The sequence below is a fragment of the Canis aureus genome, chromosome 6 (genome assembly GCF_053574225.1).
Source record: "Canis aureus isolate CA01 chromosome 6, VMU_Caureus_v.1.0, whole genome shotgun sequence".
Lineage (NCBI taxonomy): Eukaryota > Metazoa > Chordata > Mammalia > Carnivora > Canidae > Canis > Canis aureus.
In genome coordinates this window covers 26867111-26999826 of record NC_135616.1, presented here as the reverse complement: position 1 = coordinate 26999826, position 132716 = coordinate 26867111, and the positions used below count along the sequence as shown (strand labels likewise).

Sequence of the window (132716 nt, the reverse complement as noted above, 5' to 3'; positions counted from 1 at the left end):
ATCAGTGCAAGATGAGGAAGTTCTGGAAGAGCTGGAAATGTCCCTTGAATTTGAGGAACACAGACTTGACTTATCACAGATTCTGAAGGTGGAAGAACTGTACCAACCCACAAAACAGAATGAACTGGAAAGATAGTTACCACTCAAGCGTGAACTAGGTAGTGGAGACATGGGAGATTTAAGGAGTTTGTTTCCATGACTTCATATGGGGGAGAATGGAGATTAGAAGAAAATATAGGAGCTGTAGAATATGAATCAAAAGCTGATTTCTGAGGGGAAAACTTGAAAGACTGATAGAAAAATACACAAGTAATACCTTGAATGAAAAAGACCTTGACAGAGGGATGCCTGGGTGGTTAAGTGTGTCTGCCTTCCGCTCAGGTCATGATCCCGGGGTCCTGGGATAGAGCCCCGCATCAGGCTCCCTGCTTATTGGGAAGCCTGCGTCTCCCTTTTCCTCTGCCCCTCTTCCCTGCTCCTGTGCTCTGTATCTCAAATCTTAAAAAAAAGAAAAAGACATAGGTTATGTATACTTGAGAACATTATGGATTAATTTTCTGAAAAATATAAATGTTTACTAAAAAACAATAGACAGTCAATTACTGTTAATCACATCAAAATTCTACCCTTTCTTCTCTCAAAGAAGGTATTGTGTACTGTGAGTTTTACCAAAACTAAGCAGCATATAAATACCTAGCTTGTTAAATAGTTTCTGGGATTAGAAAAAAGAATGTCCGTGTTAACTGAGGATGGTGTAATCTTGAAACAAAACCATGCTGGGAAAGGCAATCTACCTCAGACCCCAAGGCTTTGTATACATTCTTGTTAGCTATGTCCACAATGGGAGGCACTGACCACTCTGTGCTCCGGCCATTTATCAGTGAACAACTTTGAAGGATGAGTTCTGAGACAAAAATCAGGCCTTGTGTAAGAGGCGAATTCCCCTAGCTCAGCTGCTGCACAAATTCACAGCATGTACAGCATCCGCCTGAGACTTTTCACTTTGCTGCTGTGGAATTTAGAGGTACTAATGCAAATGCTGCTCATGCTACTTGCACAGAATGAGCAATCAAATGCTTCCTCTTCCTGTCCCAGGAGTCTCCTGTCTTCAGCCATAATCCATGAAATATAACAGGCTAACTTGCAGCTTCTAAATTGGGTAAAATTTCAGACCATCTCCAAAACTCACAGGATCATGTAGGAAAAGCAAAAATGAATACGGGTGCAAGAATCCCAAATAGCAAATCAAACTCAGTATATAATACAATCAAGTAAGGCAATCCTAGAAACACAAACATGGTTCATCAGAAAACCTATTACTGTGATATACAGCAGATTAAAGAGAAAAAACTTAAAGTCATGACTGAATCAAAAATTGAATAATTTGGGGTTAAAGGAAAACATTTTAGCATATTAAAAGTACAAGATATTTTTTAGAATTTGAGAAGTCCTTTAAAAACTTGCTTTGTGGTATCCCCACCCTATGAGGTCAAGGGCTTAAGAAAGAGCAGAAGAGGAGGGGAGGGGAAATGGGCAGAGAGGGAGGAACTAATGTAGACCAGAAAGAGAAACTACAGTTCCAAGAACAGTATGAAGTTCCCATATAAAGCATATAAACTGTAATTAAAATTATTTTTTTGTGTGTGTAAAATTAAAGTAGCAAATTACCAATTTCATAGCTGTCATCATAAGCATTATGTTATTGGTAACTAGGAAGATTTTTTTCCTTTTAAAAAAACTTACGTTAAAATATACATAACATAAAATGTACTATTTTAACCATTTTTAAAGATACATTTCAGTGGCATTACATACCATCCCATGTTGTACCACCATCACCACCATCCATCTTCAGAACTTTTTCGTCATCTTATACTGAATGTACTTTTTAAACAATAATTCTCCATTCTCTCTAGCCCCTGGTAACCAATGTCCAATTTCTTTGTCTCTGTATCTGACTATTCTAGGTATACCATCTAAGTGAAATCCTACAATTTGTCCTTTTGAGTCTAGTTTATTTTACTTAGTACGTCTTCAGGTTTCATCCATGTTATCGCATGTGCCAGAATTTCCTTCCTTTTTAAGACTGAATATTATTTCACTGCATGCATATACCATGTTTCATTAATCCATTTATCCAACACTGGATGTTTGATTTGTTTCCACCTTTTGGCTGTTGCAAATATCTTATTTTCCTACTTTCAGTTCCTTGGGAATATAAACCCAGAAGTGGAATTGCTGGATTGTGTGGGAATTCTAGGTTTAATTTTCTGAGGAATAACCGTATCACTTTCCACAGCTACTGTACAATTTCACCAACTATGAAGGTAGAAGAGTTCCAATTTCTCCACATCCTCACCGACATTTGTCTTCTGTTTTGTTACTTACTGCTAATAGCCATCCTAATGGGTGTGAAGTGTCTCATTGTGGTTTTGTTTTTTGTTTTTTAAAATATTTTATTTATTCATGAGAGGCAGAGACATAGGCAGAGGGAGAAGGAGGCTCCCTCTAGGGAGCCTGATGCAGAACTAGATCCCAGGACCCATGGATCATTCCCTGAACCAAAAGCAGACAGATGCTCAACCACAGAGCTACCCAGGCATCCCTCATTGTGGTTTTGACTTGCATTTCTCTGATGACTAATCATGAGCATTTTTTCATGGCTTGTTAGCCATTTGTAAATCTTTGGAGAATTGCCTGTTAGAGTTCTTTGCCCATGTTTTAATCAGGTTGTTTGGTTATCTTGTTGAGTGGTAGAAGTTCTTCACATATTATAGATATGTAATTTACCCTTATCAGATATGTAATTTACAAATATTTCCCCCATTCTATGGGTTTTTTACTCTTAATATTGTCCTACAAAATTTTCAATTTTGATAAGACCAATTTGTCTATTTTTTCTTTTGTTGTCTGTACCTTTGATGTCATATCTAGGAAATCATTGCGAAATCCAATGTCACAAGGCTTTTCCTCTGTGCTTTCTTCTAGGAGTTTCATAGCTTTAGTTCTTATTTCTTAGATCCAATTTGAGTTAATTTTTGCATAAGGCATTAGGTAAGGGTACAACTTCATTCTTTTGGATGTGGATATCCAGTTTTCCAGCACCATTTGTTGAAAAGACTGTCCTTTTCCCACTGAATAATCTTGACCTTTGTTGAAAATCATTTTACCATATATCCATTTATACAATGATTTGTGTCTCGGCTCTATTCTATTCCATTGATCTATCCATCTATATGTAGTACCACACTTTCTGCGGTTTTGACTACTGTAACTTTCTGGCTATGTTTATTTGAATCTGTTACTGAAGTTTCTGTTCTGTCTTGATTACTGATTATTTTTAAGTTCATTTATTTAACCTCTGTACCCAACGTGGGGCTTGAACTCAGGAGATCAAGAGTCTCATCCTCTTCTGACTGAACCAGACAAGCACTCCTGAATTTTTATAAGTTTAAAATCAGCAAGTCTTGAAATAATGCAATCTCCAATTTTGCTTACTTTTTTCAAAAATGTTAGGATACTCTAGTCCTTGTTTTCCCATAAAGATTTTAGAATTACCTTTTTCAATATCCAAAAATATTCTGCTTGGATTTAGACTATGGTCAGGTTAAAACTAGAGATAAATTTGGGAAGAAATGACAGCTTAATAATATTGAGTCTTCTAATCAGTGAACAACTAGTATTTATCCACTTATTTAAATTCTTAAAATTTTCTTCCATCAGCACAGTGTTTAACATGCATAATCCTCCATACCTTTTGTTAAATTTATATCTAAGTATTTCACATTTTTGGTGCCATTTTAAGTAATTCTATATTTTAATTTCTAATTTCTAATAGAAATAAAATTGACTTCTCTATGTTAACCTAATATCCTGCAACCTTGCTAAATTCACTTATTCTAAAGGATTTTTTTTTAAAGATTTTTACATTTTTCAGTAATCTCCACACCCAATATGGGGGTCAAACTCACAACCCCAAGATCAAGAGTAGCACGTTCCACCAACCAAGTCAGCCACGCACCCCTATCAAAAGAGGTTTTTGTAGATAGTTTGGGATTTTCTATGTAGTAATGTCCTCTATGAGTAGAACTCATTTTAGGGCAGCCTGGGTGGTTCAGCAGTTTAGCACCGCCTTCAGCCCAAGGCCTGATCCTGGAGACCAGGATTGAGTCCTGCGTTGGGCTCCCTGCATGGAGCCTGCTTCTCCCTCTGCCTGTGTCTCTCATGAATGAATAAATAAAATCTTAAAAAAAAAAACAAAAACCTCATTTTACTCCTTTCTAATGTGTATGCTTTATAGTTCTTTTCCTTTTATTATTGCACTGGCTAGGACTTCTGTATGATGTTGAATAGGAATGGTGAAAATGGACATCATTGCTTTGTTCAGTCGTATTGGGAGAGGCATTCAATGTTTCATCATTATAGTGTTAGCTGTAATTTTTTGTAGATGCCCTTTATCAGATTGAAGAATTTCCTTCTACTTCTAGTTTGCTAAGAATTTTGATGAATGAATGTTGAATTTTGTCAAATGCTTTTTTGGTATCAATTGATATGATCATGTGGTTTTAATATGGTAGATTACATTAATTTTTAAATTTAAAAAGAATGCAGCCTTGCATTCTTAAATCCCATAATACATGAAATGTTATCTTTGTTTCGTATTGCTGAGTTCACTATGCAAATATTTTATTGAGTACTTTTGTTTCTATATTATTTGTTCATCATGAATATTGGTCTGTAGTTTTCTTGTACTGTCCTTGTCTGGTGTTAGTGTCAGAATAATGCTGGTTGCATAAAATGAGTAGAAAAAGTGTTTTCTCCTCTTTTATTTTCTGGAAGTGATTATGTAGAAATGGTATTGGTATTTCTTCCTTAAATATTTATTAAAGGGACCCCTGGGTGGCTCAGCAGTTTAGCCCCTGCCTTCAGCCCAGAGCATGATTCTGCAGTCCTGGGACCGAGTCCCATGTCAGGCTCCCTGCATGGAGCCTGGCTCTCCCTCTGCCTGTGTTTCTGCCTCTCTCTCTCTGTCTTTCATGAATAAATAAATAAAATATATATATATATATATATATATATATTTGTTAGAATTCACTGCTAAAATAATATGAGCCTGGAGTTTTTAATCTATGTATTCAGTTTCTTTAATAGATTTAAGAATATTCAGATTACATATTTCATCTTGAGTGAGTTTTGGTACTTTGTTTCTTTTAACATTATTTTTAAGATTTTATTTATTTATTCATGAGAGACACAGAGAGAGAGGCAGAGACACAGGCAGAGAGAGAAGCAGGCTCCATGCAGGGAGCCCGGCATGGGACTCGATCCTGAGACTCCAGGATCAGGCCCTGGGCTGAAGGTGGCACTAAACTGCTGAGCCACTGGGGCTGCCCTGGTACTTTGTTTCTTTCAAAGAATCAGTCCATTATATCTAAGTTGCAAAATTTATAGCTATAGAGTTGTTCATAGTATTTGCTTATCCTCCTAATAATAGCAGTAGGTTTTGTAGTGATACCATTTCTACTATTGGTAATGTCTCTTTTCTCTTATTTTTCTTGATAAGTCTGACTAAAGGTTTATCAATCTTAGTGATTTTCACAAAGAATACACTTTTTGGTTTCACTCATGTGTCTTTTATGTTTTCAATTGTATTAATTTCTGCACTTATTTTTAAGTTTAAATTTTTAAGTATAAGTTTGGGGTTTATTTTGACTTTGTTTCCTAATTTAAGAGGAAGCTTAGATTATTGATTTGAAATCATCTTGTCTTCATTTAATACTATAAATTGCCCTCTAAATATTGTTTTAGCTGCATCCATCAAATTTTAATACGTTACATTTTCATTTTCAGTTCTAAATAAAAGCATAAAAAAAACCATATTTACAGAATTTTGGCAACTTAGAGAAAATGAACCAATTCCTCAAAAACCACAAATTACCAAAATTCACCCAAGATGAATAAGCAACCCTAAATAGTACCATAACTATTAAAGAAATTTCATTTGTAATTAAAATCTTCTGAAAACAAATTTTCCAGGCTGAAGTCATTTCATTGGTGAATTCTCCCAAATATTTAAAGAAGAATAGTACTAACAGTAAATGATCTCACTTGAAAAATAGGAGGGAACACTTCCCAACTCATTTTATAAAGCTAACATTATTTTAAAAACCAGACCAGAATAGTACAAGAAAACTACAAGAAAAAAACATGATCATATCACTTGATGCTGTATTAATTGATACAACAAAGATATTTGAAGGTTAAGAGTTATGATTAAGAAAAAAAATTAAAATAAATTTTAAAAAATAAGGCAAATTTAGCTCATGACAAAGGAACAAATGCCTTTCCCCTAAAATTGGATATTAGGCAAGGGTGTCCACTCTCACCACTCATTTTCAACATCTTACTGGAAATCCTTGTCAATACAATAAGGCCAAAAAAATTAAAATGCATATGGACTGGAAAAGAAATTTGTTTCTAATCACAGATGTCATGGTTGTCTACATATAAAATCCCAAGGAGGGATGCTTGGGTGGCTCAGGGTTTGGGTGGTCTGCCTTTTTTTTTTTTTCACTCTTAATATCACTTTTATTTAATATACACTACATGCACATGATGCAGGTAGGGAAAGAATCCATGCATTAAAGACAAGACAGACTGGTACTATTGCCAAACGTGCACTGAGTCAATTAGGATGTTGCTCAAAGTTCTTTATACGTAATGGTTTCCATGAAAATAAGTGCAGAAGCAGAAATGTGTATACATCCCAAAAGATCTTCTTCACTTGGTTTCCTGTGCTTTCTTTGCATTCTATTTTTCTTATGCCTTTTCTACTAGTGGTATTAACTGCTGGTGTTCTGCTAAAGTCTTTAATAATTCTATAATGAGAGGCAGGTAATTATGGTTCCTTCTGATATTTTCAATCAGGGCGTGATCACGAGTGCTGGGATCGAGTCCCACATCGGGCTCCCTGCAGGAAACCTACTTCTCTCTCTGCCTGTGTCTCTGCCTCTCTCTCTGTTGCTCATGAATAAATAAATATTTAAAATAAATGAATAAGTAAATAGAGGTAGATTCACATTCAATTCTGTAACATCATGAAATTACATTTAGTAATTTATGTAGGTACAGCACTGGGAAGGATGGGAAGCCCTTGTCCATATTATTCACATCTACTGGTTCTACTTGAGTGTCCCACACATGGACATCCTTTTGTTATGGGTGGAAGCAAAAAAATACTTGAATATCTCCAACCATCAAGGTATATACAAATTAGTAAATCACATCAGGGACAAAACCAGCTTTTGAAATGTTAATGGTTGGAGATCCCAGGGTGGCTCAACAGTTTGGACCCTGCCTTTGGTCCAGGGCGTGATCCTGGAGACCCGGGATGGAGTCCCACATCAGGCTCCCTGCATAGAGCCTACTTCTCCCTCTGCCTGTGTCTCTGCCTCTCTGTGTCTGTCATGAATAAATAAAATCTTTAAAAAAAAATATTAATGGTTGATTTGGAGGACAATCTCATGGGGTTTTGAAAGGAGTAGCATATTTCTAGTGGTAAAGCTTAAATGCCAGGTTGAAAGAAAGCTTAAATAACAAGTTGAAAGAAAGAAAACTGACCAAAAAACAAGTACATTCAGAGAAAATTATTTATCATCAAAATATTTCCTTTGAAGATCCATGGCACACAACTTTTTTAAATGATTTTTTAAAAAACCATAATGAGAGGGGCTTCTGGGTGGCTCAGTCAGTTGGGCATCTGCCTTCGGCTCAAGTCATAATCTCAGAGTCCAGGGATCAAGCCCGGAGTTGGGCTTTGTGCTCCGTGGGCAGTCTGCTTCTCCCTTTCCCTCTCCCCTGGCCCCTCCCCCTGCTCATTCTCTCTCTCTCAAATTAATTTATAAAAACCATAATGAGATATCACTATTCACCTACTAGAATGGCTAAAATAAAAAATACTGGTGGGGCACCTGGCTGGCTCAGTCAATTGAGCATGTGACTCTTGATCGCAGGGTTATGAGTTTGAGCCCCACGTGTGGCATAGAGTTTTACTTAATTTTTTTTTTAATTTTAAAAATATACTGGCAATATCAATTACTGACAAGGACATAGAACAATTGGAACTTTCATTCATTGCTGGTGGATCATGCAAAATGTACAGCCACTATGGAACACTCCTTAGCAATTTCTTTGAAAGTAAACATGTGGGATATCTGGGTGGCTCAGCGGCTGAGCCTCTGCCTTTGTTTTAGGATTGGATTCCCAGAGTCCCAGGATCAAGTCCAACATTGGGCTCCTTGCATGGATGGATCCTGCTTCTCCTCCCCTCTGCCTGTGTCTCTGCCTCTTTTTCTGTGTCTCATGAATAAATAAATAAAACCTTTAAAAAAGGAAGGGGGAGGGGTGCAGCCTGGGTCACTCAGCGGTTTAGCGCCGCCTTCCGCCCAGGGTGTGATCCTGGAGACCCGGGATCAAGTCCCACGTCAGGCTCCCTGCATGGAGCCTGCTTCTCCCTCTGCCTGTGTCTCTGCTTCTCTCTCTCTCTGTCTCTCATGAATAAATAAATAAAATCTTTTAAAAGATAAATAAGTAAATAAAATTAAAAAAAATAAACATGCATCTACATTATGAGCCAGCAATCCCTCTTCTGTGTATTTACCCTAAAGTAATTGAAATTTATATTTCCACAAAAAGCTGTATAGCAGTTGTATTCATAACTGCAAGAAACTGAAAACCACCCTAATGTCCCTCAAGAGTTGGATGAATAGGGGATCCCTGGGTGGCACAGTGGTTTGGCACTTGCCTTTGGCCCAGAGCGTGATCCTGGAGACCAAGGATTAAATCCCATGTTGGGCTCCCGGTGCATGGAGCCTGCTTCTCCCTCTGTCTGTGTCTCTGCCTCTCTCTGTGTCTCTCATGAATAAATAAATAAAATCTTTTTTAAAAATTTGCAGAACTATCACAAGAATACATATACACATATATGTATGTGTGTTTGTGTGTGTGTATATATATATATATATATATACACCACATTCTATTGATCATTCATTCATTGATATAGAAGGGTTACTTATACTTTAACAGTGTGAATAATGCTTCTATGAACATGGATATACCTGTTTGGGTCTGTGCGTCACTTTTCACATATACTCAGAAGTGGAATTTTTGAATCATATCATTAGGTGTTCAATATTTTGAAGAGCTGTCATACCTTTTTCTGCAGCAACTGCACCATTTTATGTTCCCACTGCCGTGGATTTTTTTAAGCCAAGAATAAAGATATTTGCACTCAGGCAGAATTATATAATTAAATAAATTATTTCCTATGTTCGGTTTAAACATAAAATTCTGTGATTCTGTTACAACTAATGGTAAGATTTGTGAACTGATTTATAAAATTAAACATAATTTCTAAAGTTGTCTCTGGGAGAAAATACCTTCATAGATTCCCTATTTGGCTTAACAAGTTGTTTTATACTTGAGAATGCCAATACTGGGAATATCTAGAATGTATTTAAATCAATGCAGTAAGCCCAATTTAATGGAACCAGTCTGCCGCCTTGTGGAATTTTAATGCAATTTAAATTTTACAAATTGAGAGGAGGACTATAATTTAGAAATGATGCTATCTGTGTTCAACTATTAGGTTTTTCCCCTCCGTGTCAATTTAAAGAACCAGTTTTATTTAACATATCTGTGCACGATCTCTGTGAAAATAACTTTAAATGCTGCCTAATGGACACAAATATTTGAATAAACCTAAAGGTATTTCCTGTTCTTTGCCAGGAGGAAGGCACACACAGAGACATGAATTATGGGGTTACGGTAAAGATTCAAATCACTCTTCATCGTAATAAAAAATTATATATTACAAAATTTCTCACTCATGAGACAAGATACAACTCAAAAATATAACTGTCTACATCATGATGAATCATAATAATAAGCCAGATCCAAAAGGGCACATATCCTTTTTTTATCGTATGGTGTTTCCATAAAAAAAATAAAAATAAAAAAATAAAAATGTTCCCTACCTCCGCTTTATTGTAGCTGAAAACACTCAACAAATGGAAAAAGGTTATGAAGTAAAAATGATAGCATTTATTAAGGTCTGTTATAGGCTTATACATAATTCTCTCAATCCTTAGGATAACTCTACAAGATAGACCTGATTAGTTACAAGTTGCAAATGAAGAAAATGAAGTTTGGTTAAATTCATTGGCTTGATGAAAGTCTCAGGGCTACTAGATGCCACAGAAGAGGCTTAACCTCCTATTAGTCTTTAAAGCTGAAATATTTGGGAGTTCAAGATAAGCACCCCTATCTTAAAAGAGATCTCGCAGTCTGATGTCTAATGTCTTTTTTCTCCATTTCCTTTGAAACATATGATTCCATTATCAGAGATGAGGCACATATCCTGAGCTCTGTGGGGTTGGCTGGTTATGGATTTTTTTAATTCAATTCAGTGGAAGTGCATGGTGCTGGATAGGGAGGCATGAAGTAGCAAGATAATTGCCTGCCAAACAGGCTGAACTTGTTGGGCTGCACCATAAAATGCCAGCCTTTGAACAAAGGAGAACCATCCTAGTATTTTAAGACCTGTCTAGAACATACTCTAATTGTTCTAGAGAAACACTGCCAAATAGGTAGGCATGTTCATAAATGTCAGACCAGCATGATGGATCTGAAACCATTAATTCAGCAAGTATTTATTGAGCTCCTACTATGACCAGATGCTGTTCTACACAGTATTTTGTTAATTAGAAAAATAGATAAAAATCCCCACCCTAATAAAACTTTAGTAAGAACAGACAGACAATAAAATAAGATAAATAGGCAAGTTATATAGTGTATTACAAACTGATATTTTAGGGTACCCGGCTGGCTCAGTCGATGGAGTGTGTGACTCTTGATCTTGGGGTCGTGAGTTCAGGCCCCATGTCAGACATAAAGCTTACTTTTTTAGTGATATTTTACCCCAACAAAGAGGTGGGATAATGGAATCAGATATTCTCCTGAAAAGTCCCAAGGAAGATATTCCTAAATCTAATAGTCCATTCCCATCCTCCTCTTGGTCTATAAGCAACATTTGACATTTGATCATTTACTCTTTCGAATGCATTCTTCAGGGTTTCTAGGACTCCACACTAGTTTCCTCCTAACTCAATGGCTATTCCTTCAGATATGTTTAGTCTATTTCTTCTCCTTTCCCCACTTCTAAATACTGTAAGGCCCTGAGTTCAGTCTTGATCATCTCTCACTGGGTTATAACGAGTGCCTGGTCTCCCTGACTTGCTGCCACCTCTTACCCAGCCTCTCCTCAACACAGCAGCTAGAATGGGGTTTTTCTTCTTTTTTCATTAAAATGTAGGTAAGATAATGCCATTTTTCTGTTCAACACTTTCCAACATTTCTCCATCTTAGAGTAAAAGCCAAAGTCCCTGCAGTGGTCTACAAGGCACTGTATGCTTGTTCTTCCCTCCTTGGACTTCGTCTTACTCTCTGCCTCCTCTTACTCTCCTCTCTGATCACTGCCTCCAGCCACATGAGTTTTTGCTGTTTCTCGAACCACCAGGCACAACCCAGACCCAAGGCCCTTGCATTTGCTGTTGCCCCTGCTGGGAACTCTCTGAAACAGCTGCCTGGCCCATGCTTCTCCTTTAGATCTCAAAATGTCATCTTAGGAAGGCTTCCCCTGGCTAAGCAATTTAAAAAATCCTAACATGGGCAGCCTGGGTGGCCCAGCGGTTTAGCACTGCCTTCAGCCCAGGGCATGATCCTGGAGACCCAGGATCGAGTCCCATGTCGGGCTCCTTGCATGGAGCCTGCTTCTCCCTCTGTCTGTGTCTCTGCCTCTCTCCCTCTCTTTGTGCCTCTCATGAATAAATAAATAAAATCTTAAAAAAAATAAAAATCCTAACACAAATGCATAATGCATAACAAATGTATGCATTATACATACAAATATTTTAACACATACTACTATCCCCCCAACCAATTACTTTTGCTCATGACACCCCAGCACAAGGTGTATTTACACTTACATACATGGTTCATTCTTTACCACCATAAAAGCTATATGGGGAGGGGGATCCCTGGGTGGCTCAGCGGTTTAGCGCCTACCTTGAGCCCAGAGGGTGTGATCCTGGAGTCCTGGAATCGAGTCCCACATCGGGCTCCCTGCATGGAGCCTGCTTCTCCCTCTGCCTGTGTCTCTGCCTCTCTCTCTCTCTCTCTGTCTCATGAATAAATAAATAAAATCTTTTTAAAAAGCTACATAAGGGACAGAGTTTTTTGTCTGTTTCATTCATTGCTGTATCCCCAGTGCCTAGCTTATGTTAGGTGTTCCCTATGTAGCTGTCAAAGACCACGAGGAACAACACACCAGTCATTGAACAAGTTGGGTTTTTAGCTGTTGTAATGAGGGAGAATATACGCTAGGAGGAACCATGGAGCGGCTGAGTTCAGGGACGTTAGGAAGCACTTAGGTTTTTTTTTTTTTTTTAATATTTATTTATTTATTTATGATAGACATAAATATGGACTCTATTGACTGCCCAACAGAGGCTGGAGGAATAATGGACTAGGATATTGTAGAAGTAACTAAGGCACTGAATGGAAGGCTGGACCTAATGGCCCCAGATTTCTGTGTAGGTCTGTGAAGATCTGCCAAAGCTCACCTGGCCTCCCAGCTTTCTTCCTATGAAGTTCCCAGTAAGAATCTGACACTGGCAGAGTGCCTGGGTGGCACAGTCAGTTAAGTTGTTTGACTCTTGTTTTTAGCTCAGGTCATGATCTCAGGGTGGTGAGATGAAGCCCAGGTGTTAGACTCTGCCCTCCGCACACAGTCTACTTGAGATTCTCTCTCTCCCTCTCCTTCTATGTCTCCCTCTACTCTCGCTTTCTCTCTAAAATAAATAAATATTTTTATTCATTTGAGAGAGAGAGAACATGAGTGGAAGGGAAGGGCAGAGGGAGAGGGAGAAGCAGAGGTCCCACTGAGCAGAGAGACCAGAGTGGGGCTCGATCCCAGGTCCCTGAGATCATGACCTGAGCTGAAGGCAGATGCTCAACCATCTGAGCCACCTAGATGCCCCTAAATAAATAAATCTTAAAAAAAAGGGGGGGATCCCTGGGTGGCGCAGCAGTTTGGCGCCTGCCTTTGACCCAGGGCGCGATCCTGGAGACCCGGGATCGAATCCCGCATCAGGCTCCCAGTGCATTGAGCCTGCTTCTCCCTCTGCCTGTGTCTCTGCCTCTCTCTCTCTCTCTCTCTCTCTGTGATGACTATCATAAAAAAAAAAAAAAAAAGAATCAGACACTGACTACTATAAGATGAAAAAGAAGATCTCTCTGTTCTTGAGGATTTTATGGTCTAGAGGTGAAGACAGAAATGAAATCAAACATAGGCAATGTAGTTCTTAAGAGGAGTTCTGAAGACGTTGTTCTCACTGGGGGCCAATGTTGCCCGCTATTGGACATTTGGCAACATACGGGAACAGTGTCGGTTGTCACAGAGGGGAGGAGGAGTGCTACTTGTATTTAGAAGTAGAGGCCACAGATGCTGCTAAGTATTTTATACAAAAATCAAGAGTCAGGGGGCACCTGGGTGGCTCAGTGCTTGAGGGTCTGCCTTCGACTCAGGTAGTGATCCTGGGGTCCTGGGATCAAGTCGTGCTTCAGGCTCCCCGCAGGGAGCTTGCTTCTCCCTCTGCCTATGTCTCTCCCTCTCTGTGTCTCTCATGAATAAATAAATAAAATCTTTAAAAAAAATCAAGAGTCTAATGCTTAACTGACTGAGCCACCCAGGTATCCCATAAAATTTACCATTTCAGCCATGTTTTAGGGTATAATTTAGTGTCATCATGTCTATTTACAATGTTGTGCAATTATCACCGCTATTTGCTGAACTTTTTATTCATCACAAACAGAAATTCTGTACCTGAGACAGTAACTCCTCATTCTTTCCTCTGCCCAGTCCCTGGTAACTTCTGTTCTACTTTTTGTCTCTGTACATTTGCCTACCTAAGGTACCTAGTATAGGTGGAATCAGACAATATTTGTCCATTTATGTCTGGCTTATTTCACTTAGCATATTGTTTTCAAAGTTCACCTGTGTTGTAACATGTATCCGAATTTAATTACTTTTAATGGTTGAACAACATCCAGTTATATGTGTATACACTGCATTTTGTTTGTACACATATCTGTTGATTCTAACCAATTTTTAAAATGAAGTTCTTTATTGGAGAAAGGGCAGACAGTTGCAGGAAGGATATTGTTTGCATGTTTAAAGGGATAGAAGGCAGTAGAAAATGCAATTGCATAGGATTCAAGAAATAGAGAAGTTTGGCATTGCTAGAGGCTCAAGAACATAGGGAAGCTGTGAAAAATGGGGCTGCTGAGAATAGTGGAACTCAATTAATGTGAACCTTGCACACCATACTAAGCATATGATCTTTTCCTTGTAGGTAAAGGGAGCCAGTGGAGGTCCTTCTCTGGCCCCAATCAAAATATATTTATTCTTTTTCTCAATCCATGCTTATGGTCACAAACTCAAACCATCCTGAAATATATACACTGTAAGGAAGAAATTATCTGTTTTCTTACCCATGGAGCTAACCACTAACAGTTTGATGTATATCTTGTTTTAAAGCTCATCAGCTGAAAAACCACAAGAACTACTTAAAATTAGGGGTTTGGGGGGTAGCTTTTTCTTTTTCTTTCTTTACTTTTTTAATTTTTATTTTTTTTAATCTTTTTTTTAATTTTTTAAAAAATTTTATTTATTTATGATAGGCACACAGTGAGAGAGAGAGAGAGGCAGACACACAGGCAGAGGGAGAAGCAGGCTCCATGCACCGGGAGCCCGACGTGGGACTCAATCCCAGGTCTTTACTTTTTTTAAAGTAATCTCTACACTCATTGTGGGACTCAAAGTCATGACCTTGAAGGAGTGGTGTGCTCTCTCGACTGAGCCAGCGAGGCACCCCTAAAGTGAGGTTTATTTAGTTTGCTGCAGCAAGGAAGAATGTGCATCAGAGAAACTGTGGATGTGTCTTTGGGAAAGAATTGGGAGGGGCTTATTATAACGTTTGAGCTTGTGTTGGCTGATTCTGTGGGGGTTAAGGAAAGCAGGGGTCTGTTCTGGATCGGGTGCTGGCCAGAGGCAGGGGTAATTTGGTGAGTGGGTAGATCTTTGGTAATTTTTATCTACAATGCCTAAGAATTAAGGTGGGGTTAGAAATATCATTGGTGTTGGTAAAGGACCTATAATCATTTATGTTATTTATAAGAGGAAGATGTTAGCAATTTATTGTGGTTTCAAAATGACCTTCACTCTGTTTTATTTCACTACAGTCACAGAATGGCCTTGTCTAATAATTGTTTATATCCTGTGAGAGTAGTTGATGTTTTGTTGGAAACACTTTAGTCTAGTTATCTGCTTGCAGGGTTATCTTTTTCCTTTCTCACTTCCCCCTTTTAGCAGGGGACAGATGAAGTCAGCCTGCAGGATCTATTATTCTGTGAAGTTCAGATCCATTGTCAAGATTCCATTGATTGGAAGGTTGCTTAGAGAACATCATCTGTTATTGAATTAAAGTCAGTACTTCGTGTTCCTTTTGTTGGAAGATGAGCTGTTGAATCATCTGATGTGACAAAGGCTGTATGGCAGGCAGTATTTACATGAATGGGAAAATCAGTCGAAGTACCTGATCTCCTAATTTATTTGTTTCCTGGAACATTTTTGTAATCCTAAAGATTTCAGAGAAGTCTGTAGGGATGTAAGTACAGTTGACCCTGAACAAGGTGAGGTTTTTTTTAAGGGTTCCAACCTCCTTGCACAGTCAAAAATCCATGTATAACTTTTGACTCCTCCAAAACTTAACTACTAGTAGCTTACTGTTGACTGGGCTTTACCAATAACAGCACATATTTTGTTATATACATTATATACTGTATTCTTTTTTTATAAAGATTTTATTTATTTATTCATGAGAGACACACACAGAGAGAGAGAGAGAGAGAGAGAGAGAGAGAGAAAGGCAGAGACACAGGCAGAGGGAGAAGCAGACTCCATGCAGGGAGCCTGATGTGGGACTCAATCCCGGGTCTCCAGAATCATGCCCTGGGCCAAAGGCAGGCACTAAACCGCTGAGCCACCCAAGGATCCCTATATACTGTATTCTTATAATAAAGTAAGCTAGAGAAAAAATGTTAAGAAAATCCTAAGGAAAAGAAAATACATTTACAGTACTATACTGTAAAAAATTCATTTATAAGTGGGCCCATGCAGTTCAAACCCGTGTTGCTAAAGGGCCAGCCAAACATTTTTAAGATAGCACATATCCCACCTTGAGAGGCTAATCTATCTGGAGCTGCTCTATTTTCATCATTGCCTATTCAAGTTTATGAACTTTGGAGAGGGATTCTAAGAAATTAGTGGCTTACCTTTACCTTTGCTGCTATTTCCTTAACTTACCATGTAAAATCCGCCCCCTAACCCCCCTAACCCCTGCCACAACACACATACTTTTTGGTGGACAGTAAAGTCCCTTCCTAGTATGACATGATAGGGATTATAAACCTTTGAATACCTTGTCTGTTGCAGTGTAAGCTGTATAAAAAGTTGCTGGTGTGGCACCTGGCTGGCTCAGTTGGTAGAGCGTGCCACTCTTGATCTTGGGGTCATGAGTTCAAGTCCCACATTGGGGGACTTAAAAGAAAAAAAAAGAATTGTTAGTAACTGAAGCTAATTAACTAGGAAATCAATGGAATTTTTACCATTGGGAACTGAGGAAAGATAGTAGTAGTGGGAACTGGGTGGCCCTCCAAGGAAAGTGGATACAAACATAGCAACTGGTTTTATTATATGTTCTAGGTAAATCATAAGAAAATCACACTAGGTATTAGACTCAGTACCAATGACCAACTAAAGATAAAAAGAACAGAGGTGCCTGAGTGGCTCAGTTGGTTGAGTGACTGACTCTTAATTTTGGCTCAGGTCATGATCTCAGGGTCTTAAGATCCAGCCCCAGGTCAGGCTCTGTGCTGGCCATGGAGTCTGCTTAAGATTCTCTCCCTCTCTCTCTCTCTCTGCTTCTCCCTCTATTCATGCTCTCTCTCTCTCTCTTAAAAAAAAAAGAAAAGAAAAGAAAAGAAAAGAAAAGAAAAGATAAAAAGAACAATATTAAGAATAGGGCCTTTTTTTTTTTAAGATTTTATTTAGGGCAGCCCCGGTGGCTCAGCGGTTTAGTGCTGCCTTCAGCCTAGGGTGTGATCCTGGAGATACAAGATGGAGTTCCACCTCGGGCTCCCTGCATGGAGCCTGCTTCTCCTTCTGCCTATGTCTCTGCCTCTCTCTTTCCCTTCCATATGAGAGACAGAGAAAGAGAGAAGCAGGCTCCATGCAGGGAGCCTGATGTGGGACTCAATCCTGGGACTCCAGGATCACCTCCCTGGGCTGAAGGCAGGTGCTCTACCACTGAGCCACCTAGGCATCCCAAAAATAGGGCCTTATAGGGATTGCACTCTAGAGGTATCAGGTGTCTTTTTTTTTTTTTTTTAAGATTTTGTTTATTTATTCATGAGAGACACACACAGAGAGAGGCAGATACACAGGCAGAGGGAGAAGCAGGCTCCATGCAGGGAGCCTGATGTGGGACTCGATCCCAGGACTCCTGGATCATGCCCTGGGCTGAAGACGGTGCTAAACCACTGAGCCACCCAGGCGTCCTGGTATCAGGTGTCTTAAGCAAAAGAGAGGAAGAAAAAATAACTAAAAAATAAAAAACAGGGGATGCCTAGGTGGCTCAGTATTTAAGCATCTGCCTTCAACTCAGGTCATGATCCTGGGGTCCTGGGATGGAGTCCTACATCGGGCTCCCCACACGGAGCCTGCCTCTTTCTCTGCCTGGGTCTCTGCCTCTCTCTCTGTATCTCTTATGAATAAATAAATATGATCTTTAAAAAATAAATAAATAAGAAGCAAGAGCGCCTGGCTGGCTCAGTCAATAAAGCATGCAACTCTTCATCTCAGGGTCATGACTTTGAGGCCCACATTGAGTGTAGAGATTACTGAAGGAAGGAAGGAAGGAAGGAAGCAAGCAAGCAAGCAAGCAAGCAAGACATTAGAACATAATAATCTTTGTTTGCAGGTATTTGGATCTAGTTCTGTGGGTCTAGGGTCAGAATGTGTACTCCATGCAATTGAAAACTTGATCTGAAGATCTTGGGTGTATGCTTTTCCTATCTGTAGTCTTCTGCTTCTGGAGAATTCCTAAGACTCCCCACATAAGGAACTCTGCCTGGAACAGTATTCTAGTATATGGTGATTCCAAAACATGTCTGCAAGTTGTTAGCACTCCTTCCATCAAGAGGTTGAGTCTGCGTCCCTACTCCCATGAGCTTGGGTGGGCTTTGACTTTCTCATCTAATAGAATAAAGTAGAAGCAATGTTGTGTGACTTCCAGCGGCCCCTGGGACACTAACTCTAGAAGGCTTTAGTAATCATGGAAGGGATCTGCCTACCCTGAGGCTACCATGTGTAGAGGTAGGTGTAAAGGAGAGAGGGAGAGAAAGAGAGAGAGATTAGAAGAGAGATGGTCTGGAGGGCCCTGCTGTTTCACCTCCCAGTTGTCTGAGTCTTCCTAGCCTAGACACTGAACATGTGAGTGATGAAGGCTTTGGCATGACTCTAGCCACTCTCTGGCTATTACTTTATGTAAGACTCTGAATGAGAACTACCTAACTGAGCGCAGTTGATTTCCCAGATTTTTTAGTAAAATAAAATGATTGTTATTGTTTGAAGTTCATGTTTTAAGGTGATTTGTTATGCTTCAAGAGATACCAAGAACAAAATAAATTGAGGGTGGCTCGTGTCTTTCTAATCGGGAGATTTAAGTACAAGGATTAACACCTTGGATTTTTACCACTGTGTAAGTTGATAATAGTGGTCACTAATGTCCTTCCCATTGACGTTATTCTCTGATTTCCTTCAGAACTTAAAAGCTCTAGGTCTAAAATCAGGTAGAAACTGATTGTGTAGCTGTTATAGACAGTGGCAGTTCATAAAATTGGTGATAGAACTAAACAGCTTTCCCTAATTTATCATACTTAGTTCCATTATCAGAATACAGGAGAGTAGAATTATTTGGGGACTAATTTATGATAATTCTGAGAATTAGTAAATAATCTCCAGGACCTTTAATTTAGTTCATGAAATATTATACATGCTTCAGTTGACAGGAATGTTTAAACCTGGAAACCTATAAGTAAAATCTATTGTAGGCTATTTTTGTACAGCCCTTGTACATGAGCATTAATATGATACTTTTTATCTTACTTTTTTTGGAAATAATCTCTATGCACAATGTGGGGCTTGAAGTCATGACCCCGAGAAAAAGAGTCACACGTTCTATGAATCATTCTATGGGCATCTAGGTGCCCCTCGTATGCTTCCTTTAATCTGAGAAGTACATCATTGAAACATATATATATTAGTAGTTTATACATAATTTAACTTAGAAAGACTAAACTTTTTTAGTTTGTAAATTTTCTTTTTTTTTTAATGTTATTTATTTATTCATGACAGACACAGAGAGAGAGAAAGAGAGGCAGAGTCACAGGCAGAGTGAGAAACAGGCTCCATGCAGGGAGCCTGAGGAGGGACTCGATCCTGGGTCTCCAGGATCACACCCCAGGCTGAAGGTGGCACTAAACTGCTGGGCCACCCCGGCTGCCCTGTGAGTTTTCTTTTATCTTAAATTTGGTAAATATAAAAGCCCTCACAGCAGTTTTGGGTCAATTAAAATTTGGAAAATATATGAAATAAACCTAATTATTCCTATTAGGCTTTTTTTTTTTTTTTTTTTTGGTACTGAGATAATATGCACATAACACAGAATTAAGCATTTTATTTATTTATGTCTTTTTTTTTTTTTTTTGTAATCTCTATACCCAACATGAGGCTTGAACTCACAAATCACATGCTCTTCAGACTAAGCCAGCCAGGAACCCCAGAATTAACCATTCGTTTTTTAATTATTTATTTTTATTTATTATTTTTTAAAGATTTTATTTATTTATTCATGAGAGACATAGAGAGAGAGGCAGAGACACAGGCAGAGGGAGAAGCAGGCTCCACGCAGGGAGCCCGATGTGGGACTCGATCCCAGGTCTCCAGGATCACGCCCTGAGCCAAAGGCAGATGCTCAACCACTGAGCCACCCAGGCATCCCTTATTTTTTATTTTTTATTTTTTTTTTAGAATTAAACCATTCTAACGTGTAAACTTGAGCACCGGGGTGGCTCAGTTAGGTAAGCATCTGCCTTAAGTTTAGATCATGATTTCAGGGTCCTGAGATTGAACCCCTCATTTGGGCTTCCCGCTCAGTGGGGAGTCTGCTTCTCCCTCTCTCTCTCTGCAGCTCCCCCTGCTTGTGCTCTTTTTCTGTCAAATAAATAAATAAAATCTTTAAAAAAAAGTGTAAACTTTAGTGGCATTTCACGCATCTGCAATGTGCTGCAACCATCACTTCTATCTAGTTCCAAAATATTTTCATCACTCTAAAAAAAAATCTCCATGAAACAGTCACTCCCTTGGTCCCTCTCCCCCAGCTTCTACCAAATGTTTCTATCCCTGGATTTACCTATGCTGGACATTCCATATAAATGAAGTCATATGATATGTTACCTTTGTTTCTGGCTTCTTTCTTTTCATATGATATGTGACCTTTGTTTCTGGCTTCTTTCTTTTTTTCTTTTTATAAAAGATTTATTTATTTATTTATTTATTTATTTATTTATTTATTTATTTATTTATTTATTTATTATGAGAGAGAGAGGCAGAGACATAGAAGGAGGGAGAAGCAGGCTCCATGCCAGGAGCCGACACAGGACTCGATCCCGGGACTCCTGAATCGCACCCTGGGCCAAAGGCAGATGCTCAACCTCTGAGCCACCAGGGGCCCCTGGTTAAGGATTTTTGCTTCCATATTCATAAGTGACATTGGCCTATAGTCTCTTCTTGCAATAGGCTTCTCTTTTTAAGTTGAAGGGGCACAGCTCTTTATTATTTAATGCCCATTCCAGGAAAGCCAAAGATAGTTTATGGAAAAAATGCATTATTCTGAATTTAAGGCCTATATTTGGAAGGACAAAATCAAGAAATATAGTCAGAGGATATTATGAAAATAAGTCATAATTATCTAAGGGTAGGGGTGCCTAAGTAGCTGAGTCGGTTAAGCATCTGCCTTTGGCTCAGGTCATGATCTCAGGGTCCTGGAATCAAGCCTGAATTGGGCTCTCACTTTGGGCTCCACGCTCAGCAGGGAGTCTGCTTCTCCATCTCCCCCTGCCTTTCCTCCCTGCTCATGCTCTCTTCCTCTCTCTCAAATAAATACATAAATAAAATCTTTAGGGATCCCTGGGTGGCGCAGTGGTTTGGCGCCTGCCTTTGGCCCAGGGCGCGATCCTGGAGACCCGGGATTGAATCCCACGTCGGGCTCCCAGTGCATCGCGCTTGCTTCTCCCTCTGCCTATGTCTATGCCTCTCTCTCTCTGTGACTATCATAAATAAATAAAAATTTAAAAAAATCATCTTTAAAAAGATTACCTAAGGGCATATACAGCTACAACCAATATTTTGAAAACACAGCAATAAGTAGCAATGTCGATAAGCATAGATCTAACAGCTTCCTATGGAAAGCCATGTTTCACACATATACAGAATACTGTAGAAGTCCAGAGCAGGAGGAGCCAAATCAGAATGAAGACTAAGACAGAAGAGTTGGTGATTTCGCTGAGTCACTGAGAACAAAATCTAGATGGGGAGAGAATATATAAACTCTATGATTTTTTTTTAAAGATTTTATTTATTTATTCATGAGAGAGAGAGAGAGAGGCAGAGACACAGGCAGAGGGAGAAGCAGGCTCCATGCAGGGAGCCTGACGTGGGACTCGATCCCGGGACTCCAGAATCACGCCCTGGGCCGAAGGCAGGTGCTTAACTGCTGAGCTACCCAGGGATCCCCATAAACTATATGATTATAAATAATATAGATTAGTAGTGCGATTGCTAAATAAGGCATTCAAATCAGTAAATGATACAGGTATGAACTTTTTACATACATTGAACTGGTTGGGAAAGAAAAGAAGGTGGAAGTTATGGTGGTCATTAAATTTCAAATAGAATTGAAGTAGAGAATAAGCGAGTATGAAGAATTGGAATCTTAGGTGAAGACATAATTTGGGAATGATATTTAGCAATTTTGGTGGCTGCAAGGTTCATGGAAGGGAATAGCGCTAAAGCTACTTTAAGGTCTCAGAAGACAGATAAGTTAAACTCTGCTTAAATTCAGGCTAAAAACTAGATTAAGGGGATCCCCAGGTGGCTCAGCGGTTTAACGCCTGCCTTCAGCCCAGGGTGTGATCCTGGAGTCCCAGGATCGAGTCCCACGTCGGACTCCCTGCATGGAGCCTGCTTCTCCCTCTGCCTATGTCTTTGCCTCTCTCTCTCTCTCATGAATAAATAAAAAAATCTTTTTAAAAATGTTATAAAAATAAATAAATAAAAACTAGACTAAACAGATGGGAAAAACAAAAGGACATACGATAGGGAAAGAAGAGTGAAGAGAAGGAAATAGACATTGAAGTGAGAGGAAAAGAGAATAGCATTATCTCACCTCTTTTTTTTTATTATTATTATCTCACCTCTTGAGGTATCCTCTGAACCTCAAGTTGCAGTAACATTAAAAATGGGAATGATAAACTATAATCAAACAAAAAACATATATATATATATATATTTTAAAGATTTTGTTTATTTATTCATGAGAGAGAGAGAGAGGCACAGACACAGTCAGAGGGAGAAGCAGACTCCATGCAGGAAGCCAGACTTGGGACTGGATCCCAGGACTCCAGGACCAGGCCCCTGGGCTGAAGGCGGTGCTAAACTGCTGAGCCACCCAGGCTGCCTCTCAAAATCATATTAATGCCTACTTGGTGTAAAGTTCTTGAACAGTGCTTCTCAAAACCCAAGAATTCCTGTGGTTTTTCATTTATCTTTTTTGAAGTTTATATTAATATTTGGAACGTGACAGTATCTTTCTGCTCCCTTTGTGAACTCATAGTACTGTGTCAAAATGTATAGGTTTTTCCTAGATCATATGTCATTTGTCACACGTCAAAATACTGGATTAATTATGGATTTTGCAATTATTTTTTAATTTTATCAGGAATACATAAACCAATAAATTTTATCAGGAATACATAACCAATTCTTGTAAAAAATAAAAACAATATACACATAGCTTAAGGGCTCCAATTCTGATCCTCTCTTTGACACTACTGTTAATGTAGTATGTATTCTCCTGCACTTTTTGCCATGCATTTACATACTTATGACCTCATATACAATATACACTTTTATTTTTTCAAGATTTTATTTATTTATTTAGAAAGAGAGAGCATGAGCAGGGAGTGGGGAGAGGCAGAGGCAGAGGGAGAAAAGAATCCCAAGCCGACTCCTCGCTGAGCAGGGAGGCCAATGGGGGAATTCAATCCCACAACCCCGAGATCACAACTCGCGCTGAAATTAAGAATCCGAGGCTCAAAGGCCTGAGCCACCCAGGTGCCCCACAATATACACTTCATAAACAAATGTGTATTTTTCACCCTGGAACTTAAAAAAAAACCCCTCCAATCCACCACTGGATTTATTAATCTTTTAAACTGCTACGTGTATTCTGCAATATGCAGTATCACAATTAATCTATTTATCTGCTGTGAATGAGCCACACCCAACTAGCCTACAGCAGCGCTGCTGTTTCCCTAGCATTGAGAGCAATTAGCGAAATTACAGGGTCACAGGGAAGGTGCAATTTTAAAGTATATCACACCAAATAGTCTTCCAAATTGGCTGTATCAATTTGCACGCCTATGTAGAGATTTTTAATCACCCTTTCTTTAACATACGGCTCTACCCCAGAAAAGGTGCAGGCTGGGGAAGCCCCACCCCTCCCCTGGCCAAAACCCCGAGGGCACGCCCCCTCGTGCGTCCCTTGCGCCAGCTTTGGCCCCGCCCTTCCGCTCAGAGGCCCGTCGCTTGGCCTTGCCTCTTCCGATGGGCGGGGCGTGGAGGGGCCCTGACGTCACTACCGGCCGGACGCCATCTTGCTGGTCTGCGGCCGGTCTTGGATGTGGCGGCAGCGGTGGTGAAGGCGTGGGGAAGGGTGGGGTGAGGGGGCGAGGCCGCAGCGCGGGCGGCGAAACTCTCCTCCCCTCAGCCCCACGTCGTGGGACGGCGTGAACGCGGTGTCGGAGGGATGTCAGCCTTCTCTGAGGCGGCGCTGGAGAAGAAGCTGTCGGAGTTGAGCAACTCGCAGCAGAGCGTGCAGACCTTGTCCCTGTGGCTCATCCACCACCGCAAGCACTCGCGGCCCATCGTTACGGTGTGGGAGCGGGAGCTGCGTAAAGGTGAGTGGCCCCGCCACCCGGCCTGTTCCTGGGTGTCGCCGGGACCCTCCTCCTCGCCAGCCCCATTCTCCCAGCGACCCCAGCTCCCCGCTGCCCGGCACCGCCCTGCCCGGCGCCCCGGGCTCCCTGGCGGCGGGGGTCTGCGGGCTGGGAGGAGCGGCGTGCACCGCGCTTCCCACCGAACCTGCGCTTAGTAGGTATTGTTGCGTAAGGATTAGAGGATTAAACAATAATAACGACAGCAAAACAAAACAAAAAAAAACCCCTTCTGACTAAACACAGACGCAATAGCCAGGGGCTCAGGACTCTGTCCCTGATTGGGGCCAGAAATTCAGTCAGGTATTTTTTTTCATTCTCTTGATTATAATGGAGGATGGAGGTGGAAAAGGGAAGTGGAGAGACAAAACGATGGGTGGTGTGGGGATGGGAGTTAATTCCATCATTTCTATAACACATCAACTCAATCTCGTAAAATTCGCAGGGGAATCTGAGTTTTGCAATTGGGGAATCTAAAACTGCATCTCTGCATGATGCAGTGGGAGAACCCTGAATTTGTAGATTTTAGAGGAGTAGGATTCGGGGAATTCATGAATGCCTGGGTTGCAATTTCCTCACCTCGAAATGAAAACGTTAGATTGAGTGATCGAAAGCCCTTTTTGCTGTATGATTATGTATCTCTAGGGCAGCGTGCTTGTTTGCCAAAACATTAGTTCTCCTTGAAATGAAGTAAACTACTTTGAGCAGTAGTCTGTTCTCACTAAAATACTCAGAATCCTTTCAGTTCTGCAGAGCAACTTTTATCTGTAAGAACTGATTCTATGTCAGCGTGACTGAAAATAAAAATTTTTCATTTGTTTATGGAGTCTTGATTTGCACCTTAATTCATTGGGTCGAGAGAACGGGAACTCATTGTTTCAGACATCCTGATGTAGCCATATGATGGTTATTTACTAATTAGGGGTTTTAGCCACCGTATTTAATCAAAATAGATGCTTGTTTACTGACCCGTATGAAATCTGTATGAGGTATGGATATGAGGGCTAAAATATGGCATTGGCTATACGGAAGGAGAAAACTTGTCCTTAGGTATTTGCTTGTTTTTTTTTTTTTTTCTTCTTGTGGTTTTAATGTCTTAGGAGAAGATGACTTAGAACCCTGTTTTTCAGTTCATATATAAGTGTGTGTGTGTGTGTGTATTGGCACTCAGGGAAGAGTTCATCTTCTGTGAGTGGCCAGAAACGTTTGAGAAAGGAATAGGTATATGAAGGTCTGGAAAATAGTTGTGAACTCTGAAAAGGTAGTAATTGTCTTTGCTTCTCCTATACTGTCCTGATTTCAAAATAAGCAAAAGGCTTGGAGGGAAGAATTTTAGAAACACACATAGTCAATAAAGGATTGATACCCAGACTATCTTATAAACTACCAGAAATTAATAGATAAATAGCAGTATTGTTAAAGGCATTGCACATGAGAGAAAACCTGAAAGGCCAATAAACGATACATAATAATAGTAAAAAATAAACCAATGAGGTACCACTTTATACCCTTCAGTGTGCAAAAGTAAAAAAAGTATGACAGTATCAAGAATTGGTAAGGATGAGGAGAAACAGGAACTCTTATACTGCTGGTTTGAGTGTAAAAACGAGATCAACTTAGTGACCTCTTAGGAAGTTGAAGGTACAATAATCTTTGACCTAGTAGTCCTCCTCCTAGGAGTGTATCCTAGAAACTAGTATCTGTGCTCAAGAAATTTTGGATATTGCAACTTCTTAGTAACAAAATTAGGACCTATTGGAGTATGGATAAATGTATTGTAATATTCACAGAACAGAATCCTGACCAGTAGTTGTCATGAAACAACATGACTGAATTAAAAAAACAACAAACAAGCAAAATGTTGAGCTAAGAAAGCAGGTACAGACAATATGCCATTTGGTAAAGTTTGAAAACATGTAAAAACAAACAGTACTCTGTTTTGTTCACAGATACCTGTGTGGTTACAATTAAACATGCATAGTAATGATTAACATATTGCAAGATAATGGTTACCAAAAAAGGGAGAGAGGAAGTGAAAATGGATCTGTGTTACCTTGTATTTCATATATATATATATATTTTAAGATATGATGCATGTGGGAAAATGATAAGATGTGCTATTAACTGGGTTTGAGGATATTTCCATACATTTAAATGCTTCATTATTAGAAAAAAAAAAGTCATATAAATAGATGCTTTAAGAGGAGAGTGGTGTTGAGTGATCATGGGGGTGGTGGCGGCGGTGGCGGTGGTGGTAGTGGTGGTGGTGATCATGCTGCTGCTGCTGCAGTTTTGTTTGGTCTTGGATTATCTGCCAAAAGTTTTCTTGGCATGACTGTACCTTTGTAGGACAGAGCCTCTGTGTCCCCCTCACCCCCACTGTGGAATTTTGCTCTTCAACTTTCGGATCCTTCATCGCTTGTAGCATAAAGATAAAGAATAATTTCCTGAATATCAGGCTTTGTTTGAGCCATCTTACTGTGATATTGTGAATTCTCACATTATCTCTACAAAATGCGTTTATAAAAGGAATGATCAAACTTGAAATAAGTCAAAGAATAAACTCAGTTGAACATTTCATATTAAACTTGACTTTCTTGAAATACTTAAAGGAGACAAAAGTGTAACACTAGTAGGAAAAATTACTGTTCAATATATGAGAATGAGTAGGTAAAATGATGTCACAGATGGTAATCATTCACTTTTGAAGATTTTCTTTCTTGTTCTATCTTCCTTATTTTTGCCTCCTTTAAAGAAGGAGAATTTCTGGAGAGGAGAAAAAAAAGAAATTTCTGTTTAGAGGGATATACCCTAAGGCTTTTATGAGGACTAATGTAGCTATAATATCCCTGAGAAATCCAATAGAGTGTAACCAAAAAACAAGAAGATTTTATTGTTTTGTAACAGCTTTATTGAGATATAATTGACATATCACACAATTCACTCATTTAAAGTATGTAGTTCAGTGGTTTTAGTATATCATACAGATGTGAGTCTGCCACCACAATTTTAGAATGTTTCATCACCCAAAAAAGAAAACTGCCTTTTAGCCATCACCCCCGCCCCCCACAATCCCTTCCACCTTCCCCAGCCCCTAGGCAACTGTTAATTTACTTTGTCTCCATAGGTTTGCCTCTTCTTAGCATTTCAGTAAATGGAAGCATACAGTATGACATTTTTCATGATTGACTTCCTTTGGTTAGCATTAATGTTTTGCCAGCTCATCCATGTTGTAGCATTTATCAGTATTTCATTCTCTCTCTCTCTTTTTTTTTTTTTTTTTTTTTAAGATTTATTATTTACCTTGGAGGGCATGGATGGGAAGGGGAGAGGGAGAGGGAGAGAGTCTTAAGCAGACTCTAAGCTCTGAGTGGAGTCTGATGTGGGCTCAGTCTCATGACCTCAAGATCATGACCTGAGCCAGAGTCAGATGCTTAACCAACTGCACTACCCAGGTGCCCCAGTATTTCATCCTTTTTATGTCCAAATAATAATACATTATATGAATTTATTCATCAGTTGACAGATATTTGGGTTGTTTCCATGTTTTGCTATTATGAATAATATTGCTCTGAATATTTGTGTACAAGTTTTTGTGTGGATAGTTTTCATATTTTTTGGGAGTATACCTAGGCGTAGAATTGCTAGGTCATGTAGGATATCTATGTTTAACCTTTTTTTTTTCAGGCATTTTAATTAAAAAAAAATTATTTTATTTATTTATTTATGAATGATAGTCACAGAGAGAGGGGGGGAGAGAGAGAGAGAGGCAGAGACACAGGCAGAGGGAGAAGCAGGCTCCATGCACCGGGAGCCCGATGTGGGACTTGATCCCGGGTCTCCAGGATTGTGCCCTGGGCCAAAGGCAGGCGCTAAACTGCTGCGCCACCCAGGAATCCCTTATCTGTCTTTTGATTATAGCTATTCTGTTGGGTGGTAAATTGGTGTATGGTTGTGGTTTTCATTTGCATTTCTCTTTTGGCTAAGGATGTTGAGGGTATTTTCATGTGCTTATTGGCCATTTGTATGTTGTCTTTGGAGAAATGTTTGTTCAGATCCTTGCCTTTTTTTTTTTTTTTTTTTTAAAGTATGCTCCACACCCATCCTGGAGCCCAGTGCAGAGCTTAAACTCAGCACCCTCAGATCAAGACCTGAGATCAAGAGTTGGACATTTAACCTACTGAGCCACTCAGGTGCCCTGATCCTCGCTCATTTTCAAATTGGGTTTTTGTTTTTTGATTAAGTTATAAGTGTTCTTTATGCATTCTGGATACAAGTCCCATGTCAGATCCATGACTTGCAGATTCTTTCTCTCATTCAATGGTGATTTCTTCCTCTCTTACCAGCTAGCTGTCTTTTGAACACAATTATTTTAAATGCTGACTCCGTTTGGGGCTGAATTGTAAAACTGTTAACATATATCACTAAATAAATTACATATTACATTCATTGCTATGGAAATAATGACCATGAACATAACAATTTACAAAACAACACTGACATTTGGCCTTTTTTTCTACACATGAACACAACAGCAACAATCTGTGAGAATTGTGGAAAACAAGATAGATAGGAAGTTCCTTGCAGTCGAGAGTTGCTGCCTTCAGTAGTCTAGTTGGTTGAATCATTTACACTGGCTTCTGGTATGTTTTTCATATTTGAGTCCTAACAAAAATCATAATTGCCTCAACCCTTTAGAATATATTAATTCATCTTGTATTGATTATCTTTTATGTGCCAGGCATTGGCTATTCCAGTTCTTACATATCAAATGTATTTCAATAAAAAATAAACATATAAAAAGAAGAGTTTGTCCCTGTCCTCATAGAATTTAGTCTCATGGGGAGAGCTAGCAATAAGCAAGAAGATTATAAATATAAAGTTTATTTATTTATTTTTTAATTTTTATTTATTTATGATAGTCACACACACAGAGAGAGAGAGAGAGAGAGGCAGAGACACAGGCAGAGGGAGAAGCAGGCTCCATGCACCGGGAGCCCGACGTGGGATTCGATCCTGGGTCTCCAGGATCGTGCCCTGGGCCAAAGGCAGGCGCTAAACCGCTGCACCACCCAGGGATCCCCTAAAGTTTATTTATTTAGTTATTTTTAAAGATTTTATTTATTCATTCATGAGAGACACAGAGAGAGGCAGAGACATAGACAGAGGGAGAAGCAGGCTCCCTGCAAGAAGCCCAATGCAGGACTCGATACTGGGACCCTAGGATCACACCCTGAGCCAAAGGCAGACGCTCAACTGCTGAGCCACACAGGCACCCCTAAATATAAAGTTTAAATTAAGTTCATTAAAGTAGGAAAACCTTAAGTGGTTAAATGGGTGAAGGGAATTAGCTCTGTAAGGTGACTTTTACTAAAAGACCTCTAGGGAGCGGCATTCAGGTCCTGAGAATATGTGAAGACACTAAGGGGAGAAGAAGTAAGATGCAAAGAGCCAAACCTGGGAGTGTTCAGCTGGTGAATGCTTGTTACTACTTTACCAAAAGTGACACCTAAAATATTATTTAGAAGTTAAATTTTTTTTTCTGTGTGTAATCATTTGCTAAAATCAGTACTTTGTGTTAAGTAAGCTGTATTAGACATCTTTCAGGGAACTAATTATCACTTTATATCATATGGAGTGCAGATTATGTCTTGGTTACAAAGTAGATAGTGGGCTCCTTTAGGTGATGGTTTTCCTTTTTTCAGTTTTTAGCCTGTATAACCCCAGCATATTGCCGTTGATAAAGGTCTTTAAATATGTTGAATTAACATTTATATTTGTGAGTATGATTAGGTTTGTAAGAAGTGTTAAAATAAGTACAGAATATTCTTAGCAGCTCTAATTTATTTGGTTTTAAAACAATAAAAAAGGTAAAGAACATTTTTGTTTGCTCTGAAAATGGAGCAATATAAACATATAAAACAAGTTCTATTTTGACAGTTCAGTGTCTTTTATGTTGTTTGATACTGTTATTTGCTTCTTGTTTTAGAGTTAGAATTGAACAAGTAAGTTAGACAATATATATATTTGTTTCTTAAGTTCTGCTACTTAAAAGGATTTGATGTTCCAAACTGCATGTCTTATGAACTCCCCCCCCCCCCATGTGGTCATCACCCAGCTTCACTAGTTATACTGTTAATAACTAAAAAAAAGTTAATTTCTTAAAATATCACCAAATATCCAGCTAGTCTTTGTTTTCTTCATTGTCTCACTTTTTTTTTTTAAAGCCATTTGTTTGAATCAAGGTACAAGTAAAGTTCATTCATTGTATTTGATCATTGTTTTCCTTAAGATCCATTACATGTATGGATTCCTCTCTTTCATTTTACATTTATTCTTTGAAAAAAACAAATTTGTTGTTTCATAGAAATTCTCTCAGTCTAGATCGGGGGCTCTTGGACTGTATGATTGAAGTACCCCTTTACTGTCTTAAAATTATGGGGGTGCCTGAGTGGCTCATTTGGTTGAGCATCTGACTCTTGGTTTTGGCTCAGATCATGATCTCGTGGTCATGGAATTGAATCCCACATCGGGCTCTGCACTCAGCTCAGAATCAGCTTCAGATTTTCTCCCTCTCCTTCCTGCTCATCCTCTTTCTAAAAATAAATAAAATCTTTAAAAAAATTATTAAGGACTCAAATCTTTCATTTATGTGGGTTTTAGTATCTAGTTGCAATTATATTAGAAACTAAAACATTTAAAAATATTTACTTAATATTTTAAAACTGCAGTGCTAAATTGACTTCATGTTCATATACAGTAACATACTTAATGAAAGATAACTATTTCCTAAAAATATTAGGGAAAGGAGTGATTTACAGTTTTGCAGATCTTTATGTCTGTCTTAATTGAAGCCAGCTGGATTCTCTGTTTGCCTTTGCATTTAATCTTGCTGTATTGTATATCACATGACTTCTGGAATACACCACTCTACATGTGTGAGAAAACTAGAATGAAAAAGGCATACTGTTAAAAAATAAAAGGCAAATAATGTCTTGATATTACTGTGAAAATTGTTTTGACTTCATGACTCTGTGAAAATGTCTTGAGGACCCGTAGGGATCCATAGACCATATACTGAGAACTAGACCATTTCCGGTAAATTGGTAGTTCGATCAAGAGGCTAGGATACATTGCATTGCCTAAAGCAGGCATTACTTTGCCTTAAGCGGACATGTTCCCTCCAAATATTAATTCCTTTTCTACTCAGTGTGAACTTTAACTGAATTTATGAGATTTTCCTTTGTCTTGTAATTTTTTTAGGTTCTCTTTCCTACAACAAGCTTTTTTTTTAAAAAAAAATTGTTCATTTGATATTTTTGCTGCTGTAAAATTTTAAGCCAGTTACCCTTAAATTTCTAATAAAAATGAAGGTGTACTTTAAACAAACATAGTATGATAATCCATAATTTTACAGTTGTGTTTTGGATAAAATGAATTTTTCATTTGAAATATACCAGTAAGTTAACCCTATTGGTTTCCTTTATTCCTCAAATATCTGTTAAGAGAGCTCCTACTTGGCAGGATGAGCACTGGGTGTTAGGCTAAATGTTGGCAAATTGAACTCCAATTAAAAAAAAAGAGAGCTCCTGCCCTGTTGCTAGACCAAGGGATGATTTCAGCAGATAAGACATATATAGCTGTCTTTATGGAATTTACATATCAGTCAGGGAAATGGACTCTATTAAATTAGTACCTGCACAGTGATACAAAGGAGAAACCTAACTGGGAAACTAGTCTAGGCAATCAGGGAAAGCGTCTTTGATATGAGACTTAAAATATGAGAATTTACTAGGGGTTTACAAAATATATAGACAATTTTTACTGTTGCTTTAATCATTTAAATGTGGTTTTATGTAGAACATACGTTACTTGGCATTGTAAATATAACATTTCAGTTCATGATTCCTTTTTGGAACTAGGTAGAACAATAAAGTAAGTGTTTTAGATCAATTTTAAATGTTCTGTGTCTACAAAGAACTTTAAGTAATTTAAGATATTTTAAATCTTTTTGTTCGTAAAATGCATTAAGAGGCTTATGATGATGAATTAGTCACCTTGATTTTTTGGCCATTTTTGGTTCTGTAGCATAACTCTTGGCTGCTGTCAGGTACCTATTAGTCTTATTCTTCTTTTTATAGCTTTTCCTTAGTCCTTTCCCTAATAACTGAGAAAAATTAAGTGTGAATTTTACTGTGATTATGTTAATTGCTTTACTTGCCAGGTGTTTTGAAAACATACACAGCTATATTTTAGTAATAATGTGCCCATAATTTAAAAATCAAAAAGGAAAAAAGTTTATAAAGAGAGGAGTAAGACAGACTCTTTCCCATTATTCACTTCTTTACCCGTACATTTTCCCCACCTAAAGTCAATTTAACAATTTATGTCTTTCCAGAATTTCTTATGTATATATAGTCATATATATGTTACAATTTCCTCCTCTCGTTAGACAGATGGTAGAGTATTATATAGAACAACATAAAAAAAAAAGAACAACATAGATTTCTCCGTGCATTGCTATTTTCCCTTTTAATTTATCTTTCGGAATGTTACATGTTTTTATCTATGGTGTTGCCTCATTTAAAAACAAATTGCAGTGTTGGGATCACCTGGGTAGCTCTTTTGGTTAAGCTGTGAACTCTTGATTTCAGCTTAGGTCCTGTCAGGGTCCTGGGACTGAGTCCTGCATGGTTTTGTACTCAGCAGGAGGTCTGTTTAAGGATTCTCTCTCTCTGCCTCTCAAATAAATAAGTGGTTCTCAAACTTGTTCACATACCAGTTCTTGATACTTTATAAATGTTGGTAAAGACCATACTGATATGCATACTTCACTTTAAAATAACTGTGCCAAATGTATCTTCATTAATTCTAGTACTGGCTAATAGAAGGAAGTATCAAAGGATTAAGCCACATTATGCAAAAAGACTTAAAACTGAAAAAAAAAATTTTTTTATATTTTGAGAAAATGGCTTGCATTGGTTGATTTTTGTGATGGCTCACTTTTTGGTCCAGCTCAAAGAATGTCATGTCATTCTGCTTCAAGAGCATGGCTTAAAATCCTTATCTATTCAACAAATTGTCTTTTTTTTTTTTTTTTTGATTTGCACAAGTTATAATGTGTACTGTATTCTGTTTCATAGGGTTTTTAAATTTTAAATTTTTTATTTATTTAAAAATTTAATTTATTTATTCATGAGAGACACACAGAGAGAGGCAGAGAAGCAGGCTCCATGCAGGAAGCCTGATGTGAGACTCAATCCTGAGACTCCAGGATCATACCCTGGGCTGAAGGCAGGTACTTAACCCCTGAGCCACCTAGGCATCCCTCATTAGGTTCTTTTTTAAACAAACTAAATTTGTTTGGGTAGTCAAGAACCATGTTTTGCTGATGAAAAATTCGGTTTTCTTTTTTCTTTTTTTTTTTTTAAATTTTTATTTATTTATTCATAGAGACACACACAGAGAGAGAGAGAGAGAGAGAGAGGCAGAGACACAGGCAGAGGGAGAAGCAGGCTCCATGCAGAGAGCCTGATGTGGGACCCGATCCAGGGTCTCCAGGATCACGCCCGGGGCTGCAGGCGGCACTAAACCGCTGCGCCACCGGGGCTGCCCAAAATTCGGTTTTCTTATAAGAGTATCATGAATTATCTTGAACAGTACTTGTGATGGTTAATTTTATGTGTCAGCCTGACTGAGCCATGAGGTGGATAGATATGTGGTCAGATAGGATTTCTTAAAGTAATTTCTGGAGATTTAATATTTGAATCTGTAGACTGAGTAAACCAGATTGCCCTTCTTTAATGTGACTGACCAAAGTCAGTTGAAGGCCTGAATAGAATAAAAAGACTGACGCTTCTGTGAATAAGAAGAAATTCTTCTTGTCCTACTGGCTTCTTTTCCTGCCTTTGGACTCAAACTGGAACATGGACTTTTCCTGGGCCTTGAGCTGGCATTCAGATTAGAATTATACCGTCAGCTCTCATGGGTCTCCAGCTTGCTGCCTGCAGATCTTGGGACTTGAGAGCCTTCATAATCTAATGAACCACTTCCTCTTAATATTGTAATCTCTTTATATGTATATACATGCGTATTAAGTAATATAACAACTTTATTTAGATTTATTCCAATTTAGTAAATCACCTCTATTTATTATGGATTTAATCCAAGAAAGCTGTTTGAGAATTTTAAAAATGCAATTGATATTGCTATAACTAGCACACAGAAAACTTAATGATTAAAAATAATTTCATTTTATGTATTTATTACTTTTTTTTTTTTTTAATATTTTACTTATTTATTCATGAGAGGCGCAGAAAGAGAGGCAGAGACACAGGCAGAGGGAGGAGAAGAAGCAGACTCCATGCAGGAAGCCGGATGTGGGATTCGATCCTGGGAATATGGGATCAGGCCCTGAGCCAAAGGCAGATGCTCAACTGCTGAACCACCCAGGCATCCCCCATTTTATGTATTTATAATTTGGTGTTATATCTACTTTCTACCATCAGTATGTTGATGACTCGGTGATCTCAGTGATTCTTTTTGCATAGTTCCAGTCTCAGTGTTGTTGAATGGTATTTCTTGAGCACTACAAACTCAGTTTGCACAAAGCATCCCTTTATGTCATCTTTCCCCACTTTTTTTTTTTAAGATTTTATTTATTCATGAGAGAGAGAGAGAGAGAAAGAGAGAGAGAGAGAGAGAGAGAGGCAGACACAGGCAGAGGGAGAAGCAGCAGGCTTCATGCAGGGAGCCTGACGTGGGACTTGATCCCAGGTCTCCAGGGTCACACCCCGGGCTGAAGGCAGCGCCAAACCGCTGAGCCACCCGGGCTGCCCTCTTTCCCCACTTCTATCCCACTGTTGCTCTTCTTAATTTTCTTTTTTAAAGATTTTATTTATTTATTCATGAGAAACAGAGAGAGGCAGAGACATAGGCAGAGGGAGAAGCAGGCTCCATGCATGGAGCCCAATCAGGCCCTGGGCCGAAGGCAGGTGCTAAACTGCTGAGCCACCCAGGGATCCCCCCACTGTTGCTCTTCTTGGCTTTCCTATTCCAGCGAAAGACATTACTGTCCATCAGTAACCTAAGCTTAGAACTTTAAGTTTGTCCTGAGCCCTCCGTATACATACCTCATCTTCAGCTATTTTTTTGCTATTTTAGTAATATCTCTACTGCCCACATCCTCCTCTTTAGTAGCACCTCTGCAGTAGCCTCCCATCTGATTTCCTTGTACTTAGCCTCTTCAGCCAACCAGTTGTCCTACTTACTAATGTTAATATAGAATTACCATATGACCCAGTAATTCTGTTAGATACATATTTCAAAGAATTGAAATATTTAAATATTTAAACATATACTTTACAAGAATGCTTATAGCAGTGCTATTCACAATACCCAAAAGGTGGAAACAACCTGAATGTCCATCAGTGGATGAATAGATATATGTAGTGTGATGGAATATATACAATAGAATATTATTCAGCCATGTAATGAAAAGGAATGGAGTGCTAATTCTGCTACAGTGTGGATGAACCTCAAAAACATGTGAAGTAGAAAGAAGCCAGACACAAAAGGTAACATATTTTATGATTACATTTGTATGAACTATCCAGAGTAGATAAATTCACAGAGCTAGAAGGTGGAGCCAGGAGCTGGGGGGAGGGAAGGAATGGAGAGTGGGTGATTGTTTAATGGGTCTGAGGTCATTTTTGTGGGGATTGTGGGGTGGGGTGTGACAAAAATGTTTTGGAACTAAATGCAAGTGATGGTTGCTCAACCTTCTGAATGCACTAACTGCTGCTGAAATATGCACTTTAATGTGGTTAATTTCATATGAATTTCCCTTTTTAAAAAGTGATATAAATACCTGCACATTTATGTGTTTATATGCTTTTATACACACTCTCTCTTTTTTTTTTTTTTTAAGACAGAGAACTTGAGCAGGAGAGAGAGGCAGAGGGAGAGGGGAGAGAGAATCTTAAGCACACCCAGTATGGAGCTCCATGTGGGGCTCAGTCTCATGTCTCTGAGATCATGACCTGAGCTGAAATCAAGAGTTGGACGCTTAACTGACGAGTCACCCAGGCACCCCATATATATACTCTTTTTTTATTTTTATTGTCTCCTAACCTCAGAGCTCTGGTGTCAACTCCTTTCTGCAGCTTTCTCTAATCTCCAGGAAGTTAATTGTCCCATCTATAGTACCTAATCCTACTTTTTTTGGGATGAGGGTTTTTTTTTGGGGGGAAAAATTCCAGTTAACATGCTAAATTTATAACAATGTAGTTTGATACCAACTTTTTTTCAATAGCATACAAAAACTGTTCTTACACAGTTGTCTCCCCCCTTTATGTTATTATTGTCACAAGTTACATCTTTATAAGTTATATGCCCATCAAAAGAATTACTTATGCATTTGTCTTTTATGCATGGGAAACAAAGAGTTACAAACCAAAGCATAATACTGGTTTTTATAGCTATGTGTGTAGTTGCCTTTGTTGATGATCTTAATTTATATGGCTTCTAGTTACTATCTAATATCCTTTCATTTCAGCCTGCAGGAGTCTGTTTAGCATTTCTTGTAGGACAGGTCTACTAGTGATAAACTCCGTAAGCTTTTGTTTAGCTTGAAATGTTTTAATTTTAGTACTGAAGTATAGTTTTGCCAGATTTCTTTCAACAGTTTTTTTTTTTTAATTTTATTTTATGGCATCTCACTGCCTTTTGGCCTCTATAGTTTCTGCTCAGAAGCGGGATGTCGATCTTAATTGAATTTCCTTTATACATTACAGTGTGTCATTTCTTGATGCTTTCAAAATGCTTTGTCTTCTAGGGGTGCCTAGGTGGCTCAGTTGGTTAAGTCTGTCTTTTGCTCAGGTCATGATCCCAGGTCCTGGGATTAAGCCCTACATTGGGCTCCCTGCTCAACAGGGAGTCTGTTTCTCCTCCTCCCTCTGCCCTTCTCTACTCTTCTTTCCCTGCTCATGCACGAGTGCTCTTTCTCTCAAATAAATAAATACAATCATACAAACAAAACCAAAATTCTTTGTCTTCTGAAAGTTTTCTTATGATGTGTCTCAGTGTGGGTCTCTTTGAGTTTATCGCACTCTGAGTTCATTGAGGGATGCCTGGGTGGCTCATCAGTTGAGCATCTGCCTTCGGCTCAGGGTATGATCCTGGAGTCCTGGGATCAAGTCCCATATCAGGCTCCCTGCCTGGAGCCTGCTTCTCCTTCTGCCTATGTCTCTGCCTCTCTCTGTGTGCTCTTGTGAATAAATAAATCAAATATTTAAAAAAAAAGAGAGAGTTCATTGAGATGCTTGGATTTGTAGATTCATGTCTTTACTAGATTGGGGGTCATTTTTGGCCATTGTTTCTTCAGATATTCTTTGTGCATCTTCCTCTCTCTCTCCTGGAATTCCTGTAATATTTATGTTTGTTGTATTGGTAGTGTGCTACAGAACCCTTAGGTTCTGTTCACTTTTCTTCATTCATTTTTTTTTCTGGTCCCAGACCAGTGGTCAGTGTCAGTGGTCTTATCTTAAATTTGCGGAATCTCCCAACTCTGACATACTCTGTGGTGTTGTGGTGTCACCTCCCAAGTACTTTATACTGCTATTCTTATAGTACTTATTGTCCAGTATTTTAATGGTTCTGTGTTGAGTTTCTTATTATCGGAGGGCTGAGCCTCTTCCTTTGTTGCCTTAGAATCTAATCTAGCACAAGGTTACATACTCAGTAGATATGTGTTGAATGAGTTATTCAATGAATGTTGAAAAATATGTAGAATCTGAGATTTTTAGAGTTGGAGTATTGCAGAATGTTTTGGTGTTTCTTTTAAAGGCAGTGCCTGATTTAGGAACTTCTGACATTTTAAGGCCAATAATGCATTCCAGTTATGAACATTTCCCTTATTGAGAAAGACTTGGAAAATTTCCAGCATTTTTTTTTATCATATTATTCTGTTCTTCCTGTATTTATCAATTCTTAAGAGTAGTGTTTCTTAAAGTGTGGTTGGTGGATCACCAAGACTCTTGTAGGGAGTATATGAATCTACAAGGTAAAAATTATGTCCATAATACTTCTAAGACATTTCCCCACTTTCAACTGCTGATATATGCTGTGATAGTGTAAAAGCAGATGTGGGTGAAAACTGGTAGTACATAAATATTAAGGCAGAGGGATCACTCTGTACTAAAATTGTTTTTCACATGATGTTCACAGCTAAACTATCACTTTTCTGACTGCTAATCAAAGCAGTTCACACTAATTTTGTTCTGTCTTGACCCTTGAGTGCACATCTGTGTTTGTGTGTGTGTGTGTGTGTGTGTGCAGGTGCACATTTCTTTATTGTGGTAAGCTACACATAATATAAATTTACCATTTTAACCACTTTTTAAATGTGCAGTTCAGTGGCACTATGTACTTTTCACATTGTTTTGCAGCCAACATTGCCATCCATCTCCAGACCTTCTTTCATTTTCCCAAACTGAAACTCCATATCCATTAAAAAATAACTCCCCATTCTCCCCTCTTCCAACCCTAGCAACCACCCTCTACACTCTATGGATTTGACTACTGTAGGTACTTCATAGAAGCGAAATCATATAATTTATTTTTGAATGTGTGTGACTGGCTTATGTAACTTAGCATGCCTGCAATGGATGAAACCATGTTGTAGCATATGCCAAAATTTCTTATCTTTTTAAAGGCTGAATAATACTTCATTTTATATATATACCACATTTTGTTTATGTTGATGACACTAGGGTTGCTTCCATCTTGTGGCAATTGTGTATAATGCTGTTATGAACATGGGTGTACAAATATCTTTTGAATCGCTGCTTCATTTCTTTTTAATATGTATCAAGAAGTAGAATTGCTGAGTCATACATTAGTTCTGTGTTTAATTGTTTGAGGAATCACTATACTGTTTTCTACAGCAGCTGTACTATTTTATATTCCTACTTGTGTAGGAATGTGTACCAGGTTCCAATTTTTTTAAAAGATTTTATTTATTTATTCATGAGAGAGACAGAGAGAGAGAGAGAGAGAGAGAGAGGCAGAGATACAGGCAGAGGGAGAAGCAGGCTCCATGCAAGGAGCCCAGTATGGGACTCAATCCTAGGACCCCAGGATCACGCCCCGAGCTGAATGAAGGCAGATGCTCAACCACTGAGCCATCCAGGCGTCCCCCATGGTTCCAATTTCTGCACATCCTTGCCAAGGCTTATTATTTTTTGTGTTTTGTTTCTATTTTTGAAAACAATTCTAATGAATTCGGAGTAGTATCTGTTTGGGGTTTTAATTTTGTATTTCCAAAATCACTAGTGATAATTCTATAGGTAAAGGTTATTTCTGGGCTATTTTGTTCCTTTGATCTACTTGCCTGTCCTTATGCCTGTACAATACTATTCCAATTAGTGTAGCTTTCTAATAAGTTTTGCAGTCAGGATGTACGAGTCTTCCAATTTTAATTTCTTTTCTGAGGTTCTTTTGGCTATTTGATACGCTTGAGAATCTATATGAATTTTAGGATTTTTTTTTTTCCTGCAAAAATACCATGGGGAGTTTAATAGGGTTTGGATTTAAACTGTAGGTCACTTCAGGAAGTAAGTACCTTAACAATAGTTAAGTCTTCCAACCTATGGACATGGGATCCATTTGAATTTACGTCGTCTTTCATTTCCTTCAGCGGTGTTTTTAGCTTGCAGTGTATAAGTCTTACACTTGTTGATTCAGTTTATTTCTGTATTTTGTTGTTTTCATATGATTATAAATGGAATTGTCTTTAGTTTCCTTTTTGAGTTATTATAATTTACAGAAGCTTTTGGGACAACTGGGTGGCTTAGTTGGTTAGGCATCTGCCCTCAGCTTGAGTCATGATCCCAGGGTCCTGGAAATGAGTCCTTCATTGGGCTCCTTGCTCAGTGGGGAGCCTGCTTCTACCTCTGCCTGCTGCTCCCCCTGCTTGTGCTTGTGTGCACATATGCTCTCTTTCTCTGACAAATAAATAAATAAAATCTTTTTTAAAAAACCTGACTTTTGAGTGCTGATTTTGTATGCTGCAACTTTGCTAAATAGGTTTGTTTTTTGTGGCATCTTTAAGGTTTTCTACAAGTAAAATCATGTCATTTATGAATAGTTTTTTGGAAGACTTGCATGTGCCACATTAGGCCTGACAACTTCCCAGTACTTTTAAACACTTTTCTAGTGACATCAATAATGATATTTACACATGTGACTTTTGATACTGCCTGATGAAATGAAATGTTTCAAAATTATTATTTTGATACTGCCTAAGAGTTGGAATGTCTCTGTAACTCTGAACCAGTATTTTTCAGAAGACCAATGCATGATGTTACAAAATGATGCATGAATAAAAGATCCATTCGAAGAGCATGATAGATAGGATTTTAACATAAGTTTTTAAAGTTCATTGATATGTTTTAGGATTCCATATTAGAATTTAGAATTTAGAAAATAGAATTTATTTATTTATTTGAGAGAGAGATCACAAGCAGCAGGGAGAGAGAGAAGCAGACTCCCTGCTGGGAGGGAACTGACTCAGGGCTTGATCCCAGAACCCTGGGATGATGACCTAAGCCGAAGGCAGATGTTCAGCTGACTGAGCCATCCAGCTGCCCCAGAATCTTTTTAAAATTTAAAATTTGTTGAGTTTTGTTGTAGTTTCAAAAAAGAATATCAATAATAATTATCTGTAATAGCTATTACAGATAATTATTATTATTATTATTATTATTATAATATAATTATATATATTAATGTTATATATATATAATGTTATATATATAATGTTATGATTAATTATTAACATTATTATTATTAATAATAATGTTATCTGTAATAGCTATTAAAATACTTGGACTGACTGTATCGGGGTGAAGCCTGCCTTTTTTCATTACTTCTACTGAAACAACATTATCATGGTTTATTTAATAGAGAGCAGATAATGAGAATCCAGCTATATTCTGTTGAGCTGGAGGTTTGCAAAAAATGTGTAACAGAGCTCTTTTCACTTTTAAGTTTTGGAAATAAATTTTTTAAACATTATGTTAATTTTTTATTACTATTTTAAAATCAAATATATATTTTAAAGTTCTTCTGTTTTAATTTTTAATAAGGTAAGCATTGGTAAGTATAAGCTATGTGAAGAAAATCTCTTTGGTCTCAATAATTTGTAGGACTGTGAGGGGCTCCTAAGAGCAGAATGTTTGAAGACTGCTCTTAGATTAATATATATACCATGAATGTTTTACATTAGTTTTGTTGTATTTAATCTTAATCTTGCCTAATTTAACATATTAATTGTTTTAATTTTTAGGGTTTTTTTTTAAGATTTTCTTTATTCATGAGATACAGAGAGAAAGAGAGAGGCAGAGACACAGGCAGAGGGAGAAGCAGACTCCATGCAGGGAGCCTGACGTGGGACTCCATCCCGGGTCTCCAGGATCACACCCTGGGCTGCAAGCAGCGCTAAACCGCTGCGCCACTGGGGCTGCCCAATTTTTAGTTTTTTTAAAAAAAATTTATTTATTTTTATTTTTTTATTTTTTTTAAAGATTTTATTTATTTATTCATAGAGGCACACATTGAGAGAGGCAGAGACACAGGCAGAGGGAGAAGCAGGCTCCGTGCAGGGAGCCCGATGTGGGACTCGATCCCGGGTCTCCAGGATCACACCCCAGGCTGCAGGCGGCACTAAACTGCTGCGCCACTGGGGCTGCCCAAAAAATTTTATTTATTCATGAGAGATGCAGAGATACAGGCAGAGGGAGAAGCAGGTTCCCTCCAGGGAACCTGATGCAGGACTCAGTCCCAAGACTAGGGTCACACAACCTGAGGTGAAGGCAGATGCTCAACCACTGAGCCACCCAGGACCCCCTGTTTTAATTTTTAAAGCATTAGCCTTCAGATCTTTTGGGGTGAAATCAGTGATATTGCTATCACTATCTGTTAAATAAATATGTAAATACTGTATGAAGTTTCTTTCAGTTATCTTCTTTTTTTTTTTTTTTTAAAGATTTTATTTATTGAGAGAGACAGAGAGAGGGAGAGAGAGGCAGAGACAAAGGCAGAGGGAGCAGCAGGCTCCATGCAGGGAGCCCGATGTGGGACTCGATCCCAGAACTCCAGGATCATGTCCCAGGCTGAAGGCAGGCACTAAGCCACTGAGCCACCCGGGCTACCCCTCAGTTATTTTCTTAAGGGAGTTGCTTGTACACTGATTCTTAGGCCCTGAAACTAGAGGTATTAATGTGAAAATTTAAAAAATACTGTTTAGGGATCCCTGGGTGGCTCAGCGGTTTAGCTCCTGCCCTTTGGCCCAGGGCGGGATCCTGGAGTCCCGGTATCGAGTCCCACGTTAGGCTCCTGGCATGGAGCCTGCTTCTCCCTCCTCCTGTGTCTCTGCCTCTCTCTCTCTCTCTCTCTCTCTCTCTCATAAATAAATAAATCTTAAAAAAAATAAAAATTAAAAATACTGTTTATTGAGACGCCTGAGTAGCTCAGCGGTTGAGCATCTGCCTTTGGCTTAGGCCTGATCCCAGAGTTCTGGGATCGAGTCCTGCATCAGGTTCCCTGCATGGAGCCTACTTCTCCCTCTGCCTCTCTCTCTATCTCTCTCATGAATAAATAAATAAAATCTTAAAAAAAATACTATTTTTAGGTAATTGTAGATTCACATTCAGTTGTAAGAAATAATACATCCTGTTTAGCCTTTGACAGCTTTCCTCAATGGTAATATCATGCAGAACTAGTTTTTATGATTTCAAAAAAAAAAACATATTGGGAAACACCTGCTAGAGCTGTGATACTGACATTATTATAGTCAAGATATAGAACGTTACCATCGCCACAGGAATTTTCTTATTGCCCTTTCATAGGTATATTCACTTCACTACCAGCATACCACCTACTTGACCACAATTTATCCAATTTTTCTATTTTGAATTACGCTTTTTTTGAAGAAAAAAAAAAAAGATAACTGTATTTTAGAGAGAGAAGGGAAAGTGTGGACCCAAGGGGTTGGGTGGGAGTCAAGAGGGAGTGAGAGAGAACCAGACTCCCTACTGAGCACAGAACGCAATGCTGGGCTCCATCCCATGACTGCAAGGTCTTGACCTGAGCCAAAATCAAGATTCTGATTCTTAGCTAACTGAGTCCCAAGGCAGCCCAGAATTATGCTTTTGATGTTGTTTAAGAACCTTGCTTAGCCCTGGATTTTGATTTTTTTTCTACGTTTTGTTCTAAAGTGTTTATAATTTTGTGTAAGTCCATGATATGTTTTGAGTCAATGTTTGTATAGGGTGTTAAATTTAGGTCAAGGTTTGGTTTTTGCATGTAGGTGTTCGAAGTCTCTAGCACAGTTTGTTGAAAGGCTTTCTTTCATTGAATTGCTTTTGCACTTTTGTTAAAATTGACTTGGGCTTATTTGTGTGACTTTATTTCTGGGTTCTCAGTTCTGTTGAACCATGTGTCTTTCCTTCCACCAATAGATAACATTCATAGTCTTTTTTTTTTTAATTTTTATTTATTTATGATAGTCACAGAGAGAGAGAGGCAGAGACATAGGCAGAGGGAGAAGCAGGCTCCATGCACCGGGAGCCCGACGTGGGATTTGATCCTGGGTCTCCAGGATCGCGCCCTGGGCCAAAGGCAGGCGCTAAACCGCTGCGCCACCCAGGGATCCCACATTCATAGTCTTGATAACTGTAACTACATATCTTGAAATTGAGTAAATGGATTCTTTCTACAGTATTTTCAAAATTGTTTTAGCTATTCTAGTTCCTTTGGTCTTGTATACAGACTTTAGAATAATCTTGCCTATATTAATAAGTTATTTTGATAAGCATTCGTTAATGCTATAATCAGTTTAGGGAGAATTGACATCTTTATTGCTTTGAGTCTTTTAGTTCATAAACATAGCACATCTTTCCATTTACTTAGATCTTCTTTGATGTTTTTAATCAACATTATGTAGTCTTATATGTGTTCTGTTGTTTTTGCACTTAAGCATTTCAGTTATTTTGAGCAATTTAAAATGGCATTATATTTTTCATTTCACTACCCATACGTTCATTGCTTATATATTAAAATACAAGTGATTTTTAAGTGTTTATTTTGTTTTCTGTGATCTCGTGAACATAGTTCTTAGTTCTTGGAGGTTTTTTGGTAAGTTTCCTTGAGATTTTTTCTGGGAAAACAGTCATGTCATCTGCAAATGGGTACGCTTTTATTTCTTCATCTTTGACCTCTGTTTTTCTTTTTCTTATGTTATTGAGTTTGCTGGCATTTCAAACACTGAGTTGAGTAAGAATGGTAAGAATGGACATCCTTGACTTTTTCTTTAGTGAGAAAGCAGTTAGTCTTTCACCATTAGATAAAATGTTACCGGTAGTTTTAGTTTTAGATTCTGTATCAAGGTGAAGGTCCTCTCTATTTCTGTTTTTTTTTTTTTTTTTTTTTTTTGAGAGATTTTTAAATGTTGAATTTAGTTAAAAGCCTTTTTTGCATCAGTGGATCATGTGATTTTTTTTTTTTTCCTTTAGTTTAATATGCTGTATTACTAACCAATTTTCAAATCTTGAGCCAGGTGTACATCTCTACCATATATCCCACTTATTTGATTGTGAATTCTTTTTATATATTGCTGAATTCTATTTGCTAATATTTTGTTAAGGATATTTACATCTGTGTTTATGAAAACTGTTAGTCCGCTGTGTGTGTTTGTATGTATTGTTTTGAAATCCGAGGAGCACTGAATTCATAAAATAAGTTGGGTTTGTTTTCCTATTCCCTGGAAGAGGTTGTATAGAATTTTTAAGGTTGTTTAAATGTTTGGTAGAATTATTTGGCAGAAACCATCTGGATCTGGAGATTTCTTTTTGGGAATTAAATAATTACATATTCAATTTTGTTAAATGTCATAGGACTATTGAGATTTTCCGTATCATATTGGGTTAGTTGCTGCTGTAGGTTTTTTTTTTTTTTTTTGAAGTGTAGTCCATTTCACCTAAGTTGTCAAATTTATGTGTCCAGGTTGTTCGTTGTATACCTTTAGTATCCTTATTGTCCTTTTGATATCTATAGTGATATTTCTGGTACTGAAAATTTGTTTTTTCCCTTTTTTCTCTTGTCATTCTTTTTAGAAGTTTGTCAGTTCTATTCGTATTTTCAAAGAAACAGCTCTTTGATGCTCAGCCTTACTAATCATTGGAAAATGCAAATCAGAACCACTATGAGATACCACCTTATACCTATTGGAATGAGCATGATCAAAAAGATAAGAGATAACAAAAAAGCTGGAGAGGATGTGGAGGAAAGGGAACCCTTGTGCACTATTGATAGGATTATAAACTGGTACAGTTACTAGGGAAAACAGTATTGAGGATCCTCAAAAAATTAAAAATAGAGCTCCCATATGATGCAGCAGTTCCACTTCTGGGATATATCCAAAGGAAATGAAAATGCTAACTTGAGAAGGTATTTGTATCCCCTACTAATAATATCAGTATTATTTACCGTCTGCAGGATGTCAGAACTACCTAAATGGTCATCATCAGATGAATGGATAAGGAAATTGTTCTGTATATACACAATGTAATATTATTCAGCCATAAAAAAGTGAGGAAATGCTGCCATTTGTGACATGGGTGGACCTGGGGGGCATTTGCTAAGTGAAATAAGTCAGACAAAGAAAGACAACTATTGTATGATCTTATTTAGATGTCAAATCTTAAAAAAACAAAACAAAACCCTAGCAATAGAAACTTGGCAAAAAGAGATCAAACATGTGGTGGTTGCCAGAGGTGGGAGACGTGGGAAGGGAGAATTGGAAGAAGGGGTCAAAAGGTGCAAATTTCCAGTTACAAGGTAAATAAGTAGTAGGACTGTAATGTATACCATGGTGACTAGTTTATCTTTTGCTGTATTATATAAATGAAAGTTAAGAGTAAATCCTAAGAGTTCTTATCATAAGGAGAAAAATCAGTTTTTTGCTTCTGTATGAGATGATGAACGTTAAAATCTATTGCAGTAATAAGCATTTCCCAGTATACGTATGTCAAACCATTATGCTGCATACCTTAAACTTGATGTATGAGATGTATGTCAATTAAATCTCAGGGAGAAAACAGCTCTTTGTTTCACTGATTTTTTTCCCCCTATTTTTGTTTTCAGTTTCATTAATTTCTGGTTTTATTTTTTATTATTTCCTCTGTTTCCTTGGATTAATTTTGCTCTTACTCTAGGATTTTGAAGTGGGAGTTTAGATTATTGGTGGGGGACTTGTGTATCTTATATACATTTAGTGCTAAAAATTTCTCAGCCCTGGTTCAGCTTTATTCCACAAATTTTGATAGGTTGTATTTTCAGTGTATTTGTTAAAGCATTTTTATGATGGCTGCCTTAAAATTTTTGTCAGATAATTCTTCTCTCTGTCACCATAGTGTTAGCATCTATTGATTGCCTTTTTTCATTCAGTTTGAGATCCCTTTGGTTCTTGGTATAATGAGTGGTATTTGCTAGATCTATATTCTTTGTGTGTATTATGTTTTGAGAATCTGGACTTTATTTAATACTGTTTTATCTGGATTTCTATGATATTACCCATCAGGGGAGGGAAGTACTCTTTGTTACTGTTGAGTGCATGTAGGAGTTTGGCTAATACTGTGGAGTGGGGAGTTAGGAATGTGTGGTCTTAGGACTGCTGAGCCATGGTGGAAGTCTTTGCTCTCCACTAGGCCTTCTGTCACACCATGAGGGGCTGAGGGGCAGTGCCTCCTTACTGCTTGCTGTGTGGGAGTAGAAGTCCGGGCCTCCCTAACTTTGCTTTCTCTGACACTACTCTGGAGAGGTATTGGCTCCACATCACAGCCTGCCTTCCCATTTAGCCTTTGTGTGGATGTGGGTGGAGCATGGTTTTTTGTGCTGTTTTATTTTTCCCTGCAGTGTTTGGCTGGAGTGGATTGATTATCATCTAAAAGTTTTCTCTTTCTAGGATGTCCTTTTCCTGGTGCTTTGCCTAGAATGAAAAGATTTGTATTGGAACTTTTGATGTTGGCACCTGTTAGGATTTCTGGGTTGCTGACTTTTCAACTCCCAATCTAAGATAAAGGCAAAAAAAAAAAAAAAAAAAACCAAGAAGTTACCTTTGTATTGTTCTTTGGGTCCCAAGGTCCCTAGCCTATCTGCCTTTGTTTTTCTTCTTATGTTTATTTATAATGCCCAGAATTTGTATTATACTTCTCAAGAGAAATAGGGAAAACAATCTGTTCTATCTTCCTGGAAACACAAGTTCCCTACAAATTGATCTTTATATTGAACGGGGACATAGCATTTGGAACTCTGAGGCTGGTACTTATACTAGTATTTTCTTGTCTTAGATATTATAAGAAACTTTCTGATTTGGATATTAATATTTTAACAAGTTTATTTTATCTTATTTTTTTATCTTTTTTTTTTAAGATTTATTTATTTATTCACGAGAGACACAGAGAGAGGCAGAGACATAGGCAGAGGGAGTAGCAGGCTCCTCACAGGGAGCCTGATGTGGAACTTGATCCCGGATCCTGGGATCATGCCCTGAGCCAAAGGCAGATGCTCAACTGCTGAGCCACCCAGGTATCCCACCAAGTTTATTTTAATATAACTATGCTAAACAATTTTAGTTTTTATTGCTTTAAAATACACCCTTACTGACGTGCCTGGGTGGTGCAGTCGGTTAAGTGTTTGCCTTTGGCTCAGGTCATGGTCTCAGGGTTTGGGGATTGAGCCCCACATCGGGGATTGAGCCCCACTTTGGGCTCCCTGCTCAGCAGGCAGTCTGCTTTTCCCTCTTCCTCTGCGCCTCCCCCTGCTTGGCCACTCTCTCTAAAATAAATAAAATCTTTTTAAAATCTTTGAATATAGAAAATACCAAATTTCAGTTTTAAGCAACAGATTTGGAGAAAATATTTTGCAGTGTCTAAAATGGATCGTAGCTAATATTAATAGCATATAAGATGGTCCTGTGATTTCATAAGAAAAAGCAAACAGTGAGGTGCCTGGGTGGCTCAGTGGGTTAAGCATCCAACTTGATTTCTACTCAGGTCATGATCTCAGAATCATGAGATCCAGCCCTGCATCTGGCTGTGCTTTGGGTATGGAGTCTGCTTAAGATTTTCTCTCTCCTGGGGTGCCTGGGTGGCTCAGTCTGATAAGCATCTGGCTTCTGTTCAGGTCATGATCTCAGGCTCTTGAGATCAAGCCCTGCATCTGGCTCCCTGCTCAGTGGGGAGTCTGCTTCTCCCACTCTGTCTGCCCCCCCCCCCAGTTCCCCCACTCTCTCAGATAAATAGTCTTTAAACTTTAAAAAGGATTGAGACTGATTACAAATGTGTTTATGAACACAAAAATGTCTTGGATATATGAATTGGGAAGAAAGTGTAAGATATGTGTAGTATTTTATTTATGAAAAATCTTACATATGTTTGTATAAATGTGAATAAGTATATAATGTTTGCAAAAATACTAACTAGGTCTGAAAAGGATTCATCTACTAAGTAACTTATTTATGATAAGTGAGTAGAGATTAAAGGAGGTTTCACTATGCTCAACTTTTAAGTTTTTAAATTAACTTTTTTTTTAAAGATTTTATTTATTCGAGAGAGAGAGGCAGAGACGAGGCAGAGGGAGAAGCAGGCTCCATGCAGGGAGCCCGATGTGGGACTCGATCCAGGGTCTCCAGGATCACGCCCAGGACTGAAGGCAGGCACCAAACCGCTAAGCCACCCAGGGATCCCCCAAATTAACTTCTTATGATAGTTTTAAAGTTCTCTGCAAATGAAAACAATAAGATATTGAACTTCCATGAACCCATCATCACCTAGTTTCTTTTTTTTTAAGATGTTACTTATTTATTCATGAGAGACACAAAGAGGTGGAGACATAGGCAGAAGGAGAAACAGGCTCCCCGTGGGGAGCCCAATGCGGAGCCCAATGCGGGGAGCCCAATGTGGGGATTTAATCCCATGATCCGAGCCAAAGGCATACAGATGCTCAACCACTGAGCCACCCAGGCATTCCCATCACCCAGTTTGACACAGTTAACATTTTATCTTTTGAGTTTTATCTACCTAAATCTTCTCACATACACATACATAAACCCCTCCTTTTTTTCCCTAATTTTTAAGAGATTTCATTTATGTATGTATGTATGTACATACGTACGTACGAATGAATGAATGAATGAATGAATGACAGTGAGTGAGAGAGCATGCAATCTCACAACCCTGAGCCACCCCAGCATCAGACACTCAACCACCTGACTCACCCAGGTGCCCTTCCTGGTAATTTAAAGCAAATTTCAGACTTTAACCATTTTAACCATATACATCAGTATATGTTTATAATAAATTAAGGCTTATATAAAAAATGTAATACAATTGTAAGAGCTCTATCATAGCTGAGAAAGTCAACATTAATTCTTGATTATTTTAAGTCCAATCTATGTTCATTGTCCCAGATTCCCTCAAAGATGTCTAAAAAATAATTTTAAAAAGATGTCTAAAAAATAAAAAAATATCTCTTTGTAATTAATGGTCAAAATAGCCTCCAACAAAGTGCACTGATAAGATTTGGTTAAAAGGTGTTCATAAATTCATGATCTGCTACCCCTTCTCATTTCTTTCATGCAGTTTATTTATTGAGGAGACTCTCACATGGAGTATAGAATATCCCTCCCTGCATTCTGCGGATTTCATCCTTTTGTTGTCATTCCCAAGGGATCCTTCCTTCATTGGCTCTGTGTTATATGCTTCTCTTGCATCACATTTAGAGATACATAATGTCAGGTTGTTTAATATTTAAGGATAAGACTGATCTGTGAGTTCAGTTGTTGTCATGAATCCAGTATAAAGTTCTTTATCACCTTTCATCCTATGGTTTTAGTCAGCTACTGATGGTTGATTAGGCCCTTTAGTTTATGAGGTGTTGCAAAATTCTGAATTTCTAATTTTTTCTTTATTCAGAATTCTATAATCGTGAATCTCTAAAGTATGGTCCTCAGACTGCAGTATCAGTATCACCTGATAATTTGTTAGAAATGCACATATTTGGGCCTATCCCAGACCTACATCAGAAACTAAATGGGCAGGAAGCAGTAATCTATGTTTTAACAAGTCTTCTAAGTGATTTTGAAACACAACAGAAGTTTGAACATTTGAGCATTAACAACTTGCCTTCAACCATTGGTGATTCTGGAATACAGTTAATGTAAGAAAAGCTGGATAAATGCTTAACTTTTCTCCTTTGTAAACTGAATTAGTTCTTTAATTCTCCTTTTTAAAAGTATTTTTATGAATTTTTGCATTTTCAGATATTTGTGTTTCAGACCATTATAGTCATTCTTTTTGATGCTCTTTTGCCAGTGGCTGCCTCTTGGAGGGTTGTTCATGTCCTTTCAATACAACCTCAGTAATTTTTATTTAAGAATTTATTTATTTATTCATGAGAGACACACACACACACAGAGAGGCAGAGACACAGGCAGAGGGAGAAGCAGGCTCCATGCAGGGAGCCTGATGTGGGACTCGATCCCAGGACTCCTGGATCACACCCTGGGCCGAAGGCAGGCGCTAAACCACTGAGCAACCCAGGGATGCCCAACCCCAATAATTTTTAAATAGCTTTCTTGTTTTCTATTATGACAAGTTATGCCAGGCTTATCTTAATGTATTTCTTGCTTTTATTGGCAAAATGTGTAGGGATCACAGTATGGGTCCTGGGATTGCTAATTGATTTCGGTGAATTTCTTTGCATTTAATTAATTTAACAATTGTTCATTGGTAAATGGAGATGATAACTTACCTGTATGATTGTTTTGAAGATTAAATGAAATACACAATAGACTTTTAGAGCAGTGCCTAGTTATAAGAAAATAGTCCGTATGTATTTTTTTAATCAAGTATAATTAACATACAATATTATGAGTTTTAGGTGTACAATATGATTCAATGGTTCTATACAGTTGTCAGTGCTTGTTGTGAAAAATGTACTCTTAATCCTGTTTTATCTGTTTCACCTACCATCCCACCTAACTCCCCCCAACAATCACCAGTTTGTTCTCTGTATTTAGGAGTCTGATTTTGCGTTTCTCTTTTTCTCTTTATTCTCTTTCTCAAATTCCATGTATGAATGAAATCATATGGTGTTTTTCTTTCTCTGGCTGACTTACTTGTCTTAGGATTACACCCTTTAGGTTCATCTGTGTTGTTGCAAATGGCAAGATTTTATTCTTTATGGCTGAGTAATATTCCACACTATATCCATTTTCTTTCTTTTCTCTTCTCTTCTTTTCTCTTCTCTTCTCTTCTCTTCTCTTCTCTTCTCTTCTCTTCTCTTCTTTCTCTTCTCTTCTCTTCTCTTCTCTTCTCTTCTCTTCTCTTCTCTTCTCTTCCTCCTTTCCTTTCCTTTCCTTTCCTTTCCTTTCCTTTCCTTTCCTTTCCTTTCCGCTTCCTTTTTTTTCTTTTCTTTTCTTTTTTCCCCTTCCTTCCTTCCTTCCTTCCTTCCTTCCTTCCTTCCTTCCTTCCTTCCTTCCTTCCTTCTCTTTTCTTCTCTTTTCTTTTCTTTTTTTTCTTTTCTTTCTTTTCTTCATGAGAGACACAGAGAAGAGAGGCAGAGACACAGGCAGAGGGAGAAGCAGGCTCCATGCAGGAAGCATGACGTGGGACTTGATCCCGGGTATCCAGGATCACCCCCTGTGCCGAAGGTGGCACTAAACTGCTAAGCCCTATATCCATTTTCTTTATCCATTCATCCATTGGTGGACACTTCGGTTGCTCCCATATCTTAGCAATCATTATTTTTTTTTAGATTTATTTATTTATTTGTTTGTTTTGAGAGGGAGAGTGTGTGCTTGTTCCCACAGGTCTGTGCAGGCATGAGCAGAGGAAGGAGCAGAGGGAGAGGGAGAAAATCTCAGCTGACTCCCTGCTGAGCACAGACTTGGGGCTCCATTTCACAACCATGAGATCATGACCTGAGCTGAAATCAAATCAGATGCTCAACCTACTGAGCAGCCTACTTGCCCCTATAATTTGGTTATTGTAAATAATGCTACAGTAAACATTTGGATGCATATATCTTCGAATTAGTTCTTTCATTTTCTTTGGGTAAATACACAGTAGTGGAATTATTAAATAATATGGTAATTCTATTTTTTATTTTTTGATGAACCCTCATACTGTTTTCCACAGTGGCTGTGGAAATTCCATAATATTATTTTAAAAATATTATTTTTGAAAGAGCAAAAAAGTTTTAGTATCGGTCCCACTCTAGAAGTATAATGTGAATAAACCATATGGTGTATTATTCTTCCAGAACTTTTCCAGTTGACAGTGTCTTCTCTAGTGGTCTTGACAGTTCAGGATAAAGATTGTTCTTTTCAAGATCGTAAAATTCATTTGTTGCATATACTAGGATCAAAATTTTTTTTTGGTGGGGGGGCTCTATAGATTGTTTATTAGGGGTGGAGACAGAGCTGTCCTCTGACGCGCGCCCCCCCACCGCCCCTCCACCGCCCCTTGGGCCTCAGAGAATCTCAGGCTGCAGGTCCTCCAGGGATCCCAGTCTAAAGCCTATACCCTGGCTCCAGCTTGCTTCTCCTCAGCCCAGGAGACAATCAAAATGTTTGAAATTATTGTAGGCACTTGAATTGACTTTGACCTGTTACACTGGAGAAGATGTGCATTTGCTTGGTCTAGGTGGAGTTTTTTTGTTTTGTTTTGTTTTCTCCCACCAAACATTGAAATAAGATCATGCTGCTCCTATAGGAGTTAAATTGGTGGAACGTTAAGTGAGCACTACCCAGAAGCCCTTTTCGGTATCTAGGCCCAAGTTAATTGTTTAATATGTAACTCATGTGGGGATCCCTGGATGGCTTAGTGGTTTGGTGCCTGCCTTCAGCCCAGGGCGTGATCCTGGAGTCCCGGGATCAAGTCCCACGTCGGGCTCCCTGCATGGAGCCTGCTTCTCCCTCTGCCTGTGTGTCTCTGCCTCTCTCTCTCTGTGTCTCTCATGAATAAATAAATAAAATCTTTAAAAAAAAAATGTAACTCATGTGTTTTCCCTTTATTTTATTTTTAAAGATTTATTTATTTATTTTAGAAAGAGAATGCACGGGGGGAGGAGCAGAAGAAGAGTGAGAGAAAAAATCCCAAGTGGACTCTCTCCTGAGCTGGGAGCCCGATGTGGGGCTCACTCCCATGACCCTGAAATCAGGACCTGAGCCGAAATCAAGAGTCGGACATTTAACCCACTAAGCCACCCACATGCCTCATGTGTTTTCCCTTTATTATGTAATTCTTTGTTGGTAACTTTTGACACATATCCCTCCCCAAATTATTTTTTAATCTTTCCCCAAAGTAGGTCTGTCTCCTGTGTGTTTGTATCAATGTATGTAACTTAGATATCTTTCCGTATCAGTATATTAATTTTTCTCTTTTCTTTCTTTTTTTTTTCTTTTCCTTTTGTGTGTGTGTGGGGGGAGGTTGGAGGGGCAGAGGCAGAGCAAGAGAGTATCTTAAGCAGACTCCACACTGAGCATAGAGCCCGACTTGGGGACTTGATCCCACGATCATGACCTGAGCCAAAATCAAGAGTTGGATGCTTTACTGACTGAGCCACCCAGGCACCCCTCTGTCTCATTTTTGAATAGCTGTATTGTATGGATGTACTATGATTTATTTAGCGATACCTTTCTTGTTATCATGAGTATCCTTAGTGATTTCTTTGTGCAATTATGATAATGTATCCATAGGGTAAATTCCTACACATGAAATTTACAGGGTCAAGGGATTTGTGCATTTACACTTTTCATGGGTATTGCTAAATTCTAAGAGGTTGTTCTAGTTTATATATTAACCACTAATCCCTGAAGGTATCTAAAGGTGATAATCTTAGTTGTACTTTTGCCAACTTTAGTTAGTGTCAGACTTTGATCTTGATCAGTCAAATGGGTGGGAAATGATGATTGGTTTTAGTTGCTTAATATTTGTATTTCTTTTAGCTTTCCATTCACACTAGCCCATTTTTCTATAGGTTATTGATTTGTGAGAACTCTAGAATGGAGGAGGAAATAAAAATATTTGAATTTATACTATGAAAATAAGCAAGATAAGCTAGGTCTGTAAGAAAATTTGTCTTTCATAATCTGAATTTGAAGTTGAGGTGTTTTGTTTTCTTTTAAAGATTTTATTTGGGATCCCTGGGTGGCGCAGCGGTTTAGCGCCTGCCTTTGGCCCAGGGTGCGATCCTGGAGACCCAGGATCAAATCCCATGTCAGGCTCCCGGTGCATGGAGCCTGCTTCTCCCTCTGCCTGTGTCTCTGCCTCTCTCTCTCTCACTGTGTGCCTATCATAAAAAAAAAAAAAAAAATTAAAAAAAAAAGATTTTATTTATTTATTCATGAGCGACCGAGAGAAGCAGAGACCTAGGCAGCAGAAATAGACTCCTTGCAGGGAGCCCAGTGCAGGACTTGATCCCCAGACCCTAGGATCATGCCCTGAGCCAAAGGCAGATAGATGCTCAACCGCTGAGCCACCCAGGCATCCCAAAGTTGAGGTTTTTGAGAGCAGTGTAATTTTATATTTTCCCACCCTTTAGCTATGTTGGGTAAGGTTAAGACCCAGAAGCCAAATTAGTGGAACAGATAATTAGAAGGACAGGTCTAGGCCAAAAGTTATTAATTTAGTAAATAACCAAGCAAATTTTGAATCAACTTGATTCCATAGATGGATAGATGAGAGTGACAGTTGTTGCTTTCAGTCGAGCTTAGAGTAGTTGGGAAGCATTAGACTAAATAAAAAATTTATAGTTGGAATAAGTCCTCCAATAGAAAAGTATAATAAGGTGCCTGAGACCCGTATTCAGCATTGCCTAACCTAGTGTGTTGGGTGGTCAAGGAAAACCAGAGGAACCTATTTAACTGAAGTCTAAAGGATAGGGTCAGATATCAGAAAGGGAGACAGAACGTAAAGACTGCTAACTCTGGGAAACGAACTAAGGGTGGTAGAAGGGGAGGAGGGCGGGGGGTGGGAGTGAATGGGTGACGGGCACTGGGGGTTATTCTGTATGTTAGTAAATTGAACACCAATAAAAAATAAATTAAAAAAAATAAAGGATAGGGTAGGAGTTGGGGAAGTAGAGGAGTAGTTGTATTGGGTGTGAAGAGAGAGTAGTATAGAGGGCAGAGAGAGACATTTTAGGCCTTTGATTATCTGGAGAACAGAAAATCTTTGAAGGATTTTAAAACAAGGGATGAGCTGCCAAAAGTCTGAGGCATTGTGGCAGTGGTACAGGAATACACTGGGTTTATCCACCTCATTTTTCACCCACCTCAGCTATTATGAAGCAGCCAGCTGTGTCTGACTGAACTCATGGTCCTGTCTGGGACAAATAAAATCTATTCATGAATTATCTGTGGATTATGCACTTTCTGTGGCAAACAGTTAAAGCAGTTTCTGCCAAATAACCGACTCTTTATCCATATGAACAGGTCTTGTTGTCTATAGTGATAATTAGTTTACCAGGGAAATAAATGAGGTTGTCCTGCAGTTGTTAGCAAGTCTTTAATAGATTTTTGTTTCAAGGTAATGGCTTTTCTTCTGATTTCCTCCTATAAGACCTACAGTAATGCTCATTGGTAAGTGTGCATCTGTGTGTGTATATATTTGTTTATTAAGCTTTTAGCTGCTTCTCCCATGTAGAAGTCTTCCTGCATACATAAAGAGGGTTCTTGTGTTAATAGGTAACACGATAAAATTTTAGATGTTTTTTGTACTTATTGGCATTGTCATCCACTATGATTTTAAATTTCAATCACCTTGAAAGTGTTATTAAATTAGATTATGATATTCTGCATTATACCAAAAGAAATACGAATACCATTGGTACAGTTATAAGAAAATAATGATTCACTTTTTGTTTTTAAAGATTTTATTCATTTATTTTGAAGTGAGAGAGAGCGAGAATGCATGCAGTTGGGGGAAGATGCAGAAGGGGAGAGGATGGGAGGAGGGCGTGGGAGCCCATCATGGAGCTCAGTCCCGCAACCCTGAGATCCTGATCTGAGCCAGAACCTGAGTCATATGCTCGACCAGTTGACTGAGCTACCCAGGCACCCCAAAACTGTCACCTTTTGATTATGAATAAGTAAAACTAGATTCTGAACTGATGAATTAGTGAAACTGTGTGGCATTTATGTATCCTTTGACAGGCAAAGTTTGTTTCATATTGTTTATCTAATAGCCTTAGGCTCTTCTTTTTGAAGCCTGTAGTTGATTTTTCTTTCATTTCAATTGTGAATTATTATGTAATTGTTTCTTTTCATATCTTTTCTTTTCAAGATTTTATTTATTTATTCATGAGAGGCACAGAGAGAGAGAGGCAGAGGCAAAGAGGGAGAAGTAGGCTCCCAGTTGGGAGTATGTAACTGTTTCTTACTTATGTGATGACTGAATTTGTATTGCCCTGTGACATAGAAATAAACGAAGTGAATAGGTCACACCCAGTATTAAGGGTTATATTCTTTTGCCAACAGTTTTTTTTTCTTTTTTTTCAGTTTTTTCTTTAAGGAATTATGAAATGGTTTCTTTGCTCTTTCTGTTAATTTTGTATGCTTTATAACGATTTTTGGCTTTGTTATTTTCAATTATCAAAATTCATTTGAAAATCATTTTTGTGATTTTCTTCTAAAATTGCTTGTGGGTAGTTCCATTAGCTTATTTTTGCTCTACATAAAGGTACAAATAGTTTTATTTTTTATTTTTTTATTTTTTTTTAAAGATTTTATTTATTTATGAAACACACACGCAGAGAGAGAGAGAAGCAGAGACACAGGCAGAGGGAGGAGCAGGCTCCATGCAGGGAGCCTGATGTGGGACTTGATCCCGGGACTTCAGGATCACGCCCCGGGCCAAAGGTGGTGCTAAACCCCTGAGCAACCTGGGCTGCCCTACAAATAGTTTTAAATGGAAGTAAGTTTTTTTACTGAAAATTTGGAGAAGGGGTGGGTATACCTGATAGCGGTTTCTAGGTATTTTTCATATTTTAGCCTGGGTTTCACAAAGGGAAAAAAATGAAAATAATGTCTTGATATTTGAACCTTATACAAATCCATGCTCCTGGTGTGGTTTGTTTGTTTGTTTTTTTAATATACTGGGAAATATATTTTGAAATCTTGTAAATTTTTGCTTTATTTTTTATTTTTTATTTTTTTAATTTTTATTTATTTATGATAGTTACAGAGAGAGAGAGAGAGGCAGAGACACAGGCAGAGGGAGAAGCAGGCTCCATGCGCCGGGAGCCCGATGTGGGACTCGATCCCGGGTCTCCAGGATCGCGCCCTGGGCCAAAGGCAGGCGCCAAACCGCTGCGCCACCCAGGGATCCCTAAATTTTTGCTTTAATGTACGTTGTAGAAACCATTCTGAAGAGATGGTAGCCCATGGATTTAAAAGTATTCCAGGACCCCAGGATCATGACCTGGGCCAAAGGCAGAGATGCTCAACCATTGAGCCACCCAGGCTCCCCAGGCCACATCTTTCAATAGGCCAACAAGACCATTCTGATGGATGGCACAGATTTGTAAAGTCTGGCCATCTCTGACTCACTATTTTAGTTTCTCCTAAGAAGGTTGTGTCACTAGTTTCCCTTCAAGAAAGATGTGAACTCAGAAATGGCTTTTACTGTATTGAATGATTAAACTGTGAATACTCAAATCTAGAGGACCAAATGTAGTCTGCCTGTTTTTGTCGTAAATCCAGTAAACTGGCCTACGTTAATGGTGCACTGGATTATCAGTCCTGACCCTGGGTTTCCTTTACCATTGAATGTGGATGCCACAGAGTACAGTGTTTCTGAATATAACTGTACAACTTTGAATAATTCATATTTAATTCTAGTAAAATTATAAAAAGAGCCAATATAAAAGATTATGTTCAAATAACTAAAATTTACCTATACGTATGACTCTTATTTGAGTGACACTCAATACTATACTACTTAACATTGTAACTAGTAAAAATGTATTCTGGCCCACAATTGTTAAAATCTTTTCTGTTCTTTTAGAAGGATGATTACACTCACAGAATATAGTGAGAAAGGACATCCTTTTGTCAATGAATCAGTTATTTAAGGCCATGTCATCCAAAGTGGATGAAAATCTAAACTGCCCATTTGATCTCCCTAACATTTACTCTGTTAGCTTGGGAAATATTTATTTCATAAACAAAAAATACATAAATAAATTGAAGTGATGTGTCTTTCAGCATATTTTACATTTCATACTCTTGTTTTACAATAACTTAATGATAACTGTAAAACCAGTGTGGGTATTAGAACAGTCATAAATTCAAGCTTTAGGATACCATCTTAACATGACCACTCACTATCTTACTTTAAATAAGATGTATTTCATGTAGTGTTTACTAATTTTAACAAAATTTAGTACAGATAGAGTTACAGATATGCATTTTTACCGACTTGAGGATTTTGGTGTTATAAAACTATTAATTTGGGATTAATGATAAAACTAGGAATCAAAGGTAAGTAATTTGGGCAATTTAGTAAAAGAGCAAGGAAACAAATTAATTATGGACGAGTTCCTTCTCCTGAGTCCTTTTTTTTCCTTCACATGATCCATCTCCAGAAACTAGAAACCTAGTGAATTAAAGAATAGTGACTTGATAAGTCTGGTAGTAGAATGAGAAGCTAGAGTTGAACATGATACATAAAAGTTAGTATGTTTGTTGTAGTTCTCAAACTACTTGATTTAGATATTGGGAAGGTTTGTCCAAGTTAAATGAAGATATTTTAAATAGATTTTTAATTTTTTTTTTTTCCAGCTAAACCAAACAGGAAGCTTACTTTTCTCTACCTAGCCAATGATGTCATTCAGAACAGCAAAAGGAAGGGGCCGGAGTTTACAAAAGATTTTGCACCAGTTATAGTGGAGGCTTTTAAACATGTTTCAAGGTATGGTAATTGTTTGGGTACTAGGTAATCTGTTTTAAATGCACATAATATGTCCTTTTGTTAAAATTTGCTGTAAGCCATTCAAACAAAAAACAGGGACTGTATTTCTTTGAAATTTTCATTTGAAAAGACTATAAATAGCTTTTGTAAATACATTAAATACTTCTGTGAAGGGAAATTTTTGAATTGTTGCAGTGGTGATAATTTGAAGTACTTGAATTAACAGCTTTAGGAGACCAAAAGCAGCTTCCATATTGGAATGAAGGTATTGAATTGAAAATTTGTGTGCTTATAAAGCTATCAGTTTTCCAACTAACATTTCTGGATAATAGTTGTTCCCTTTCCTTTCATATTGCTTGTAATTCTAAGGGTTTTTTTAGCGTTCGAGTATATATCATAACATTTTAAAATGCTTTAGAACTATAGAATATTTATTTAGAATATTTACAAGCCTGTTGAAAAATTTTGCTACAGAAAAATTCTAAGGATAAAAGTCAATGCTTTGGCTTAAGCCCTTTTTAAATGCTTATTTCCAAACCTGCACAAGTATTTGGTAGATTACTGGGTAAACATTATTGGGGTAGACTACTGAATCCATCTGAATTATAGAATCCAGGGGTAAATAAAGATCTGTGTTGAATGATTTTAGGATGAAAATATACTCCAGGCATGCCCCGCAACTTTAGTCATAGTGGATACATTTTTCAAAAATTAGTGTGTAAAATACTGCTGTATGTTACTTTCTTAAATGAATATTATTTATCTTTCTATTTATTTATTTATTTATTTATTTATTTATTTATTTATTTATTTATGATAGTCACAGAGAGAGAGAGAGGCAGAGACACAGGCAGAGGGAGAAGCAGGCTCCATGCACCGGGAGCCCGATGTGGGACTTGATCCCGGGTCTCCAGGATCGCGCCCTGGGCCAAAGGCAGGCGCCAAACCGCTGCGCCACCCAGGGATCCCTTATCTTTCCTTTTAGATAACTTTTACCATCTTTTCAGATGTTGGCATTTCTTAAGAGTTCAGTCATAGGCCCTCTTCCCTGTGGTCATATTCTTCACTTGACCTCTGGGCAATTTCATACATTATATATATTTAGTTATTATCTACACCCTGATAACTCACAATCTTACATGCCAATCCAGATGTGTTTCTTTCTTTTAGTTCTTTGTGTCCTGTTGCCTAATAAATTTCTAGTTCCATGCCTCCAGACATCTCAAACATATAATGTCTCATATTGAATTCTTATTATGTCCTTGCTCTCTGCCAGACTTGTTCCTCCTTTAGTTTTCACTCTCAGTGGATGCCAACTCCATCTATCCAAAGGCCCATCTGAGAAATAGGGTGTTATCTTTAACTTTCTCTAATACTGTGATTTATAGTATTATCACATTCTCCTTTCTTCTTCATTCCTCTTCTTCTTTGTAGTATATATAGTTCCCACAGTTCTTTAGATTTCTTTCCATTCCAATTTCCATAATGTCTTTTTTTTTTTTTTTAAGATTTTTATTATTAGAAGGGGGAAAGAGAGAGTATGCAGGCATAATAGCACAAGTGGTGGGGCAGAGGGAGGTGCAGAGGGAGAGAGAGAAGCAGACTCTTTACTGAGCTGGGAGCCTGACATGCACCTTCATCCCAGGACCCCAAGATTATGACCTTAGCTGAAGGCAGGCACTTAACTGACTGAGCCTCCCAGGTTCCCCCATATTGTCATTTCTATATAATTGCAGGAGCCTCCAGTATTATTTAATCCATTTAGGAAACTAGCCACAGTTGCAGAGCTGATCATAACATTCCCTTGCCTTTGAGTTCTCATTTGTCCCAGAGATCACATCTATAGTCCTGAGCAAGACTTAAGGTATTGTTTCATGGCCCTGTCCACATCTGCAACTCCTATCTCACATTTCTTCCACATATACACTTTATAGTCCAAGTTTAGGTTAACTGAACTCTTAGTTTTTCTACCTTAAAAATATGTTGCCTCTCCTGAAAAATTCAATAAAGTGTTTATTGACTACCTACTATGTGCTGGGGCCTAAGAATACTGTAGTTAACGGGATAAAGTTCTGTCCTAGTGGAGCTTGCACTTCAGTGGATGACAAAGGTAATAGCTAGATGGAGAGGGGAATATATATTATGACAGTAGGTAAATACTATGAAGAAACAAATTAAGGAAAGAACTAGATAGTATGAGAGCTTTATATCATGAGATAAAGAATGACTATTTTGGGGAAGTGGCATTTGAACAGAGACTGAAGGAAAAGATGAAATGTGCTACTTGAGCATGTTGAGGGAGAGGATTCTAGGTAGAGGAATACTGGCAGAAACAGTTGCGTGCTGGGCATATTTGAGGATCAGCAAGAAGAAGGTATCTAGAGAATGTGTACTGAGTAGCCAGGAAGTAGAACATGTCTACTTTGTGGTCCAGGATAAGGATTTTGGTTTTATTCTTGGTATGATTTTTTTTTTAAGATTTTATTTATTTATTCATGAGAGACAAAAGAGAGAGAGAGAGAGGCAGAGACATAGGCAGAGGGAGAAGCAGGCTCCATGCAGGGAGCCCGATGTGGGACTCAGTCCCGAGACTCCAGGATCACGCCCTGGGCTGAAGGCAGGGGCTAAACCGCTGAGCCTAATCTTGGTATGATTGATAGTTCTTTGGGGATTGAAGAGCAGTATGATTTGTTGTTGTTGTTGTTGTTTTAATAAAGATTTTACTTATTTATGCATGAGAGACAATCAGAGAGAGAGAAAGAGAGAGGCAGAGACACAGGCAAGGGAGAAGCAGGCTCCACTCCGTGCAGGGAGCCAGGCATGGGACTCGATCCCGGGTCTCCAGGATCCCACCCTGGGCTGAAGGCAGCGCTAAACCGCTGAGCCACCAGGGCTGCCCGATCAGTATGATTTGATTGACATTAGTGGAGCATAGAGCGAAAAGTAAGAGCCTAAGAGACCAACAAGAAGACTTAAGAAACCCAGGGCAGCCCGGGTGGCTCAGTGGTTTAGCTCTGCCTTCAGCCCAGGGTGTGATCCTGGAGACCCAGGATCAAGTCCCACGTCGGGCTCCCTACATGGAGCCTGCTTCTCCCTCTGCCTGTGTCTTTGCCTCTCTCTCTCTCTCTCTCTGTGTCTCTCATGAATAAATAAATAAAATCTTAAGAAAAGAAAAGAAAAATCCAAACAAGAGGTAATAGCAGTTCAGTGTACAGTGGTAGTGATGAAGGCAGTAGGAGGTGGTTGGGAGTAGTCTGTTTGCCACTTCCCTGTTTCAGGCATCTGATCTCAAATATCATTTCCTCAGATTATTTTTTTTATTTTTTATTATTTTATTTTTAGATTTTATTTATTCATGAGAGACATTGAGAGAGAGAGAGTCAGAGACATAGGCTGAAGGAGAAGCAGGCCTCCATGCTGGAAGTCCAATATGGGACTCGATCCCGGGATCACACCCTGAGGCGAAGGCAGACAGACGCTCAACTGCCAAGCCATCCAGGTGTCCCCCTCAGATGCTTTTTAAAATCTTTCTTGAAATGGATGAGGCCTCTGTATTATGCTTGTCTCTAAAACCTTGTTCTTTTTTTGGCACTTATAAATAACAACAGCTGCCATAAAGCTCCATTTGTTTCTCCAGTGTCAAAAATAGAGTGTTGATCAATAAGTATTTGTTAAATAAATTTAAAAATCACAATTTGAAATCTTCTTAGCGTCATATTCAGCTCCCATTCAGTTAGGGCCATCTTCTTTGTAAGCGCCTACTAGCCAGTAAGAGTACTTTTTACATTTTTTTTGGTAATTTTTTGGTAATTTTTTGTTTAATAATGTGTTTAGGGGCACCTGGTTGGCTTAGTCGGTAGAATGTATGACTCTTGATCTTGGGGTTGTAAGTTTGAACCCCATTTTGGCTATAGAGATTACTTAAAAAATAAAATCTTTAAAAATATATATCTATAAGCTTTTTTTTTTTTTTAAAGATTTTATTTACTTATTCATGATAGAGAGAGAGAGATAGGCAGAGGGAGAAGCAGGCTCCATGCCGGGAGCCTGATGTGGGACTCGATCCTGGGACTCCAGGATCACGCCCTGGGCCAAAGGCAGGCACTGAACCACTGAGCCCCACCCAGTGATCCCCCCTATCTATAAGCTTTTTTTTTTTTTTTTTTTTCATTTATGATAGTCACAGAGAGAGAGAGAGAGGCAGAGACACAGGCAGAGGGAGAAGCAGGCTCCATGCACTCGGAGCCCGATGTGGGATTCGATCCCGGGTCTCCAGGATTGTGCCTTGGGCCAAAGGCAGGCGCCAAAGCGCTGCGCCACCCAGGGATCCCTCTATAAGCTTTTAAAGGAAGCAGAGGATATGTCTGTCTTAATCACTTCACCCCTGAACTTCTGGTCACATACTGGTGCTCAGTAAATATTTGGACAGCTTTTTTCAGGGAATGAGTATGTGGTTGTATTGAAAATCACCATTACCTTTTCAGTAGCTCTATTAATTATTTTATTTATTTTTTTTTCTTTAGTGAAACTGATGAAAGTTGTAAGAAGCATCTTGGAAGGGTATTATCTATTTGGGAAGAAAGGTCTGTTTATGAGAATGATGTGTTAGAACAACTTAAGCAAGCTCTGTGTAAGTGTGTAATCTTTTATTATGATCTCTTCGTTAAAATGTTTGCTTTCATTAAAACTTCAGTGTTCTTTCAATTCAGATGGTGATAAGAAGCCTAGGAAGCGAACTTATGAACAGATAAAGGTGGATGAAAATGAAAACTGTTCCTCTCTGGGATCTCCAAGTGAACCACCACAGGTAGAAGTTTTTCTCTGTTAAGGGAGTTATGTTACTATTACTTCATGTGGCCTTGAATCAAGCTTTATTAATTTCAAAGTTTTACTTTTATAAATTGATTTTTATTATTGTAATTTAGTAAAAGAAGCTATATGAATATTTATTTTCTGATTAACAGATTGCTTATGTTTAATGTAGCATGTTATATATTGTGTATTAGGCAACTGTATTTTGCATAGAAAAGGCAACTGTATTTTGCATAGAAAGAGGATATCTGATTGTTAAGTATGATTAGGTCTGGTGAGATATCTGCCATTTAAATAGTTTCATTTTAAATAAAAAAAACATTGTATGATAAGGCTATATTTTAATATAATTTAAGTGCATTGAAAATGCCATTCCTTAACACTGCCCTTTAGAGTACTTTTTCTTTTAAACATGTAAAAATGAGTGTTAACAGTAACAAGCATGTATTCATACAGTTCTGTGTAACTATATAGAATCATTTAATTCCATGGTAAAAATAAAATGGATTAGAGTCATTATCTTAATACCCCATGTCCTCCCAAGTTGATACAGTATAGCATTCTTTACCCGTCAGATGATTCCAGAAAGACATTTTTAACTTTTAATTATGTGGGCATTGAGTGTTAAAGCTTCCTCCTTCTATGTTTCAAACATATAGGAGGGACAGATAAAATTTAAAAGGAGAAAATGAAGACATAGCCATACTCATAAAACAAGGTAAATATCTTTGTGGGCTAGAAATGGTACAGAAGCACAACTCCATATGTGAGCCAGAGCCTGGTTCTTGCTAAACTTTGGTCTGGAAGCAGACATGGCTTTCCAGAAATACTAGGGTAATAAGAACTCACAGTGCTCTGTGAGAGTTGGAGGACTGGACCTGAATTCACTGCATGAAACCAGAGGCTGGGTGAAACTCTTTTTCCATTGAATGGAGCTTGAACGAAAGATAAAACCAGTTACTCCTAGAACTGTGGGTTTATTATATCAATATTTGTACTGGAGAGGGAGAATAATCTGACCAAGGTGCTCAGCTAGGACCTGAACTCAATTAATTGCCTGTTCACTCCCTGACAGGAGGTGCTGAAGCCCACATAAACACTAGGGGAAAAAGCTTGAGTAAAAAATAAGAACATAACATTTCAAACAACCAAGCGCTAAGGATTATATCTCTTTTTATTTGATAATAATTCAAGACAAAGCACTTTGTGCTAAGAGCCCTGTTATGATTTCATAAACAGTATTTTACCTGAGTTCCTAGATACAGGGTCTGATCCTCTTGTGTTCTCCCTGGTAAGAAGAATAGCCTCAGTTGTACTTCTTAGGAGTATCTGTCCAACTCTAATCTAGTATTTAAATGCTGTTGCTTTTCATTTTATAATGATTATTTTCAGATTAGTTGTACTGCTTTATTCTTAGTGATTCAGCTTTGTAGTTACCATTTTATTTATGTCATTCTTTATAAGAATGGCTACAATTTCTCTTTGTAGGATCCAGTTGAACTCATTTCATTTTCCTCTATTAGAAAGTTTTAAGGTAGTAGTGTTTTCAGACAACTTTGCTTTTTTTTCTGATCCTTGACCCAGCCCTGGAAACTTTGAATTAACTCACATGGAAATGTGAAGGTGAGATAAGAGTAGGTTTTAGTTAAAGCATGCATGTCAAGACTATAAAGCCAGATTGCTTCTCAGAACTTCAGAAAATTTTAGAGCTTTCTAAGTCTGAGTAAAAATGACGATATAAAGGTTAATTGGGGTACCATGAGAAACAAGCTTCCTGATAATCACTGTTGCTCTTAAGCTCACTTTCATTTGTGGGGGCATATATATCAAAATGACTTTGTAAAATATTAGAATTAAACACATAGTAATGAATTAAAAGCATATGTGGGATAGTATATTTCTTACTAGGCTCCATTCATTCTTACCATGTGTGATGATTTACTGTGTGCTAGACCCCAGTGACAGCATTTTCTGGGAATAGCTTAAAGAAAAATCAGTAATCATCTGTCAGTGTCATCTTAATGTATACACTGAATTGGTTAGATCTTATATTTTTAAGAGTGTGTGTGATTACCTACTGTTCCAGAAACTAGTCTTAGAGATTAAAAAAAGAAAAGAAGGAGGTGGGATGGAAATGGAGTCCAGTAAAAAGAAAATGTATTCATTTTTCTTTGAAATAAATTTATAGACATTATGAAGTTATCAGCAAAGGCTTGCCATTCCATCCTAATTATATCTGATATAAAAACAATGCAAATAAAATATTCTAATGATAAAATAATTTTTATATTGGTTAAGTGTTATGCAAGTATTAGTCATCAGACATGGAATTTTGTGGTATTTTAATAATCTTATTAACAAACTGTAGGATAGTTGTAGATGCCCTATTTGAACATACTCCAGAACTACACTGTTCTTGTGCTTTAATTACATCATGTAGAAATAGAATCTGTGAGACTCTTTGTTGTAGTAGAACATGCTTTGTATCCCCCTTCCCAAATATCCAATTTGGTATTAAAAGATTCTGCTCATGTATAATGATAATATAATGAATATGTTGTATAAAACTTTATTGTCTAGGTTGAAATTATAGCCTGATTTCCCTTTTGCCATTGTATGTATTTGGCATATAAATCAAGCAAGTCACTTTCAGAGTCTGATAATTACTTTTACACTATCTGTCTCTGCCACTGGAGTATGACTTCCTCAAGGCTGAGGGCCATGTCTTATTTTAGTTTCCAATTTATATATCTCTAATACTTAATAGAGTTTAACTTCTTTGTCTTAATACTTCTTAAAAGAAATGGACTACCTCAAAAGTAGTTTATATTTAAAACTTTGCACAGATGTATAGCCCATAGGGAGTGAAAAATATGAAATAAATTATAAGTCTTTTGTATTTGTTTAAGCTTCATTTATTATGGTTCTAAAGTTGTGTAACTTTTTAGACTCTAGATCTTGTTAGAGCATTACAAGATCTAGAGAATGCAGCTTCAGGTGATGCAGCAGTTCATCAAAGAATAGCATCTTTACCTGTTGAAGTCCAAGAAGTATCCCTACTAGATAAGATAACAGGTAAGAAAAGAAAATGTGATCTGGAACTTTTTTGGAAGTCAGGGTGAGGGAACGGCATATGGCATTGTTTTTGTTGTATAATAATGTTATTATTCTGTGCTTTTCTTAGATAAAGAATCTGGAGAAAGGCTTTCTAAAATGGTAGAGGATGCTTGTATGTTGCTGGCAGATTACAATGGCAGATTGGCAGCTGAAATAGATGATAGGAAGCAACTCACTCGAATGTTAGCAGATTTTCTTCGTTGTCAAAAGGAAGCCCTTGCAGAGAAAGAGCATAAATTGGAAGTGCGTAACCTTTTCCTTCTTTAGTGCTTATTTGTTTAATTTATTTTTTGGTAGGAATTTCAAAATACTATGTTCCCACACATTTTGCACTTTTTTGGACATAGACCTTTTTAGACAATGGCGCAGGTAAGCTACTCCTTGCAAGAATGGGCTTCTTTCTGCTAGAAGCAAATCAGCCTAATTAAACTTAGAAATTTGGTGTTATGAAAATTACTTGCTTTATAAAACTATTCATGTGAAATTCCAGTAATATTAATTCATCCAAAAAGTTTAAATTCTATTGTCAAGAACAGAACTAATGGGAAAATAGTAGTATAAAGTCTGGTGTCAGCTACAGGAAATTATGGTTGGATTTATTGAATTCCTGTTCTGAGTACACATATGTACTTTTAGGTATACAATTAAGAAAAAAAGTTTTTTGGCATTGAACTTATGGGATGCTATTCCCCCTCTCTCTGTCCCTGAACAGTTCATCAGTTCTGTTCAAGAAGTTAGTCTTCAAGTTAGTCTTTTGTTCCATCCCTGATTCTGATGCTTAACATATTCCCACACCTCACTTCTGGCTCTCACACACCCTTAGGGAGAAGAAAGTCATCACCCCTTTAAGTTAAGTGGTGATTGATACTGTTGATGAATCTGGAGGTGCAGGGGTGAAAAAGAGAAACATTTTCCGATTTCCTTCGAGCAGAGTAGTTGTTGTCAGGGGTGGATGAGCCAGAATCTTTTTTGACTAGTTTTTGTTTAAAATTGTTTATTGCTATAGCAATTTTTATTCCATATGTATATGTACAAGAATTTCTCATTTGTCTGGATCCCTTTATTAAACCATTTTCTATAAATTTGTAGGTATGATACTGCCTCTATTTAGAGTTGCTTTTATTCGTGTTTAGTTCTTGTTTTAGCAGTCTCTGCCAAAGAGGATCATCATTTCTATCTGTGAGACCAGCTTTTTGATCAAGAGCTCTCCCACCCCAAATTCTCAGCTTTTAATTTAACATTGCCCCTTTTCAATATAGAGCATAGTTGTTGGCATCATACTCTGCATTTAGAAAAGTATCGTCATTGTACATAGACAGGAGAAGGTAAAAAATTTTAAGACGGTAACATATGTTATTTAACTTGGCCAGTTTTTGATCTTGTGATGCAACTTCACTCTTAAACATACTATTACTTGTTTTATTGTTAGCAGAGTTAAGGGTAAGTAATGTTATGCAATTTTTGTCCTCAGTCTTTTGGTATGGTTTCTTTAACTTCTATTGAGCTTCTGTTGCAGGTATTGGACATGGGCGTATCTTCTAACGATGTCATCATCATTAGCATATTCTTCCTGCTAAAAATAAATATCAAACTCCAAAGCCTGTATTGTCTCCTGTTTTTGAGAATTGAAGACTGAAACTGTTATGCTTGATTATTTAATCACTGGTTACAAAAAATAGAATTTATGTTTGAAATGTAATTAAGTGTAGAAATAGATCAGATGTCACCCTCCACTTCCTTCTTTTCCCAGTTCTTTCAGCTAGATGGTTATAGGTGATGAGGCTGATGATAATAATAGCAATAACATTTACCATGTGTCAAGTACTATTGAAAGCACTTCACATCTCTCAACTCATTTAATCCTATATAGTAGGAAGAATGATCCCCGTTTTACAGGTAAAGAAAGGGAGGAGGCCCAGGAAAATTAAGTAACTTGCCTAAGGTCACAAAGAGGTAGTGAGTTGTTAAGAACCCAGGAACTCTTTCTCCAAAAGGCACATTTGCTTCCAGGTTTTACATAAAGAGATTTAAGATCACAGCAAAAGCTAAAAAATCTCTCTTCAGCTCTTTCCGTTTCCTCCCTCCTCAGAGGTAATCACTGTCTTAAAGTGTTCTAGGCACTTTTTTGTTTTTCAGTGTCACTGGATATTATATTAAAAAGAGACCACCTAAATTATACCGAACATTAGTTTACAAGTAATAAAAATTTAGATTTCCAATAAATTAGGAAGTCATTCCGCAGAACTCTTTGTTACCATTTAGAACTAAGTGATTCCTTTGTCAGATTATGGAAATGATTTGAGGTAGACATTTTTTGTATTGAGTAGATGGCATCATTTTGAAGTTGAGACTGAACGATCAAGATTTATATTTACCATATAAGCTTTTTCAGTTATCTGCATCTTTGAATACCAACTGTCATTGACCAGGTATTGATGAGTCCTTTTTTTGGTTTTCATTTTTTTTTCTTTAAATTGAACATAAATGTAAAGTATCCATTCAGGGATTGTCTATTTCATATATTTTTTAAAGAGGTTGCTGTTAAAGCATTTGTAATGAATGAAAACATGAAGTGTTTTTTTTTTTTAATTTTGCAAATTATGAATCATTATTTTTGGAACTTGTGACAAACATAGCTGGTTATTAGGCAGATAACTTAAAATATTTGACAATCTAATGTTTACAAAATGACATGTCACAGATTGCTATAGAAATCCTATTTCACCATTCAGAAGTTGAAATTATTTAATAAACTCTTGTTCACTTAGTTTATTTTTGGAAGGCATTCATGGATACGGTACTTAAAATGACATTTTGATTTAGTTTGATACTTTTGGGGAGGGGAAATACAGAGATCAGCAATTCTTTCATATTTAATAAGAATTTCTTTGATGCTCGGTTTTGGATACTTTTTTCATGATACAGCTGGTATAAGGAAATACAATTTTATAAAATCCATTTTTATGTCACTGATCTGTTTTAAATTGCTAGAATTCCATGGAAAATTGATTGTCTAGTCCATGAAATAGATTTACATAGAAGATTGGAAATCACAATTTATGGCTCTTAAATTATAGTTCAAAGTTCTGTAAGTCAGGATGGGAAAGCTGTCAGGACTGTGTTTATCTTTTGCAGTCTTACATCAGTATATTCAAATTTAGCTTATTTTAAAATTGAGGGCATAGTATTCATTGTATGAATGTTGTTTGTTTAGTTTAAGTCTGTCCCTCTTCTCATGGTGTCAGATTGCAACCACTAAGTTGCTTTTATTAGTTTTGTACATTATAGGTAGCGCTGCAGAGAACATCCCAGTGATGCAGACTCATACAGTTTTGCAAGTATATATGCAGGATTGATTGTTGGAATCAGAATAGAATATCTGGGTCCAAGCGAATGTATGTTTAAGTGTTGACAGGGTATTCAAGTCCACCAAAAGGTTCTGCCTTTTTATTTTTTTAATTTTAATTAAATTTGTAATTTTTTTGTTCTTTCTTTATGAGTATAATTGATGCATAGTGTTACATTAGGTTCAAGTGTAGATGTTCTATCTTTTAAAACATCATGCAATATGAGTTCATCTTTTCCTTTACCCTTTCCTTTAGCCCACACTGAATATCATTGATCTTTTAAATTTTTGCATATCTGTTTAAAAATTATTTTTTTATTCACTCAGATTGGTCATCTTTTAAAAATACTAGCAAAACTTAATAAAAATAAATAAAAATACTTATTAGCCTTTTTTGTTGCCAATTCCCTATTTCCTTTGACTACTTTTCTATTTGGTTCTAAGTTTGTGTGTTAATGTTTGTCTTGTCTTTTATATATTCTGGGCTTTCTGGTTATAGTTAAGATAGTATTCTCAATTCATAAGTATAAACATACTATGCTCTTTTCCTGGAGATTTTTTTCTAGTAATTTTATTCATTAGGATTTTTTAATTTATATGACCTAGGGATCTAATTGAAAGTGATAGTAAGTAAATGTCCCTTGTCATGTATCAATTAATGATCAATCAGTTATTGACTGTCTTTTATTATGTTGTGAAATGCTATTTTTGGTTATACTTAATTCCTATATATGTATATATGAGAATGTAGTCCCTTTTTTATTCTGCTGGCCCATTTATCTTTTACTCATCTTTAATTATGCAGTAGAATTTTATTTGTATAATTTTTGGTATTGTTTGTGTCTACAATTTTAAATAATTATTATGTATGTGAGTTTTTACTTTCTTCCACTTATTTTATACATATTTGCTTTCATACTAAATATTTCAAATGGCACTTTCCTAAGTAGAGATTTCTTAATTTAATGGCCTTCTCCATTTCTGAATGCATGGTTTTACTTTTGTTGTCCATCCCCTCTATCTGCTAGACCGTATTTTCCAGGATTTTCTAAAGTTTACTTTCATAAAACTTTGTTTTCCAGAAAGTTCAGTTTTCATTATTTAAATGCTTAAGATAAATTTTGTTTTGTCTGGGACATTTAATGATTAGATGTTTCTAATGTCTCCTCTTACTATAGGAAAGAAGAATATTTTAAATAGCACTGAAAGTACAAATTTAAAAACTTTACTGAAGGGATCCCTGGGTGGCGCAGCGGTTTGGCGCCTGCCTTTGGCCCGGGGCGTGATCCTGGAGACCCGGGATCGAATCCCACGTCGGGCTCCCGGTGCATGGGGCCTGCTTCTCCCTCTGCCTGTGTCTCTGCCTCTCTCTCTCTCTCTCTGTGACTATCATGAATAAATAAATAAAATCTTTAAAAAAAAAAAAAAAAAAAAAAAAAAAAAAAAAAAAAAAAAACTTTACTGAAGATATTACCTGCATGTAGCTTTTTGATGGTTATTTATCAAGTTTCATATATTACTAAGGGTATAGTAGTAAGAATATGGAGAACTGCTTATGTATGCTTTCATCTGTAGTTCACTTATTTCTTACATTTTACTTTTTTTCGTTGAAATCATACTGATGTAAATTTAGAAATTTGATAAGATGGAGCTATATGAATTTTTTTATTTTTAGATTTTAATTATTTACTCATGAGAGATACACAGAGAGAGAGGGGAGCAGAGGCATAAGCAGAGGGAGAAACAGGCTCCACACAGGGAGCCTGATGTGAGTCGATCCCAGGACTCCAGAATCATGCCCTGGGCCAAAGGCAGATGCTCAACCCCTGAGCCACCCAGGCGTCCCTATGAATTTTTTTAAAAAGCAGATATACTAATTACTCAATGGTTTCTTATATTATTTTTTGAGATCTAAATATTAAGTGTAAAATTTTTGTGATTATTTTTCAAGAACCATAATCTTAATCACTTTTTTTGATTATGCAAGTAATCTATTTTCATCATAGGAAAAAAGCTTCTTGAGCAAAAGGCTTATTAGCCCTGTGTTTTGGCACCTTGTATTTTGCATACTGTTGTTTTCATATAATATATGTGCAACTTCTATGCCACTGTTTTCCTTTTTAATGAACGGCTGTATTGTAAGTTAACAGCTACATGTTCTTTGACAGTGTAGGTGTTTCAGTTGCTTGGATATTACTAGAAACAGTATTGGAGTGAACATCTCTTGTAGTATATTCTTGACTCCTGTATATCTTTTTTTATGATAAATTCCTAAAGGTGAAATTGCTGATTCATGTTAAGGACTTGATACATGTTATCAATCTAACTTTCAGTAAGATTATACTAGATCATTGTGATGGCCTTCTTTTTGGGTCATTCATTTTCTCTAGAAAAAAATGCATCCGATTGCTGGGTAGATAACATAGGGCATCTGTTTTCAGAACGGTGCCTTTTATCTGATTTGGATTTTCAAATGCAGATCTTCGGCTTGGTTTCTCACTCCTATCTTTTGCTCTATGGGATAAGAGTTGTAACAGTAGGGATTTTCAGGTGATCTTTATTGTCAACCTTAAGACTTACTATTGTATTTCAAGGAGCTTGGTACTTCAAAGTCCTGAGCCTCTCCAAAGTTCCTCAGGATGAATTATATCACTTTCGATCATTATTTCTTGTTCCAGTTTTTTCCATCTTTCACAAGTGTCTTGACAGCTGTGTACTTCGATTCCCTCTTCTCCATTCCTTTGGGTTTCCACCTTTATAAATTGTTTTATTATTTTAGTGCCATTTGGGGAGTGAGTGGAGATAAATACGAGCTCAATTTATTATAAAAATGGAAGCCCATTATGTCTTGTTAAATAGAACTAGTATATGTGTTTTGTAACTTCTGTGAAACTACCCTTGTCTAAGGGGTTGGTCCAACATTGCCTAGATTGTTAACAACTGATCTTCCTGTTTTTTCTCTTAGAGCCAATGCAACTGCAGCCTAGTTTATCTTTGAAGAAGTCAGATCTCATCATACCCTTGTTTAAAACTCTACAGTGCTTCCCATTACACTTTTAGATCTTACTTGAAACTCCGTATATGGGCTATGAGATCACTAGTCATGAGTCTCCATTTAGCTTTATCTTGGGACTATCTAAGCAGCATCCATTTTACTCTAAAAGCTTGTACAGGTGAAACATTTCTCACATAAGGGTTTCTGCTTTGCTAACAAGGTAGCTGGAATGCTCTCTCCACTAGATCTTTACTTAGCTGGTGCCTTTTTAAATTTAGATTTATGTTCCTGTGTCACCTCTTCAGAGTCCTTCAAGTATCCCTTTGCCCTCTTCCTACCTATTATGTTACACTGTCATTTTCTTTTTTCTTTTTTTAAAGATTTTATTTATTCATGAGAGACACAGAGAGAGAGAGAGAGGCAGAGACACAGGCAGAGGGAGAAGCAAGCTCCATGCAGGGAGCCCCACGTGGGACTCGATCCCAGGTCTCCAGGATCATGCCCTGGGCTGAAGGCAGCGCTAAACCGGCTGAGCCACACAGGCCGCCCCACTGTCATTTTCTTTTTGGCTTTTTGTTTTTTATTTTTCCTTCACGGTACATATCATTATTTGAAAATTTAAAACTTTGTATATGTATTTAGCTATCATCTGTACCTGCCATTAGAATGTGAGCTCCATGAGAGGAAGAACTTTGTTTTGTTTTTCATGTTTATTGCCATATCCTAAGCTCTTGGAGTAGTGCTTTTCTCCTGATAGGCATTAAGTTTTTTTTTGTTGAATGAGTAAATGATTCAAATGATGAATGAGTGAATACCAGTACAAATGTAATTTGCAAGAAGTATATAAATATTTATATTTTAAATGGTGATTTATTTTGTAGTTAAATCAAAAATTATTTTACCCGTTTGCCCTGTTTTTCCTTCAGTAGAATAACATGTTAACAATATGTTAGAAAGTATGAATAACAAGTGAACAGTACTCAGCAGTGAAGAAACACTGAATTTATAAGAGTCACAGTGCTACCTGGTGGAAGAACTGAAGCCACAAATGAAATCAGAATCTTTAAAGCCAGTGTTCTTTATTTTTACAAAGAAAGGAATTTAAACAGTAACTGCCTTTTGCTTGCTTGCTCATTCAAAGAATAGAGCTGATAATAGAAATACCCTTCTAGAGGTGCTTTGTGATTAAAGAATTTATGGGCACAAAGCAATTAGCACCCTGCCTGAAGCAAGTAAGTGCTCAGTAACTGTTAACTTCTACTATTTTTACTGTAGCATTTGAGAATTAATAGAAGTGAGGTGAGATTGAAAAGTAGATTCCAAATTAAACTGATTGTTAGAACAGTGCAGAGGATGGAAAGGAATGGTAGCACTGGCAATGTTTGCAAGCCTGGAGAAATTTGCAATAAGGAGACCAGGCAGGGTTTAACTAGAAAGCTTTATAGTATGGGTATTGAAGGCCTGAACCATAGTTGGTGATAGCAGTGAGAAAATAAAGGGAGAATAGGTATAGGGAACAGTTGAATCATAAGAATATGTAAATTGGATCTGAGGGTAGAGAGGTAGAAGGAATCCATGATAAAGAAATTTTGAAAACCTTGGAGCAAATGATTCTGGCATTGGCTAAAAGAATATTAAAATAGGGAACTATTTTGTAGTTTTGGTGGGAAGGATGATTTTGGTTTTAGGTAGGTCAAATTTAAACTTTTTTTTGTTTGTGCAGTGAAGTCTTTATTTTTTCCAGCTTTATTGAGATACCTGACATATAATGAGTGAACTATTTCAAAATTCCTTTTTTTTCTTTCTTAAAATATTGACCAGTTGCCACCAAAGTTTTCCTAATTGTAAAAGTAATAAGTGTTTTGCATAGTTTAGAAACCATTCATAAGAACGCAGCACCTCTAATCTCATTACCTCTTAAATATTGACAAGATTTGGAAGATGCAATCATATAGTGCATGCTATTCTACATATTTTTTACACATTTACAGGAACATTTTTTTAATACTCTGATCTAAAATGAAATCTTTCTTTTATTTAGCAATTTTTTCCAGTTTCTTGCTATTGAAAAACATTGTTTTGAATTACCTTTTAGCTAAATCTTTGCTTATCTATGGTAATTTTTTCATAAATTCCTAGATGTAGGGGAGAAAATAAAGCAGCGAGATCAAGTGATTTTCATGCTCAATCTGCTACAATTTAGGAAAACAAAATGATATCTGGTGACAAGAGGAGGTGAAAGTGGAGATGTCTCAATTGCATTTTGTTGATGTAAATTCATATGACACAATCTGTGTAAAGATAGTGATAATAAGTATCAGAACCCCTTATTTTACATAATGATTTTTTTCTGCTCTTTTCCTTTTACCAAGTCATCTAAATTGCATAATGCCCTAAAAGTAGCTAGTTAGGGGTACCTGGGTGGCCCAGTTTGTTAAGCCATTGCCTTCAGCTGAGGTCATCATCCCACGGTCCTGGAATCAACTCTGCCTCAGGATCCCTGCTCTGTGGGGAGTCTGCTCTCTCTGCCCCTCCCCCTTTCTGTGGGTGCACATGCATGTGTGCACTCTCAAAATCTTTAAAAAATGCAAGTAGCTAACTTGTAGAGGAAATTCTGGGAGCCATTAAAATGATGTATAGTTTTTGCTTTCATATTTTAAAATATTGTAAAATACACATTACATAAAATTGACCATCTTAAGCATTTTTAAATGTACACTTCAGTAATTTAAAAAACATTATCATTGCTGTGCAGACTATCTTCAGAACTCTTTCATCTTGCAAATTGAAACTCTACCCATTAACCAATTCCCCCATTCCCCACAGTCCCCAACCCTGACACCCACCATTCTTTCTGTCTCTGAATTTGACTAGGAACCTAATTTAGGTGGAATCCTACACTGTCTTTTTGTTACTGACTTACTTCACTCATCATAATGTCCTCTGGTTTATTAGTGTTGTAGCATGTGCAAAATTTCCTTTTAAAGGCTGAATAATATTCCATGGTATGTATATACCATATTTTGTTTTCTCATGCATCTGTTGATGGACACTTGGGTTGTTTCCACTTTTTGGCTGTTGTGAATAATGCTGCTACGAACATGGCTTCTTGGCAAATATCTCTTTAGAGTCCTTGCTTTCAAGTCTTGGGTTTATACCCAAAAGTTGAATTGTTGGATCACATGGCATTTCTGTTTTCAATATTTGGAGAAACTGCTTGTACCATAGCATATCACTGATAACAGCTGCACCATTTTTTATTCTTAGAGCAATGCACGGAGTTTTTTCTTCACTTCTTTAACAACACTTGTTATTTCTTTTTGTTGATGGTAGCCATCCTAATGGATTTGCTTTATTATCTTGAAGAAATGTCTATTCATATACTTAATTCATTTTGTTTTTTTGTTGCAATAAAGGGATGACATATATAGACTAAGGTTGAGGATAATTTGTTCCTGGGAGAAAAAGTTTGAAGATTATGAATCCACCAGTGCTGGATTGTCCTAGATGTTATTCTAGAACATTTCTCAAAAGATAGCCTCTGCTTGAATGTTTCTGATGTAAAAGGGAGCACACTGTTTTGAGAGCAGTCTTTTCCATTTTCTGGAAAAGTGCTAGCAACATATGTACTTCTTTAAAATTTTCACAAACATATTTGATCAAATATATATATATATATTTATGTGTATATGTGTCCACACACACTTCTGCATTGGAGAAAATGGAAAATACTAAAAATCCAGAATGGAAGATAAAAACCAGAATCTACTGTTGATATTGAAAATGCATAATTCGAGATAATAGCCCCTTAGTTTTCCCCTCTCTTCCTTTCCTCCTCCTAGTCCAATTTTGTTTATAGGCTTTTTTTCTTTTATTCATGTATAAAGAATATTTTTATTATTTTATTGTTTCATTACCATTTTTCATGTATTTGTCATTAAAAATTTTACACGAATAGCTATTTCAGTCAACTGTCAAACAGGTATAAAAATCATGAAGAGTGACAAAAATAGTGCAAGTCCTTGCATATCTGAGAATGACTTTCCTTTTTACTCATGAATGACTGGTTGGCTGCATATAGAGTTATTGAGTCATTCTTCTCTTTTTCTCTTTTGCCCAGTTACTATATTTTTCCTTTCTCTTGCACATTTAACGCTCGCTTTGCCTAACACACATGTAGGATATTAGTCTTTTGTTAATTTTTGCTTGATATTTGGGGCAGCCCGGGTGGCTCAGTGGTTTAGTGCTGCCTTCAGCCCAGGGCCTGATCCTGGAGACCTGGGATTGAGTCCCATGTCAGACTCCCTGCATGGAGCCTGCTTCTCCCTCTGCCTGTGTCTCTGCCTCTCTCTCTCTCCCTCTTCCTCTCACTCTCCCTCTCTGTCTCTCATGAATAAATAAACTCTTAAAAATTTTTTTGCTTGATATTTAATGTTCCCTTTAATTGCAAAGATCTAAGTTGCCTTTTTTTTTTGATTCTTCAGTTTTTCCTTAGATTCCTGTTATATTGAATCTTCTGAATCTTCATATTTATCTTTCCTCATTTATCCTTACTTCTATAATTTTCCTTTAATATTTTCCTTGAGTTTTTGTTGTTGCTGTTTTTGTTGTATTCATCCTTACAGCATGCTTGTCTGATAGGAGTTGAGATTGTTTTCCCACATTTTTATGGGATTCATAAAATGGATTTTATCTGTTGAAAAGGATTTATTATAACTTTACTGGGACAATTCACAGATTCTACAATTCTGGGGCAAGTCAGAAGGAAATCAAAGGAGATGGTAGTGCCAGAGTTTTGTGAGTTTGCCAAGTCAGCCCAGACCTGACTAGAACTTTGCCTCTTTTTGCCAGCACAGCAGCCACACCATCCAGTACCAGTGACAAAAATAGTGCAAGTCCTTGCATGTCTGCCTAGATCTTCGTGTTGTTGAGACTCCCAATAGGTGTGGGTTGTCTTGTTAAAGTGACCCACACGAAAATCAGTATTATAAATGTCCATAACTACTAGAATAGTCATGCCTGGAAGAGTTTGATACAGTCTTACTGAGAATGTTTGGACCTGTTTAATGTAAATGTAAAATACTGTTTAATTAGGTGCTAATTTTTTACAAACCTTAATGTGGGATTTTTGTTGTTGGTTATCATTTTACTTACTGGAATGAGTGCTTAACGCATTTGCTCTGCCTGCTTTTAGATTACTTTTCCTAATCCATGAGTTGAGGAATTATGTAAGTAAATATTTAAAAGTGTATGTCTGATGAAAGTAATGGGCTCCGAGAAAGGATCTAAGGATCATTTCAGTAAACAGTATAATTATAGTAAGATCTATAATGTGTCTATATGTTTTTTTATTTTTTTAATAAAGAATATTTAAGGTCCAGTAAATAAAATTTTTACTTTAGCATAAATACTTTTATGGCATTTATTTCTGCTGTTTATAAGCTTTACTCCTTAGGCTCTGAAGTGTGTATGTGTGTTTGTTTTTTATGGAATGTACATATTTTTAACAATGGAGTGTTGGCATTTTTTTATCATGTTAGTATTGGGACTACTTCATACCTCTTTTTTTTTTTTTTTAACACCAGCCATTCTGTGAGTTGTTCATCAGATTCTTACAAACTTAATTTTTAAAATATGTTTATCTTTATTATCTTATTGAGTCAATATTTCAGCCCTTAGAATTTCTTGAAAACTTTTCTCATTTCTTATTTTGGTTTTCTTTGCTTGCTTTCTTTTCAGATTTCTTAAGGATATATTCTGAGTTCTAGATAAAATGCTTTTATGTGTTGAAGAGATAAGGCCAGAACTGGTCTGTGGTTAGAAACTTTTCTTAGTTGACTTTGGTCTTAGATTAGTGAACAGTTCGAGAAGCACATTAGCTTTGTGATGGATGAAGAGTGAGAACTCTAGAACTGGATAATCTGAGTTTAAATTCTGGCTTTACCACTTAACTAGCTCAGTGGCATTAGGCAAAACATTTGATCTCTTTGTACATTAGTTTCCTTGTTTGTAAACTAGGAATAATAATTATATCTGCTTTATATGGTTATTATGAGATTTACATGAATTGAGTACTTAAACCTGCCCAGTGTATAGTAACTAACTACTTCAGAAGTTCTAGCCCGAGATAAGAAAACTTGGAGGTTTTCTAGATAGCTTATATCTATCTTCCATGGTCTTCTCAAAAAATGAAGTGTTTATATTGCTAGTTACATTATTAGCATCTCAAGGATTGTGCCTAGATTCCTAAATTCTTTTTAAACAATGTGTTTAATCATTTTTTGAGATTCTGACTTACCTGTATCAGACCTACTTGTCTCTTCTGGAATCTGCCTCTTTAAAGTTAAGTATAGTGTTTGTTCATGTTCACCTTTTTAGCTCCTTAGGAAAGTAATTGTCTCAGAAATCAAGTTAGTCTAGGGTGTTTTCTGCATTTCACCCCAGTGTTCTGAAGTGTAATTGATTATGTTGAGAGATTTGGATTCAAATAAAGTGTCACATTATTTCCTTGGTGATTTAGATTTTCATTCTATTCTGTAGATAAAAGGATAGTTGCTTAGGTAGACAACCCTTGACTTCTATTTTAAGATGTTAGAATAAATGTATAAAACTTAGTATAGACTGTCTTTATCATATAACTAATAGATGTATATATAGATACCTTACATATTATATTACATATCTATTATATAAATACAAAACAAGGTGATATATATATAATAAAAATAGAATAAGTGAGAGCAGAGAAATAAAATGGAAAGCCAGATAAAATGGAGAGGTTGAGATGAAATGGAGAGAGATACAGAACTGCATGCACTATGTCAGTAGATGGACACTAGCCACTTGTGCTATTTAAGTTAATTAAAATTTATCCACTTTGTTGGGTAGTATAGATACACAACATTTTCACTGTCACAGGAAATTCTGTTCATAATGATTGGTCAAGGTTGCTTAAAAGATATCGATATACGAGAAATGAAGAAGTTATACTTTATATAATACATGACATAGCTCTGCTCTGATAAGAAATGATGGGTGCTTCCCAATGGCAGTATTTTTTTTTTAAGATTTTATTTATTTGAGAGAGACACAGTGATAGATCAGGAGCAGAGGGAAAGGGCAGACAGAGAAGTAGGCTCCCCCTGAGCACAGAGCCCAATGCGGGGCTCAATCCCAGAGCCCTGGAATCATGACCTGAGCCAAAGGCAGGCTTTTAACCACCTGAGCCTGTCCTAGTGAACAGTATTATTAGAAGATAGGTACTGACAGGAATTGAATTGAAGAACCACATCCTGGCATTTACTCTCCCTAAAAGTGGGAACATTTATGCAAGTGTTCTACGTCCCACATGGAACACCTGGAAGCAGGAGATTGGAACTAGCGTACTCCAGAATGGAAACAATCAGGGAGGTCAAATTCTGATGTATATCCTTTCTTGGACCAGATTGCAATGGTGAGGAATTGGTATCTGTATGGGAGCTTGCAACAGAGGAAAAGAGCAGTGTCTCTTTTGGCTGGTGAGGCCCAAGAGTGATGAGGATCATCTATATTCAAAAAAACAATCACTATAATCCATGTTGGAATTTGTCCACTTAGTACTGACAACCCAAGCAGGTTACATAATCTATAGATAATGTAAAGATGATAATATCACTGGAACCACCGAGCATTTTCAGAAAGCCAATACATAAGGCAGTAGGTGCAGCGGGAAGAAATTTCTCCTAGGAAATAATGGAAAACCCAGCACGGTGATGTACTGAAAATGCCTAAACACCTGGAGATCGCAGCCCACCCCTAATTAGTATCCATCAAAAGATAACAGGGTCCTTGCAGCCATGTTACAAAAAGCTCTGTATTTTTACATGCTGATTGACAAAGGAGTAGTTGGGAATTCTAGGTAAGTAAGGAAACAATATAAGCAAAAGCTTTATAGTTAGAATGGCTATAAAATGAGAGCATAAGAGTGAAACAGTGGGATAAGTTAGCTACTTTGTGAGATTGTGGAAAAGTAGACCTGCTGATGAAGTTTGAACTTAATATAGTCAGTGTTCTATCTTTGCACATAATGCATTCCTAAAAATGTGAATAAAAATAGATTTTAGGACATTTTAGCAAAAAAATTATATATTATGTAATATATAATGTTCTCCCCAGGCAAATTTCTTTCCTTTTTTTTTTTTTTTTTTTTTTTTTTAAGATTTTTTATTATTTATTTATGAGAGAGAGGCAGAGACACAGGCAGAGGGAGAAGCAGGCTCCATGCAGGGAGTCTGATGTGGGACTCGATCCGGATCTCCAGGATCAGGCCCTGGGCCGAAGGCAGCACTAAACCGCTAAGCCACCCGGGCTGCCCCCCAGGCAAATTTCTTAAAAATCAATATTTTTTTAAGGTTTTTGGTTTGTTGTTGCTATTGTTTTGAGAGTGTAATCAGGGGATAGGGAGGCAGTGGGAGAGTAAGAGAGAATCCCAAGCAGACTATGCTCAGTGCAGAGCCTGACAGGGCTGGATCTCTTGATCCTGTGACCTTGAGATAATGACTGGAGTTGGATGCTTAACCAACTGAGCTGTCCAGGTACCCCTGCAATTAGGATTTTTAAGCCCCTATGTGTTACTTGAGATGTAAAATTAGTAAGGACATAGATGAATTATTTAAAAGATGCAATTTTAAATAATATTCTCGTGACTTAATAGGAATGACATTTAGTAGGAAGAGCTAATGTTTAAATTGGAAGAAGGATTTAGTTTTTAGTGCCTTGGACTAAACTGCAGTGTTGATTTTGACCATAGTCCCATCAACTTTCCTTCAGTCTATAAAGCAAAACATGTGCTACAATTTGCTATCTTCTCTTGTCTTTTCATGTAAAGAAGCAATATCCTTCTCTTTGGATTCGTGAAATTCCTTTTGTGTTTGGACCCCTGGTATTTTTTTTACGCTGAATCCCAATTTAGAATTATAAAATTCTATTTTCATTTTCCTTTAATATGGAACATACAGCCAACCAGCTGAAGTCCAGGGAGTATCTGAGTGTACCTAAATATTGCCACCTGTAGCATGTCTTTTTTATCATTCTTATCACAAATATTAGTACCCACATAAGTTCACAGACTGCTGTACAGAACTGAAATGACTATAGCATCATGGGGTAGCTTTGACCCGTTTGTTAACTATAGTGTGAAACCTGAATTTGGTGTCAAAGCTGTTCTGAATTATCTGTATATTTTGTATATACATGTGTATGTTAGGCATATTGATGTATATACATTTCAAATAAAATGAATTTTGTGTGAAAGTTGGAGATGCCTTGTAAGTAAAGCAGAACTGAAAATTTCACATTACAATTCTAAATGATAATAGTGTAAGAGTTTCCTTTGACAGTAGAACACAGGATGAGGCAGGGCAACAAAAGCAGAAGAGGAAAAAAAGATGAAGGACAGAAGGAAAACTGGGACAAAGAAGGAAAATAGGACAAACAGTACAGCTTGCTTTATGCCTGCCGGAATCTAGTGTTGTGTTCCCATCCAGTAGCTGGTATCATGCATTTATACCAGGTGGCCCTTTTTCCTCAACTCACTACCTGTCTTAGAAGTTATCTGCAGGGAGGAGTGGACCATCTGAATGACCGGTACTAGTGAGTTTGCTTGGGTTGTCAGTTTGGGCTCTGTGTGCTAGATTACATTCTGTCTGCAATCCCTTACTATTTTCCCTTTTTGACTAATCAGTGAGCACCAGTGCCCTTTGTTCAAGCCTTGTAATGCAAAAAAAAAAAAAAAAGAAAAAAAAAAGAAAGAAAGCACATTCATCAAGAAGCTCTGCTCTTGAAGCCTCTAGTACTTATTTTCATATCCTCCGAATTATTCAACCAATAGTGCTTAAAGGATATGTTTCCATAAATTCTGTGATTGAAAAATTACCAATGTCTTTGTACCTAACCCGAAACCCTACTGGTTGATGTGAGTTGATGCTTAACCAACTGAGCTGTCCAGGCACCCCTGCAATTAATATTTTTAAGCCCCTGTGTGTTACTTGATATGCACTTAAACTTGACTGTAGGAGAGATAATTTAAAATTGAAAACTTTATCATAAAATAACTAATAGCATTTACTCTGTGCCAAGGTACTGTTGTAAGTATTGATCCTATTTTTATTTGTAACTCTATGAAGTAGATAACTATTGATAGCATGTTTTATGACTGAGAACATCGGAGCCCAGGAATATTAATATATTACAAGGAAATTTGAAAATTCCATTACACTGAATACATTAAAGCCACGCAGCTCCTGATGACATCTTGATATATTTCCTTTTATCTTATAAAGATCATAGATTGAAATATCATGGTAAACAGTTATGGAAAGTTTTTTTGAAAACCAGTTAATAGCCATACCATATGTAGAAATTTACATTCTACTAGGATATCTTAAGTCTTCAGTGCATATAGAGTATGGACTTAAATAATGAACTGAGAACTTAAGAGTCCTGGGTTCTGGAACTTAGTAAGTGAACTTGAAATTGTATAATACCAAGCCTGTTCTTTTCTCATCTTTAAAATGTAGATATCAAATCTAATGATTTATAAGATCTATTCAAGTTCTGAATTCAGGGCTCTTTTTCCCGTCTTTATCTCATACTTGGGAACTTCTAAGTAGTTTAATTCAACTTATAAAAGTAACATACAGAGCTTAAAACTTTTTCTTGCCTTTTTTTTTTTAATTTTTTTTAATTTTTATTTATTTATGATAGGCACACAGTGAGAGAGAGAGAGAGGCAGAGACACAGGCAGAGGGAGAAGCAGGCTCCATGCACTGGGAGCCCGACGTAGGATTCGATCCCGGGTCTCCAGGATCGCGCCCTGGGCCAAAGGCAGGCGCCAAACCGCTGCGCCACCCAGGGATCCCTTTTTCTTGCCTTTTTTTCCTAGGACACTGTCCCATCATAATACATGTTTAATTATTGAAAATCTGAAAAATAAGGGTGCTTGCCTGGCTCAGTCTGCAGAGCATGTATGTGGCTCTTAATCTCAGGGTTGTGAGTTAAAGCCCCATGTTGGGTATGGAGCCTACTTAAAATAAATCTGGAAAATACTGGAAAAATACAAAAACACTCCTGAGTTTACACCAACCACTGAAAGCAATTATTGTTAATATTTTGATGTATTTTGCTACACTCTTGTATTTAAGTGGTTATATATATTCACTTTCATTTTTTAAAAAGTATGTGCAAGTGATTTTCTAAGCTTAATACTTATAGCTGCTGGCCACCATTTTTTATTTCCTTCATTTCAGATAGGATAGAACTTTAAGAAAAAAAAATTAATCCACATTGGGTTAAATAAGTTATACTTGGTGGACCTATTTAAAGAATTAGGTGTGACAAAATCGTGGAGAAATATGTACCATTATGAATATTTAAGTTATTCGTAAATAAAAGTTATTGCCTGTAAGTCCAATTCCTTCATTACACTGTTGTAACTTATTAGGAGAGTCGTATTACGGGTAACTATGCCATCTAATTTATCCACTCCTTGAAGTAAGATTTGTTGTTAGAACTTAAATCTTGGTAATTTTAGGGACGCCTGGGTGGCTCAGCGGTTGGGCGCGGCTGCCTTCGGCTCAGGGCATGATCCTGGAGTACCTGGATCGAGTTCTGTATGGGGCTCTGTGCATGGAGCCTGCTTGTGTCTCCCTCGGTCTCTGCCTCTCTCTTAAAAAAAAAAAAAATCTTGATAATTTTAATATCATTGCATACATTGAATTTAAGTAAAATGTAAGTTTCTTACATAGTTCAGTCAATGAAAAATTTATGGAGAACTGTGCATCATTCATACCAACTGTCTCCTAGAGTTCTGTCAGACAAGAACTGTCAGACAAGAACTGTCTGTCAGACAAGAACTTACAAAGCAAGAATTCTTTGTAAAGCATCTCCTAAATCTTGTCCTGTTTAGATCAGTTTATAGAGAATGTTAATTGCTTCAAAGCAAAGCCTGTTCTTGGAACCTTTCTAAGATCCAGTCATCTGATTCCAATGTGAAATAATTCTTGGAAGGTTTTAGGATTAATAAAGAATACATTTTATTTTTTTATTTTATTTTATTTTATTTTATTTTATTTTATTTTATTTTATTTTATTTTATTTTATTTTATTTTATTTTATTTTATTTATTTTATTTTATTTTATTTTATTTTATTTTATTTTATTTTATTTTATTTTATTTTATTTTATTTTATTTTATTTTATTTTATTTTATTTTATTTTATTTTATTTTATTTTATTTTATTTTATTATTTTTTAACAATACATTTTAAAACATAATTTGCAGGGCACCTGGATGGCTCAGTGAGTTGAGGATCTGCCTTTGGCTAGGGTCATGATCTTGGGGTTTTGGGGTGGAGCCCCACATTAGACTCCCTGCTCAGCGGGAAGTTTACTTCTTCAGCTTCTGCCCTACCCCTGCTCATGCTCTCGCTCTCTTGCTCTCTCTCGCAAATTATTTTCTTAAAAAAAACAATTTACGTAACAAAATGCACAGATAATAAGGCAGCTCATTATCTGTAAATTTGCTAAGTTTGGTGACCTACTCCATGCTAGACCTAATATTATGCTGTAGTAATATGTTTTGTATTCTCATTCCTAATGAGATATTAGTTATCATTTGACTTGGAATATAACTAAGTGTGTTTAGGATTTTTTACTTAAAAGTTTATGAGGGATGCCTGGGTTGCTCAGTGGTTGAGCGTCTGGCTTTGGCTCGGCATGATCCCAAAGTGCTGGGATTGAGTCCCACATTGGGCTCCCTGCATGGAGCCTGCTTCTCCCTCTCTCTGCCTATGTCTCTGCCTCTCTGTGTCGCTCATGAATAAATAAATAAATTTTTTTTAAATTTTTTTTTATTTATTTATGATAGTTACAGAGAGAGAGAGAGGCAGAGACACAGGCAGAGGGAGAAGCAGGCTCCATGCACCGGGAGCCCGATGTGGGATTCGATCCCGGGTCTCCAGGATCGCGCCCTGGGCCAAAGGCAGGCGCCAAACCGCTGCGCCACCCAGGGATCCCAATAAATAAATTTTTTAAAAAAGTTTATGAAAATCAGAAAGATTATAGAATACCGTAAGAACATGAACATTCTTAATAACCTTTTTTTTGAGCTGCCAACAGCTTTGAAAAATGCAGCGTGCACACAGATTTGCTTACAACTTCAGTTAAATTAGGGCCACCTTTGAGAATAATAATGGTTCACATTTTAGTGACCATTGTTCCATAACCAGTGCAAATTGAATGGGGGGGGGGGGGTCTGTGGGAATCTTGCATTGGTTTCTCTGCTTATAAACTTCCAGTCAGTTCCTCCTAAGTTCACTGCATCAGTTTGGTCAGGACCTGGCTTGCATCACTTCACAAGAGGAAGCATTGGTCATGTAGCAGTTAGCATGGTGATGTAGCTGGCATAAACAATGTTAAACTACGTTAAATGTTCAGAATATGGCAAGCACATTGTTTTATTGGTTGCCAGTTCAGTCACAGATGGGTTTCTTTTTTGACTCTGGATTCCACATTAGAAAAAGGAATGAACTACAGTGTATTCAGAGGCAGGGGCTAGGATGCAAAGGAAATAGAAACAATACTTTGGAAGACATTTGAAGGAAATAGGGATATCAGAGACCAGACTTGGGGACAGGCATAACTTATGTGCTATGTGTCTTCACATGCTTTGAAAACTATCAGAAGAGAGGAGGTGGGTTTAGATAAGTGGGTAGAACTAGGACCAGTGGATATGTTACAGGTGCCAAGACCATTCTATTAGCACTGACTAATGTGAAAGAACTACTTAATAAAGTACAGAGTTTCAGCCTCTCCCATCCACATCTACAGCAAACACAGCCCATCTCAGGCCAAATGAAGGTAAAACCTCACAATAAAGATCTACTTACCTCAGTTCCTGTTAGCGAATAATCATGTTCAACTTTTTAAAAAATTACAAGGAATGCCAGAAGTCAAAAAACATCCTGAAGAGACAAAACAGACTCATGTAGGACATATTTGGAATTAACAGATGAAAAATGTTACTGGTTAATATGTTAATAACTAACGGAAAGTAGATACCATGCTAGAAATAAACACTGACAGTGAAGAGTGCCTTTGATGGTCACCTCAATAGACGGAACAGTTATTAATGAGCTTGATAATAGGTCAATATAAACTTCCAAACTGAAATGCAAAAAGAAAAAATAAGGGGGGGTAACAACCAACATTGAACATTTAAGAATTGTGGTATAATTTGGAAAGTTGTCACATACATGCTTGGAACACATGGAGAAAAATTGAAGCAGTACTGACCAAGAGTTTTCAAAATTAATGACTGACATCAACGATCTAGGAAATTCCAAGAAGAAACAATTTTTGCTCCCAAACAGCCAGAATCTCCGATTTATGGTCTGCCTGTTAAAACCTTGTGTAACAGTGTTCCATGAGATAACCAATTATGGAATTATCTGACCTTTATGACCCTGAGATAGTGTGATTCTTTAGTAACTGGATAATATTTTTACTATGGGAGTGAGGCTGAAAGGTCACACAGAAAATGAAAATAAAGATAGCTTATTTAAGTCTACTTCCTCATTTAAATGAATAAAAAAATTAACTTGATTTTTTTACAGCTTATTGACTTAAATTACTTCTCCTGACTTCATTTTTGTTTTGTAAACAGAATTAGTCTATATGCTGTTAACTCCTGGACAACCTCTTCCCCCCCAAAATCAAAACTGATGATTATCAGCAGGTTCTGCTTTCTTGGAATATTGGTCATCACTCCTGATTAGACTAGCTCCTTTTCTTGTGTCGTTTCTGCTTGTGTCTTCTCTGTTGTTGCTACTTTTACTAGTATTGGTCCTTTTTGTGTTTAAAAAAATTAGTCTTAAGGCCCATATGCTGTTATTCATGAGAAAAGGACAGCTCATCACTACTGGGTATTTCAGAGATATTTTAATGGCAGAATTAGATTACCTAATACAAGTCACAGTTTATTTGTAGAATTTTGTTTTATGGACATGACGATCCTGTCACTGTGGTGATCCTCTATTTGATGTAACTGCAGCTGGATAGCGTATTTCCTCAAAATACCCATCCTATTAATAATTCCAAGATATGAAAGGGCAGTATAATGGTTAAGAATGAGGACTCTGAACCCAGACTGTCTAGGTTTGAGTTCCTTTTTGTTCCTTAATTTGTTGACTTTGGGGGACATTTCTTAATCAGTGGTTGTTAATTGTGCTTTAGTTTCATTGTATGTAATGCATGGATAATGGTAGTCTCTACCTATGAAGATTAAATGGATCACTTAGAACAATGGTTGACATTTAGTAATAAGCACGTCAAAAAATCAGTTTGGGTCACAATATGCTAGATTCTATCTAAAAATGTATAAGGCTTATTTATAACAGTATCTACCCTCATTACAAGTGAGCATTGATTTTTCAAAACCCAGTTGATAAGCAGGTTGGCATTGAGTTCCTTGCATAAAAAATTGTCCCTGAGGAAACTTTTTTCCACTTGTTAACAACTTAGAAAGCTAATGAACCTTTGTAGTAATAGGTTTGTAACTTATTAACAGGTAGGAATTATTTTTTTTAAGATTTTATTTATTTATTTCATGAGAGACACAGAACACAGGCAGAGGGAGAAGCAGGCCCCATGCAGGGCGCCTGATGTGGGACTCTATCCCCGGACTCCAGGATCACGCCCTGGGCCGAAGGCAGGTGCTAAACCACTGAGCCACCCGGGATCCCCTTCAAGGATATTTTTTTAAAGTTAAATCTGCCTTTAGAAAGCACATTTAAGAGAATGAGAGTAAGCCTACAAAGGATGTCAGAGGTTGTGTTAGGGATTATTTATTTACACTAAAGTATTTGCCACTAAATGATAAAACTTGTGCACACAGTCAAGGGAAAATGGCTCCATCAGAGAGAAGTGGAATGTGAAAAGAAATGAGAAGGAACTTGGTAACTGCGTTTTACATATTTTTAAAAAATTATCAAAAGCAGGATTAGATCCCAAGCTAAGTTTGAGTATTAGTAGAAGACAAATTCAAGCAAACCACTGAATATCTGCTTTGCCCTCTTTCTCCTGGAGATGGCAATAGACAACTAAGACAACTAATCAATCTCAGAAAGCCCCTAACATGGTGGAATTTTTTGGCCTTCTTAAAAACAAAACTGCGATTTTTTTTTTTAAGTCTTAATACTTCAGTTGACTTTTCCTATCTATCCTACCAAAGAGCCCCAACCCCAGGGTAACCAAAATGAAGTCAATTATAGTGAATCCTGAAAAATGAGAATCCAAGCTAATAGTTATATTGAGAGCAGAAACTTAAGAAAGACATGTATGTTAACATTTTAAGAGAGGGAACTGACATAATGGAATACACGTTAAAGAACAAAACCACTAGGGGTCTTCAAGAGAATAAAAAAAAGGAACCAAGATTGTGGAGATGGGGTTCTATAATATAAAAATTGTGTCTCGATACTATTTTGAGTGAAGATAAGTAACCTTACCTTCAAAATTTATTTGTTCTTCTGTGATTCAAGAATTCACTTACTTTAATTCTCAAATGGGTAAAGACTGGTAAGAATGATAAATTTTAAATAAAACAAGATTTCAGACTAAGGATACATATATTGAGGTATTCAGGGAGAAATTAAGTTGCTTGGATATTGCATAGATATGCCTTCGGAAATACTTTGGAAATAGGGTGTCATGGGAATACTATACCACTGTCTCCATTGTTAAGAAACACTGTTGGAGGAGGAGGAGGGAAAGTCTTAACTATCATTCTCAGATGTACCCGATTTCCTTTGCTGAAAAAGACTCAGCATGTCTTTCTTACTGGGTTTTATCCAGTCCCATCACATTGTTCTACTTGAAAGGGAACCTAAAGATTAATTTTACAAATGAAAAGAGAGAAAGACTTCTCAAAGGCCTGTTTTCAGAACATCCTGAAACCTGGACTATGCTCAAACTTGCATGCTAAGCTACACAGCATGCTCAGTAGAATTAGGATTGGGCTTCCTGGCTTGATGCATTCCTCCTGCTACAGAAGCTCTCAAGAAGTGGATACGGAGAAAGGGGCTGTAACATGGTAGGCCTGATACATGCAGTTGTTGCCCATGGTTTTTAATGACCACATGCAGATGCAGTTGAAATTCTCCCAAATCTTTTTTTTTTTTTAAAGTCCTAATCAAGTATGACCCAAGAGTGTAATTATTAGCATCTGCAAGAAAAAAGCAGCCATATAAATACTTAAATTCAGAAATAGTTAAAATGTTTATTTACAGCAATTGGAATTTTAGAAGAACTGTATCTGGGTCAGCCCTAAAATAATTAAGAACTCCAAATTTGGGGACATTCATTTTCTTTGCTCTTAGTGCACGGTGGTTCTGGCACCATCCCAGAATGTTAACAAGTTATATAACAATTCATAATTTGAAAACTTGTGCTTTAATTTATTCATCCTTACAGCCCTATAAAATAGGTATCCCTGTTTTATAAAGAAAGCAACAGGCTTAGATAATCTTAGGGAGTCCTTGCCTAAAGTCACATAGGTAGTAAATCAAGGCAGTACTTGCACCCAGATCTTTTGACCTCATGCTTAGAAGTATTGACTAGGGACCTGTTCATAGCCAGTGCTCTGCTGGACACAAAGTGTGTTTCCCCCTAATTATGGGTATGAAGACCAGAATAGTAATAGTGTAACAGTATTTAAGTTCAGAAATAACTCTAATAGTAGCAGCTCAGGAAGTTAGTGTGAGACTAACGTAGAAAGTTTGTGTGACAGTATCTGGTTTTAACGTAGCTCTAAAATGGAGAAGATTAGTCAATATATGCTCAGGTGTAAAAGGCTTTTCTATAGGTAGTTCAGATTTCAAGCTAGTTCTAACCCACTCTGAGTGCACACAAGACATCACACCTAATTCATTAATGTTGAAGTACAGAGAGGACAAATATGGGCATTGTTAAGTGAGGAATATAATGAAGGAGATGTAAAGTGACCCATGTAAACAGTTAATAAGAGTGAAGTGTAAAGCATTGGTTCTCAAAGTCCTGCCACAATGCTGCCTGAGAACATTTATTCTAGTAATTGTTTTAGTGAGTGAATGAAATCCAAAGTAGCACAACAAAGCTGTGATTATATGGATGTTTCTTAGAATGAAGCTCTTAAAAAGTGAGGTAGTTTCAATAAAAATACTATATAAACAGTATAGGTGACTCATGTGGTGAAGAAATAAAAGATGGCAATTAGCTCATTGAAGTTTGGAAAATAGTGATTGAAAGTTGGGAGAGGTGGTTTGAGGAAGCCTGGGGTTCTGAAAAGCCTATCTCTTGTAGAGTTTTGGGTATATAACACATACCTACTCAAAGTATAGTATGTACGTAATTGTTACGGACTTACAGGGCGCCTGGCTGGCTCAGTCAGTGGAGTGGGTGACTCTTAGGGTCGTCAGTGTGAGCCCCATATTGGGTCTAGAGGCTACTTTAAAAAGTAGTTGTGGACTTAAGATGTGTCTCATTTAAAATACTGTAAATAGCTATTAGCTAAATAAAGGTCGTTAAGATGGAAAAGAACAATTTGTAGAGAGAAAAGATGCAAAGTTGGTTTTTTAGTTAATTTAAATATCATTTCCTAGTAGAAAAGTATGCAGATAAATTTTTCATTTGATCTGTATCCTCTTTTCAAAAACTAATTTTTGGGGCACCTGGGTGGCTCAGTTGAATGACCAACTCTTGATTTCAGCTCAGGTCATGGTCTTGGGGTCATGGGATGAAGCTGGATCAAGTTGCATTGGGCTCCCGAGCTCAGTGGGGAGTCTCCTTCAACATTCTCTCTCCCCTCTGCCCCTCCCCTTCTCCAAAACAAATCTAAAAAAAATATTTTAAGGCTGTAGCTAAACAATTATATAAAGAAAAGATATGTATTCTCTTATGAATGTTGTATTTCTTAAATACATGTGTGTCTGAAAGGGCTTTAGTTATTCAGATGACTAGAATTGTTTTCCATTATTTTTTGGTGTACTCATTCAGTTTTTTTAGTGTATCTTTGTGCATATGTGAACAATCAGTAGGATGTCAGAGCAGGACATTGTTGAGTGATCAGCAAGTACTAGTGAAAGTACAGTGTGGGAGAAGTAATCAGAGAAAGTTCAGTTGAAGGGTTTGGGATTTAAGCTGGCACTTGAAGGATGGTTAGAAATTGGATGTGGATAATAGGTAAAAGGAATAATTTGGACAAAAGATTCTGAAGAGGAATTTGTATCAATTTTGGCTTTACAAAAATTTTGTGTTCAGAGCAGTCTTAATACTACAGAATTCCTTATTATTTATCAATAAATAGAGTGTATTGCTTTACTGTGTCTTTGGAGTCGAAAATTACAGATTGTTCTGCAAAATTCTTAACAAATCTGCAGCAGAATATGGATAATTTAATACAAATGGTATTCAACAAAACATTTTGAATAGTTTTTGATGATACCATCTTTTTTGAATGGTGATTGTTGTAGTAGTTGTCCAAGGATAACTAAGATCTAATTGTTTATTCATTAATTTTGACTGATGTTATTAAATTGTGTTGTGTGGCTGGCGTCAGGCATTTATCTTTTGGATTAAGGTAGTACATGCATACAGTGTAGTTTGTAAAGTGCACTGCTACTTGATGTACAGTGTAATTTGTGAAGTGCTCTCCTACTACTGGTTTGGTTCAAACCCTAGTTCTCTTTCTTAGACATTAGCAGTGAACTCCTAATTGGGTTTCTTCCTCAGGTTCAAACTCTTAAATGTGGCTGTCTTGGTAATGGAATTAATTTCTTCACTTTGTACCATACACTGGTGGTAGTGAATTGGCATGCTCATATCATGCTCTTTATCCTCTCTACCCTGTTATCTTGCTGTTTCCATGTTCTATTTTGTTCTACTCACCTCTTTCAATTCTGAAAACCTTCCTGAACTTTTCATTGTGGCGAAGTCCTCCATCCTGCAGTTCTGGTATGTCATAGAAAGTGGGTTTTGCCTCTAATGGAACACATCATACTTTATTGTAATTATTCATTTGTTTACATGTTCTTCTAGGTAAGGATTATGATTCATCTTTGTGTTCCCAGCATAGTGACTGGGTACATTCTGTAGTAGATACTCAAGAAATGTTTAAATGAAGTATCGAGGGGATCCCTGGGTGGCGCAGTGGTTTGGCGCCTGCCTTTGGCCCAGGGCGCGATCCTGGAGACCCGGGATCGAATCCCACATCGGGCTTCCGGTGCATGGAGCCTGCTTCTCCCTCTGCCTATGTCTCTGCCTCTCTCTCTTTCTCTCTCTGTGACTATCATAAATAAATAAAAATTAAAAAAAAATAAAATAAAATAAATGAAGTATCGAGTAGATCAGTTGAGACCTTCAAATTCAATATCAAATAACAGAATGATGCATTTGTTGGAAAAATGAAAATAATACACAGTAAGAACTAGAATCTAAAATCCAAAGACAAAAAAATAAAAAAATAAAAAAATAAAATAAAATCCAAAGACTGTCACACTGCATCTAACATGTTGGTATATAAATTGATAGGTGTTATAAGTTATAGATGTATAGAAAGTAGTTATTATAAACAATGTCTTTATTTTCTGTGGAATTGCTTTTGTTTGACCCTTTTGACCATCGCTCATGTTCATCACTGGTTTTTATGTAATATTTGCATTAACAGATTGGTCTTTCCAAAAAGTCAGGTTGGAATTTGATGGAGAATATTTATATTGTATAAGCTTGGCATTTACTGCACTTGAATTTTTTTTTAAGTGAATTTCTTGTAAAGTAGCAGAACTTGGAATCCCTTTCCCATTATAAAAACAATTCTGTTCGAGGGTGCTAGCGTGGGTCAATCGGTTAAGCATCCTACTCTTTATTTTGGCTCAGGTCATGATATTAGGGTCATGAGATCAAGCCCCACATTGGGCTCCATGTTCTGCTTGTCCCTCTCTGCTGCTCCCCATGTGTGCAGTCTCTCTCTCTCTCTCTCTCTCTCTGTCTCTCTGAAATAAGTAAAATCTTTTAAAAAAAGAAAAATAAACAATACTATTTGTGGCACTGAGGTTCTCAGACTAACTCACAAAGCCTTTTTTCCTCCCTTTAATATGTTTATTGAGATGTAATTCACATACCATGTACAATGTACAGGGTTTTTTTAAAAAGATTTTATTTTTAAGCAATCTCTGTGCCCAACAGGGGGCTTGAATTTATAACCCCCAGATTAAGAGTCTCATGCTCTACTAATTCAGTCAGCCAGTTTTTAAATATATTAACAGAATTTTGCAGCCATCACTACTATCTATAATTTTAGATTATTTTTATCCACCCTAATGGAGACCTCTTAAACCATTTCCACTTCATCCCACCCCCAAGCCCTAAGCAACCACAAATCTCATTCCTGTCTCTATAAATTTGGCTCTTCTGGAGATTTCATATAAATGGAACCATACAGTAAATGGTCTATTTAACTAGCTTCTTTTACTTAGCATATTTTCAGGGGTCTTTCATGTCATAGGATATAACAATACTTTGTTTATTTTTATGGCCAAATAATATTACATGGTAAGAATGTATCATGTTTTGTTTCTCTATTCATCAGTTGAGGGATATTTGGATTATTTTTCCTACTTTTCACCTATTGTGAATTACTATGAACATTCATTGGCATACATTTTCATTTCTCTTTTGTATATGTCTATGAATAGAATTGCTGGGTTATATGGTAACTCTGTATGGTTTTTTAGGAACTGCCAGACTACATTTCCACCAGCAATGTGTGAGGGTTTCAGTTTCTCCACATATTTGTCAGCACTTGTTGTCTTTTTTTCTTTTTTCTTTTTTTTTTTAGATTTATTTATTTATTTGAGACAGCATAAGCCCTGGGTGAGCTGGGGTTGAGGTGGAGGTTGGGCAGAGAGAGGAGGAGAGACAATCTTCAGCAGACTCCCTGCTGCTTTTACATTTCCAGTAAAAGCAGTATACATCATCTCAGTATTTATTTATTTATTTATTTTTTAATTTTTATTTATTTATGATAATCACACACACAGAGAGAGAGAGAGAGGCAGAGACATAGGCAGAGGGAGAAGCAGGCTCCATGCACCGGGAGCCCGACATGGGATTCAATCCCGGGTCTCCAGGATCGCGCCCTGGGCCAAAGGCGGGTGCCAAACCGCTGCGCCACCCAGGGATCCCCATCTCAGTATTTATTGCTAAGAGAAGGGGCTTAATTTCTTAATGGGTTTGCTCTGGGGAAATGTTTAATCTTTATTTATTTATTTATTTATTTATTTATTCTTTTTATCTTAAAGTTTAAAATTCAAGTTCTTCCCTTTCTTTGGAGCTGGAACAGAAATTCATTTAGGGAAAAAAAGTTAAGTTTAAACACAAAATAAATTTTTTAAAGGCTGTTTTTGCAAAATGCAGGTTTAGTTTAAAAAGAATGAGAAGATTGTGAGAGGGATTTTTAAAACCAGTATTGGCTTTGCCTGTTGATTGACTTTGTCACTTTGACTTTTCCTGATTCAGTGCATATGTGCCAGTGGATCCACAATTTGTATTTTCTCTTTCATGCTTAGGTTTTTTTTTTGTGGAGTTTTTTTAGGGGCGAGGTTGGGGTTGGTTTACTAATTGAAGAAGGAGATACTTGTTTTTTTCAGTTTTACTAATTAAAAATGGACAGATAAAATTGTATATATTTAAACTGTACAGTGTGATGATTTGTTATGTCTACTTTGTTGAAATGATAACCACAATTAGGGCAATTAACACATCTATCATGTCACATAGTTGTCTGTATGATGAAAACACTTAGGTTTCCTCTCAGCAATTTTCAAGTGCACAGCATAGTATTTTATTAACTATAGTCAACATGCTCTACATTAGATCTCCAGAGTTTATTCATCTTATAACTGAATACTGGTTTCCTTTGACCAGCATTTCCACATCTCCCCCTGCCATCCCAACTCTTGGTAACCACCACTCTACTCTGTTTCTATGAGTTTTTCTCTTTTCTTCTTTTCTTTTCTTTCTTTTCTCTTTCTTTTAAGGTTTTATTTATTTATTCATGAGAGACACACAGAGAGAGAAGCAGAGACACAGACAGAGGGAGAAGCAGGCTCCATGTAGGGAGCTCGATGCAGGACTCGATCCCGGGACTCCAGGATCATGCCCTGAGCCAAAGGCAGACACTTAACTGCTGAGCCACCCAGGTGCCCCCTTCCTTCCTTCCTTTCTTTTCTTTTCTTTTCTCTTCTCTTTTCTTTTCTTTTCTTTTTTTTTCTTTCTTCTCTTCTCTTCTCTTTTCTCTTTTCTTTTCTTTCTTTCTTTCTTTCGTTCTTTCCTTTCTTTCTTTCTGATTCAACATGTAGTGAGATTACATAGTTATTCATCTTTCTCCGACTGATTTCTTTTTTTTTTTTTTAAAGATTTTATTTATTTATTCATGATAGTCACAGAGAGAGAGAGAGAGGCAGAGACACAGGCAGAGGGAGAAGCAGGCTCCATGCACCGGGAGCCCGACGTGGGATTCGATCCCGGGTCTCCAGGGTCACGCCCTGGGCCAAAGGCAGGCGCCAAACCGCTGCGCCACCCAGGGATCTTCTCCAACTGATTTCACTTAGCATAATCTCCTCTAGGTTTGTCCATTTGCAAATGCCAGAATTAATCTTTTTTCTTACAGCTGAATAATATTAATTATATATATATGTGTGTGTGTGTGCATATATATATATGCACTACATCATCTTTATTCCTTCATCTGTTGACAGAAACTCAGTTGGCATATCTTGGCTTTTGTGAATTATGCTGCAGTGAACATGGGGTGTAGATACCTCTTTGAGATCACTGATTTTCTTTCTGAGGTCAGTGTTAGATATTTGTTCTAACATCTGGAGGTCACCTCCTAGCTGTCTTCCCTTTTTCTCTCCTGCAAACTAGTTGGCCTACAGTTTAGCTATTATGAATCTCCTAATTGCCTTTCGCCATAGCCTCCACTGTTCTTGACATTACCATTAGGCTTGAACTTTTCCTTGCTTTGTTCTAACTAAAATCAGTTCCTTTGTGAAGAAATTAGGTTCTGTCTGTTTTATGGCCTGCTTCTTCTGTCAGGCAAAAATCTTTTGTGTCAGGGGTCTATAACTAGGGATGGGGACAATGTAAATTTTTGTCTGAGTGTTACCCCTGCTGTATAGGAGCTGAGCTTTTAGTAAGTGAGGAGGGGTGCAGCAGCCTGTATTATCTCAGTTTTGCCTTTGTGGCCTATCACCTCCTGAGTCGGGGCGAGGGTTCTCAGCGCCACAATATTCTTTACTTGCCACGTCCAAGATAGAGCTTCTGTTTTACCAGTGGGGGCCAAGTCAAAAGCCCTTTGGCCCTTAACTACACTATGCTGAGGCAACCTTAGCAACAGGTAGCTGGGGATAGGATGATAAATGCCAATGCCTTGCCCTTCTCAGGAAGAAAGCCCTCTGACTGGGAACTGCCAGAGTGATCCTTGTGTTCTTGGCTGCAGGTGTCTGAGGGGAGTCTGCCTTGCTGAGCTTCGAGTAGGAAGGGAGAGAACATCTTGGTTGATACCACAGACGCTTGCCTTTCTTAATGGATTTTTTTGGAATAGATGTCCTTTAAGATCATTTCCAGAGGCTTTAAATGGCTAGTATGTTTTTTTAAAATAGTTTTCATCAGGGAGTGGGTCAGTTGAACTCCTCACACTATCATGCTGAAAGTCAGTCTCCTCTAGGTCAGTAGTTCTGAAACAACATTTTGAATCTTTAATGCCCTCTTATTCTCCTTTTGCCCAATTTTACTTTCTTTATTGTATTTATAGCTAAAATAATACTTAAATGTTTTTTAGGTCTCCTTCCTTCTGAAATGTTAGCTTTGTGGAGGCAGGAGACCTTATCTGTTTTGTTTAATGCTATATCTCCATTGCTTTAATAAATATATACTTGCCATATGCCAGGGACTGCTGTGATAGCATTTCTCTAAAAGGGCTGTGAAAAAGGAGAGTACATTCATGGTGCTGTGATTCTGATCTGAGAGAAGTACTGTTGTTATTGTACAGCAAAATCAAAGTAATGCATCCTCTTGTAAGCATTGTTGCCATAAGAAACCAATCTGGAACCTTGGAGCCTCTGTCTAGACCACCTAATCAAGCAATTTAAAACTAACAGGGCTGTGGTCTGGTTCGTGTTATCGAGTAGTTCCCAGGCTTCATCCAGTTCTTCAGGCTCACATCAGACAACTTGCCACAGCTCTTTAAATCTTCTGGGTAGGAGATCCTGCCTGTGGCAATAGCAGAAAGCTTTGACTACTACATACTTTTGTTTCTGAGTTGGGGAAGTATGATTTCACATGCTCATGAAGGATAATAACTCTTCTTTCACATGGAACTATTGAGAGGATTGAATGAGTTAATATTTTTATTCTTTTATTTTTTTAAAGATTTTATTTATTCATGAGAGACACACAGAGACAGACAGACAGACAGACAGAGGCAGAGACACAGGCAGAGGGAGAAGCAGGCTCTATTCAGGGAGCCTGACATGGGACTCAATTCGGGGTCTCCAGGATCAGGCCCTGGGCTCAAGATGGCGCTAAACCACTGAGCCACCCGGGCTGCCCCATGAGTTCATATTTTAATGCCTGGCATATCATGGACATTGAGTAAATGGCAGCTTTTGTTTATATACACCAATTAGCTGAAAGCTTGTAGTTGCCAATATCATTTGAATTAAATCTTAATTGAAGAACAACCTACTGGATGCTAGAAACTGGAAATTAGGGTGAGCAGTAATGACCGCTAAAGGGACATGACATTTCTCAAAACATATTTTCTAAAAAAAAAAAAAAAAAAAAAGACAAAAAACCCCCACATATTTTCTAGCAGAGAATAATTGCTTTTGAGTATGTTTGAACAACATCTGAATATATCATGCTGGCCCCAGACTGCTTTATGTATTTATTCAAAAATGATTTATCTAAGAACAGTGGGACAGATGGAGAGAAGTTGTCTGCCCCATACCAGTGTGTTTTGAGGAAGAAACTGCTAAATGTGGACATGTGTAATGAGATCTTACTGAGAGGTATGCATCTAGAATGTGAAATATTCTGGTGCTAATCTTTTGTATGCCGCTCTGAGCTACTATGCTGAAACTTAATTGGTGTTCCAGTGTGTATCACTTGTGAAGGGGATAAGGGAAGAGGAAAATTCATACCTTGAAATTCTAGATTTCTATTAAATTCTTATACTCCATCTTGATCTTCATGATAAATTAGAAATGCAGGGACATGTAGATACGGCAAGAATTGACACCTACCTCTTATGTGCCCAAAGCTATCCTTGAACTTTTCCAGCCTTCAGCCTTGCCTGCTTTGCCTGCTACTCTGCCCAGTTCCCTGTACTTCAGAATGCTCCTGTTCCCCATTCCCTTAGAGCAGTTGAGGTTTAGTAATTGTTATAAATCCCTTTCCCCTTGTGTGGTTATTCTTTAAGGGAGAAGGCTCAGTCATACAAAGAAACCTTACTAGTTGATTTCATTTAGGCAGAAAAACTAAAGAAGTGGCTTACAACTTTATGTATTAGCATCCTTTTGGGAACTTTACAAAATCCATGAACTTTGGACCCACTTCCAGAGATTATTCTCATTTAATTAATAGGTAGTAGGACTGAAGTTCTCTTGAAAAATCTGTTCCTTCAAAAATTCCTTAGCTGACTCTGTACAGAATTGAGAACACCAAAGAAGAAGGGCTTTTGATAGTTAGACCTTCTACCTAAAAGAAAGCTTATCAATTACCTTTTCTGTCTTATTTGTGAGACAAATGGTTAGAGGGAAGGAGAAGGTTCTAGGCTTTTCTAGAAGGAAAAATACCCATTTTCTAAATTCCCTCTTTCTAAAATAAATAAATAAATAAATAAATAAATAAATAAATAAATAAATAAATAAATAAATAAATAAATTCCCTCTTTCACATCTCCCCTCCCCTAGGTGATCGAGCATAGAGGAATCCTCTCTCCATGTTGAATTCTGGAAACCAGTTAAAAGGAGATATTCCCAGTGTAGAGAATGGGCTGTTTCCCTCTAAGCCAAATGATCTTGATTGGTTTCCAGTCTCTGAGTCTTTGGACCACTGTTAGCAGGGTTTCCTAACCTTTTTTGGGCCGTTGAAATTGTTTGGTAGTCTGGTGTTTGGACCCCTTCTCAAGTTCAGTATCTTATTTTTTTAAGATTTTATTTATTTGACAGCACAAGCAGGAGGAGCGGCAGAGGGAGGGGGGGAAGCAGGCTCCCAGCTTGATTCCAGGACTCCGGGATCATGACCTGAGCCAAAGGCACCTAATGTGACTGAGCCCCTAGGTGCCCTTCAAGTTCAGTATTTTTTTTTTTAATTTTTTTTCAAGTTCAGTATTTTAATGTAGAAAGTAAAATGCATGGCATTACAAAGAAAACAAATTATATTAAAATACAGTTGTTGACATAATCAAATTTGTACAATAATATATGAATCTTTATTGACACATTAAATAACATTTAGTGGTTGGTCTAATAACTACTGTAATTTCAAAGTTGTAACAAATGTAAACAGTATTTCAAGATAGCTTTAAAAACTTGTAATATTATAGCAACTTGTTTCTATTGGAGACAAACTCACAGGTACTAATAATACTCCTGTGATGTGTTGCCACCATTCACAATTGAAAACAAGGCTAGGTGGCTCAGTGGTTTGGTGCCTGCCTTTGGCCCAGGGCGCAATCCTGGAGTCCCAGGATCGAGTCCTGCATCGGGCTCCCTGTGTGGGGCCTGCTTCTCCCTCTGCCTGTGTCTCTGCCTCTCTCTGTGTCTTTCATGAATAAATAAATAAAAATCTTTAAAAAAAAAAAAAAAAAGGCTAAATTTGAGTTTAGGTTTGTGAAAACAAATACATAATTTTTCTTATCTAAGCTCAAGGACACTTGGAAATCTTACATGTTGAGGTTGGAATATTAATATGTTAGTCTTCTTTTCACAGATGTGTAACAACAACTGTTTAAAATTGTGGCTTCTTGGGCACCTGGCTGGCTCAGTCAAGCTAAGCATCTGACTCTTGATTTCCCCTCATGTCACCATCTCAGGGTTGTGAGATTGAGCCCCAAGTCAGTATGGAGCCTGCTTAAAATTTTTACACTCCCCCCCCCCCAACTTGTGCTCACATTCTCTGTATCTCAAAAAGAAAAGAAAAGAAAAGATTGTGGTTTGTGGTTTTTTCATAATAATAGTTTATCCTAGTAGTGTATTTCCAAAGTCCCTTTTTGATCCTAAAGCTAACGTTGTAATCATCCTTTTTTATTCAGCATTAACTGAGTGTAATACCAGATTATATGCAGAGTATTAGTTAGATAGCTCTTCTCTCAACTCTCAGAATGCTAATGAAAGTGGTTTGATTTACAGGAATACAAGCGGAAGTTAGCCAGAGTTTCCCTGGTACGCAAAGAACTCAGGTCCCGGATCCAGAGCCTGCCAGACTTATCCCGATTGCCCAATGTTACTGGAAGCCACATGCACCTGCCCTTTGCAGGGGACATCTACAGTGAAGATTGATGACCAGTCTCTTTCCAGGGCCCAGGACTTTGCAAGAGATGGAGACAGGTTAGGTGGACAGTCCTGTAGCGTTATTTTTGTATATGGTTGAGAGAATGACTAAGAAAAAGAAGTGAAAAGTAATTTATAAAAATTGTTTAAAATGTTGGTTTGTTTACTATTTTATTGGTAAGTTAACATGACTTAGTTTAAACAAAGTGATCTCTGTGTATTAATAAGCCTAGAAATAGTGATTATTTTCAAAAGATCTTTTTGTAAATTTTTTTGATTCAAGGCCTTGTGAGAAATTCCATGTTTCTATTTCTTCATGTATTTTCAAATATTTTTCTTTATTTTCTTCAGTATCTAATCACTGTAAAGTATGTAATTCCTAAAGGGTGAGAATTAATCAAGAGTTGGTAGAGACTTTATTATGGTATAGTTAGGACTTGATTGTAGGAGTGACTAAATGTTCCAACTTAATCTTCACCCTTCTTCCTGACCAAAATATCAGTTCTGTGCCTCTTAAAGCTTTTGATTCCTTATTTTCTAGAGGTCAGTAATTTAACACAAAAGTAAGGCTCAGATTAAAGTTTAGGGAACTTTTCCACAATAGTACTGTCGGGGTTCCATTCCAGCTGCCAGTGTAGAATAAAAGGAGTGTTAAATAGGGACCCCCTTGATCAAATGGTTTAGAATTATTTGAGTAGGTTAATATGAAAATGCTTTGGAAATGTTGTAAAATTTGACCTTCTACCAAGAGGACAACTTTAATTCTGGAACTGATTGCTATTTTCAAATCAGTCTCCTTTTAACACAATAGATCCCTTTAACATAAAGCCATCTAGGGGATTAAAAGAAACAAAATAATGATAACTTTTACTATTTAGCCGTTTAACTTTAAAAACCATAGTATTTTTAGCTCTAAAATCTCAACACAATATTCCTTGAAGTTCAGTAAAGTAGCCTGGAACATTTTTAATGTTTCCTTAAGGTTTTTGAATGACTGTATATTTGGAAATTAAGCAGTGCTACACTACAGGGTAGATCTGGCAAATACTATATTTGTATATTTAGAATTACCAAAACAAATGTACTTTTACCTTTTATTTCTAACCCTGTGTGTTAGAGCAGTTGCATGCTCTCCTGCTTTCTTTTTAAATCACATTGTTAAGCTGTGGATTTATACTCAATAATGACTTAGGATAAACATTATTTTCACTCATTACATATTAGACATTTTTCTTTTCCTTGTAAGCAGATTCAAACTAGGTAGTCAATAAAACAAACATCTTTTAAATCCCATAAGCCAGTTAATGTCTTACTAGTCTGAATAGCTTCACTCTTTTGTTCTAAATATTAGAAATTATAGTTAAAATTAATTTATATGTGAAGGAAAAGGCAAATACTTATTTTCAGTACCCAGTAGTTCTGGAAACAGTGCTTTTAACACTTTGACCTCTCCAAAACATAGACACATTTTAGTAGTCCCCATCTATATATGGCTTATATTCCAAAGTCTTTTAGTCAACTTTTGGGACTCTGGGCACATTTTCTCACAGAAACAATAGTAATTAGTTTCCCTGTAAACACTACCACAGAAAGCTCACCTGGGAATCTAATCCACTTAACCATGAATGTACTTAACTTGTAATGTGTTTGACAAATTACTAATAGATCCTGACCAGCATTTGTAACATCACTCTAACTAAGAAAATGGTGTGCAGCAGCCAGACTCATACATTGGGGTGTCTGTCTGTCTTGTGTACCTCTGTCCCTAGGTGTAGGATATGTGAGAAGAAGATTCAGCATGGGGGTGGTGGGGTAACCAATGCACAATTATAAAAACCTAGTTATACCTGTTATAAAAGTATACCATGTAAGTTAGTTTTTCTTGTTAAAGTGAAAACAAAAACTTGTATATTAATTTATTTTCAGTGTCTTGATCTTATTTATGATCTGCTAAAGTGGTGATTTATCCATTCAAAATATATTTTTTCCATTTAAAACTAATTTATAAACTATGTACTCCTGGGAAGATTTGAATTATTAGAAGTTTGTTGAAATATTTTCACCATTTAAGACAGACTTCTTAGATACTGATTTTATTGCCAGTATCTGTTCTAAATATTTATGATAAAAATGCATTATTTTTTTAAAGAGCTTGATGCAATTTGTGATAAGTGATAGTACTCAACCTGAATCCTACCCCCAGTCCCACCCTTTGACCAAATCCTCCACAAACCTTTAGCTGTTGGTTAATTCACTAACTGTAAACACAAATGACATGGTCTGGTTTAGAAGTTATTTTTTTCAGCCTTATGATAGTTAACATGGTAAGCCTTAGCAGTGAATAGTCTTCCTTTCTAACAGGTAGACTTACATGTTCTCAAGAAATAGGGTAAGATGGGGTACTATAATACCAAATTCTAAATCATGAGCATTTTCTCCGCTGTGTATGTACATGAGGCAAATCATGCATCTTTGAGTGCAGTTTGGCCTGGCCCCTGAAGAGAAAAGCATGTCACCACACTTGCAGTAGGGGTACTGTGGTTTGAATGGATACCATCACTCTTTTCTCCACAAACAGTGCAGAGAGCTGTCTGGAGTGGCAATTTGAACAGATTCCCTGACGTTCCCTCTGCTCCTTCCGTCACTACAGTAAGTAAAAGAACCACCTGGGGGAACCCGGGAGTCTGAGAAAATCAGCTGTGCTCAATAGCCAACCTCCCTCTCTAGGAAAACCAGTCCAGATGCAGCTATTTTGGTACCTCTTCTCACATGCACTCTGAATCAGGGTTTTTCTATAAGAATTCCTTCAGAATCAGCAAAAGCTTGGATGACCTGGTTATCTTGATTTGCAGAATTAAAAGAACAAAACTAGGTTGTCAGTTGTCACTGTAGATGAGCAGATTCTCTATTAGAGTATAGTTATTGAACTGACTCTGAGAAATCTTTAGAAAGAAAAAAATTCAAAAGTACAAATTAATTGGGAAAGTTAGAATGTCCTTTCTGAATTTTCCATTCTAAAAATTTGTATTATATGAAATAACATAAAGCTACAAAACTGCTTTGTATTCTATTAAGAAATAGCTCCTAAAGATGTAGTCTTGTTTCATAGTTGTTGCACTATATCAAAGCTTTTTAAAGTGTAAACCCAGTTCTTCTCTGTATAGAAAGGGAGCATTGTGTTACTGAATTTATTTATACAGAGCATTTGTTGCCATCTGTAATTCCAGCCATTCGCACACGAGTCTGTTCTGAGGTGGCAATAGCACATGGGAAGATGAAGTTTCCCTGTTTATTTACCCCTTTTTCTTTGGCTGTATCTGATGATAATATAAGATGTTCTTAATAAAGTTTTATGTTGTTTTTGAAATGTGTACATTGTTTTTGGGAATTGGTTAATTGAATGTGGGGTGGGGAGGGGAGAGATTAATGGACTGGGAAGGAAGCAGAATACTGGAAGTATTCATTGACTTTATGGTGGAGAAAGTGTTGAAGGAGATTCCTTTTGCTTGGTCAGTGGTTCCCAAACTTGAGCGAACGTCAGAATCACCTAGAAGGCTACTAAACTACAGATTACTGGGCTCTGCTCCCGGAGCTTTAGGGTAAGGCCTGATAGTTTAGATTGTTAACAATTTGATGCTGATGCACTGAATTTAGGGACCACATTCTTGACAACCATTACTCTAGATCAACTTTCAAGTACATGACATGCTTCACAATTTGCAATTCCAGATAATAATAAAGTATGGCTTTTACAGCTCATTCCTCAGCAAGTTCCTTATGGGGAGAGAACAGGATCACCACTTCTTTTGTGACCTACTGCACTGTAATGCCAAAGTGTTTTTGAGTGAACAAATTCGTTTGGTACTTTGCACTTGTAGAGCATGGGCCCTCACCAAATCTTGAATTTAAAGCAGAATTAGGGAATACTAAAAATCTGTGGGAATCTCTAGGTCAGTGTTTGCCAAATTTCTTTGGTAAGGTTCATTTGGGACATTTTCAGAAAGGGTACATACCTATTGAATCAGAATTTTCTGTGATTCTTATTGTCTAGAAAGCTGGGGAAATGTCCTCTGACCACTGCTCCTGGTTCTTTGTTCCTGGGAGTCCTCTGGTTACTTTATCTGAATCCAGATGTATCTCATTCCCACTCCAGTTCTCCCCCTTTGCAGTAGCAGGTTTTATACAGTGGCACCTATCCAAAGATGCTGCTTCAGAAGATTTGAGATCTAGAGGTCTACATTTTAACAAGGTACTCCCATGATTTTGATGCACTTTGAGAAAGACTGTACTTTGAGAAATAGTGCCCCACACAGCAAATTCTAGTCTGTACTATACAATAATGGTAGTTCACACATATGTGGTACTTACTGTGCATCAGGAACTGTTCATATGAATATTGCTTCATATGTCCTTTGCAATAAATACTCTGGGGGGATCCCTGGTGGCCCAGCGGTTTAGCGCCTGCTTTCAGCCCAGGGCATGATCCTGAGTTCCAGGATCAAGTCCCACATCGGGCTTCCTGCATGGATCCCGCTTCTCAAACCTCTGCCTGTGTCTCTGCGCCTCTCTCTCTCTCTCTCTCTGTCTCGCAGAAATAAATAAAATCTTTTTAAAAAATAAAAATAGATACTCTGATTATTCCACTTCTACATACGAGGAAACTAAAACACAGTGTAAATTCCGTGTGACCCTGAACAGATCAAATGGCGAGGCTGGGATTCAGATCCATCTCCAAGTTCTGCCCTGAGCCTGTGCTTCTTAACCAGTACATGATGATGCTTGTTAACTGATACATTGTGTAGCAGCAGCTCCATGATTACCAAATCCGCATTTTGCATCACATGTCAAGTTGTATTGAAATTATAACATTATTCAGGTATGCAAATTAAAAACCAACATCTTAGCTAAAAGCACTACTGGAGGGGGCTTGTGAAAGGATGTTACACTCAGGTTTGTGTTTTTATTGAGGTAAAATACATGTAACAAAAAAAGAAATGTAATAAAAAATTTACCATTTTTAAGTGTACTCTGGTATTAAGTACATTGATGATTAACGTTGTGCAATCATCACCACCATGAATATTTAGACTTTTTCATCTTTCTCAACGGAAACTCTGCCCATTAAACAATAACTTCCTATTTCCCAGCCCTTTGCAACTGTTATCCTATTTTCTGTCTCTTTGAATTTGACTTCTCTAGGTACCTCATATAAGTGGGATTAAAGATATTTGTCCTTTTGTGACTGAATTATTTCACTTAGCATAGTGTCTTCTAGGTTCATCACATTGTAGAGTGTGTCCTTTTTAAGACCGAATAGTATTCCATTGTATGGATGTGCCACATTTTGTTTATTCATTTGTTGATGGATGCTTGGATTGCTTCCACATTTTGACTTTTGTGAATAATACTGCTATGAATATGGGTGTACAATATCTGTGCAAGTTCCTGCTTCGATTTCCATTTGTTTCTTTCAAAGCAGTAATTTATATTCACATCAACAGAGTCAGAATGAAGCATTGATAAGTATATTCTAGACATTTAGTGTCAAATCTTTTGAAATATACAGAGATGATTCAACTACAGGTCTTCTCAAAGAGTTTACAGTCTAGTGGGAATGAAATATAGTAACAACTTTTAGAAATGGCCAAAGCTTACTTTCATTTTAATTCTAACATATTTCTTCTAAATTAGTGGTTCCATAGGACAGCAGGATTAGCCTTAGCTGAGAATTTATTAGCAGTACAAATTCTTGGACTCCAGATCTATTGAATCAGAAAAATTTGAGAGTGGGAACCAGCAATAATATATTTTTAACAAGCCCTCTAAATAATTCTGAAGCACACTTAAGTTCCAGGTTTGCCTTGATGCCTTGTGCATCACTTCCAGGCATCTAACACTTTACCTCATAGAGATTTCTTCTCTATATGAGAAACTATTGGAGTGAGAAGATTTGCTCCAACAAAAAGCAATTGTTAAAAAAAAAAAAAGTGTGCTTTCTTGACAAGCCAAGAAATGCTTTTCATCTGGCTTCCTTCAAGTCTTAATGAACCCCACTCTGCATCCTGGCAAATTTTTCCATATTTCCTTATTTCATTTCTCTGTCTAGCTCATGTCTTGCAATTCTTCAGAGGTTGATAGACTGAAGGGGAAACTGAAATGCAGTATGGGGGCTGGCCATCATCTACAGTATCTGAAAGACTCATTAGCCCTTGATGTATTTATACCACCACAGGTTTAGCCATTTTCATGCAGAAATCCCTGTGATTTTATTTCCAACTGTTAAATGACATCAAAAATAGAAATTGTTTTTACTGCCTTTTTGGTGAAGATAATGATAATTATCTTAATGATAATTGACTTAAAGTGGAATATGGAATGAATTTTAGAATTATACATTTCACATTTGAATTCCATGCATCATGGAAAAGCTACAAAATTGAAATTTTGAATTTAAGTGAAATTGTTATGTTGAGCCATTAGCTAATTCAGACATTCTAGAAAAATTCAGTTTGTACTTTGTTTGGTTAAGCTTATCATCTTTTTAAAGTCCTATTTCTTTGTCCAGGAAAGAAATTTCATTTTATTTATGGAAATTCAAATGAGAGATTTTAAGACGTTTTAAATCATGCATTAATACAGTAGTGTTTATTGTTTTCTTTTTCCAGCTCTTGATATTTGTTATAAAATCTTGTACTTTAAAAAAATAAATAAATAAAAAATAAAATCTTGTACTTTTATGGGATCAAGTTAATAGAGCACTACTGTTGGTAGTTGAACTCTTCTTAAGATCTCTATGTAATTCAGTTATAACTGCCCAAAGTGGGAAGTGGTGCCTTGGTTATAGACTATAGCTGGTATGGGCTTAATGGAGGGACATTAAACTACTTTCATTCTTCTTTTGGAGCTGGTGTTTGAGCTATGCAGGATCTCAGGTGAGCTCTGTGCCCAGTTCCTTTTCCTATCTAGCTGGTAGCTCTAAATATTTTAGCCTAACACAAATGTCATTATTAGGGCTTAACGTTCTCCCTGCTGGTAGCTCTAAATATTTTAGCCTAACACAAATGTCATTATTAGGGCTTAACGTTCTCCCTGTTCTCCCATTACTAATCTCCATGTCTTAGCATGGTGAAGAAAGCTCTAGCTCCTTTATCTTTGGTTTCTTGCTTTTATATCCATTGATGAACAGAACAGTTAACATTGTGAAATTTTACGTCAATAGCATAAAGCTCGCTCTTTTTCCAGGTGGGTGTAATTTTCCCCACCAGGAACCAATAAAATGCTAACTGCTAGTGATTGAGCTTATTGATTATTTTTTCTTATGACTTTTTTTGTTGTTTTAAGACTAATACCTCTTTCAAAGCATATGATTGAAAATAATACTTAAACAGAAAAGCTATCTTTTTTGTTTTTTTTTTAATTTTTATTTATTTATGATAGAGAGAGAGAGAGGCAGAGACACAGGCAGAGGGAGAAGCAGGCTCCATGCACCGGGAGCCTGACGTGGGATTCGATCCTGGGTCTCCAGGATCACGCCCTGGGCCAAAGGCAGGCGCTAAACCGCTGCGCCACCCAGGGATCCCAAAAGCTATCTTTTTTTTTTTTTTTAAAGCTATCTTTTTTAATGTAAGTGTTTTCAGTGTGAATTTTTAAAAGCTCTATATTATTTAAATTAATCTAAAAATCCTTGTAGTTATACAGTGAAACAACTGCTAATTAAAATAACCTATGGCATGGTGCTTGAGTGGTTCAGTCCATTAAGCATCTGACTCTTCAGATCATTATCTCAAGGTTGTGGGATCAAGCCCTGTGTCAGTCTCTAGCCTCAGCACAGGGTCTGCTTCAGACTCTCTCTCCCTCTCCCTCTGCTCCTTCCCCTGCCCATGCACATGTGCACCCTCTCTCTCAAATAAATAAAATATTTAAAATAATCCAGGGCAATAAATATGAAAATTTATTTTCAGATGTTACTTAGTAATATATGAAATAAAACATTCATTAGAGGGGCACTTGGGTGGCTCAGTTAAGTGTCTACCTTTGGCTCTAGTCATGATCCCAGGATCCTGGGATCGAGTCCCAGATTGCACTCCCTGATCAGCAAGGAGTCTCCTTCTCCCTTTCTCTGTCTATACTCTTATGCTCGCTCTTTCAAATAAATAAAATATTTTAAAAATATATATTCACTAAATATATTTTTGGCAGCTTAATAATTACCTTTGAATAATGAGGTTAGATAAAATGAGGGGATTTACTAAGTGCTTGCTTTCTGTCTTTTTTTACAAATTATGAATAGTTACTTATAAAAAGCACCAGTAATAAGCATCATTTGGTTAAGATATTCTTGTTTCATGTTCACTTTTGGACTTTGATTTGGTTTCTATTTTTGTTACATTAGTCAGGCACTTTAAAACTTCTTTACTGTATTAGAAATCTCATTTGTTATTAAAATACAGTGTTAAGGATGTATAGAGTTGATTCATTGTGTGCTACTTAATGAAATGGTAATTTGTATTTTATGTTCTCTAAGAATGCTTCTGCACAGCATACTTTGGTTTTCTAAAGGATAAAACTGGGACGCCTGGGTGGCTCAGTGGTTGAGCATCTGCCTTTGGCTCAGGGCATGATCCTGGAGTCCTGGGATCGAGTCCCACATCAGGCTCCCTGCATGGAGCCTGCTTCTCCTCTCTCTGCCTGTGTCTCTGCCTTTCTCTCTGTGTCTCTCATGCATAAATAAATAAAATCTTTTAAAAAAATAAAGAATAAAACTGAAACCTGATTTCAGCAATTGTTCGCAGAGGTTATATCAGATTAAAAAAATAGTCTTACTCTCTAGAAAGATATACCATCTAAGAGCCAACAAAATTTAGTTATAAACTCAAAATTGTATCATCAGGTTCTTACAGTCCTTGAAGATAGTTTATCAGAGTACTCGACAAGTTTTCTTTCTTCTGAATTCATGCCACATTTTTTTCAGAGCAGGGATTGCAAGTATAGATCATACATGCCCTTTTCACCATCAGTTTCTCCGTCTCTTGTTTATGGCATATGTCTCTAGTTCTGTGAAGCTTTATCAAAATCAGAGCTTCATGCAGCCATCACTGGTTCACTGGGATTAGAACAGGAATTGAAATACATTTCTTTGCTATTTCTCTTGGAGAAAAGTTCAGTGCTTTTCAGTTTCAAGAATGGTGCCACCTGAACTGTAGTAACCAGTAAGAAGAATAAGTTCTCAGAGTTTATAGTTTCCCTAGAATACCCAGTCCAGAACTCTTCCTCAGCTTTTCAAGTTTTTATGTGCCTATGTACTTAGGCACATAAAATTAATTAATTTTAATTAATATGTCATAATTAATTAATTAATATGTCTAAATAATTACTCCTTTTCCACTTAATAAAGCATATGTAGTTTCTGTGGTTTCTGAATGAATGTGTTCAGTGTCTAATATGTAGCAAATACTATACCAGAAGCTGAGAGAATTAAAACGTAAGAAAGATACAGCTTTGCCCTATAAAACTCAGAGTCTAATGTGGGAGAGACACTGACTATAAGTTCTACAAATGGTGTGAAAAAGTGCTTTAGAATAGATAATTCACATTTGAACTCATTTCTGCAGGTCAATCAACTGACCATGGGTTGAAAAAATAATGGAAAAGATTTTTTTAAATGTGTTTTTTAACTGAGCAATACTGATGAATTAAAAGAAAAACTAATGGGATAGGATATATATAAACATACTTTTTGCTCAGTGGAAATCTGAAGGCATTAATCTTACTCATTCTGTTGGATAGAAGGGTAAGGTTTTGTTTTTTTAAAGATTTTATTTATTTATTTATTTATTCATGAGAGACAGAGAGAGGCTGAGACACAGGCAGAGGGAGAAGCAGGTTCCACGGAGCCCGACGTGGGACTTGATGCCCGGTCTCCAGGATCACACCCTGGGCTGAAGGCGGCGCTAAAAATGTAGTGGCCTGATTTCAAGTATGTGTTGCTTGGGTCAAACAACAGAAACTCTTTAAAATTGTTCCGTGTGACCCCAACCTCCCCACCCCTGCAAACCACAGCTGTGTATTTATTCTTCTCTGTGGCTACAGTTTTTTATTCTGTTTATGTAGCATGAAATATTGTGATGGCTAGAACATGGCTCCCTATCTGAAATCAATTGCAATGATTGTTATAGTATGGACCAGTAAAATAAAGACCTTTGCAGATGAAAATGAAACATGATGGGCAATCAAACTTCTTTCATTATACTTGTTGCCATGACTAGGATTGACTGTATATGACAAAAAGGAATGGGACAGACTGTCCTAACCGTAGACCAAGGACCATGCCACTTGTTCTCACTGCTAAAATTACTAGATTTACGTTTGGATGGATGAAACATCAGTTTGACCACATAATATGAGGAATGCCATTTCTGATTGTGTAAAGTATCTGTAGCAACCGCCAGAACTATGTACTAGCTGAAGAAAAATATTTGAATTTTTCCTTGGAGGAGCACCTCTTACCCAGCTTTGGCTGTGTCTCTCAGATCTGGACTTTTATTATACTCGAGCGAGGGTTCTGTTTACAGTTTAACCCAAAGACTAACTAGGTGGCATGTATTCTTCTGCTTTTATTAAAGTTAGTAACTCCTATGTGAGCCTGAAGGTTCACATATTAGTTGAGGTTATCAGATTCCCCCAGGTAAAACTAAGGCTGGACTGGTCTGAGTGTTTTACTCTCATGAATTTAGGTACTGTAGTTTTCAGGGAAATGCTTAGAGAGAACATAAGCATATTTGGTGCCCATATAGTAAGACTGATTAGAAAGTTTATAAATTCTTTAGAATTCATATGCCAGCAATATTTTAGATGAACCATTCTCTCTAATGAGGAATTTTATCCTAGATAAGATAATGCATCTTAGAGGTATGCTGGAAACTCATGGGAATAGTGAACTTCTTATTGAATTGATATGAGGAAACAACACAGTACTTAGCAAAATCTTAGCAGGGGAGTATGCTCCCTGCAAAATCCAGAAGTCCAAGTTAGAGTTTTAAACACAAGCTTGAAGGCAGCCATACTGCTTCCCAACTATATATTCCCTTTATATTCCAGTTATCTAAAAGTCAGGTATTTGATCAGTCCAAAGGCAGATGTCTGAGTACTTATTTAAAAGTCATAAACAGGAATCCCTGGGTGGCGCAGCGGTTTAGCGCCTGCCTTTGGCCCAGGTCGTGATCCTGGAGACCCGGGATCAAATCCCACGTCGGGCTCCCGGTGCATGGAGCCTGCTTCTCCCTCTGCCTATGTCTCTGCCTCTCTCTCTCTCTCTCTCTATGACTCATAAATAAATAAAAATTAAAAAAAGTCATAAACATTGCTTGTATTGAATTGGGAATGCAACAAACTCTTTTTAAAGGATAAAAACTGAAAATAAATAAATAAATAAATAAATAAATAAATAAATAAATAAAGGATAAAAACTGGGAAGCCTGGGTGGCTCAACAGTTTAGTGCCACCTTCAGCCCAGAGCCTGATCCTGGAGACCCGGGATCGAGTCCCACATCAGGCTCCCTGCATGGAGCCTGTTTCTCCCACTGCCTGTGTCTCTGCCTCTCTCGCGCGCGCTCTGTGTCTTTCATGAATAAATAAATAAAAAATAAAAGATAAAAACTGTCACTAGTAAATAAAATAGGCCTGCTTTTGGCCACAAAATTTAAAAATTAAAAGACCATTTTAGACCTCACCTAAAAAACTTCTATCATACAATTATATTTAAATACCAGGTATCCTGCCTAATGTTTCCCCGTCGGTATATGATAAAAAGTAGCTTGTACTGTATTTAGCAAATGCTAGCAGGGAAAATTTAGATCTATACCCTATAAGTGTAATTCCAAGATACTGAAACAAAAACCCAAAACATAGATACTTAACACCATTATCTAATCCTTACATGAGTATTGTGTGATCTTTTCCTAAGTTCAGAATGAAGTGATGAAATAAGTAATCTGAAACCAGTATGATTTAATGGTAGGTCTGAAGATTTTATATTTCTAAAAGTTATGGATTTAAAGACATTCTTTAGGGGTGCCTGTGTGGCTCAGTTGGTTGAGTGTCTGCCTTCAGCTCAGGTCATGATCCCAGAGTCCTAGGATTGAGCACCATGGTGGGCTCCCTGCTCAGTGGGGAGCCTGCTTCTCCCCTCTCCCTCTGCCCCCTATCATGCTGCTCTCTCAAATTTAAATTAAAAAAAAAAAGACTTTAAAAAAGTATTATAAATTATATATGCATTTGATGCATGTGTGTGTAATTGGATACTAATGTTAGTAAGAAGGTGTTCTGCAAGCTAATTGGTCTGCAGAGATGTAAAATATTTCATATCAAAACAAAGTTAAAAGGGCTTAACAATATTGAATTGAATATAATAAAAACCATATACTTTAAACACCTGTACCACTGCATTCTCTTTTGTCTGTTAACTTTAATGACAACTGATAATTGTAGCCAGAATTTAAAATTAACATTTTGGGATACCCAATTTATAAAAGAATATATTAATTCCAAAAGTGTTGCTACGGTTTCTGTCTTTGAGAAAAATAAAAGGTGATTTGGAATTATTCCAGAGAAACTTGTGTTTAAAAATCATGCACTAAAAAAATAAAATAAAATAAAAAATAAAAATCATGCACTTAGAATTATGGATTGAGCCCCTTCAGGAAGACAAAACTGAGGCTGGAAGGACCCCTTGTACATAAACTTTGGAGATTGAACCACTTGGATTTTCTGCATTTCACAAAGTAAATTCATAGAACAGGCTTCCCTTAATCTCCAGTACTTACAGGCCACCTCAAGGAATTGGTTGCCAAAGTAAGTCTGTCACTTTTTAGGAAACTGCCTTGGATTAAATATGAATTTAAGCAATTAGACTGAAGATATATTAGACAAGTATTGATACTGTTAAAAAATTATTCTAATACTTGTTAAAAGAGTAAGAAAGACTTTTTATTAAGGTCTTTTGTGATACATATCAAGACTATCCCAACAGGGGAGAAAGATGGGGCTCAACTCTGAAGATGTCAAAGACAGTTTGGGATTTGTAGCCAAGGAGCAGAATGAGGGGGTCAAGGGGTGGGAGATTACTAAGAGGAGACATCAAGGGTGAGGAGATTCTTGCTGTGAAGGCAGACCAGGGTGGTCAGGTGTCAAGGTTCAGGGAATTCTCCCTAAACTGACCTAGCAGGATTTGTGCTCAAACTGAGAAGGCAGGTGGAAAACCGAGCCCAAGCAAGGATGGTGCCTGGGTTCTTTTTATTCAGAAAAGCCTGTGTAAAGTTTGGTCAAGAAGAGTGTTTGCCAGTATAATTGCAACAATTTTTTTACAAATGCCTCAAGACAATTTGCCTATATCAGTGATATGCATTCAAAGGACTGCCACCCCAGGATAATGCTAGATCTTATCCTCCTAGTGTTTTTTTTTTTTTAATTGGTCTTGATACCCTATTTTATAGATGTTTTTGGACAATTACGATAACAGGACAAATTGCTTGAGCACTTTCAACATGCCATCTTCTGAGTGTTTTTCATGTACCATCTCATTGTGTCCTTAAAGCATCCTTATCAGGTTAAGTACAATTTTTTTTTTTAAGATTTTATTTACTTGAGAGAGAGATATATAGCAAGAAAGAGCAAGAGAATGCACAAGCAGAAGGGAGGAGCAGGCTCTCCACTGAGCAGGGAGCGTGATATGGAGCTCGATCCCAGGACCCTGAAATCATGACCTGAACCAAAGGTAGATGCTTGACCAATTGAGCCACTCAGGCACTTCAAGTAAGTACTATTAATATTGTCACTTTATATAGAAAGAAGCAGACTCTCAGAAATTAAGAATGCCAAAGATAACACAGTTAATTAAATGACATAGTCTACTGCAAAGACTACAATCTTAAAAAAAAAAAAATAGTACAATCTTAACAAGTAGACTGTACTGCTTCCCAAACAAGTCATTCTTTGTCAGGATTAGGAATTATAATTAAAGGAATAATTATATGGTTTATGACATTATCAAGGATACTGTCATTTGGTTGAAGGGTTAAAACATTCAAGTAAGCATTTTGGTAATGTTAAAGGTAAATTTAAAATAGGAGAATAGGATTTTTAAGAATTCATCTTTTCCATCTCTTACTCTGGGGAAGTCTGGTAACAGTACCATTACTGTCCCTCAGTAAAAGTATCCCCAGCATCACTACTTTTCTGCTCTAGTTTGAGTTTCTTGGAGAGTGGATGCTTCCATGTCTTAGACCTGAGAGAATGAAGATGGTCCTGCAACTTTCTTTGCAAGAAAGCAAGGAGAATGCTTTCAAAGTTCTCATGGGGTTGTAAGAATAAAGCCAGCTTAAAGAGAGCTCTCACTGGCCAACATGTAACAACTTAATCATCCAAATAGAAAATAAAAATTGTATGGGGTGCCTGGGTGGGTCAGTTGGTTAAGCAGCCAACTCTTGATTTCAGCTCAGGTCATGGTCTCCAGGGGTCCTGGGATTGAGCCTCACAGGCACCACGCTCAGTGGGGAATCTTGCTCTTGCCCTGCCCCCACTCACATTCTCTTTTTTTTCTCAAATCTTTAAAAAAAAGAAAAAAAATTGTACTTAATTAAAGCAAGTAATCTTTGGAAAAATTGTCTCCATAATGTCCTTTAAAAGAAAAATTGGTATTTTTTCAAATAACTCACATTATAGAAATTTATTTTTAGGGAAGCCCGGGTGGCTCAGCGGTTTAGTGCTGCCTTCAGCCCAGGGCGTGACCCTGGAGACCCGGGATCAAGTCCCACGTCGGGCTCAGTGCATGGAGCCTGCTTCTCCCTCTGCCTGTGTCTCTGCCTCTCTCTGTCTCTCTCATGAATAAATAAATAAAATCTTTTTTAAAAATTATTTTTATACATAAAAATTTGTTTTTAATTTTAAGTTTAGTTCTAAGATAGAAGCATATTGAACACTTTCTACCTGAATTATACCCTGGCGGTTGCAGCACTCCCCTCCCAAGAGTTCAGACAGGGAGGCACACAGGCACACGTCACATCTCACCAGGGCTCTGTGTGAGAGGAGCTGTGTGCAGGCAGGAAGGGCTCCTTACAAGTCCAGTAGAGGCATCCAACCCAGGCTTGTGGTCAGAGCTTTGAGCATTTTCTCTGTGGGTGTTACACATCAATAAAGGGTTTACTGAAAGAAGAAAAAAGTATGGAGGGGAAGGATCCAGAAGACAAGCTGAAGATGAAGGAAAAGGCAGGACTGTTTCATTGACCAACAACCCTGAATTGAGCAGGGGTGGCATCTGGGATAGATGGGCAGACTGGTCCGTTGGGTAAGAGGAAGGCTGGGTTTTCTAGCAAGAAAAGCAAGAGAGGCACCGGTAAGAAAATGAGAGACGTCAGCTTTAAAGTAGGGCGATGTCTCAAATGTGCAATTGCATTTTGAGTCCTGGCTAATTCACTGGCACTGGCACTGTCCCTCTCAGGGGTGAATCACCTAGGAAGATTACTCAAAGTTCAAAAATCTGAGTAGTGGTCACAGTAAAAGTCACCGCTGTGCTTTCTGCAGTTAAGGTCCAAGGGGCTGTGCTGAGGGAGAGAACAGTGGCCTACAGATTGTCATCAACTATGTGACACCAAAGTTCTTTGTGACACAAATGAGTCAGTCATTAGATCTATGCTCTCCCCCCTTTCCCACCCATTCCTGATGAGGTTTTCTTCCTCAGCATTCTACCCACCCCATCCCTCTCTGGATGGTGAGGGCCTCTTTTTTATCCTCAATGGCTGCCTTCCTCACAGGGTTGCTGCAGTCCCTAGGGTCAGTGGTGCTCTGATCCTATGTTCCAGGCTCCGTATCCCATGACTGGACAAAGAGCCCGGAGCTAAGTGGAGCTGTCTTCAGGAAGTACTTACAGTAGTTACATCAGTGTATGAACAAGCCCTATAGCAATGGGATGGAGGTCCAGGAATTAGAGCCCTACAAAGCCTGAGCTGTATATTGCACATTTGCAAAACTATCATTTTCATTTAAACCTAAGTATCTACACTGTAATCTGTTTCATTTTCATTTTTTTAAGAATAGCTTTACTGAGATAAAATTCACATACCATAAAATTCACCCTTTTAGAGTGCAGACTTCAGTGGTTTTTAGCTTTCAGAGTTGTATGGCCATTGCTACTAATTCCAGAACATTTTGATCACCCCAGAGAAACTCCACACATTAGCAGTTATTCCTTGTTCCCTCCAGCCTCAGGCAGCCACTATTCTATTTTTATGTATTTTCCTATCCTGAGCATTCCTTATAAATTGAATCATACTGTATGTGGCCTTTTGTGTCTTTCAACTAACATACTTTCAAGGTTCATCCATGTTCTAGCATGTATCAGTAATTCACTTTTATGGCTGAATGATATTCCACTGTATGCATAGATCACATTTAATGTAGCCATTCAGTAGTTAGGTTGACATTTGGGTTGTTTCCACTTTTTGGCTCTTAACAAAAAATGTTGCTATGAATATTCATATACAAGATTTTGTTTCCAGTCCTGTTGGGTATGTAACTAGGAGTGATATTGTGGGTCATATGGTAATGCTATGCTTAACTTCCTGAGGAACTGCCAGATTCTTTCAACGTAGTTGCACAAATCTTACCATGCCAGAAGCAATGTGTGAGAGTTCCAATTTCACCACATTCTCATCAACGCTTGTTATTGTCTTCGTGATTTTATCCATCCCAGTATGACTGGTAGCTCATTGTTTTGATTTACTGTCCCTAATGACTAATGTTAGATGTAAGATGTTGAGCATCTTTTCATGTGCTTGTTGGCCATTTGTTTCTTTGGGGAATTGCTCAGAATCTTTGTTCATGTTTTGTCTTTTTATTATTTAATTTTAAGTTTTTTATAATTCTGGACATAGGCCTCTTAAGAGATACGTGATTTGCAAACAGTTTCTCCCATGCATCATTTTCTACATGCTGTTCTCATATAAAACACACAAGTTTTTAATTGTGAAGTCCCATTTATCTATTTTTTCTTTTGTTGCTTGCACTCTTGGTGTCATAGCTAAGAAACCACTGCTTAATCCAAGGTTATGAAGACTTGGTTCTAGGTTTCCTTCTGAGTTTTTTTTTTTAATTTTTATTTATTTCTGATAGTCACACACAGAGAGAGAGAGAGAGAGGCAGAGACATAGGCAGAGGGAGAAGCAGGCTCCATGCACTGGGAGCCTGATGTGGGATTCGATCCCGGGTCTCCAGGATCGCGCTCTGGACCAAAGGCAGGCGCTAAACCGCTGTGCCACCCAGGGTTCCCACCTTCTGAGTTTTATGTCCACAGTATTTGAATATTCTCTTTAAAGTTGCTCATAGACCCTTCTGCCAAACAAAAGAAAGTCAAGAATCCATGGTATTTTACATTACTGAGGTAATATATGAGTAACTTCCCACCTAGAAGTTCCTGCTTTTAGTACTTCTTATCCATTTCCCAGTCAGGTGGCTGAAAGGACCTTAGTTCTAAATCTGGTGCGTAACAAGTGGGCTAAGGAATTCAAATGTAAATGTAGTGGCTTAGGGAGATTTGCTGAGCTTGCTTGCGCTATGGTGCTGGGGCACTTCAAATGAGATCATGCAGTCCTGCAAAGAGTTCAAAGGCAGTTGGGTACACAATCAGAAACAGGAAACTACAGAGTCACCAGCACTTTGATAAGAGTGTGGCCCTTCATATTGCAGTGGGGTTGGAGTGGAGGGCAGTCTGCAAAACCATGCAAAGGCCCAAAGCTGGCGAGAAAATGGTATGTCCTAAGAACTATAAAGAGCTATCAGTGATCAAGGAGAGTGATAAGCAAACCAAAGAGCAAGAAGAGAAACAAATATTCCAGTGAGAAGTTAGCCAGAAAGGTAAGGTACCATGACCAAAGGATTATGCTAGATGCTCTGGACACAGAGGGAAGGCCCAGCTCCTCAGCCTATGGCTCACAGGCTAAAGAAAGTTCAGAATGATGACTCCTGCCATCCCTCTCTGAGGCTGACACTATTAGTATAATTTCACTTCATTTAACTACAAGACCAACTTGTTAATAACCTTGGCCTTTCAGTTTGCCAAACCCTAATGGGAGAAGTTTAAGTTTTAAATTTTTAAACAGCAGAGAGATTGGAAACAGTTTATAAAGTATCTAAATTATTTATTTAAGGAATTTTTAAAAGAAAGGTGGAATACAACCCTAACCTATCATTTTAGTATATCTGCATTCCAGGAAAGATTTAACATAGCTAAATCGTTACTATGTTATATTTTGCTCTAATTTTAGACCTAGAAATAAGTCTTCACCAGAGCAAATGAAATGCCACTTATGATAAAATATTGCTTGGAACAATAGAAAGTTGTAAAAACGAAATTTGGGGTATCTGAATGATTTACAATTAAGAATGCTCCATATATTTACTTCAGCATGCAAAATAGGAATAATGTTCAGCTTTTACATAGTTATGCAGATGATTGAGGAAAAACAAGGATCACATACTTGATTCTTTGTCTGAATTAGCAATAAAGCCAAAGACACCTAGAAAGGAGTGAACAGGCCCTCTCCTAAAGGTCTCAATGTCCTTATGAAAGAAAATGACATTCCTTTGGTCATGGTACCTTACCTTTCTGGCTAACTTCTCACGGGAATATCTTTCATATATTTTTGATTCTTACAACAACCCTGTGATGTAGGCAGGTTTTGGTTATTCATTTTCATGAGGTATTTTCTGCATAAATATTGAAAAATGCCCAGAAAAGTTTGTTCTTTCTGTTCTCCGCTGTTCCATGTACTTAATGAATAAAAATTTTAAGAAAGATGTTTTTAGGGCTAACTTTAGTTTCGGAATTGCATTAAACATTTATTTTCACAGCCCATCTTTTACAAAGACAATAAGAAATTCCTGAAGTCCACCTTTGAGTTCTTTTGGGATTCACTTTGACTAAGCAACATTTTTAGTTGAGAAAGGTGTTTCTTTCTTTTGCTCATATTCTTTGAGGCGCAAGTGGGTGTTGATTGTCCAGATGTAGGTGTCCTGAAAACAAACATAAAACCACACTTAGGTATACTGATAAATAAGTTTTAAAAGTGCTTTTCCTGTTTAGACTAGATAATTGCTACTAGAATCCTTTTCTACATTTGTGTATTATGGCCATAAACAAGCAGTGGCTAGACCCAGCATTCATTCTTATTTTGTTAAAAGTCTCCTCACTACATAGGCTTTAGGGAACATTCAGGAGGTATACTGGGTAGTTCTGGAAGTTTCTGTCACACCCAAAGAATGCTAAAGGTAAAGTGTCATCATGTCTGAGTTCGCTCTAAGTCTGGCATCAAGATTCATAACCATTCAAAGGATTTTAAAAACATATTTCTTCAAAGCTCAAGACCACTTCCTTTCTCAAAAGTGAAGAATTTCAATCTACACATGCAGGTACCACTCCATTGTATCTCCCCACCTAGAATGTAAGCTCCAAAGGGCAGACTTTGTACAACTAACTGTATATTCCACTGCTTTTTAACAGTGCCAGGCACAGAAGAGGCCTTCTAAAAATATTCGTTGGATAAATGATTCCCCAGCTGCTGTGTGTGTATTTTTGTTCCCTTCTATTTCATGCCCTCCAATTGTGTTTCACACCCGTGAAACTTTATTGGGGTTTGTCAGTCTGATCCCTCTTCTATTCCCCATCTGTCTGATAAATGTGAACTATCTTTCTCACTCCTGTATATATCTAAGAAGCAGTCTGGCCTAAATGCAAGTGAATTATTTTAAATATGCCATATTCCTTTTTATCTACATTTATCCAATAAGGTAGAAGCTTCTATGAATTCCTATCATGCCAAATATCAAAATAATTAAATCAAAATATAGAAAAACTGACTTGAAATTGTAATTCTTATCCAATTTTACAAATGTCAACCCAATATAAGAAACTCAATTCAGGGGCACCTGGGTGGCTCAGTGGGTAAAGCATCTGCCTTTGGCTCAGGTCATGATTTCAGAGTCCTGGGATCTAGCCCCACATTGGGCTCCGGCTCAGCGGGGATTCTGCTTCTCCCTCCCTCCCCTGCTCATGTGCACTCAGCACGCTCTCTCTCAAATAAATAAAATCTGAAAAAAACCCAACCAAACAAAAAACAAACCACCCTCGCTCAGTAAACAGATAATTCAGTCCTTGCTGCATTTTGCTATTTATGTTGAAGAAATTACCAGACTCAGTTTCTCTTTTGGTACAAAATATTCAAAAATTCCTTTCCCAGTTTCTATGAAACTAAATTTACTATCACAGTGAATAAGTACTGTGCACTACAAAAATAGTTCAGTGCTCGGTCATATAGTTAAACTTATTAACATCTGACAAATCTCTATTCAGTGAGATTTCCACAGGAATTACTGACAGAGGAAATACCAAGAACAAAGGTTTAGAGCAGGAATGTAATTGTGAGTTTACTTCACTTCAGTTTTGCTAACACATTGGATGAATCAAGGCAAAGTAAGAAAGCAGATGCACTGGTACCAGGTAGGAAGGGCTGGGAAACCATGCTGGAACATTTGCTCTACGTGCTATGGTGTGAAGTGTGAAAGACTTCTCATTGGAGTGGTGCTTTAGGGAAATTATCAGACTAGCAGAGTTTGAAACTAGAAGCAGGAAACTACTGTAGGAGTCCCAGCAAAAGGTGAATATAGACTGAACGCAGCAGGAGGAGAAAAGGAGAACAGATGCAAACCCCATGGAGGAAGGGCAGATAGAAACTGGTGACTAACTGGACAAGGACCAAGGGAGTAGGAGCTGTCTTACTCACCATTTCAGGTCAGACTGTCTACAAGGGCATGTTCACTAGGAGGATGAGCAGCTTTAAGTAGTCAGCTGTGGGGACATGTTGGGGGAATAAAGTGGATATATTTGGCAGCAGCTGGGAACAGGCCCAGAGAAAGAGAAGTAGAGGAATATACCAGGAATATAAGCAGATGTGAGAATGATACGTGAGCATAGGACATTAGAGAAGAACACGGTATGGAAGGAAAAACCGAGGGCCAAGTCCTGAGCTGCATGGCAAATTTAGGGAGTGTATATTAAACAAAGGAAATTAGAACAAATGAGTTCACACCAGCTATGCAAATAGCTTAACAAATTGGGATACCTGAATATCGAGGCAGGGCTCTTGCCTTTGGAACCATACATATGACTCAGCTTTCCAGAACTCGGAGTCCTTCTCTCTGGTGTCTTCAGGCTGAGCTTACTCGTAGGAGTGGTAGGACTGCTCTTCAGTGCTGAGAGAAAGCTTCTACTTTTACCATGATGTTTAACTGTTCTGTTGCATGTTTTACAAGTAGTCAACTACCATAAAAAGAAGAAATATTGGGCCTGATTTCTCTTATAATTTAATCCAATAAACTACATGTTCATTAAATTTCTGTATGTAAGGGACTACACCAAGTACTACTGGGTAAGTAAGAGAGGCTACCCTCAGGGAGTCTGTAAACCAACAGCAGCAATCAGACAAGATACAAATTTAAAATGAGAAAATCTTCAATAAAAAGTTACTAAACATTTGTATTTAATTTAAAACCTTTTAGGACACCTGGGTGGCTCAGTGTGGTTGTGTGTCTGCTTTTGACTCAGGTCACGATCCCGGGAGTCTTGGGATCAAGTCCCATGTTTCTCCCCCTGCCTAATAAATCTCTGCCTCTCTGTGTCTCTCATGAATAAATAAATAAAATCTTAAAAAATTTTTTAACATTTTCATTTTTATTTTTTAATTTATTTTAAAGGTTTTATTTTATTTTATTTTATTTTTTAAAGGTTTTATTTTTAAGTAATCTGTACACACAATATGGGGCTTGAACTTGACCCCAAGACCGAGAGTCACATGCTCCACCAACTGAACCAGCCAGGTGCCTCCTAAAACACCTTTTTAAAGATAACAAAGAAATATAAAGACTTGTTTCAGGAGAATGGAAGAGACTGTGACTAATATCCATTAGCATCTGGAAGGATGTTCTTTTTAACAGCAGTTGACATTTAACATTTGTTGCAGAACTCCAAGCTGTTTTCCAATAAAACATGGCAAATTATCACTGAAAATTTAAGTGACCCCTTCAAACCTTTAGTGATTCTATAAATATATGTTTAGATCAATTAAAACCAATCAAATTAATTCTCACATTCTCACATCTCTTTACTTCATTAATTCCAGAGGCTGACTTATCACGGTCAGAATTTCATAATGTATATAATTATCAAATCACTGTGTGTAGGGATCCCTGGGTGGCGCAGCGGTTTAGCGCCTGCCTTTGGCCCAGGGCGCGATCCTGGAGATCTGGGATCGAATCCCACGTCAGGCTCCCGGTGCATGGAGCCTGCTTCTCCCTCTGCCTGTGTCTCTGCCTCTCTCTCTCTCACTGTGTGCCTATCATAAATAAATAAAAAAATTAAAAAAAAAAAATCACTGTGTGTAAACTTGAAACTAATATGTCAACTATACTTCAATCAAAAACTTTAAAAAAATAAGCTTTACTCCTGATGAAACATCAATCAACAGAAAAAAAATTATGTACATATTTTGACAATCTAAATATATTATCACAAACCTCTGAATTAATATGTAGCCTGATCCTTAATCAACCTCATTTTAAGTAAAAGAAAATTCTAGTTTATTTATACATACAAGAATTGAAATCTTACCAATACACCTTTGGAGTCTCTGTATTTTTTCAAAATTTTTGCTTCTTTAAAACTGAGTGTACAATTTCTTGCCTCTCGGTTAAGAAGTTTCTGTATTTTGGGTGTTAGTCTGGACTTAGGTTTGAGGCGCACTCTAGAGTTATCCAAAACCAGAAACTGGAAACAGTATGGACATGTTCCTTCAAAAGTGCTGTTATCATCTGAAATTATAAAATGAAACTCATGATTCAGCAAATCAGAATATTTTACCTCAAATAGCCAATATTCAGTGATAAAGTATACTATTTAGTATGAGGAGATATAATATTCTCCTTAAGCAAACTCAAAATATGAGACAAATTTGCAACAATTTATATTGCAAAACACTAATTCTATCCATTCACTCCTTTAGCCACAGGTTAAGTCCCCACTCTTTGCTATCTTACTCATTACTTGTTACTAAGTAATAGTAACAAGTAATAGTTACTTGTTACTAAGTAATAGTAACAAGTAATAGTTACTTGTTAGACAGTAGATAGTAAAAAGCTATCTCACCAATTTTACAAACATACTTATCACAAATCAATAAATTATACTGATTTTTTTTAAACAATTAGCACAATTTTGTGATTTGTGGGCCAGACTTTCTGCAGGTAGCTCTCAGTACAAGGTTACAAGACAACAGACTTGCCCCAGCATGTTTATGCAATCAAGACAATCATCTTCCATGCTAGGCTGAAGAGTCAAATATGGAATAAAAGATCTGCTATCTTGGGGTGCCTGGGTGGCTCAGTTCATTAAGCTTCTGCCTTCATTTTTTTTTTTTTTTTAATTATCCCCAGCCCCGGCCCGAGCCCCAGCCCGAACCCTGGCCCCGGCCAGCGGAAGCTTCTGCCTTCAGCTCGTCATGATCCCAGGGTCCTGGGATTGAGCCCTGCATTAGACATCTTGGTCAGCAGGGAGCCTACTTCTCACTCTCCCTGCCACTCCCCCTGTTTGTGCTCTGTGTCAATAAATAAATGAAATCTTAAAAAAATAAAGAGCTTTTTTTTTTAAGATTTTATTTATTTATCCATGAGAGACACAGCGAGAGAGACAGAGACATAAGCAGAGGGAGAAGCAGGCTGCCTGCAGGAAGCCCAATGCGGGACTCGATCTCAGGACCCCAGGATCACGCCCTGGGCCAAAGGCAGACGCTCAACCACTGAGCCACCCAGGTGTCCCGAGCTGCTATCTTTAAATAACTCAAATTCTAGGGGAGCCCTAAGCAAACAAAAAAAGATCAGTAACAACTGTAACACAGTATGATTAAAATGCCCTGGAAACTATTAAGCTCTGTATAGACTGGCCAGAAACACTTCAAAGAAGTGGTGGTCAAATAATCCAAGTATCTGTACTTGGAGATGGCATCCCTTACTGGTAAAAAGGGCTTTCAGGTAGAAGTACAGTGAAAAAGAAAGCATGGTTATTAGGGAAAGGTGAGGGTGTGATGCAGCTGGAAAGGAAGGTGGGCACACCATGGATTTATTCAACAAATACTTATTAGTGAACACTCTGCTAAGTATACAACAACTAACTACCATGCTTGTAACTCAGCTCTGCCAATTTTTAAAAAAATTTTATTTATTTATTCATGAGGGACAGAGAGAGAGAGGCAGAGACCCAGGCAGAGGGAGAAGCAGGCTCCATGCAGGGAGCTCAATGTGGGACTTGCTCCCAGGATTCCAGGATCATGCCCTGGGCCGAAGGCAGGCACCAAACCGCTGAGCCATCCAGGGATCCCTCAAATGTTACATTCATTCATTTACTGAGTATTTGGAAAGTGCCAGGCAGAGTTCTGGGCACAAGAGTCAGGACAGTGAATAAAGGACAACTCATAGAGAGAGAAAGTAAATATAGCAACACAAATGTGTAGTGTGCTGGGAAGAAAAAAAGATTCAAGGGCAGCCCAGGTGGCTCAGTGGTTTAGCGCCACCTTCGACCCAGGGTGTGATCCTGGAGTCTCGGGATCCAGTCCTACATCAGGCTTCCTGCATGGAATGGAGCCTACCTCTCTCTGTGTGTCTCTCATGAATAAATAAATAAAATCTTAAAAAAAAAAAAAAAAAAAAAGATTTGAATAGGGAGTGGCAATGGAGCTGCTGTAGTTTGTTTTTTTGGTTTTTTTTAGATTTTATTTATTCATGAGAGACACAGGCAGAGGGAGAAGCAGGCTCCAAGCAGGGAGCCCAACATGGGACTCAATCCCGGATCCCCAGGATCAGGTCCTGGGCTGAAGGCGACGCTAAATCGCTGAGCCACCCGGGCGGGCTGCCCGGAACTACTGTGTCTTAAATAAGGTAACCAGGGAAGGCTTTGTGGAATAACATCTGTAGAAAGCAGAAGAAAATGAAGATGGAATCCACACAGATATGTGAGCTAAGAGTTCCAGGCAGAAGGAAGGAAGGGAAGCTGCGAAGGCTGCAAAAGAGCAAGGAGGCCTAACAGTGCTTGTAGTTGAGTGAGCAAAAAGGAGAAAGGAAGTCAGGCGAGGTAATGCAGGCGTTTGGTGTAGGGCCTTGTAATCCTTCTAAGATTTTCACTTTTACTCTGAATTGGGAAGTCACTTGAGACTTTGTGGCAGAGAAGTGACATGATCAAGCTTAGGTTTCTCCTGCACTCACTTTGGCTGCTCAATTGAGAATGGATGTAGAAATGCTGAGAGCTGCTGCCCCACAATCCTGCTATTAACTTGGTCCAGGGTGGTAAAATAGATCGGTGAGAAGATGCCAGGTTCAGAACGTATTTCAAAGCCGGCACGATTTGCTGGCATTGGCTTGGGGAAGACGACTTTTAGGACGCCAGGAATGGCCCCAGGGTTTGAGGGCTGAATTAACTCCAAGGACAGAATTACCATTTACTGAATTGGGAAGAACTGGAGGAGGAAGACTGTGTTGGGGGGGTAAAGCTCCACTTCTGGCCTAAGAGACATTAAAAAGGTGTCAACGGGGCGCCTGGGGGGGCTCAGGTCCTGATCCCAGGCTCCTGGGATCCAGCCCCGCATCGGTCTCCCTGCTCAGCGGAGAGCCTGCTTCTCCCTCTCCTCCCCACCTGTGCTCTCTGATGCTATCTGTGTCTCTCAAATAAGTAAACAAAATCTTAAAAAAAAAAGTCATCAAGAAGGCATCTGGATATGAGTGTAGAAGCGGGAGAAGTCTTGGTTGGGCGCATACATTTGGAAGTCCTCAGTATAGAGAATTTAAAAGCTAGGGCACTGGATGAACAACCGTCACCAGGGAAGGGAGTGTAACTAGAAAGGAGGTCTAAGGAATTTGGAGTTTTCACTAACTGAAGGCTCTGGGAGGGCGGGAGGGGCGGTTATGAGGGCAGTGGGTCGACGAGGTTTCCCTTCTGGGTCATCCTGAGCGCCGCGCGGAGCTGGGGCAGCGGGGCGACGACAGACCGACCCACAACCGACGGACGTTCTCCCTACCGTGCGACGAGCTGTAGGCCCAGCTGCAAAGGAGGAGGAGACCGGTGAGGGAGCAGAACACCCCGCCGTGCCGCCCCTGCCGCCCGCCCCGCATCCCGCCCCGCTCTTACAGGAGATACCGGGCCTGGCCCGGGCAGCTGTCGTGCAGTTGCCGAGCCGCAGCCTCAAGGTAGTGCTTCTGCCTCATTGTCACCGCCGCCCCCACGACACGAGCAACCTCCGGAAGCCGGGTTCGCAGCCAGCCGGACCTTGACTTCGGAATCCGCGCTCCCTCCGGAAACTGGCGCCGGTGGCTGAAGAGTTCCGGCGTCCCTCGCTCCCCGCCCGGCGCGCAGGCCCACGGCCTCCCGCCCCCAGCCCCAGGCCCCGCCCCCAGCCCCAGGCCCCGCCCCCAGGGCCCGCGCCGATGCGCCGCAGACCTGCGCCTGCGCGGAGCGTCGTGCTTCAGGTCCCGGTGGCGACGTCGGCGCGTGGGATGTTGCGTCCGCCTCTCGCTCGCTCCTGAGCGTCCCCTGTGGCGCTCCTGTTGTCACTTCCTCCCCCGTCGCGTCGCCTTGTAGATTCTCCATCCGGGGAATCGGTCTGGGCCGGGCGGCGGTGTGCGGCCCGCGGGAGGCCGCCGTGGTCCGCGGGGCCGCGAGCCTGGGAGGGGACCAGGCCAGACTGCCCTCGGGGCAGCACCAGCCGGCTTCCTCCTCTCCTCGCCTCGCCTCGCCCGCAGCGGGAGTGCGTTTTCAGTGTTGGCAAACCCTGCTGTTACCGAGTTTGGAAACCTTTCTGTCGCCCTGTCGGAAACCCCCTCCCGGTTCTCCTCCGCTCCCAGCCCCCGGCCACCCCGAGCCCGCTTTCTGGCTGTATGGGCTTATTCGGGACGTTTCTTGTAAAGAGAGTCATTCGTAGGCATGATCTCTCGTGTCTGGCGTCTTCCACGTAGTGTGTGATGGTTTTGAGGTTCTTCCACCTCGTAGCTTATGTCAGAACTTCGTTCCCTTTTATGATTGAATATTACATTATATGTATACCAAGTGTTGTTTATCCATTCATCCATGATGGACATTTGGGTTGTTTCTACCTTCTGGCTGTTGTGCAATATGCACAATCTGTTTTCTGTTTTGTTTTGTTTTTAAATTTTATTTCTTTATTCATGAGAGAGAGAGAGAGAGAGGCAGAGACACAGGCAGAGGGAGAAGCAGGCTCCATGCAGGGAGCCCGACGTGGGACTCGATCCCAGAACCCCTGTGTTGTGAGTTTGTTTTTTTTTTTTTTTTTTGGATAAACACCTAAAAGTGAATGCTGGGTCATATGGTAATTCCATGTTTAGCAGTATTCTAATTTCCTCACATCTTCCCCAACTCTCATTTTCTACTTTTGTTTTATTTTGTAATTTTTTTTAATAAATTTTTATTTATTTATGATAGTCACACAGAGAGAGGGAGAGAGGGAGAGAGAGAGAGAGGCAGAGAGAGAAACAGGCTCCATGCACCGGGAGCCCGACGGGAGCCCGACGTGGGATTCGATCCAGGGTCTCCCAGGATCGCGCCCTGGGCCAAAGGCAGGCACCAAACCGCTGCGCCACCCAGGGATCCCCTATTTTGTAATTTTTTTTTTTTAATTCTAACCATTCTAGTGAGTATGAACTGGCCTCTCCTTGTGGTTTTGATTTGCATTTCCCAATGAATAATGGTGTTGAGCATCCTTTCACGTGTTTGTTGACAACTTGTATATTTTCTTGGAGAAATGTCTATTGAAGTCCTTTGCCCATTTTAAAACTCGGTTGTTTGCCTTTTGTTGTTGAGTTGTTAGAGTTTCAAAAAATATGTTCTGGGGGTGCCTGAGTGGCTCAGTCAGTTGAGTGATTATATATATGTGTGTAGATAGATATATATATATATATCTATCTACACACATATGTATATATATACATGTATATATACCAGAGACTAGACCATTATTTATCCTTCATTTTTGATATCCAAAAGGACTCAAATTGAGATAGGGAAACTGAAAGGATTCCATTTTTAGAAAGGTTGAATTTCTGCTGTTTTCTGCAAGACCCCATTTGCTCATATTCTGTATTTCACCCTGCATTTGAATAAACCAAAGAAGCTATGTTCCCACTCGAAGAGTGTGACAAGAAAGTTAATCATTCTTTGAGTGTTGTCCTAGGCATCCAAATACCTGTTAACGTCTAAGAAGAACTGAATCTCAAACATGTTCCAGGACATTAGCTTTGAACAAATTTCACCCAACACTGGCAGCAATACCCCCACCTTCGATGATTTATGAAATATTATCTGTTATTCACCTGTCACTCACCTTTGAATTTGACAGTACCCTCGATTCCTGAAGGAACATGTACCATGTACCCCTTTCCAGTATGAACCCTTAACCCCAAGGGATGAAGAGACTGACTCTCCTTTCCTTTCCAAGTCTCCCAGACACTCTGCCTGCTATACTCTGTTATTTACACTATTCAATAAACTGCTTTTACCTCCCAGTTCTGATTTCTTTCCTGCACAAAGCCAAGGATCCTCTTGGCTGGTCTTGTGGGGCCTCCTCGTAGTCCTTGGACCTGGCCTATCTACGTCAAAATGACAACAGAAGTTTGTAAAGAGAAAATACACATTTACATCTGTATAGACATATTTTAATTTTTCAAAAGAGAATTTATTACATCTGCTCTTCTCACCTTTCCATCCTACTTTTCTGACTGATCAATATTTAGCAGTTACATATCTTCTCTATGTCCACATATAAGTAAATGGATGAGTGTGTAAAAAATCCCCTCTCACTGCTCCCCCCACACTAAAAAGCCAAAACATATATGAAAAAGGTAAACCGAAAATAGAAAGTTATTCCCTTACTACATAACTTGCCTTTTTCTTAACCATAGACATCTTTCCAGGTAGGTACATACATTTTTGTAACAGCAAAATGTATATGTACTGGTATTTTTTATTTTATTTTTTTTGTCTGAATTCCTAAAAAAACTATAGAGCAGAATGATATGCACATTTTTATTTGCCAGATCATCCAAAACAGGTTGTAGCAATTTGCATTCCCAGTATCAATATCTGAGAAAGCTGGGTCAAACTGGTTAAGCCATTGGTTTACCTAAGTACTAATGAGATAAAGTCTCTTTTCATATGTTCCTTGATGCTTTGCATTTTCTCCTGTAAAGACAAATATTCTTTTGGGTTATTAGTTTCTAGGAGGTCTTTGTGTTTTGGGGAAATTTTTCCTCCTCTGCTTGTCATATATAATGCAATACTTTCTTACCTCTTATCTTTGGCATGGTTTACAGCCTTTTTGCCATACAGGATTTTGCATGTAGTCAAACGTTTTTCATTATTGGGTCAGGGTTTCCTGTGTAGCTTTTAAAAAGCCTCATGTAGTGCTTGCTTCAGCAGCATGTATACTAAAATTGGAAGGATACAGAGCAGATTAGCATGGCCCCTGTGCCAGGATGACATGCAAATTTGTGAAGCATTAAAAAAGATAAATAATAATAAAATTTAAAAGCCTCATTTATGCCAAGACTAGACAACTAACTATTCATCCAAATGTTTTTCTCATGCTTTTCTAGTTTGATTTCTTCCATGTACATCATTAATCAATATGAAATGTATTTTTACTTAAGTATAAGGTAGAGCATCTAACTGACACATTTTTCCAGATGGTTAGCAAGTTATATGGATATCTCTTACTAGGTAAATTACTCTTTTGCCAATGGAATTAAGTTTTAAAAAATGTAATGAACACTGAATATGTGCCAGGTACTTTTCTAAGCATCTTACTTTGTAACTCATACAATCCTCATAACCCCATTGCATAGGTAAAATGCCGATTTATCACAGATAAGCTTTTTAACATAGTTGCATCTGTTTCTGGATTCTTTATCCGCTTTGCTAACCAAAACAGCAGAAAAGAGGAGAGATGTGCTGCATGCACGCCTACTTCCCCTGCCCCCCAGCACACTTTCCTTCAGTTCTCTCGCCTCTGAGCACCACACTCCTCTATCCAGATGCCTCCCCAGCATCTCTGCTTGCGTTGCAACTTGTCTTCTCAGACGCGGTGTGGCCCAGATGGCACTCTTGATTTCCC

At 37.8% G+C, this 132716-nt stretch overlaps 2 protein-coding genes and 1 non-coding gene across 6 annotated transcripts; 2 read left to right on the top strand and 1 right to left on the bottom strand.

Moving 5' to 3' along the window:
* The first annotated feature begins 24144 nt into the window (after window positions 1–24144).
* Window positions 24145–105817, top strand: RPRD1A (regulation of nuclear pre-mRNA domain containing 1A). 3 transcript variants are annotated; one of them, XM_077900496.1, is made up of 7 exons: window positions 24145–24480; window positions 59423–59552; window positions 64076–64182; window positions 64262–64359; window positions 67313–67439; window positions 67549–67724; window positions 68998–69152. In XM_077900496.1, the coding sequence occupies exons 1-7, from the start codon at window positions 24330–24332 to the stop codon at window positions 69115–69117; spliced, it is 909 nt and encodes a 302-aa protein (XP_077756622.1). In that variant the 5' UTR covers window positions 24145–24329; the 3' UTR covers window positions 69118–69152. The 3 variants fall into 3 exon arrangements, with proteins under 3 accessions (XP_077756622.1, XP_077756623.1, XP_077756621.1); XM_077900495.1 differs by lacking the exon at window positions 68998–69152 and adding an exon at window positions 102310–105817 and having other exon boundaries at window positions 24148–24480; XM_077900497.1 differs by lacking the exons at window positions 67549–67724; window positions 68998–69152 and adding an exon at window positions 102310–105817.
* A 15495-nt stretch (window positions 105818–121312) lies between these two features.
* Window positions 121313–128956, bottom strand: RMP24 (ribonuclease MRP subunit p24). 2 transcript variants are annotated; one of them, XM_077900492.1, is made up of 5 exons: window positions 128723–128946; window positions 128613–128635; window positions 125162–125361; window positions 123618–123814; window positions 121313–121512 (listed from the first exon to the last, which is right to left on the bottom strand). In XM_077900492.1, exons 1-5 carry the CDS (start codon window positions 128797–128799, stop codon window positions 121359–121361), a joined length of 651 nt encoding a protein of 216 aa, XP_077756618.1. In that variant the 5' UTR covers window positions 128800–128946; the 3' UTR covers window positions 121313–121358. The 2 variants fall into 2 exon arrangements, with proteins under 2 accessions (XP_077756618.1, XP_077756619.1); XM_077900493.1 differs by lacking the exon at window positions 123618–123814 and having other exon boundaries at window positions 128723–128956.
* Window positions 128957–132006: 3050 nt separating this feature from the next.
* Window positions 132007–132113, top strand: LOC144316660 (U6 spliceosomal RNA). The gene has a single exon (XR_013382584.1). It is a non-coding gene; the product is annotated as a U6 spliceosomal RNA (small nuclear RNA).
* Window positions 132114–132716: the final 603 nt, after the last annotated feature.

Excerpts from the sequence above, each read along its gene's own strand:
- RPRD1A (XM_077900495.1), top strand. The coding sequence starts at position 24,330 with ATGTCAGCCTTCTCTGAGGCGGCGCTGGAGAAGAAGCTGTCGGAGTTG. Across the intron at positions 24,481-59,422 it reads GGAGCGGGAGCTGCGTAAAG|CTAAACCAAACAGGAAGCTT; the intron begins GTGAGTGGCCCC and ends TTTTTTTTCCAG. Across the intron at positions 59,553-64,075 it reads GCTTTTAAACATGTTTCAAG|TGAAACTGATGAAAGTTGTA; the intron begins GTATGGTAATTG and ends TTTTTTCTTTAG.
- RMP24 (XM_077900492.1), bottom strand. The coding sequence starts at position 128,799 with ATGAGGCAGAAGCACTACCTTGAGGCTGCGGCTCGGCAACTGCACGAC. Across the intron at positions 125,362-128,612 it reads GGCCTACAGCTCGTCGCACG|ATGATAACAGCACTTTTGAA; the intron begins GTAGGGAGAACG and ends TTATAATTTCAG. Across the intron at positions 121,513-123,617 it reads AGCCCTGCCTCGATATTCAG|GACACCTACATCTGGACAAT; the intron begins GTATCCCAATTT and ends GTTTGTTTTCAG.